The sequence below is a fragment of the Leucopleurus acutus genome (assembly GCF_964270905.1).
Source record: "Leucopleurus acutus genome assembly, chromosome: 20".
NCBI classification, from domain to species: Eukaryota; Metazoa; Chordata; class Mammalia; order Artiodactyla; family Delphinidae; genus Leucopleurus; species Leucopleurus acutus.
Window position 1 is genome coordinate 27075857 of NC_139162.1, and position 141962 is coordinate 27217818.

The following is a 141962-nucleotide window of genomic DNA, read 5'->3' on the forward strand; positions in this document are numbered from 1 at the left end:
CTCTAGAGCACATAGGCTTAGTTGTCCCGCGGCATGTGGGATCTTAGTTCCCCAACCAGGGATCGAACCCACGTCCCCTGCATTGGAAGGTGGATTCTTTTTTTTTTTTTTTTTTTTTGTGGTACGCGGGCCTCTCACTGTTGTGGCCTCTCTTGTTGCAGAGCACAGGCTCCAGATGCGCAGGCTCAGCGGCCATGGCTCACGGGCCCAGCCGCTCCGCGGCATGTGGGATCCTCCTGGACCGGGGCACGAACCCGTGTCCCCTGCTTCAGCAGGCAGACTCTCAACCACTGTGCCACCAGGGAAGCCCGTGGAAGGTGGATTCTTAACCATTGGACCACCAGGGAAGTCCAGGAAATTTCTTGATGATGGCATGTAATTCTGAGAGAGACCAAGGTTTAAATGTTCTCTTTTCTGGTTGCCTCCCTTGAGAATGGGTAACAACCACACCCTGAGCTTCATCTACAAGAGGTGGGGATCTGGAGAACCTTACAGTTTCAGGGAGTTGAGGGGCTGGGGTGCCGCTGGTGAAGGACGTTCTGAGACAGAGGGACAGATATCATGGAGAGCTGGGAGGGGAACTCCGGGGCACTATGAAGGTGTCTAGGTTTCCTGGGTCAAAAAACATTTTCTTTTTAAATATTTATTTATTTGGTTGCGCTGGGTCTTAGTTGCGGCAGGCGGGCTTCTTTAGTTGTGGCTTGCAGGCTCCTTAGTTGTGGCAGGCAGGCGGGCTCCTTAGTTGTGGCATGTAAACTCTTAGTTGCAGCATGCATGTGGGATCTAGTTCCCCTACCAGGGATCGAACCTGGGCCCCCTGCATTTGGGAGCGCAGAGTCTTAACCACCACGCCGCCAGGGAAGTCCCAGAAAACATTTTCTGAAGACATTATTTAAGAACTTCAATAGTTTGAATGAGGTTTGAATCATTTAGCTGTTTTCGGCTTCTTCATATCGAGTGAAGAAAGTGGACCACTGTGCATCAGAAATTTTAGTTCCCTTTTGCCCTAGGGCTTCCCCTTGGGTGGACTAATTTGAGCAGATCCCAGGAGCCCCAGAGGGGCTGTGTTAGCTTAAGAGAGTTTGTGGTCAAGTTTTGCCAACAAAAGCAGACAGTACTAGGGCCGCAGAAGCATGTGGCCAGCAGGAGTCTGAGGAGAGTTCCCGGTGATTAAGAAGCCCCCATGTTCTTGACTAATAGTGCCTTTACACGTACGAACAGAAAAACATGGGATTCTAACCCAGCCTGTCCCTTACAGGGACCAGCCTCGTACCAACAGAAAAGCCTAGGACTCTGACCTAGCTTGTTACAGAGAAACCCAGGACTCTAACCTGGCTTTGGCTTGTCTAGGGCTCTAACCCAGTTTCTGGAGTATACTCTGAGTCCTAAGAATCAAGATCTGTCCTCATTCCGCGTCAATGGACATTTATCCAGAGCACTGGGTTTTGGAGTCGGCCTCACCACTGGATCCCCAAACCAGCAAGCAGACCGGAGACAAAACGTGTAGGTAGGTGTGCCCTGTGAGGCCTGGCTGTCGCATCTGAGGATTCAGTGGTGGTTCTGATCCAGATCTGAATCATGGCACCAAAAACTGTTCAAGAGAACTAGAGCTGGACAGAGGTTAAAGTAGTAAAGAGACATTTTATTCAGAAAGACTATTGCAATAGGGGGAGAGTGATTCAGTTATATATATGTATATCTAACTGAATGTATCCTCAGTCACCCAGCTTTAAACCACCACCCCCATCTCACCTCTATCTTTTCATCTAGCCCCTAACCTCCCCGCTTTTTTTCCTGGAGTCTTTTGAATTAAAGCCCAGACACCTCATTTCACAGCACAGTTTCATTCTGAGACCCTGCTGTGGTGTGAGAGGTTATACAAACAGCTCTGGATCCGAAGCCAGGCCAGGGGTTCCTGCCCAGCACGAATTTACTTACTGGGCAACCTTGAGCAAGTTATCTCCCTTCTTTGGGTTAGCCTCCTCATCTGTTAAAGGCAGATTCTGGCTCAGGTAGAGACTGAGATCCCTCGCTCAGGAAAGGAAAGGCACTGTGGGCTGGAGCCAGGCCCAGAGACCCCACCCCCACCCCTGGCGCCCCCTGCGGGCCCCCTGGGCTTCTGGTACCAAGACAGGGAATAAACAAACAAGCCGAGGTAATTTCCCGCTTCCTTGGAAACAAAGCTGGGGTGGTCTGGAGAGGCGTGTGGAGAGAAGGGAGAGTGCCAGGTGGAAAAGGGCCAAACAGGCCGAGAGATGATGATTTCTCTGCCCTGCGGGGAACATCTGAGGACACCGAGGCCAGATGTGTTGATTTTGCACCCTCCCTGGTGTGATAAAATCCCCCTCGAGAGCGTGTCTTTATTCCGAGCCAGACTGCCGAGGGGTGGACCCCAGCCTGCTCTGGTCTTGCCTCCTGTCTCCGGAGCACATCTCCTCTTATGGAAGAGCCCCAGCTGCTCTTGCACTGTCAGCGCGGCGCCCGTGAACGCACCCTCTCCAGCTGCACTCTCAGTGTCTGGGTGCCCGCCAAGCCCTGCCGCCTGCTGCCCCTCCCCGCTTGGTGGATCTCCTGCTTCCTTCCTCTATCACCACCTTCCATCCTCTCTTGAAGAGCCGGTTATTGATCTTGGCCCATTTATCAAAGTCGCTGTACTCTAATTCCATCCGTGCCACGTCTTCCCCCAGGGGCCTGGCCGGCCAGTCTGTCCTCCTGGGTTTGTTAATGGTGATGCTACATGACATGGGGGCCCCTCCCAGGAAGAGCGAGTGCCTGAGATGCAGCCTCCATGTCCCTGATGAGGAAGATCAGGGGGTCTGTGCCCACAGAACCCGCCTTGTTGGAGGCTTGCCTCCATCCTGAGGTTGGAACCTGTAGGAATTTCGGTGGCTTTGCTTGTATCTCCCAGTCTGAGATGTGCGAAGGTTGGGGATGGGGATTCTTCTCTGCACCCTGTCTGCTACCACCATCCCCCCGCATCACTGCGAGTATCCAGAGGGCCGGAGGAGTCTGATTCACCCAACTGCCCAGGTCAGGGACTGGCACAGAGCAGGTGCCAGTAAGTGCTGGCTGCACAAATTTGCCAGGAAGGATGGCCGGCTTCTCCCTCTCCAGCCCGCGTGACCGCAAAAGCCAGAAGAACTGACTGGCCAGTCCTAGTTGAATCAGCAGCTCAATGCAGAGGGCTTGGGGAAGAAGGGCACAGAGTGTGATCTCCTGGGTCTCTCAGCATGGCAATGGGGAGTTGGCCTCAGGAAGCGCAGATGGGAGGCACAGTGGGGGCCAGAGCCACAGGCCCCCTCTCCCCACATCTTTCCCTTGGGGGCTCAGGGTGGAGTAGGGAGAACAGGCCTGGCAGGCTGCAAAGGGCAGCACTGAGGTTAGGGCCTTACCTGACTTCTCATGTGACCCCAGGCAAGTCATGGAACCTGCTTTTCTGGAAAAGCAGAATAATCATTCCAACCCAGTTTACTTTTCATGGGTTCTCGGGAGGAACAGCTGAGAGGGTCCTAGAAAGGACTCAGAAGTGTTATAGCAGGATCGCGTCTAAATGTCTGTGCTTACGCCCTGGTCTAGGTGCGGTGTGTGCGACCCTCTGGCCAGCAGGCCTGGCAGGCCAGGTGACCCCACCCTGTACTGAGGCACCCTGTACTGAGGCATCGCTAAGGCCTCTCCCAGCCACCTTAGACGTCGTAACAGAGACTCCCGAGAGCACCGCCAAACTGTGAAGCAGGCTGGGGAAGATGGGGGCAGAGGAAAGTCATCTTTGCACCTAGTTGAAAAGAAGTGGTCCAAAACAAAATCCAGAATAAAAATTGCAATTTTTATTTGCTGAACCTAATTTTAAACTAAAACATCAAAGTGTCTCTTTCTCCATCACTAGAAATCAGATGGCAACTGGTCCTTTGCTCCCCGAGAGGGCTCGAAGAAAAACAAAAACCCCTGTGCAGCCCCTGGGGATGCCCGCAGGCCACAGCAGGCAGCTGGAGGCAGCAGAAAGAGAACTCTGCCTGGTGAAGGCTCCTCTCTGCTTCTTTGGGAAGCTGATGGGAAGCCAGAGGTCACAGAGCGTTGGAGGCCTGGCTTAAAGCCACCAGTCAGGCCAAGATGAAACATCTGCTCAAGTCTCCCCAGGCACCTGGCTGGGGGTGAGTGGGAGGAAGGAATGGAGAAAACTGATGCTAAACCACAAATTAGCACCCTGGGCCTTGGCCCTGAAATGGCCTCTGCTGGCATAGGAGGGGCTGAGACTACAAACAAATAAATAAAAGTGACACCGTGTCAAGGAGGGAGGATGACAGGCCCGTGGAAGCACGCTAGGTCAGGCTTGAGCAGAGATGAGCCAGGGCGTGATGGCTTACAAAACTCCTCATCTGGGGCCAATGGCATCAAAATGCAGACAGCCCACGGAGCTGTGGGGAAGGGGCCATTTGTTGGAGGGACTACAGTGGGGATTCAGGCTGAGTCTGGGTGGGCTCACCAGGTGACCCCCCATCTTTTGTTGTGTCTTGTTTTAGGCATAACCACCACAGACCTAGAACTAGGAAGCCCTGGCTGCCCTCTACTGGTGATTTCTGGGGATGATCGCAACGCAGCAGCACCCAACCTGCAACCCCAAAAGGGCCAAAAGAGAACCAGCTCCCGGGGAGGGCCAGAAGCGGCTGCACATTTGGCCGGGCCTCCCAGTGGTGGGACTGGCAGCGTCCCCATCAGTCTGAGTGGGTTCCTCCATCTCTGCCTGGCTGCAGAGGGCGGGGCCCAGGACAACGAGGGCCTCTGGTGCTCACTTCAGAGGCATCGAGAAGAATTTGTTCCCAGACTTGCAGCGGATCTGCTCGGCGTGCGCACGCAGCAACATCTCGGAGTCTTCAAACTCACCCACGATTTCCTTAAACCAGGAGAGGACCATCACGTTAAGGGGAATCAGGGACCCCGAGGGCACTGCAAACAAAGCCAGCCTACTGAAATCCTTCAGAGGTTAGGCCTGCTCGGGGGAGGCTGAGGGCCACGCAGGCGCCAGGCTCTCCAGGTTACCTTGTCTAATCAGCTCTGCAGTCTTGTGAGGTCAGTCCTATCATCCCAACTTTGCAGATAAGGAAATGGATGCTCAGAGCCCTGGACCACAGAATCCAATAAAACCAGGCTTGGGACCTGGGTCTACTGGAGCCTGAGACCGGAGCTCCTTGCTGCCTCCAGAATGATTAGACCAAGAGCAGATGTGGCTACTTGATGATGGCCCACGGGCTGTGTCCCGTCTGCACATGTGTTGTCTGGCTCGCAAAATGTTTCCTTAAAAAATACATATTGGTTGACAACATTTGAAAATAGAGGGATTACCCACAAAAATTAAGATTTCTGGCTTCTCTTGAAAAACAGAAGTGCTTGCAACTTGAGGTCCACATTCCTGCATGGCAGCTGCCTGCACCAGGGGTGAGTACCGGCTTCTCTGAGGGCACTGACGGGAAAGTGAAAGATATCCCCTACTTATCACAATACGAGAAAGGCTGTGAGGGTGGACGTTCTTTAGACCTGGTGCGTTTCACTCATTTCCAGCACCTGCCAGGCCCCTGGGAGCACCCGAGCCTTTGACCTCTGGGTGAGGGCCTAGGACTTCAGGGGAGGCCCGCAGCATCCTCTCAGATTAGTGTTCCAGGGCAGGGCTTCTCAAATTTTAATGTGCACACAAATCCCTAGCGATCGTGTTAAATTCTGATTTCTTAGATCTGGATTGGGGCTTGAGTGAGTGTTGCTAATAAGTTCCCAGGTGGTCTGGGACTGCACTGTGAGGCGCAGGGTAAGGTGTTGGGGTCTCTGGCTATGCCAGTTATTTCCTATGCCAGGATTCAGGTTTGCATGCCTAATCCTCAGCGCCTGTCAGCTCCCCTCCATCCCCCAGCTTCTGGGGTTCAGCACCTTCCATGCTCCTGCCCTGGGAATTCACCTGTAGTTCCCGCAGGCACTGCCCTTCCAGCTGGAGACGTGCATCACCCACGCACCAGGCCAGACTGATGTGGAATGAGGGGTCCTGCAGAGGAACGGCGGGGAGACAGGCGGTCACCTGGAGGTCGTGGCAGGCTCAGACATCAAAGCAGCTCTGTGACAGAGTTGTCACGGTATCCCTGCTGCATCCCTGACCTGATTCATGGGAGGCTAGATCCTCAGCGTTGATCCCAAGCACCCTCCACAGACAGATAAAATAGCCCTGGATTGGTCCCTGCTATGGACTGAATTGTGTCCCCCAAATTCATATATTGAAGCCTTAACCTCCACTGTGATGGTATTTGGAGAAGGGGCCTTTGGGAGGTAATTAGGTTTAGATGAGGTCCTAAAGGTGGGGCCCTCATGATGGGATTAGTGCCCATATAAGAGATGGCAGAGAGCTGCTTCCTCTCTCTTTCCATCATGTGAGGACACAGTGAGAAGACGGCCATCTACAAGCCAGGAAGAGAGGCCTCAACAGAAACTGACCGTGATGGCACCTTGGTTTTGGACGTCTAGCCTCCTGAACTGTGAGAAAGTAAATTTCTTTTTTTAAATCATTTATTTAGTTAGTTTTGGTTGCATTGGGTCTTTGTTGCTGTGCGCGGGCTTTCTCTAGTTGCAGCAAGTGGGGGCTACCCTTCGTTGCAGTGCGCGGGCTTCTCATCGCGGTGGCTTCTCTTGTTGCGGAGCCCAGGCTCTAAGCACGCGGGCTTCAATGGCTGTGGCGCTCGGGCTCTGTTGCTCTGCGGCATGTGGGATCTTCCCGGACCAGGGCTTGAACCCGTGTCCCCTGCATTGGCAGGTGGGTTCTTAACCACTGTGCCACCAGGGAAGCCCGAGAAAGTAAATTTCTATTGTGTAAGTCATCCAGTCTATGGTATCTGATTATGGCCGCCTGAGCTAAGACAGTCCTGTTCTCAGAGGCTCTCCTTTACATATCATAGAGAGTCATTACCTCTGGGATGTGGAAGAGAACACACGTCCCAGATTTAATGTTTTCTGATCAAAAATATTTCAAGAGATGACATACTTTTTAAGATGAACAAAAACCAAAATGTCTAAAATTATACAACTATAAATTATCTCCACTCAAATTCATACTTATATCTCTCAGCATGATTTTAAAAGAATATATCAAGCAAAACCACTGGCCCTTTAAAGCCTTGATATTCGACTTGGAGTTCAAGTTCCCCTAGAGGGCATGGGCAAGGCACAGGAAGGTATGCGAAGCTGCAACTCTACCTGGAGTGTCAACATGACTAAAAAGTATTGGGGAAAACTACTTCCTAAAAAATATAAAAATAAACATGGATACATTATAGAGTAGAAGACATAAATCTCATGCATATTGAAGAGATAACAGAAGATTTGTAAGAAATGTTGGACCTCCGCTGGGCTGCATCCGACTACACCTCAGACCCTCAACTCTCCAGGGCTGTGTGTCCTCTGAGGGCTGGCCGAATGGACACTTCCCACGGGCAAGTTCTAGAGGGCTCTTCGGTTTGCCTCTAACAAGGGTTTCTTTAAGACTGATTTTATTCCTATTAGAGATGGGTCAGTGGAGAGAAAAAGACAATGCTGATTACCTGGTAGAAAGTGGTGAGGTCAAACTCCTCCATGACCCTGTCCACCTCTGAAACCAGGTCCAGGAATTGGGTGTGTCCCGAGGTGACCTCGAGTCCAACAAAGGTCCTGGGGGGAGACAGAGGTGGAGACCACAGGGCATGAGACGCAGCCTGAGAACAGAAACCATCCTCGAGGGGGCAGAGGATGCGACAGAGAAAAGCCGGGAGGGAGGGAGGTCTGGGCCGTGAGTTCAGTTCGTTTCCCTGCTCTCCGAACTGGCTCTCCATCCTTCCCTGGCTCTAATCGCACATCCCCCCTCCTTCCCCAGGGTCTAAGAACCCTAGCAGGGCCGTCTTCACCTGCTGCTGCCAAGGCTACGGACCCCCAGGCTGTGGCGCCCAGGCTTGCCGGCATAGCTCCCATGTCGGACTCTTTCTCCAGGGCTTCCCTCTCTGGCACTTCCCTCTCCCTCCCGTAAGCACCCTCTAATCTCTAAAACCCCTCCCTTGAACCCACACCCTCAGCCAGCCCCCATCCCCTGCCCGGTAAAACGCGCGTTCTGACGATTTGTCTCCCTCGGCAGTCTCTCACGCCTCCCCGCCCATCCTCAGTCCACTCGGCCAGGAACCGCTCCCGTCAAAGCTGCCAACCACCTGTGTTCCTGAACTCAGATACTTGACTCCTCCCTCCCTGAAGCCCTTTTTTCTCTTGGCTTCCAAGAGACCACCCACCACACCGTCCTGGTGTGACCCCACCTCTGGCCTCCTGTCCAGTCTCCTCTGCCGCTCTCTCCTTTCCAGCCTCTAAATGGTCAGGGGCTGCAGAGCCGGCGACGCCTGCCCTCTCCCGCAGGCTGATCTCACCCAGCCCTGCTTTCAGTATCACACAGCCCGATGGCTCCCACATTTCTATCTCCGGCTGGCACCTCTCCTGTATACCCACTTGTGTGTGCGACTCTTCCACCCGGGGGTCTCACAGGCGGCAAAATCCACCAGGTACAAAGCAGAACTTCTCATCTTCCTCCCATAGGTGTTTCCCGTCACAGACAATGGGGCCATTTATCTATATTTACCTAGCTGTTCAAACCCCAAACCCAGGAATCTACTTTGATTCTTCCCCTTACTGTGCACAGACCCAACCCACTGGTAACTCCAGTTGATTCTACCTCCAGTATATCGGGACTGTGTCTGCTTCTTGGCTCTTCCACTGCCATCGCCCTAAGCCAGGCCACCACTGGCGCCTCACCTGTCTCCTGTCTGCTCTCCCTGCATCCAACCTTGCTCTTTTAGATCTTTTCTCCACTCAGGAGCCACAGACACAGACAAGATAGGGCCGGACTGACGTTTACAAACGTAAATCGGATCACGTCTCTGCTTAGATCCCTCCGATGGCTTCTGTGACACTGAAAATCCAAACTCTTGACCTTGACCTTGAAGGCCCTGCGGGAGTTAACCCTGCCTGACTCATCTCCTCACACTCTCCCACGTGCTCCCCAAGTTCTGCTTCACTGGCCTCCTCCAACATGCCAGGCTCTTTCCTCCTCAGTCACCTCCTTGGCTGTGTCCTCTGCTCGGAGGCTCCTGGGGTAGCTCTTCCCAAGGCTGATTCCTTCTTGTCCTCATGTCGCCAGCAAATGCCACCTTGCTAGCGCCCTCCTCGGCCACTTGCTCCAGACTATCGTTTCACACGATAGTTATTAACGATCTCATTTCCTTGTTTATTGTCTGTCTCCCCTGCAGAATGTGAGATCCCACAGAGCAGAGACTATGCCGACCTTTTCACTGCTGATCTGTAGTGTACAGCAAGTGCCTGGCACCGGGAGGTGTTTAACAAATTTGTGCAGCATAGAATGAATGAATGAATGAGCGAATGAGTACTCTTCTTAGAGGTGCTGAGAGCAGAAGGCAGCTCAGATCCAGTGAGTGGATCTGACAGGGAGGCTTGCTTTGAAGCCTTGATAACAAGTTTCTTCTTATGTTCATCTCATCCTTGAATGCTTTTATAAAACTTGTTTCGTTCATCTGAGCTTCACAACTGCCCAATGATGGATGCTTGGAAATGGGACAGGATGTGATGGATGATGTGACAGCTTGGAAATGGCAGGTCACAGAGGTTGAAGGTATGAGCTCAACATTAAATTGCAGGCAGAGCTGGTCAGGCACCCAGGTTTTCTTTGAGTCTCAGACTTTTCCCACTAAACCAAGATGTTGTTCTCTCCCTCTGCTCCTCCTCCCATGCTCCCTGAGTTATTTTTCTTAATGAAAGGTTCAGATTTGGGAACAGTTGCCCTTGTAGTCATAGGGCCGGTTAAAACACAAACAAACAAATAATTGAGAGAGACAAGGCCTCCTCAAGTCTCTACTACAAAGAATCCTCTTCTGGAAACAACTGGGGGCAGAGTGGGGAGACCCACCTGGTCTTCTCTTGATTGGTGTAAATCTTTACCCGGTCGGCAGTAAAGCAGAATCTGAAATTTAGAAGAAGGACCACATTTCAGGAAGAATAATAAGGAAAAAAATCAGAGAAAATAGTGTATATTAAAAAACATCACTTTGAAAATTCAGTTAACTCATTTCACATTTAGTATTGTCACCCTATTATACAGGTGGTAAACTGAACCCTAAAATATTAGAGCTGGGCAAGACCTTAAATAATCACCCAGTCCAGGTAACACATAGCTTCACTCAGATGCCAGCAAAAATTTTACTTTATTAAGAGCAGCTGATTGCAATAAGCGATTTGCGACTACCCCAGCTTTACTGATGGGAACTGAGAAAGTCATTAGGCCGGTGATAATAGATCACTTAAGAGCCAGTTTTTTTCTTTGCAGGTTAACAAAAACCAATTCTGATCCAGTCTAAGCAAAAAGAACATTTCCGTGTGCCTGGGCTGAGCGTGGGGATCCTCATACAACTCTGCGAGGCAGGTGCTATAATGACACCCATTTTACAGACACAGAAACTGAAGCTTGGTGAGGCTGAATTTGGTGAGTCAGAATTTGAACTTCAATCTGCCTGATTCCAGAGCCCTTGCTCTCACCTGATGCTTTAGTGAGGGGTCTCTGTTGGTGTGAGATTGCCGCAGAAATACCGTCACCCACCTCTCAGATCAGTTACACGGGGACCATCAAATTCTGCCAGGTAAATGCTCTGACCCTGGCTGGTTCCGCCTGTGTTCTCTGGGACACTAGGTGATCTCAGGGAACAAACTGGCTTCCTGCCCTTCCTGGACCAACTTGGCAAATCCCATTACAGGAAACACTCATTTTACAGGCTCCAGGCCAAGCTCTCACCCTCATCTGAGGGAACACAACAACCCAGCTTGCCGGTTAGAATCTCACAACTTGTCCAAGGGCACGAAGTCTGTTAACTTTTGGCTTTCCTGTCAGCCTTCAGCCTCCTAGTGCATCCCTTCTAGGGAAAATGTAAGGGGTGATAGAAGCAGCAGGAGCTCGGTTAAGTGTAGAGTACCTGCCAGATGTCCTGGGGTGGACATGGGGCGTTTGCACCCAACCATAAAGGGTAATTTTATGCATTGACCTGACTGGACTAAGGGTTGCCCAGATAGCTGGTAAAACATTATTTCTGGGGTGTCTGTGAGGGTGTTTCCAGAAAGATTAGCATTTGAATTGGTGAACTGAGTGGAGCAAATTGCCCTCTCCAGTGTGGGTGGGCATCATCCTACTTTTCAGAATAGAACAGAGAGGCAGAGGAAGGGCAAATGCACGCTGTCTCTGCTGGAACTGAGACATCCAGCTTCCCCTGCCCTTGGATGTTGGGGTCCTTGGTTCTTAGGCTTTCAGGCTCATATCAGTCATTACGCCACCGGTCCCCCCACCCCTCCCCGGTGCTCAGGCCTTTGGACTCATGCTGAATGACACCACTGGCTTTCCTGGTTCCCCAGCTTGCTGTTGGCAGATTTGGGACCTGACCTTCATAACTGCGTGAACCAGTTCCTACAGTGCATTTCCTCCTATCTCTATTTCTCTCTCTATCCTATTGGTTCTGTTTTTCTGGGGAACCCTAATACAGGTTTTGGCACTGAGAATGGTTCTACAGGAACAGAATTTTAAGAATGAGTTTTCTGAATTGGTTCTGGGGTTTCTGGAATTCGCTCTCTAATCTGATTCGATTCAAAGATGCTAATGACTGTTATCTCCAGTAGTAAAGAGAGCACTGATAGGCCGCACGGACTGTTTCTGGAGATGTGAAAATGTCTTCCTTGATACCCCTCATCAGCCATTTATTAGAAGCAAGGAGCTGAGTGACCCTATATGCTACTTGCGAACATTTTTGGAAAACTAAGGAATATAATGATGTTGGTTGGCTGCTCCTAATGTTGCTGGACAAAGTGGTGAAATGAAAAGATGAGCTCAGGGTATTGAATTCCCAACTCAAGCATAAAGGACCTAAGAGCTTCTCGGTGTGCCCTAAAGAAGACCTAGATTCCCTGTAGCTGCAGGGCTGAAATTGCTGAAAATCAAATCTGGAACCTTATCCTGCCATTTGCTGAATTATAACACAAGTTGAACTCCTTGAACAAGCAGGATTTTACAGTTACAGTGAGGGCACTGATTGGGAAAGTATGGGGACTTGTGGGAAACTCTGATGAAGCTTGGCGTATTGAGCCCTTAAATTCTTTTTTTTTTATTTATTTATTTTATTTTTGGCTGCATTGGGTCTTCGTTGCTGCGTGCAGGCTTTCTCTAGTTGCGGCGAGTGGGGGCTACTCTTCCTTGTGGTGCGTGGGCTTCTCATTGCGGTGGCCTCTCCTGTTGCAGAGCGTGGGCTCTAGGTGCGCAGGCTTCAGTAGTTGTGGCTCGTGGGCTCAGTAGTTGTGGCTCGCGGGCTCTAGAGCACAGGCTCAGTAGTTGTGGCACACAGGCTTAGTTGCTCCATGGCATGTGGGATATTCCCGGGCCAGGGCTCAAACCCGTGTCCCCTGCATTTGCAGGCGGATTCTTAACCACTGCGCCACCAGGGATGCCCGAGCCCTTAAATTCTGATGAGTCTTCTCGGACGCAGTGGAAGTGTCCTCCCCCACCTAGTGTTATGGACCTTCCCACCTTTGAGGGGATTAACCCTGCATTGCCTGAGGAAATGGTAATGGCCTCCCCTGAGGCAGATGCCAAGAAAATGCTGAGTCCCCTCAGGACCCACCTCCAACACCCCTCTTTGCTTCTAGACCTATAACTAGACTCAAGTCCCAGCAGACCCCCTAAAGGTGAGGTACCATGTGTGGCCCACGAGGAGATGTGCTACTCTCCAGAACTATTTGAGTTTCCTAACATATACAAGCAGAAATCCAGGGAACGTGTGTGGGAATGGATATTAAAGGTGTGGGGTGGGACTTCCCTGGTGGTCCAGTGGTTAAGAATCCGCCTTCCAGTGCAGGGGATGTGGGTTCAATCCCTGGTCAGGAAATTAGGATCCCACATGCCGCAGGGCTACTGAACCTGCACGCCACAACTAGAGAGCCTGTGTGCCGCAACTACAGAGCCCACATGCTCTGGAACCTGCGTGCCACAACTAGAGAGAAGCCCGTGCACCACAATGAAAGATCCTGCATGCCACGACTAAGACCCGACACGGCCAAAAATAAAAATAAGTGAATATTAAAAAAAAAAAAAAAAAGGTGTGGGGCAATGACAGAAGGATCAAGAGTGGGATCAGGCTGAATTTACGGATATGGGCTTGCTAAGCAGAGACTCGGCATGTAATGCTGCAGCTCCGGGAGCTGGAAAGGGGTCTGTTTGGTTAGGTGGCTGAAACACGGACCAAAAGGTGGCCCACAGTGAGTGAACTGGAAATACCTGGCCCGCAAGGTGGGCGTAGTTACCGTAAAGGACAGCAGAGTCGAAGCAGCAATCAGAAGTCTGACTTATGCAGACACAGGGCATTGGCTGTTTCTAGAAGTGACATAGATAGGAAGCCTACTAAATTCTTCCTTCATCTGTATAAGCAGGAAAGTTCTAGGCCAGGTGAGCCAAAGTCTAACTTGAATCATAAAGGCAGAGTCATGGCCCCTCAATTCCCAGAATGGAGCCAGTTCACAGACCCAGAGCCGCTTGAATGAAGGGGAAGTCGGGTCCCCTTGAGGAAGGACCCGGGTACATTACTACAAATTTATACTGTTAATCTTTCTCCCAGCCTTCCCCAAAGGGACCTATGCCATTTTACCAGGGTAACTGCGCACTGGGGAAAAGGAAATAACCAGCCTTTGGGGAACTACTGGACATTGGCTCTGAAATGACATGAGCTCCTGGAGACCCAAAATGTCACTGTGGCTCATCACTCGGAGTAGGGGTTAATGGAGGTCAGGTGATCAGTGGAGTTGTAGCTCAGGTCCATCTCACAGTGGGCCCAGCGGGTCCCCAAACCCATCCTGTGGTTATTTCTGCAGTTCCAGAATGTATAATTGGAATAGACATACTCAGCAACAGGCAGAATCCCCACACTGATTCTCTCACCTGTGGAGTGAGGGCTATTACGGTGGGAAAGGCCAAGTGCAAGCTATTAGGGCTGCCTCTACCTAGGAAAATGGTAAATGAAAAGCAATACCGCATCCCTGGAGGGACTGCAGAGATCAGCGCCACCATCAAGGACTTGAGAGACGCGGGGGGGGGCGACTCCCACATCTCCATTCAACCCCCGTTCTGTCTGGGCAGAAGACAGATGGATCGTGGAAGATGACAGTGGATGATCATAAACTGATGATCGGAGGTGGTGGCTCTTCCAGATGTGGTTTCATTACTTGAGCAAATTAACACGTCCCCTGGTTCCTGGTTTGCAGCTATTGATTTGGCAAATACATTTCCCTCCATCCCTGTCCATAAGGACCAGAAGCAGTTTACTTTCAGGCCAGCAGTGTACCTTCACTGTCCTACCTCAGGGCTATAGCACCCTCCAGCCCTACGTCCTAATTTACTATAGAGGGTTTGCTCACCTTTCCCTTCCACTAGATATCACACTGCTCCAGTACATTGATGACATTATGTTGACTGGACCTAATGAGCAGGAAGTGACAACTACTCTAGACTTATTGCTAAGACATTTGTGTGTCAGAGGGTGGGAAATAAATCCAACTAAAATTCAGGGCCTTCTACCTCAGTGAAATGTCTAGAGGTCCAATGGTGTGGGGCATATTGAGATATCCCCTTTGAGATGAAGGATAAAGTAGTTTTGAAATAAGGTATGTACCTTTTTTTTTAAACATAATGCTATCGCACACTTTATAGACATAACTTTTATGTGCATTGGGAAACCAAAAACTTCGTGTCATTCACTCTATTTTATTCTGGAACAGAACCCACAGTATCTGTATCTGCTCTGAATCAGCAGCCACATATGGTGCTGTTTCTCTTGTAGCCAGGATTCACGGGGCCAGGAATCAAGGGGTAGAAATGGGAGTGGTACCACTCACCATTGCCCTAGTGATGCATTAGCAAAACGTTTGCTTCCTGTTCCCACAAGTTCATGCTCTGCTAGCCCAGAGGTCTTAGTTCCGAGGGAGGAATGCTTCCACCAGGAGATGTAGTGCTTCCACTGAACTGGAAGTTGAGACTTGCCACTCTGGGCTCCTGTACCTTTGAATCAACAGACAAAAGAGTTACAGTGTTGGCTGAGGTCATTGATCCTGACTACCGAGGGGAAACTGGACTACTACTCCACAATGGAGATATGGAAGAGGATATCTGGAATACAGGAGATCTGTTAGGGCATCTTTTAGTATTACCATGCCTACTGATTTCAGGCCAAGGAAAACTACCACAACCTAATCCAGGCAGGATTAGTAATGGCCCAGACCCTTCGGGAATGAAGATTTGGGTCACTACCCCAGGTAAAGAACCACAACCATCTGAGGTGCTTGCTGAAGGCAAAGGGAACAGAGAGCTAGGTAGTGGAAGGTAGTTGTAAATATCAGCTACGACCGTGTGACCAGTTACAAAAATGAGGGCTATAATCGTCATGAGTATTTCCTCCTTACTTTGTTATGAATACGTCTGCGAGTATATATACAGAGGACACCTCAGGGACATTGCAGATTTGGATCCAGAGCCCCACAGTAAAGTGAGTCACACAATTTTCTGGCTTCCCAGTGCATATAAAAGTTACGTTTATACTACACTGCAGTCTATTAAACAAAGCCATTATGTCTAAAGAAACAATGTACATACCTTATTTTTAAAATACTTTATCACTAAAAAATGCTAACCATCATTTGAGCCTTCAGTGAGTCATCATCTCTTTGCCGGTGGAGGATCCGGCCTCGATGTAGGTGGCTGCTGACTGGTCAAGGTGGTGGTTGCTGAAGACTGGGTGGCGATGGCAATTCCTTAAAATGAGACGACAATAAGGCAAACGATGAAGTTTGCCACATCGATCAATTCTTCCTTTTATGAATAATTTCTCTGTAGCATGCAATGCAATGCTGTTTGATAGCATTTTACCCACAGAACTTCTTTCAAAATTGGAGTCAATCCTCTCAAACCTTGCCACTGCTTTATCAACTAAGTTTATGGAATATTCTAAATCTTTTGTTGTCATTTCAACAATCTTCACAACATCTTTACCAGGAGTAGACTGCATCTCAAGAAGTCACTCTTTTGCTCATCCATAAGAAGCAACTCATCTGTTAAAGTTCTATCACGAGATGGCAGCAATTCAGTCACATCTTGAGTCTTCACTTCTAATTCTAGCTCTCTTGCTGTTTCCATCACATCTGCAATTACTTCCTCCAGTGAAGTCCTGAGACCTTCAAAGTCATCCATGAGGGTTGGAATCAACTTCTTCCAAATTCCTGTGTATGTTGATATTTTGACCTCTTCCCATGAATCACAATTGTTCTTAATGGCATCTAGAATGGTGAATCCTTTCCAGAAGGTTTTCAAATGACTGCCCAGATCCATCAGAGGAATCACTATCTATGGCAGCTACAACCTGATGAAATGTATTTCTTAAATAATAAGACTTGTAAGTAATAAGACTTGAAAGTTGAAATTACTCCTTGATCCATGGGCTGCAGAACTGATGTTGTGTCAGCAGCATGAAAACAACATTGATCTCATTGTACATCTCCATCAGAGCTCTTGGGTTACCAGGTACATTGTCAATAAGCAGTAATATTTTAAAAAGAATCTTTTTTTTTCTAAGCAGTATGTCTCAACAGTGGGCTTAGAATAGTCAGTAAACCATGCTGTCAACAGATGTGCTGTCATCCAGGCTTTGTTGTTCCATTTATAGAGCACAAACAGAGTAGACCTAACATAATTCTTAAGGGCCCTAGGATTTTTGAAATAGCTAGTGAGCATTGGCTTCAATTTAAAGTCACCAGCTGTATTAGCCCCTAACGAGAGAGTCAGCCTGTCCTTTGAAGCTGTGAAGCCAGACACTGACTCCTCTCTGGCTATGAAAGTCCTAGATGGCATCTTCTTCCAATAGAAGGCTGTTTCATATATTGAAAATCAATTGTTTAGTGTAGCCACCTTCATGAATTATCTCAGCTAGATCTTCTGGATAAGTTGCTGCAGCTTCTACATCAGCACTTGCTGCTTCACCTCACGCTTTTATGTTATAGAAATGGCTTCTTTCCTTAAACCTCATGAACCAACCTCTGCTAGCTCCCAACTTTTCTTCTGTAGCTTCCTCACTTCTCTCAGCCTTCAGAGAATTGAAGAGGGTTAGGGCCTTGCTCTGAATTAGGCTTTGCCCTAAGGGAATGTTGTGGCTGGTTTGATCATCTATCCAGACCACTAAAACTTGCCCCAAACCAGCGAAAGGCTTTCTTATCATTCTTGTGTTTACTGGAGTAGCACTTTCAATTTTGTTCGAGAACTTTTCCTTTGCATTCACAAGCTGGCTAACTGGGACAAAAGACCTAGCAGCTTTCAGCCTACCTCTGCTTTTGACATGCCTTTCCTCACTAGGCTTAATCATTTTTGGCTTTTGATTTAAAGTGAGAGATGTGTGACTCTTTCACCTGAATACTTAGTGGCCGCTGTAGGGTTATTGATTTCAACATTGTTGTATCTCAGGGAATAGGGAGGCCCAAGGGGAGGGAGAGAGATGTGGGGGAATGGTAGGTTGGTGGAGCAGTCAGAACACATATATTTATCAATTAAGTTTGCCCTCTTATATGGGTGTGGCTCCCGGTGCCCCAAAACAATTACAATAGTAACATCAAAGATCACTGATCACAGATCACTACAACAAATATAACAATAATGAAAAAGCTTGAAATATTGCAAGAATTACCAAAGTGTGACAGACACAAAGTGAGCAACTGTTGTTGGAAAAATGGCACTGACAGATTTGCTCAATGCAGAGTTGCCACAAACCTTCAGTTTGTAAAAAATGCAGTATATGTGAAGCACGATAAAACAAGGTTTGCCTGTACATATGTTGAGCAGATATCTTTGTTTTCTTCTCTTATTCCCTTACCATGTACCATAATATGTAGTGACTTTATACTAGTATTCAAGTATTGTTAATTTTACATCATAGTATTCAAGTTATGGGCTTTTAGAAGAGTAAAAAGTATCGCTCAAGATTACCTCCTCTTCTGGGGAAGGGATTAATGCATTTTCAGATGTACACTGGACGTTGTATCATGTTAGGCAGAATTATGACCTTATTGTGGTCTTAATTTAGAGATTAGGTATGGTTTAAGAAGATGCATATGTGTCAAGTTGATAAGGGGTGGACTTGAGATGGTTAATTTTATGTGTTCTCTTGACTGGGCTAAGGGATGCCCAGATAGCTGGTGAAACATTATGTTTGGGTTTGTCTGTGAGAGTGTTTCTGGAAAGATTAGCATTTGAATTGGTGAACTGAGTAAAGCAAACGGCCCTCCTCCGCAATGTGGGTGGGTGGGCATCATCCAATCTGTTGAGGGCCTGAATAGAACAAAAAGGCAGAGGAAGGACAAACTCCCCCTCTCTGCTTGAGCTGAGACGTCCATCTTCTCCTGCCCTCTGACACTGGCGTGCTGGTACTCAGGCTTTCAGGCTCACACCAGGACTTAACACCATCAGCCCCCTGATTTTTAGGACTTTGGAATCAAACTGAATTACACCACCGGCTTTCCTGGTTCTCTCCTTGCAGATGGCAGACAGTGGACTTCTTGGCCTCCATAACCACATAAGCGAATACCTATAACAAATCTCCTCTTATGTGTATCTGTATACATCTTATTGATTCTGTTTCTCTGGAGAACCCTGACTAATACATCAACCAACACCCTTTCTCCTGGTGATCTTATATAGGAGGACTGCTCTCCCATTTTGCGCTGGTAGAGTGGTCAACCTGCCCCCACCCAGGGGTGTGTACTTGACAGGCCTGGACAATCAGAGCTTAGCATTCCCTCAGTCACAGCCATAGAATCAAAGGTGCACTACCCACTCTTGGTCATCTTAGGCTCAACCAGTCAAACCTGAAGAGGCCACCCGGCCCAGCTTCCTTCAGGATACAGGCTAGGAAACACTGCACCAGCAGGGCAGCACCAGGGAGGGCCAACCCAGTGGTCCAGGGGCTGTTCCCTAAATGAGCAAGAGAACAAGCTATATCCCCCCACCCCAGCCACCCTGGGGAGCAATACCTCTTGTAATAGCCCTTGCGCAAAGTTTCCAGAGGTCCCAGCAAGGGACCTGCCTAGGTGGGGAACCACCGCATGCAGGGAGGCCCAAGCCATGGTTTCCCAGGAGGGGCTTAGTTCACTCACAGTCTTCCCAGCCCAGACACGACGTGCTCATAAGTCATTTTTACCATAAGTGATGTGGCCCAAGAACACATCTGGCATTTTACCTTTATCCAGGGACACAGCTAGAAGCAGGATAACTGAAGCATTCTCATGTAGAAGGGGAAAGGACTTGCTGCCATCTGACGTCTCCCGGTCCCATGTATGAAGCCAGTGCTACCTCTAAACATTTTAGTTACACCAGCCTATAAATTCCCCCTGTTTAAGCCACTTTTGGTTGGATTTCTGGCACCGGCGATCAAGAGGGTCCTGACTAACATACATGACTCAATAAAAAGAGGGATGGGGGCTGGATTAGGGAGAGAGATGAGTTTTAGTCCTGAGTCTCTGGCTAACTGACTGAATGGGAGCAAATCCCTTCCTCCTCTGGCCCTGAGTAGGGGCTACACAAAATGGGCAGTTCTCCAGTGGGGCAGAGTAGTTCTATGGAATTCCTGGGCCTCGGGCCTCCTGAACTACGAGGGTGGGGCTTTGGCTAAGAGACTTCTGTTTTTATCTCTCTTACCCAGCTACACATCAGGGATCTGTGTAACACCTCATCAGAAGAAAGGACTCTGTAGATAAGACCAGGAGTAGAAAACCACCACCTGGATGGCTTCTTAGGCTCCTACTGGAACCAACATTCAGAGGATCCAGAGGAGGATTTCTGGGCGCTCTCTCTCCTGCTCAGTCATTCAACTAACACCCATTTGATGCCTATAGCGAGCAAAGCACCTGGACCAAAGCTGTGGGGTAATTCAGAGCAGCCGCGTTCCTGGCCTGCAGGAACTTGGGCTCCAAGCGGGAGATGGGACATGGGGATGACCGAATATGGATATGAGGATGAGTGGAGCGAGCACTGGGGTGTAGACGAGCACAGGACAGCAGGGCCCCTGGGATTGAAGAATTCTGGAGGAGGTACCAATTGGGACAGCCTCAGTGAAGGAGCAGTGCTTTGATCTGGCCAAGTCTCGAAGGAGGGGCATTTCTAGTAGAAAGAAGAGGTATGAAATAGTCAAGGGAAAAGAAGCCTAGGCTGGCAGATAAAACCAGAGTGGGGGTGAGCTCTGATCGTTCGCCAAGTGCCACGTTGAGGGTATGCGTGATCTCATTCACTCTCACAAGTCCCCCTCTGAGGGAGCCACCACCACTCCCCTGACCCGCACACAGGTAAGGCTTCCAGAGCTTACGTGGCACGCCCAAGGGCACATGGGATGAAGCGCGCAGCAGGCGGCTCTGGGAGATGTTCGGTGTGCTAACCTTTAGGTTTGCCTGCTTGAAGGGGTAGTGCATCCCACAGGTCCATCCCCACAAGAGCTCAGGACAGGAAGAGGAGCCTTGAAGGGGAGGGAGATGAGGGGCAGAGGGAAGCACTGGGCACTCACCTCTGGAAGGAGGCCACGCGGTCTTTCAGAGCCTGCACGAAGGGGAGGATCCAGTGATGGCGCAGAACCACGCTCTGGGACAGGCTGAGGTGGAAGGCCTCCATCCTTACCAGCCGGGGGACGTATGTCTGTGCGTGGGGCAGCAGCACGTCAAGCAGGTCCAGGAACTCCTCCCTGGCTTCATCTGGAGGGGAGGAGTGGAGAGGGTGGGCCATTCTCTTAGCCAGGGCGGCATGGCTGGATGAAGCCCAGAAGGCGGAGAAAGGCTTTTGAGAGTAGCCTATGTCTATGTATTTCGAATAATACTTTAATATGCATTTATGGCTACAGAAGTAACACATACATGCTCTTTGAAAAGAATTCAAGTGAGAAAAGAAATATGTGACAGAGAAAGTAGGGGCCCCTGATATCCTATCACGTACAGCAGTGGTCTCCAAACTACTGTGATTGCACAGGCCCTTAGTCAAACAAGCTTGCCCACATACCCACAATAAATGTGTATCTATTTATAAATTACAAACATGTGCTACACTGCAAAATTGTGTGTGTTATAAAATGTACACTTGGAACAACAGAAATTTTAAAAGATGAGATAAAGAGAAACACATTAAAAGGTTTTAATACTTTTCTCTCTAATGGATCATCTTGATCCCGTCCCCAGGCACATACAGCCCACTTTCAAGATACTACCCTAGAGATAAAGGCTGTCAAATGTGATGCCTATTTCCCCAGCCTTTTCTCAGTGCATGTACTAACGTATATATCTTATTTGTTAAAAAAGATGAGGGCATACCAGTTCTTCCATTGGCTTTCTCCATACAACACTACATTTTGGACAGCCTTCCTCTCATTACATAAATCAAGCCCATAATTACAGCTCCACAGTAACCCATAATCAGAAACAGTTCATTTTTTTAATCAGACATTTAGAATCTCCTGATTGTTCATAAAGACAAAAAATGCAACAAGGACCACCACTGTATTTTCACAGATTATTCATTTTTTTTAACCAAACATGTGACTAGAGCTGTATGGTTAATAGTCTGCTCACAACTAATAACTTACTGGATTTGCTCAAGTGCCCTGTAGAGTATGCAGTAGAGAGAATCATTCTCATTCTGTGGATGGGGAAATGGAGGTTCCAAGAGTTTACCTGATCTAACACAATGTAATAAGAGCCACCACATTCTCCGTGTATCATGCTAAGAACTTGACATAGATTATCTGATTTAATCTTCACAAAAGTCCTAGAGGATAGGTATTACTACTATCCCCATTTTAGAGATGAGGAAACTGAGGCTCTGAGAAGTCAGCAACTTACTAAAGGGCACACAGAGCAGTGGGTACTGGAGTGAGGTCAGACTCTGAACCCTGGGCATTTTCTGCCTGCCACTCACTCATTAGGGCTAGGGTGGGGTGGGACTGGAGGCCAGCACACCGACAGCCCTCTTTGAAATAAAGTACCAGCTACAGCTGCAGTCTGGGATGGCCTTGACACTCTGCCCTAGACCCTCCCTTGGTCACATCCTCATGAGCAGGGAGAACAGTATACACAAGGTTAGTAAAAAATATTTCAGGCAACGAATTCAAAACTGAACTGTACAGCACAGGGAACTCTGCTCATTATTATGTAACAACCTAAATGGGAAAAGAATTTGAAAAAGAATAGATAAATGTATATGTACAACTGAATCACTTTGCTGTACACCTGAAACTATCACAACATTGATAATCAACTACATCCCACTGTAAAAACAAAGGCCAGAAAACCTGAAACCAAGTTAACAGAAAAATTCCCTAGTTTTTGAAACTTGTTCTCTCTTTGTTGAGTTAATCTCTTTCCCACCACCAGTGTCAGAGGTTTCTGGCTTCTTCCTCCTTGTTGGGGCCAGCTTCCTCCCATAAGGGGCACCTGTCAGTGTCAGCCACGTGCCTGTCACGCATTACTCACATGGTACATAGATGTGGGTGGCCCAGTTGCCCCGCTCGTGGGGAAAGGTGCGCACCCGGCCCCCATGTTTTGTGCTATCATCTGCAGGCCTCTCCTCGGTGCCTGGGAACATGTCCAGCACACTGTCGGGTACTGGCAACTTCTGGCTGGGAAGGGGGCTCTGGCCCCTGCAAGAGAAAAGAAGAAATCAAGCACATTTAACCTCTTAGCATTCTCTACCTCTGTACACACAATGAAAGTTGTAACACCTTGTACCAGGTGAGTCTGCGTGTCTATTTCTCACCAGGTGCTGTAAGCAGCTTCTAGATAACCACAAAGCTCTTTCCCCAACACTGTCTCATTGGGGTCTCCCAACGGCTCGCGGAGGCAGACTTTAGCAGGGAACGTGGTCCCCATGGTTAACAACGGGGCAAGTGGCAATATGTGGTTCAGAGGTCACATGCCCTAACTGGACAGGCCTCAGCTGGAATGACACTTCCTAGCTCCGTGGACTTGGGCAAGTCACTGTGGGCCTCAGTTTCCTCATCTGTACGGTGCACTGCAACCTGATAGGGCTATTGTGAGATGAACCGGGAGACTGCTTGAAAAGCACTCAGGATGCACCAGGCTTGGCAATTAAGAACTGAAGCTCCACAAAGTAGGAAGCTTGGATGGTTTTGCTCACTGCTGAGTCCCCAGTCCCGAGCCTGGCGCAGAGAGGGTGCTCAATGAATATATACCGGATAAAGGAAAACACTCTCCAAATGAGGAAGCAGACCTAGGGTGGTACAGCGGTGCGCGCCGGGAGACGAGTGGGCCAGCGGCGGAGGCTGGACCCGAGCCCACGTTTCCTGCCTCCTAATCTTGGCCCAGCCGGGTGGGGGCACTCCGGGGCTTTGTCCAAGGCTGTCATCCGGATCCTCCTTTCCCCCGGTGCCCCTTTTCCTTCCCTTGCGAGCAGCCCGGCACCCTCCCCAACCACCCCAAAGCTCGGGTCCGGTCCGGGTGCCAACCCGCACCCTTCCCAGAAAGTCTTCCTCGCTCCTCACCGACTGCAGCCTCTAGTCCCCGGCCGGACCCGGGCCCCGGCCTCAGCCTCATCCTCAGAGCCGCTGCTGCTGTAGCCCACCAGGGGCGCCGCACTCATGGGGGACCCCCTTCGCTAGGGCACAGCCGGCCCACCAGCAGTCGAACCACACCCGGAATTTCTCTGCGCCGGAAGTGCTCTCCAGGGGGCGGGGCCCGGATTAGCACCGCCTCAGGGCGGGGTCTGGGGCGGGGCCCGGCAGGACTCGAGCCAAGAGGCTACCCACCTAGACTACGCTTGCTGGCTCGCCGCGCTTTGACCACTACCTGAACCCTCCCGGAACCGCCATCCTCAGTGTGCCCATTAAACAGATCGCTCTCGGCTCTGACCTCTCTGTCCGCTGCTCGGTCTGCAGCAGCTCGGGACCTCCCAGCAGCAGATGGTCCCTGGGTCAGAGGTCAGCGCATTAGACCCATCGGAGTCTAGTGCCCTCACCCTTGCCCTCGCCGTCCGGGCGGGGTCAGAGGTCCCGGGGCCTCTTCCTCAAGCTGGCCCAAAGTACGAGCTCCGGGGTCCCCTCCCCTAAGAGCGAGCTGAACAGTCAGAGGCGGGTCAGTTCCAGAAGTTCAGAGTCTAGGAGGCCCCTCCTCTCAGGTTCAGGGGTCGGACCGGGGACTGGGTCCTGGGAGCTCCCACCCTTATGGCCGAGTAGGGTGGTCGGAAACAGAGCGCCCTCCCTGGGTCAGCTGAGGCGTGCCGGCCGAGCAACTGGAGAGCCGGCCCGGCGCGCGCGGCTGTCCGACCCGGCCCGGCCGCGGGGTCCCCGGCAGGGGGCGGCCTCGCTCCACGCCGCCCGCTCCTCCCGCTGCCGCCGCCACCCAGGCTGCCGCTCCTCCCCCCGGCCCCGCCTCCCTGGCCCCCGCGCCGCCCGCCTGTCCGCCGGTTTCTGCAAGGCCATCGGTCCGTCCGCCCGCCCTCCCAGCGCTCCTCCGCCCCGGCCCCGCTATCCCGGCCGCGCACGTCGCTTCCTCGGTTCCGGCCGCCGCTAGCCCGTTCCCGCCCCCGAGCCGGACGCCGCCGCTACGCGAGGCCGGGGATTGGCAGAGCGCGTAGGCCGCGCTGCCGCGGATGGAGTCGGAATAAAGGGGCGGCTGAGAGAGCAGCTGGTGGCCACTCGCCCTGAGCCTGACCCCGCGGGCGGCCTGGAGCAGGTGAGCGGCTGGGCGCCCGGGGCCGCGGCTGGGCGCCCCTCCCGCGCCCGCCGCACCCCTTCCCCAGCCGGCCCGGCCGCCCCTCCACTCCCTCCAGCCCGACCCTGCGGCCTCCTGAGCTCCTGGGCGGCCCAGGCCGACCTCGACGCGCAGCTGTCTCCTGGGCCAAGCCTGCAGCCCTGGGGCCTTTTTCGGGCCCAGTCGCCCGCGGGGCCGGCCCTCGGGCCGCAGCGGCCTGTCCATTCCCGGCGAGGGCTGACAGGAGGCAGCCCAGCTGGGCCGGCGGGCATTGCCGGCAGGGAGGTGATCGGCTTTCATTCGGTTTCCCAGGGAAGAGGAAGGGCTGGGGTGGGGCTCAGGTGGGGGCCTCCGCTTGCTGCCCTCACCCTAGTCTCTCATCCTCTTTGCTGAGTGATCAGAGAGGCCTCTGGCCGCACCTTCCTGGAGGGGGGCCAGGGTGGGCAGCTGAGCTGGGGGCCTAGGACCGTGGACCCTGTGTGGCAGCCATTCATGCCGGAAAAAACAAAAACAAAAACAGTTGGGTTGGCGCAGCCTGACCTAGACCTCGCTCAGAGTAGTTCTGCTTCCCTCTTTCCTGGGGAGGCTTCAGTACCTGCTCACTCATGCAACCTGCTGCCTCCACCCAGAGCAGCGGCTTCTTTACTTCTTCTCTTCCCAGAAAGATGCTGAGGTTGACAGCTTTTAGCCTGACTCCTATGTTTCTTTGGCAGTTAGAGGCCAGGCTGGCCTGTAAAGGCATCCCCTTCCTTCTCTTTTCATCGGGAGAAAACTTAGAAACTTTTCAATGTTAGAGGCAGAAGAGCTGGGAACCTGAAAGTGGGTTGTGTCTGATTCTAAAAGTTCTTCCCTCTCGCTGTCATTACCTTATGCTGCCACAAAGTGGTGAGTTAGAGATTTGCCTGAGCTGGGTGGTCTTTACCTTCCACTGATTATCCAAAATGTTACAGACTTGGAGCAAGGGAACAGGGTTCTCTCCGGAAAGGTGATAGGGACGAACGCTCTGTGGTTAGCATGCCACTTCCCACCTTGCAGGGGCAAACTCGAAATTGCTTACATTTTCCTACAGGCTTTGACACTGTCAGATGAAGAGGATTTAGGACTTGTTTTGGTGCTCTGGGAGATGACTAGACTAGGGAACTTCTGCTATGTAGACATCTAGGCTGCGTGGGTCTGTGGACCCGCCATCTAACCCCCATCATGCACTGGCTCAGGTCCCTGCAAAGCCATCCCACTTATGTGAAGAGAGAACAGACACATGGTCGGGGGGAGGGCCTGGGGGGTAGTTGAGAGGGGTATGGGCCAGCCCCTGATGGGAGAAGGTTTCTGAGATGGTCCTCAGTTTCATGCAGTTGTTTTAGATATTGACTGACTGAGGCCGTTTGCTGTGGGGCCCTCAGGTCTGGGAGGCCTGGCCTCTTAGACCCACAGTCTGTTCTTATGAGCAGTTGTGTCCTGGGTTGAGATTCAGCAACAGGAGAGAAGCTGGCAGGCCTACAGGGAGGCCTCAACCAGAGCCTTTCTGCTTTTATCTATCTTAGGTCCTGGGCTTCCAAGTAAGAAGTGTTTTGCAAAATATAAAGTTATGTTACTAAGATTCTTGTTTTGGATGCCAGGGCCCTATCTGGTCACCTCCTTCTTTCTTTGGAGCAAGAGCAGAACTTGTGACTTCTCTGTATTGTGGACAGATCACCCCGGACTGTCACCCGTGAGACAGCTAATTAAAGAGGGATGACAGTGAGCTGGGAGGTTGGGATGCCTGGCCCAGGGATGGGGAACTGAATGGGGGTTGGGCATGGAGACAGCCACCATCCCCTTTGCCGGAGGAGCTGAGCCGCCAGCAGACTTCTTTGGTAGCATGTGAAGGGAGCAGATCTCCCAGCCCTGAGCCCCTCTTGCTTCCCTGATGTGGTTTATGTCAATGTGGCGAGTGCAGGCAGATCAGGGAGAGGCCCCGGGAGCAGCTGCATGTCCCTGCCTCAAGCTCACGATTTCTTTCTTCTCTACAGAACCAATCATCAGGGAAGGCAGAGCTTCCCCGCCATTGCTGGCACCCTGCTTCGAAGACCCCCGTCCTGTAGGCAGAGCCTTGTAGTCTGTCTTGGTTAATGACTTGGGCCGCCTGACTAGCCCCTCTCTGTGCCTTGTCTGAGGTCCTCATCCATACCTGATCCTGGGCAGCTTCTCTCTCTGGTGTGGGTCATCTTAAGCGGGGAAACTGAAGCCATTACTCTCCAAACCCTGTTTCATCTTCCCAAGCATGTCGGAAAGCTGGCAGCAGCCACCGCAGACGCAGCCGCAGCAGCCGCAGCCGCCGCAGCCTCAACACCACGCAGAACCACCGCCGGCCCTGGCCGAGCACACACTGACCCCAGGCACAGCTGAGAACCCCCTGGGCTGTGCCGTCTATGGCATCCTTCTGCAGCCTGACCCGGGCCTGCAGCCCCCGCAGCATGCGCCCCTGCAGCCAGCAGGCGAGCCGGGCCCCAAGTGCGGCGTGTGCGGTCACGACCTGGCGCACCTGTCCAGCCCGCATGAGCACCAGTGCCTGGCAGGCCACGACCGCTCGTTCCAGTGCACGCAGTGTCTCAAGATCTTCCACCAGGCTACCGACCTGCTGGAGCACCAGTGCGTGCAGGCCGAACAGAAGCCTTTTGTCTGTGGCGTCTGCAAGATGGGCTTCTCGCTGCTCACGTCGCTGGCGCAGCACCACAGCGCGCACAGCGGCACTGGGGGCCTCGTGAAATGTTCCATCTGCGAGAAGACCTACAAGCCCGCCGAGGCGGCTGAGCCCGCGGCCACGGCCGCCCCTTCGCTGCCCCCGGCACCCCCTCCGCCCGCCGTAGCCCCTGCAGAACAGGCCGACAAGCCCTACAGCTGCCCCATCTGCCAGAAGCCCTTCAAGCACCTGTCGGAGCTCTCGCGGCACGAGCGCATCCACACAGGCGAGAAGCCCTACAAGTGCACGCTGTGCGACAAGAGCTTCAGCCAGTCGTCCCACCTGGTGCACCACAAGCGCACGCACAGCTCGGAGCGGCCGTACAAGTGCGCGGTTTGCGAGAAGACCTTCAAGCACCGCTCGCACCTGGTGCGCCACATGTACGCACACTCGGGCGAGCACCACCTGTTCCGCTGCAACGTGTGCGAGCTGCACTTCAAGGAGTCATCCGAGCTGCTGCAGCACCCGTGCACGCCCAGCGGGGAGCGGCCCTTCCGCTGCGGTGAGTGCCAGAAGGCCTTCAAGCGGCCATCGGACCTGCGGCAGCACGAGCGCACGCACAGCGCCGAGCGGCCCTTCAAGTGCGACCTGTGCCCCATGGGCTTCAAGCAGCAGTATGCGCTGATGCGGCACCGGCGCACGCACAAGACCGAGGAGCCCTTCAAGTGCGGCCTGTGCGAGAAGGGCTTCGGGCAGCCCAGCCACCTGCTTTACCACCAGCACGTGCACACCCTCGAGACCCTCTTCAAGTGCCCCGTGTGCCAGAAGGGCTTCGACCAGTCGGCCGAGCTGCTGCGGCACAAGTGCCTGCCGGGTGCGGCCGAGCGGCCCTTCAAGTGCCCGGTGTGCAACAAGGCCTACAAGCGGGCGTCGGCTCTGCAGAAGCACCAGCTGGCCCACTGCTCGGCCGCCGAGAAGCCTCTGCGCTGCACCCTGTGTGAGCGCCGCTTCTTCTCGTCCTCCGAGTTCGTGCAGCACCGCTGCGACCCGGCCCGCGAGAAGCCGCTCAAGTGCCCGGACTGTGAGAAGCGCTTCAAGTACGCCTCCGACCTGCAGCGGCACCGGAGGGTGCACACGGGCGAGAAACCCTACAAGTGCCCCAACTGCGACAAGGCCTTCAAGCAGCGTGAGCACCTCAACAAGCACCAGGGCGTGCACGCCCGGGAGCAGCAGTTCAAGTGCGTGTGGTGTGGCGAGCGCTTCCTGGACGTGGCCCTGCTGCAGGAGCACAGCGCGCAGCACAGCGCCGCCGCCGCTGCGGCCGAGGGCGCCTACCAGGTAGCCGCCTGCCTGCCCTGAGTCCCCGCCGCGGCCCCCACCAGGCCCGGCCCGGCCTCCTCGCACCCATCCCTGCACCCGGCTTGGTGTTCTGAGGGAGGCCCTGGGCAGGTGGAGGGTGTGGGTGCCTGGCACTCCCAGTACAGGCCTGGGGGGGGAGCGGGGGCGGCAGATTGCTGTGGCTGGTCCTGACCCCACAGACCTCTTTCCCATTACAGGATTCGCTTTCTTGAGAGACCTCAGCCTCCCTTGTCTCTGGGGGCCTGGAACCAGGCTGGAAGTCAAATGGCCTCTCTCCACCCCAACGAGGGGGTGGTGCCAGCCCAACCTTCCCAGACCTTTCAGCCTAATTAGAAATCGGATAGGTTAGGAAAGAGGAGGGTCACGGTAGGGCCTGGGAGAAGGGCTGGACTCCAGAGGTAAGCTGGGTGTAGGGCATCCCCCTTCAGGTTGCTGTTTGAGGGAGAAGGCCAGCTCCGTGGTGTAGTCCTGGAACCAGGAGGGCAAACTGTGAGCCACCGGCCGCTCCATCAGCTTCAGCCAGGGGCGATGCATCCTCCAGGTTTCTGGCAGGCGAGACATACAGGGGTGCTACACACCTGTGGGCTCAGTCTGCTTGGAGAACAATTGGCCCAGCCAGAAGGGAGGAGGCAGAGAAGTTCTCCTGTGACTCACTCAGCCAGGGACAGTGCTGTCCACAGGGAAAGGAGGAAAGGCAGCCTTTGCACCCAGGGCTAATCCCACTGTTTTGGAAGTGCCCCTCCCACCTTTGCGGCATGGTTCCAAGCGCTGGTGGGGAATGTGCTCTCAGCCCTACAGAACTACTGATGTGAAAGAGGGGATTGTTAGATCACCTGGTGCCTGGGAGGAAGCAGGGCCGAGCCTGTGATCTTCCCAGTGGATGGGAACAAGTGTCACCCCTTTGAATTGTGTGAACCAAAGCCTCAAGGGCGTGGCCCTAATCAGGCCGCCCCAGCCCTGCTTCAAGGCCAAGACCATGCCTGGGTACCCAGGGTAGGGGAGGTGAAAGGACCATGGGAACGCCTCTGACCTCACAGTGCCCTCCCAGCCCATGCGCACCCTCCCCCATCAGTCTGGTTGCTGGCCTGTACTTCAGGGGTCTTGCTCTACCAAGATGCTCTGGACAACATCCAGCTACTTCCAAGGCCATAGTGTTCTCCTTCGGGTCCTCCTAGGGTCCCCCTAGGTCTCTGGCTGCCCACTGGGCTCATGGAGCTGAGGGTATCCAGGATAAGGAGTGGGCAGCGGAAGAGGGTTGTTAAGGAAACCGGTAGGTAGATGGAGTCGATTGGTATTGCTTGATGGCTGGGACTGTCCTCGGGAAGGCCAGAAGACCTTTACTATCAAAATGATTCTTTTGAACCCAGCTCTGCCCCACCCTCTCCCAGCCCCCTTCCCTGGGTCTTAAAAGGAGACTTTAATCAGTGCCCACCCCAAGATCCCAGAGGAGCAGGGAGACCTGTCTTGTCCCACTCTCACCTTCAGAAGTCTGAAAAGCCCTCATCCCCCTCCTCTGCCTAGGTTCCCTTCCTGTGCCTGCAGAGAGGGGCTGGTCCTTCCCCTCGGTGCTGGCTTTAGTCACAATGCCTCAAAAGACGTGGAACCCAGGCTGACAACAGTCCCAACTGCTAATGTTTTTCTTTCATTTTGCTTTCTAAAAGCAGTTGTTATACTGTTCATAACATTGTATAGTTTAATTTCATGTCATTTTGGATCTTATATAAAATGTGAGAATTTGGATTTTTAAAAAGAATGACTCCATTTTAGATAGCCCTTTTGATGTTAATATATAGTGAGTCCAATGTATGCTTTAGAAGTAAAGACATTGACCTTCACAGACCAAAGCACAGTTTGTTCTGGTCATTCTTCAGAGGGGAATGTTGGGACGTGGAGAGGGAGTGAGGTGTGCAGTCCAGGGTGGCAGGCTTGGGATTGGGACATAAGGCTGGGTTCGAATGTTTTGAACATTCTGTTTGTGTGACTTTGGGCAAGTCACTTAACCTCTTTGGGACTCAGTTGCCTCATCTATAAAATGGGGAGGTTAACCCTTGCCTTGCTTGGTTCTTGTGAGAATTAAGTGGAATCGCATACGGCGGCCCTGGTGGGGAGGCTGTGACGATGCTGACGGTACCAACTGCACGACACTTGGGATCCTTGGGCTGTGACCTCTTGACATCCTTGGGGTTTAACTGCAGCCCCTGTAAAGGGAGCTGATCTGTGAGGGACCAGCAGCTCATGGATGGTCAGAAGCTGGGCACTGGGCCTGGTAAGCAGGAGAGCTTGCTTAGCCCCTGTGGAAAATCAGGGTCTGCCTGGAGCAGCCTACAGGCGCCGCCCCCGAGGATCACACGCTCTCACCCCACTCCTGCTCACCCTGTTGCACGGTGATCCATCTGCATGTCCAGCCCAGCCGCCTGCATCTCAGCCTTCCTGCACCCCTCTTCTGTCCCCTATCCTGTCCCGCAGTGGGCCAACTGCAACTCAGGCTCCTGTTTCTCAAAGGCACGGGTGGAGGTGGGGAGAGGAAGGTAGAAGCAACTCCCCCCAGGTCTGAGAGCCAGTGGAGGGTGGTGAGGAGGGACCCCTGCCCTGAAGGTAGGGGTGGAGGTGAGGGTAGAAAGAGGACAAGGAGCTACCCACACCGCAGAGAGCTCAAAAATGGCTGCAGAAGTCTTAGTGGAGAGGCCAGGGGGGACCCAGGATGTGATCAGGACCCCATGGTCCTCTTACTCCCTCCACGTGTGGCCATAGGAGGACTCTGCCCTTGAGAAGCCGTGTGCAAGCGTCTACCTCTCAGCGAGGACGCCCAGGGCCCCTTGTCCCTGTGCCCGGCTTGAATCCTGGCTTCCTTTCTAGTTCAGTGACCTTAGGCAAAACCCACCCACCTCGCAGAGACTCCTGGAAAGCACTGGCACGTGTTGGGTGCTTTATAGCTTCAGGTTGCTCTTCCTGAACAGATGGTGTTCTGCGTGTGCCAGGGGCCAGAGGAGCCCTGGATGGGCCCACATGGAGGGTGCAATGACTTTTTCTTCCTTTGTCCCCACCTTGCCTCCCCTCACAAAGCAGTGGGGCTCCCACCTGGGCCAAAACCAGGGCCATGAATGGAGCCCTGGCCTGGGGGCCTGCGTGTTCAGGCTCAGGTCTTAGACCTTTGATAACAAGTGATCACAGGCAGGCTCTGTTCCTCTTGGGGTCTTGATTCCATCTGAAGCAGAGGTCTTGACCTCTGATCTCTAAGGGTCCTTAGAGACCTGTCGCTCTGATTCTGGGAAGGTAACCGGATCAACCCGTGGCCCCTATTCCCCTTCCTGCCTCTCTCGGCCTCCAGTCTGCTCCCCACTTGTCTCATTCTGGTCTCTCTTGATTGTAAGTGACAGAAACAGCGCAAACTGGCTTAAGCAGCCACACATTGTACCTGGCCACACACACAGGTACGTCTCCCACCTACCTGCCCAGGAGCCCCACCGCTTCCTGTGTCCCATAGCTGCTGTGAGGCTCCATCTCTTAGAGCATGGAATTTTCATGGGGGAACTTCAGGTGCTGTGGCTAGGGCTACAAACTAGCACTATCACCTTTAATCTCCGGGTAATCATTCCCTTTGCCCCAACCACTGACAGGATGGGAAGAACGTGGTACCTTGGGGTGAGGGGTGACATGTGGATGAGGGCCAGAGGAGCGAGAGTGAGAGGCTGACTTAAATTCACACTCTGGAGTTAATAATTTCCCCTTCCTGGGGAAAGAGGCACTGCTGGGTGGGGTGGGGGGTCCCTTTTCCTGGGTCCTCGAAGTCATTGCCAGAGCAAGCTGGGCCACTAAAGACAGCTTCCCTAGGGAGCCCATCATTTGACGGCTCTGTCAGACTCCCACTGTGCGGCTGGCTCTGTGCTCGGCCTCCCAGGGGGGCAGTGGGAGAGGACCCTGCTCTCCAGGGGTGGAGCCTGTGCTCGTGAACCACTGTGGCAGCGCTGTGCTGTCGTAGTTAAGAGCACAACAGTCAGGCCTGGGGGAGTCCCGCCTCTGCCACTCATCAGCACCAAAGCTTTGGGAAGGTTTTTGGACCTCTTTGGGCCTCATTTTCCTCATCTGTGAAATGGAGCCATTAATGCTCTCTTCTGGGCTTAGGGTGAGGGTCCCGTGAAATGACCTGAGTGGAGTGTTTGCCACATAGTAGCCACTCAGGAAAGCAGAGGACTGGGAGGTCAGGGGCAGAAGGGAGCCAGCCTAGCTCTCCTACCTGAGCGTCAGGGCTCTCCCACGCGCACCCTGCTACACAAGACCTTTCCCATCCACCAGCTGGTCTGAGCCTCATACCATCTCCATGAGATGGGCAGGGCAGACCTGAGGAAGTGTTTTGTGCTGATCCTTGAGAAGTCCAGGGGCTTCCCAAAGCCGTACGCTTAGTGATGAGAGAGGCCTGGCATTGTGGGGTCTGGCTAGGTGGGGGGATAGGCGGCGGGGTGGGACCGCCTGGGCTCTGAGCCCACAGACCTCCAGCTTCAGCCACTGAAGCCCGGGGCTCTGGCTCCAGCCCACTCTTTGCAGGCCAGGAAGCCGGGAACAATGGCCGGGACTGGGGCTGGCACGAGGGCTGGCCATGGAAGCAGGAAAGCTCTTCACCAGCAGGCAGAGGGGGCAGCCAGCCCTCGGGCCTGCTCTCAGCTCCTTGAGGGACTGCAGCCTCCGTTTTCTGTCCTGCCATCTGTGCAGAGGCAGCTCCATAGAGAGCCTCCACCAGACCTCCCAGTCCCCAGCCTCATCCCTCCTCCAGAGCAGGCCCCAGACAGGACCATGGACTGCTCAGGCCTTGGAAATTTGCCCAAAGCCTCTGCGCCTGGGCCGGGCTCGCCTGTGATAAGCTCCGCATCCCATCCTCAAGACGGTGCTTTCTTTGTTCCTTGAAGGTCATGCCTCCAGGAAAAGCCTTGGCCCGCTATTGATTTTTGCAGATTCTGGCAGGAATGCCCAGTCCTCCTTTGGGGCCCTGAAAAGGAGGTCGAGGGGAGGGGCAGAGGTGGGCTGCGGCCCGTGGGGTCTCCCTCTGCACTATGCGTGTGTGTCCATCCCCACTCTGGGTCTGCATTCCTGCCTTTGTTCATCCATAAGCATCACTGAGCACCTGCTGTTTGCCAGACACTGAGCTGGCGCGGCAGAGCATGAAGGTAGAACTTCAGATGAGAGAGTTTTGAGGTTTTCATGTATCAAAAGGTAGGGTCAGAAATGTCAAAGCTGCTGGTATTTAGTACAAAACGTTACCTGTGAGAGTCCTCCCCGACCCTCACCCCGTTCTCCCTGAGCTAGCACCCTTACTCCACCCCTGATCCTCCCCATTGCCAGCCCCAGGGCGAAGGTATGTGTTTTGCGTGTTACTTTGTAATAAACACAACTATTACTTTGTAGTAGTATCATTTAGTCCATGCCCGTGTGTTGGTTCTGGGAGGCCCCAGGCCCCATTCCTGAGTCCCAGATCCTGTTAGAGAGATAAGAGGGGCTGGCGAGTGCAGTATTTCCTAAGAGCCTACGGTGGGCCAGAGGCTATGAGTTAGTCCCCCTGAAACAGCTACGGTTCCCGTCCTCATAGTCTTGGGGAAGAAATGGGGAGAAGGGAGGATTTGAGAGAGGTCTGCCTGGAAGAAAGGGTGAGGTTTGGGTAGGAAGAGATGGGGAAAGCATTTCAGGTGGGAGGAAGGCATTGACTAAAGGTTAGGAGGCAGACAGGAGCCTGGGTGTTTGAAACAGCAAGGAGACTGGTGATGCCGTTGTGGGTAGGGGTAGCGCATGGAGGCCCAGGGCCTGGGTACTGGATTGGGATCAGGCCAGGAAGTCCTGGAGGTGAGGCCATGGGGGCTGGGCTGTCCCCAAGGCAATGGCCACAGGGAGGATTTCTACTGTGATCTCTCTATGAGGAGCAAAGAGCCCCCTGAGGCTGAGGGAACTTCCAGGCCGGGAGACAGTGGCCCAGGCTGGGTGGCTTCTCTCCATCTCTTGGGATTTTCAACCTGCAGATTCTGCCACTGCCAGTAACTCCAAGAGAACTTTCTGGTGGAACATCTTCTCCTCTCTCTAAGCTCAGGTCGAATGTCCCCACTGGTTTCCCCCCGACTCTTGGCGTGCATCTCTCTCGTAGCAGAAAGGCAGTAGAGTATGGTGGCCACAGGCTCAGGGGGTCAGGCAGGCTGGCTTCAATTCCCAGCTCTGCCAATCACCAGCTGTGTGACCGTGGGCCAGTCATTTAGCCTTTCTGAGTTCATTTCATCATCTGTAAAATGGGTCTAAAACTGCCCACCTCCTGGGTACTGCAAAGTGCTTAATATTGATACATCGCCTTTGCACGTAAAAAATAGCAAGTGCATGCTAAATCAGACTTGTTAATGCGCGTCTGCTCTGTATTTCCTTTATTCTTGGGCACATATTTTTATAGCTACGAAATTAGGATTCAGTGTACAACTGGTGAGGAAGGACCTAATCAAATTCCTAGGCTTGAGGAACATGATCCAGGTGTGCTCACATTCTCACCTTCTGCTTTCAGGTTTGAATCAGCTGGGTTTACCTCTCTCCTACTGGACTAGAAGTACCTCTAAGGCAGGCAAGCCGTCTGGTCTGTGTCCCAGCACCCAGCATGGGGTCTGGTGAGGCCTTGAATGTCTGCTGGGCCAAATTCCCAGAGGGACTTGTCCAGTTATTCAGTGTCAAGGAAGCAGGGCCACGAGAAGACACACGGGCGCTTGATTCCCTCTGGTATCTCAGCACGCTCTCTGGAGCTCCCTGACTGCCCCCAGTCTCACACAGGCCAGGACTCCAGCATCTCTGCTATGAGCCTTGGGCAAATCTATTTCTCTCTGAGCTGTCATGTTGGAGGGGACACTCAGGGCTGAAGAATGTGGCTCTCACACCTCAGGGGCCTTCGCCAATGGCTTCCCAAGGTTCAATCCAGGTGGACTGCCCCTGGGCTTGGAGGAAAGTGCTTCTTCCTGCATGAAATGGCAGGAAGCTGGATACCTCCTTGACAGGCCCCCAAGGAGGAAAGAGCTCTGATCTGCTTACCACTTCCCATCCCCTCCTCCCCACGCTCCTGTCTCCTGCCCTGTGGTCAGCAGAGCCCCATACTTCAGGACAGAGAGACAGACTCCTTCCCTCACCTCGGTATAAGGGTGATGATCTCCAACACCACCCCCAAAAGAAATTAAAATCAGCTTCGAATTTGTAAGGCAGGCTCTGTCTGCATATCAGACAACAAAACAACTCATTTCCTTGTTTATTACCCAAGGTTGAACAAAAGACCCCCATTCTGGGAAATAACTTATTCTACGAATATTGAGCACAAACTATATGTGAGTACTGTGGCAAGTGCTGGGACTGAATTTGAGTCCTGGGTTCTGGTTTTGGCTGGAGCCTTTCCCTGATCTGGGCCTCAGTTTTCCCATCTGTGAAGTAGAGTAGCTTTGGTTCTGCTCACTCTCCTGGGTGCTTATGGAGTATGAGGCCTGGAGGAGGTGATGTGTTCTAACCAGTATAACACAGGGTCCAGAGGTGAGGGGCTGGTATTATTGTTTTAAACTCCTTCCACCTGAGACCAGGCTTGCATCCACTAGGTGCTCAGTAAATATTAGTGGAAGGGGATGAGGAGGATGTAAGTCAGGGTTTCCTAACCTTTGTGGGCACTGACTCGCCTGAGAATCAGATGAAAACAAGGAGACTTTCCATGGAAAATGCACATGTGGGTGGACCCACGGTTTTGCACATGATTTCAGAGGGTTCGTGGATCCCTGAGGCCTCAGATCCTAGCACCAGAAGTCCTGTTCAAACAGTTCTTGAGCTTGGTGGCTATTTACCCTGATCTGGGTCTGTCCTTGCAGACTGGCCACAGGTGGGATGGTATTTGGAAGGTCCTGGAGCTAAATGCTGATGCTGGCGGCTCTAACACCCAGCCACGCCGAGACACTCTTCTTTAGCCCAAAACTTTGAGCAGGGTTATTCTGGACCTGGCGCAGGAGCCCCACGGCTGTCCCCAGCACATCAGGCCTCCTTTCTGTAGGTTGGTAGGCAGATGAGGGCTAGTCCTGAAGCTATGTGAATAGAGCAGATAACTTTTTGCTTACATGGTATGTTCATTGGCGGTGCTTTGGGGAGAGGAAACTTTCTTCTCTGAGTGGGCTTGGGCACCTCATCTTACTTCCACACTCAGTTGCTTCACAGGGAATAGAGACCATAGGCCAACCCTCCAGGGCCTGATTCCACTTCTTCAGGGGAACCCTGGGCCCAGGGAGGCCCCCAGCACACACTGGGATGGCAAGGGCTTCTGAGAGAGGTGTCTAAAATCCCTTTCGAGCCCCCTCTTTTCTCTTTAGGGCTCAAGTTCAGAGTCTGAGGTGGAAGGGGCTTTATTGTAGGGTTATGAGCAGGGGAACGGGGTCACAAAGGAAAACTAATTCTCAGGCAGGCCTGCCTCTGTACCTCATCCCTGGCGGGGCCCTGGGGCCTAGACCCTAATTCTCTACCTGGGGTCACCAGACATCTTTCCCAACTCCCCCCCACCGCCACCAGTCCTCCAGGAGTTGGCAGGAGGCAGGTAAGGGCAAGACATCCTGAGGTCCTGAGGTCCTGACCCTCCCCCAGCCCCTGCACCACACATACACACACACACACACACACACACACACACACACACACACACACACACACGGGTGTGGTGCCTCCTTATGGAGCATAAGGTTTATTTCCAGTCAGGCTAAACTCTTAGGGAGATCGGTGCTGCCACCATACACCCTCTGTCCTGCTGGGGACCCTGAGGTGGCATGGTTCGGCAGCCTGGGGATCGGCCTCCTTTTCACAGATCAACGCCAGGGGGTCATCAGGTAGTTGACACGACTGTGGAAAGAAACAGGTGAGGTGGGGGCCTCTAGGATGTCCTGGGGAAAAATCAGGCTGTCCTTCTCTAGGCCTTCCCCACCAAACCCACCTTCCTGCCCTCGAGGCTCTGAAAACACAGCTTCTGTCCTGTCTCTCTATGGCTCAAGAGCCCTCAATGGCTCCCTATTACCTTTAATATATTTTTGGCTGGTCTGTTTGACTTTCGAGCCCCACTTCCAGTTTGCCTCATCTTTATCTCCCGTGAGCTTTACTCACTTTTCAATCATTTAGTGAGCCTACTCTGGCAGGCATTATATAGTAGTTAAAAAAAAAAAAGCTTTCCCTTGTGTGTGCACAGGGTGGGTGAGAGAAGGCAAACTTTCATCAATAATTATAATACAATAGCCTGTGTGCTCTAAGATGGAGAGGGATGCACATACGGAGACCAACTGGAGGGGGGTTGGAGCTGGAGGGGAAAGGCAGAAGGTCAGAGAAGACTTCAAGGACAATGGGACACCTGGGCTGGGCTTTAAAGTGTAAGGAGGAGTTTTCCAGGCAGAGGCAGAAAGATCACGTAGGTGCTGAAACAGCACAAGCAAAGATATGGAGTGTTTGGTTGCTTGGTTTGGGTTGCACGCAGGAGTCTGGTACTGCTGAAGTGTAGGGAATGGGGCTGGAGAGGTGGGAGATGGCCAAATTATGAAGGTGCTTGAATATCTTGCATTCTTCTCCTGGGAACACTTGTCCCAGCCCTTACCACTTCACCTGTTTCCTGGAAGGCAAATTCTTGGCTCCTTACATTATATTTCTTATATGTCTGTTTACTCTTCCAGTCCCTGCTCTTCTCCTAGGTAACCCCGCCCCCCAATCCCCCTAACCCCCGTCTTTGCCTTTTGGCCTCCTCTGGGCCAAATCGGGAGGGAAAGGCACTCTACTCCCTCCATCTCCCAGTGGGCTGCACTTTTGCCTGGCGAAGATCTCTCCAGCGGAAGACCTTCGCGCCCCCCTGACATCATCCGGGAGGGTACCAATCCTCTGGCGCCTCCCTCACGAGGGCCCGCGCGCTGCCCGACTGGGGGGCGTGGCCAAATGTGGGGTGGGGTCGGGGTCATTTCCCACCCGCCCCCCCCCCCCCCACTGCAGTTGGAGCCCTACCTGTAGATCGAGCCGAAGCGTCGGATAGCATTCCTGCAAAAGAGAGAGGAGGGTGAGGCCGAGGTGAGGAAGGGTGACCCTTTCTGGGAACAAACACATCGGCAGGCGCCATCCCACCAAGATTACACTGCACCTTCGCCCCACCTTAACTCCTCCACTCTGAAAGGTGGAGTTGCTAGGGACTGGATGACAGGATGTTCCGTTTGGTAGGAATTAAACATTTAGTCATTTTGAAATCGCAATTTTCTTGTGGTGTTTTGGAGCCAATCAATTCTTCCTAGGTCTCACATTTTCAAGGGCCACTAGGTATGCGGTGGTGAAAGCAGCCAAGACCCCATTCTCCTTCCGCCAGGTATGGGGCCCCCGGGGTCTGTGGGGTCACTTACAGGGAGTCGAAAGGCAGGGGCTTCTGTCCATAGCGATCCAGGCTGGGATTCTGGTTAAGACAGAACTGGGGCGGGCCAGAGGAATGCGGGGGGGTCCACTGAGTAGAGGGGACACGGACTCCCCCGCCGAGGCCCCGCACAGCACTCTCTGCTGGGGATCTTGGCCCTGGGCACTGGGAGACCTTACTCTCGGTCTCCTCTCCCCCTCCCCGACCCCGTGTTAGCCGCTTCTCTCCCACCCCTGCCCCGCCAGGGACGGAGCAGTGCGCCTACCTACCCGCCAGTTCTGGGTCACCTCCGGCTTCAAGTACCGCACCGCATTGCCGCTGAAACTCTCGACTGCGGAGAGAGCGCCCACATCTGGCACCCCGGCCAGCCCAGAGCAAGCCCCGCCCCTACTCTTACCTGAGCCCCGCCCCTAGATCAAGCCACGCCCACGCCTGCTCCTAGAACCAGTCCCCCCTCCGGACTAAGCTCCGTCAGTCCCAGAACCAACCCTGCCCTCCACCTCCACCACACTGGCTCCCACTGGCTCGGACCTGGCCCCGCCCCCTCCCCAGGACTAGCCCTGTCTCTATGAACCTCAATCTGTCTGGGTCCAGCCCGCTCTTGAGTGCCCCAGCTGCTCCTATCTCCTAGACCTGTCTTTGTCAGAGCCCACCCCCGAAGACCCCCGCCCGCGGTCAGCGCTCGGGGTCAGGGCTCTAGGGACCCAGCGGCCCAGTTGTCTCTCCCACACTAAGGCATCCTGCCCGCCGGTGGACTGACCCTTCTTGCTCGGGCAGGGCAGCTTGCATTCGCCGGCAGAGGACACGAAGCGGGACCAGTCCTCGATGGCGCGCGTGAAGGTGGGCCAGTCGACCCTGTTGATGCCCGGTGCGATGGGCGCCAGCTTTCCCTCGCGGCACCTATTTCGGAGCCTCTGGCTGCTCGCCGTGATGTCCTGCCAGGACGAAGGGAGTCAGGGCGCGGGGGGAGGCACTTGAACCATCTGACCCAGGGGGTTCCTGAAGCCCCTGAAGGAGATGCGAAGGGGGTAGGGTCCCAAGCTGGTAGCTGAGGAAGTGCGTGGGAGTAGAGCCCAGCATTCGAGGTGCTTGGGGCTGGGTGCACGCGGGACCTTCAGGTCCCCAGAGCAAACCCAGGGCCAGGGGCAAAGGACACTCACCAAGCACTGCAGGGATTTGTTGGGGACACTGAGGAGTGTGAAGTAGGCATTGTCAAAGTCATCTAAAGGAGAAAGAGAAAGGGAGGAGTCCACCAGTGGTCACAGGCCCACACAGGAGAGGTTTGGTCCACACTGCTTTAAAAGGTTTTTGAAATACTTGACAACTTAAAAAAAATCTAAGATCAAGTGGATTTTTACTTAACACACCCCATTCAACAAAACAAACTCCAAATAGATAAAAAATTTCAATGTAAAATAATGAAACCATAGACGTACTAGAAGAAAACATGGATAAATTTCTTTATAACCTTAGGGTGGGGGAGGCCTTACCAACTCTAATTCAAAATCAGGTAGCCTAAAGAAAATGTTGATAACTTGGACTACATAGAAATAAACTTCTGCATGGCAACATAAGGAAACATAAGGAAAGTCAAAAGACAAATGGGAAAAGAATATTTCCATTTATTTTGTAGATAAGGTGCAATTTCCCTAATATTGAAAGAATTCCTATAAATCAAGAGAAAATAGAATAAAATAAAACAAAATAGAAGAAAAAGAGAAAAAAAGAAAAATAGGTAAACAGTCTGCACAGGTAGTTCACACACAAACACAAGAAATACAAATGGTCCCTAAACTATGAAAAGACACTCAGCTTCATTCATAATAAGATGCATGCATATTCAAACTACATTGATACCAATTTTTCATATCAGATTGGAAAGAATCCAAAAGTTAGTGCAGTTATCAGAAACAGGGCCATTGCCATATGTTGCCAGCGGAGGGGGGGGGGTGTATAAATTGATTCGAGTCTACGGAAAGAAATTGGCATTATCTATTGGAATTATAAATACACATACCTTTTGACCTTATAGTCCCACTTCTGGGAATTTATCCTACTTCACAGTTGCACAACTGGGAAATGATGTGGGTAGAAAGTTTACCCATTTCAGCATAGTTTGCAATAGAAAATGATTGGAAATAACTCAAGAGTCTGTCATTAATGGACTGGTTAAATAAACTATGATACATCCTCACTATGCCTTGATTAAAAATCAGTAGAGGAAGTTCTTGATTCAAACCCTTCCAAGGTGCAGAAGAGTATATGCCTTTATATGGCTTTAAAGCCTAAAATTGAGACGATTGGAGGCAAAGAAGAATATAGATTCGGGTCATCACCTAACCAAGTCATCAAACGTAGCATCATGAATAGTGGGATAATGACATTATGTGCCTCCTTCTGAGCCATCATGGCAAATATGGCCTCCAACACCTGTGAAACCTTCTACAATCAAGCTTCTACATCTATCTTCTATTTCCCAGAAAATAGACTATCAAGGTAGACAACACCATAAAGAAACAGTCACTCAAATTCACAGTGTAGGACTCCTCTACAATAAAACTGTTTTGGACTCTTTAAAAAGTTAATATTATGAGGGAAAAAGGGAAAGTGGGTAGACTGTTTTAGACTAAGATCCAAGAGACATGACAACAAATTACAAGGTGCAATCCTAGATTGAATCCTGGTTCCAAAAGTTTTTTGACAGCTATAAAGGACATCTTGGGGAAAACTGGGGATGTTTTAATATGGACTGAATATTAGATATTAGGGAATTATTTTTAACTTTCCTAGATGTGATAATGGTATTGAGGTTGTTTCTATCATTGGGAACTGCTTGCTAAAGTGTGTGTGTGTGTGTGTGTGTGTGTGTGTGTGTGTGTGTGAGAGAGAGAGAGAGAGAGAGAGAGAGAGAGAATGAAAACAAATGTGTCAAAACATTAATTGAAGCAGGTGGAAGGTAATGAATGTTCATAGTATTAGTCTTTCAACCTTCCTCTATGTTTGAATATGTTCCTAATAAAAAAAGTTGGGGAGGAAGAGAATAGGTTGTATTTACAGTAGTAAACAATGGAAGGATTCAGCAGCAGCTCAGAGTGGTTACCTGTAAGTGGGGATGGCGGGGGAGGAGTGAGAATTTTTAAAATGTACATTGTTACAGCATTTTGAATTTTGAAACTGTGACTCCATTGCTTTTATTAAAAACATACTTGCAATAATCAAGAGCTCTCCCTAAAAATCGAGACTCTTGGCCTCTCCTGGAAGCCAGGAAATTGGTAGAACTGTGCTGACCTTTCCCACACAGTATCAGCAGGACCCCATAGCTGCTCCCCTTTGGAGGGGGGTGTTGGGACTCCACCTCACCTTTCACCCCTTCCCCCCACTGCGTCCCCACCCACTTCCTGTATTTGTGTTTCCCATCCTGGCCCTGCAGGGGTCTCTGTGGGGCCTCTGGAGATCTCCCTATAGTCTCTGACACCCTCACTCCACCTGCCACCGGGGTCTGAACCTGGGTATCACCCTGGACTCCTCACTCTTGCCCCTCTACCCACACTGGTACAAATCGTGTTACTTTATCTCCTAAATACCTTCCAAATCCCTCCCCTGTGGCCAGACACTATCACTACTTCCTGAAGACTGTAGTCCCTCCCAGTGTCCTAATCACTCACCCTCCCCCCCATCATCCGCTTCTAGTCTCTCTGGGTCACCCACTCCCCACGGCCCCAATGCTCGGACCTCCTTCCTTCTTAAAGTCTTCAGAGGTTCTTATCTACCTCCCCAGGAAGCCCAGACCCCTGAGATTAGCCCTCCCTGAGCTGTGTCCTCCTCCTCAGCCACAGCTCCTGCTGCCCCCGCACTCCTTATCCTCCCACCTAAGCACGCCCCTCAAGTTCACCAACACCTCACGCAGCTTTTCCCCTCCAGGCCTCTGCAGGTGCTATTCCCGCTAGCTGGAGCGCCTTTGTTCCAGGCACAGTGTCAGGCACAAAGCAAGCAATTAATAAATGTGCTGGAATGAGTGAGTGTGGGTGTCTGTGTGGCACCGCTATCTCCATCCCCAAGCTTCTCAATCGATGAAGGGTTCTTCCTTAGCCCCGTGTGGCCTTTTACCCCAAAGGCTCCCATGTCCACCTCTCTTTCATGACAAGTGTCTTTCTCTTCCTTTTTCAAAGGGAGAGATGATTGGGCAGAAGTTGTTATTATTGCTATTATTATTCCTCCTCCTCCTGCAACTGTTGGCCTCTGCACAGTTCCCTCTCCATTAATAATACTAACATTATTGTTGAGCACATATTACGTGCCAGGCACTGCTCCAAGTGCTTTTCAAGCCTTATCTCATTTTAATCTCAAAATAGCCCTGACAGGCCGGCACTGTCAGCATCCCCATTTTACTGATAAGGAAACAGAGGCTCAGACCTGGAGGATACCCAGACAGGGAGGAGCAGAGCTGGGGCAACTCCCTTTACCCCTTTCACCTGCCACTCATGGTTTCTCCCTCCGAGATCTCTCTCCTCCAAACCACCCACGCCATCCCCGAAGGCCCAAAGGGGCTGGTGGTGGCCAGGTGGCCTGACCTTTGCTGCAGTAGGTGGTGGACTGGCAGTGCTCGTCGGAAAGGCAGGCCCTGACGGAGTCCATGTCCATGCGGCGCAGGCTGGGCAGGGCTGGGTGGTAGAGCTGCTGCTTCACGCCGGCCAGCTTGTTGCGCCGCCGTGCCATGGGCAGCAGGGTGGCCGGGGATGCGTACACATGGGTGGAACCGTCCTCCCAGGGCACCAGGTTGATGATGCAGGCCATGGCTTGGGGGGCAGAGACACCCCAACCAGACACCCTTCTGTGTGGGAACACAACCTTGGCCAGTGCCAATTTGTCTACTCGTCCAACAGGTACTGACCACCTACTGTGTGCCAGGAGCTATGGTGGGTTCAGGGCCGCTCAAATACACACACACACACACACACACGGGATGTGCTGAGGACCTCGGCAGAGGTCAGTACAGGGGATGTGTGTCTGAGGAGGCTGGAGGATTCAGCGAATGGTCTAAAAAGAGATGTCATTTGTGTCTGTTCTTCAATAATGAGCAGGAAGCGGCAGCAGCAGCAAGTGGATTCACAGTTGAGCTCAGTCTGCCTCTGGGTAATTAATTATGGGCTTCTGGCCTTAGCTAAGGTATCTGGCATTTACTCAACATTCTACAGGGAGACATAGAAAGGTTTTAAATAAGGGGAGAGACCTGATAGACAGGAACTAGAAAAAATATGGCTGGTTCCCCAGTGCTTCGTTTTAAAAAGTGGATATTCCCAGAGCCTTTGAGTCATTTAAACTTTAGTGAGAATTTGTTGAGTCCCGTTGCTTTCTTCCTGACCCCAGTTGGAGGTGAGAGATGGAGGTGGTAGGGAGGTGGGCAGGTGGAGAGAGGACCTTGGGCCATGGAGGAGCACAGAGAGGGCATGGCAACCAGATGGGGAAGCCGGCTCGAAGGCTGGGCCTTCGTGGGGAAGGGACAGGGAAGTGGGAAGTGGGGGTAGAGGGGAGGGAGGGCTCCCTGCTCCTGGTCCGCCACAGTGGTACCTCACCTGCAGGCTATGGGCCCCAGGTGCACAGGCTTACAGGGATTTTCCGCTCTTCCGACTGCTCGATGGGGAAAAGAGGCAGGGAGATGGGCCGAGGCCCAGTGCCTTATGAGGCAGTAGGAGAATAAAGGGACATTCTGCGGAGACAACGCCCATTGCAGCCTGATTGTGAGGGCACCAGCTCCTCGGCAACCATGACAACCGGAGGCTCCGAGGAGAAGAGCCTGCTGCCAGGGGTCCTTGCACTGGCCCCCTCTTTCAGCCTTCCTGAAGGATGCTGTCTCCCAGGCCTCACACCAGCTGGGCATGTTGGGAAAATCAGACAAGGAGCTGGGTCTCCCTGGGGGTGGCCATGCCAGGGCTGGCCAGGGCCGGCCAGGGCAGGCTGTGTGACCCTATACTACTTACTGTCTGTCTCTGGGCCTCAAAGCTCCCATCTGTGTTAGGCAAGGGCCCCCGGCCCTGCCGGGAGGAGTGCCTGTGAGCTGGCAGGGCTCACGGACACTTGCTCCCCTCCTCACAAGCCTCACGGAAGAGGGCACTGCCCTGCCTGCCAGTCCTTGAGTCTCCAGAGGTGGCGATTAGTGGCTTCCAGGATCCAGGGTCAGCATAAGGGGATCAGGGAGAGTGGTGGCCTCAGCAGGACAGGGATTAGCAGGTGATACTCTCCCTGCAGGCCTGCAGCCTCCCTCCCACCTTCCCAAAAAAGTGAGGTCATGAGGTCCTAAGCCCAGCACCCTGAAGCCCTGGGGCCTGACCACCATCAAGGTCAGAACCACCGGGGGACTTCCCTGGCGGTCCAGTAGTTAGGACTAAGCGCTTTCACTGCCGTGGTCCGGGGTTCAATCCCTGGTCAGGGGACTAAGATCCCACAAGGCTCGCAGGGAGGCCAAAACAAAAAAAAAAGAACCACTGGAGGTGGACCCTGTCCCCCCATCCCTGTGAGGAAACCCTGGGGAGACTCTTAACTTATTTGCATATCTTGGCACATGCTTTTGCATACACCTGCCCAAGTGCTGAGCCTGCTGGGCCCGGGCACCCCTACTGTGAGATTCAAGTAGGATTTGGCTCCCTATTTGCTTCTCCTACAGTGCCCCATCCAGCCCCAGAGCAGCGTCCCCAAGTCCCACCCCTTAAAGAAAACTTTACCTGAACTTCATTCACCACCCCATCGCAATTTTTTTTAACTCTTTTAAAGTTAAAAATACAACAAAATCCAGAAAGTGCATAAATATATAATGTAACTCATAATTTTATAAAGTGAGACCCTGTGTAACTACCAGTCAGGTCAAGACATGGGTACTACTTTGCAAAACAGTGTAACAGTTTCTTAAAAAGTGAAACATAAATTTACCATATGACCCAGCAATTCTACCCCTGGGAATCTTCCCAAGAGACATGAAGATATATGTCCACACAAAGACTTGCATGCAGATGTTCATAGCAGCATTATTTATAATAGCCAAAATGGGGAAACAACTTAAGTGTCCATTGACTAGCGGATGGGTAAACAAACTCTAATATATCTATGCCATGGAAACCGACAGTATGCCATGGAATACTCTTGGGAATTAAAAAGAAATGAATTATGGATACGTGCTACAATGTAGATGATCATCAAAACATTATGCTAAATGAAAGAAACCAGACACAGAAACACTCCACATATTATATGCTCCATTTATATAGGATGTCTAGAAAAAGCACATGTTTAGAGACAGAAAGCAGATTAGTGGTTGCCTGAGGCTGGTGGGGGGAATGGGGAGTGATTCTAACCAGCATGAGGGATCTTACTAGGCTGATGGAAATGTTCTGAAACTAGATATTGCATAGCTCAGTAAATTTACTAGAAATCATTGAGTTGTACCCTTAAAACTGGTGAATTTTACAGCATACAAATTACATGACAATAACGTTGTTTTAAAAAATTGATGTCAGCTAAAGAAAGCAAGTTAGGACCCCGCCAGCCCCTAGAAGCTTCCGCATACGCCTTCTCAGTCCCACCTCCTGCAAGAGGTAACCACTCTCCTAGCCGTGTAGTATAACCACTGCTTTTCTTTATAATTTTACTACCTATGTTTGCAGCCATAGATAAGACAGACTAATTGTGCCCTATTTGAGCTTTGTACGCATGGGCCATTGGGGTCCTTTCAGTCTGGCTTCTTTCCCTCCGTATATATGCACACGAGAGTCATCCAACAGGGGTGGAGCTGAGGTTCGTTCATTTGCCTCACCCTAGAGCTCATTACTCTTCAGCCAGGCCCACGTGACTCTGACCACTGGCCGGTCTCCATGCCCCCAGGTTGCCGAGCCTTGGGGCACAGGTCAGCCTCCGCTCACACCGTGGTCCCATGTGGCCAATCCTCCCCCAACACACTCAGCCGTCTTGGGTGCAGCAAACCCGGCTTCCTGGCTCTTCCCCTACCCCACCAGCAGCTCTTTCAGTCTCCTTTCCTAGCTCCTCCTCCTTTTCCCAACTTCGAAATGTGCCAGTGTGCTCCAGGCATCATCTCTGGTCCTTCTCTTCTTTACTTTTGATTCAATGAGTCCTGTGGCTTTAAGCATCATCTATAAGCTGAGCTGATGCCTCCGAAGTTTCCATCTCCAGTCGTCCACCTCTCCCAGACTCCAGACAGCCCCCACCCCGCAAAACACACCTCTCACCACCTGGTGCACATTTCCACTCAGATGTCTCTCAGACAACGAAGTAGAGCTCGACGAAGTAGAGCCCCCCAGACTCTTCCACGCCACAGCCCCAGGCTCCCTCTTTTCAGTAAACGGCACCACCTGCCAGCTGCCTAAGCTGAACACCCTCAACACCTCCCTTTTCCCTCCCCTCCCCTTTTCTCTCTCCTGCCACTTGCTCGGTCCAAGTCTCGTCATCTCTGCACTGGCCTCCGTCGAGCTAGAGGCAAGGGTGAGCATCACTGATGACGCTGGCCGTCACTTGCACACCCAGGCAGAGCAGTAGAGCTCACTGTCCTCTCTGGCTGCAGGTGCCATGGGGAGGAGCGCTGATCCCCAGCAGCCTGGCGTATCGACAGAGCACGGCAGAAAGAACCTTCTCCCACACCAGTTGCATTGGGGGTGGTTGCATATCAGAGGTTCTGCAGAGGAAGGAGAGGACAGGGATCGTCCAGTCACACACTGGTTTGTTCCATCGCTACCTCCTGACTAGTGCCTTGCTTCCACACCTGCCCACTACAAAACAGCTGCACAGGTGGTGTCCGGCCCCTGTTCTAAACCATCATGGGCTTCCACGGGCCATCAGCTAAAACCCAATCTTCCGACCGTGGCTTACAGGCCCTACCTGATCTGTCCTGGACCTCATCTCCCACCACTCCCCCCTACACCCACTAAGCCCCTGGGCCCCTCTCTGTCTCTCAGGTGCATCCAAGCTCATTCCAGCCTCAGGACCTTTATTTACCATTGCCTGGAACACCATTCACTCAGATCTTATGTCTCAGCTCAAGTATGTCCCTCTTCATAGAGGCACCTGTGCCCACTCCCACTTCCCACCACCTCACACATGTCTCTGCCCTGTGTGTTTCTTTCATGGCACTCAGCATATCTGCAATACTTTTAAGTCCATCGTTAATCTTTTTTACTTCTGAATCTTCCATTGGAATGTAAGCCCCGTGAGGGCAGGTCCTATTTCTGTCCTTCTCAATGTGCCAAGGCTGGCAGGCTGCCTGACACATAGGCAAGGTCGAGAAATGTTGTAGCTGAGCAAGTCAATCCCCTGCCCCTTTGCTAAACAGCCCACTGCCCTGCCCCCCACCCAGGTCCTGCCACCTCACTGAGCCCCTTTGTGCTGGGCCTCTGTCCCTCTCCCGCTCTCCCCTGAGATCGCCATCCCCCTCTAGGGTTCGACCTCAGTTCAGGAGGCCGGCTTGGATGCAGTCAGTCATCTATCCGTCCTCGGGCCCTCCCTAAAGGCCCAGCCCTGGGACCACAGCCATTCTGGTGGAGCCCAAGGCAGGGGGTGCTGAGGCCCTGCCCAAGCTGCAGAAGATTCTGAGACAGAGCCACTCTGCTTGAGCCCCTGCATTGGGGCTGGAGAGCTGGAATGTGCCTCCTGCCACTGCTGACTGAGTTGACAGGCCCCTGCTACCTTGAGGAGTCTCCCAGAATCACCTGGGGACTCCAAGCTCTTATCCTCCCACCAGCCGCTCTGTGGGTTGGTCAGGGTATGCAGGGAACCAGGTCCCCTGGCAGCTCATGGTGCCCCAAACCAGGGCCATGTAGGGCTCCTTCCCTGGCGCCGATTCCTGGTGGCCCCTGGGGTTTTCTGCCGGCTCCCTCCGCATCAATCTCTTCTCTTCCACTGCCACCTCCCCACCCTCTTTAGAACCTCCTAATCCTTTGCATACGGGCCGGCCCAGCTGCTGCCAATTAATCCCCTCTGTGTCTGAGAGGCCAGCTGAGAGAGGCAGGAAGAGGCAATTCCTGGCTGGTGGACGGCATCTGAGCAGGTAACTCAGGGTGAGGTCGCGGCTCTGTGGGACCCCTGATGAGACTCCCTCCGTGCTCTCCTCCCATCAAGCCATTTAGACATGGAGAACCCGGCAAGGCTGGAAACCTGAGGCTTCTGTCTTCCCCCGTGAGGCTCAAACCTTAGTGACTCTCCAAGGCAGCTTGTGAAATACGGATTCCAGATCCTGCAGAGGGTTTAGAGGGGCCTAGGGATCTGTATCTTCCGCAGCTCCCCGAAAGACTCTGAAAGGCTGGTGGTCCAAGCACTGTTGTTGTTCTGGGTACCACTCCCAGGCCCCCCTTCCCGCCTGCGCCTCCCTCATCAACGTGGAATCAGCAGCAACAGGGCTAAAAGATGGGAGGGGCCTGCACGTGTTTCTATGCAGGAGGAAATGGCTGGGTCTGGGGGAAGAAGGGAAACTGGGAGTGGGGAAGGCTTCCCTAGTCATTTCCAGAAGGTTCAGAAGCACAAGCCAGCACTGCTGCCTGCTGGGAAATGGCTTGCAGGACTGGCCTGCAGAAGCAGCCGATCCTGGGCAAACGTCAGTACCTCCAGGGTAGATGTGGGACACCTGGAGCCAGGCAGACCTGAGCGTAAACTCAGCTGGGCCACTTACTGGCTGTGTCACTTTGGGCAAGTCTGCAGACCTCTCTGTACCTCCATTTCCTTGGCTATAAAGTGGTGATGAAAACGCTTATTTACTGAGGCTGAGTGGAAGGAGGTGAGGATGAGGTGATCATGGCTTATGGGGCTGGCTGGGATCGGTGGAATCTGCCATCCTAAACATGCAATCTTGGGCTCTACCAACCTTGAAAATCAGTGTTTTTACCCCCATACCCAACAAGGAGATGGAAGACCAGAGGTGTCATGTCTGGCCCAAGTCACATTTTTGGTGGCTGAGCCAGGGAACTGACCCCCCACTCAGAGCTGTGTCCTTCAGCACAGCTTCGCTTAGGGGAAGCTGGGCTGCTGAGGCCAGAGCAGGGACAAAAGTCAGGGCTGTGAGTAGTAGGGGAGGCAGCATGGCCAGGGCTGTGGGGAGATGGACACTGGGGCAGGGGTCCTGGGCCCTGTGCCTGCCCTTTGCAGCCTGTGGCCAGGGTCCCTGGCAGACGAGGGACAGAGAATACTTTGGCTGTCCATGGCTGGGGGGAGGGAGGATACACCATGCCGGGCACGGCCTCGGAAGGGCCCTTCGAGGCTGGGAGTTTGCATATATTGACCTGTGTGGCGCCCGCTGGGCCAGGCCATCCTGCAGGGATGTAGTCATAAGGGCAGGGATGCCCATTCCCTGAAAGTAAATGATGCCAGAAACTGAGCCCGTGTAAGGTAGGGCTGAACTATCGCAGTAAACCATGAAAAAAGGGGCTTGTTATTTTCTCTTAAAAATTTCTAAATCATGAAAATAGGTTGATTTTTATCTTATATTAAACAAAAAATATTTTCCATTCATATGCTGCTCATAATGTATTTTTAAAAATTTATAATGGGGTTATGCTGAACATGATAGTCTATCATTAGCATTTTTGCTTAACATCCAATGATAGTCACAGCCAACATTTATTAAGCTCTCAGTGTGTGCCAGTCACTGTTCTCATCAGTTTATTTTATCCTCACATTAACCTCCACAAGATAGCTACTATTAACATCCCCATTTTACAGACAAGCAAACTGAGGCATGGAGCATTTAACTGATTTGCTCATGACTGGAGTCCAAAGCGTGTAGATCTTTCCATGTTAGTTCAAATTGATCTACTTAAAAAAAATGGCTCCATAATATTCCATTATTGGATGTATTATAATTTATTTAATCTGTGCCCCTCTTACAGAAGACCGATTAGGTTCTTCCCAGTAACCAGTCTCCTACTGATGGATATTTGGATGTTTTTCATCTTTTGCTCTAACACTGTTGTGACCGACCTCTTTACACACATATGTCTGAGGGCTTGAGTATTTCTATCAGGAAAATACCTGGAGCTATAACTGCAAAAATATTTTTAAAGATGAAGAAGGAAAAGGGAAATATATAACTCACAAAAGGAGCCCATGAATGGTGGGAGCAACTGCGAGCATTCTGGAGAGGCCTAAGTACTCGGTCCCCTACAGGTGTCAGGATGCTGGGCTGGGTCCAGAGGGTGCTGCCTCAGCCCCCAGGGACACCAGTGAAGAGAGAGGAGGAGGAGGGGGCAGAACCAGAGCCAGAGTTGGAGCCGGAGCCTGAAACAGCCCCTGAGGAGACTGAGCTAGAGGAAGAGTCCCTGGTAAGAACTGAATGGCGAGGAAGGGCACACTGGCCTCACTGCTTGGAGAATCCCCAGCTCAGGTCAGCTGCTCCCAGCGACCTTCCACAACAGAGAAAATTGGAGCCAGAAGGAAACGTGGCGGTCACCTGGTTCTGTAAACAGCCAGATAGTAAATATTTCAGGCTTTGTAGGTCATGCTATCTCTGTTAATTTCTCAACTCTGCCACCGTAGTGTGAAAACCGCCATAGACAATACGTAAATGAATGAGTGTAGCTGGTTGTGTTCCAATAAAACTTTATTTACAAAAACAAGCAATAGGCTGGATTTGGCCCACTGACCATTGTTTACTAACCTCTAGAGCTACTCAAAGTAGCCAATCCATTAACTGTTTGTTACCAGTCCAGGAGGCGATCAGAAGCTTGCCAGATGTAAATTTACTATATAAGTAAGCACACTGCTTAGTTCAGTTGTATTTGTTTTGCATTAAGACTTTCTGCATGAGGGAAGCAGTGTGTTGCTATACAATCTGCTGCAAACTGCTTAATCACTGTGGACCAGTAACAATTTGCAGACTGACACTGGTTCCTGGACCACATTTTGAGCAGCACTGCTCTAGAACTTTCAGTCAAGCACATCAAACTTCCCAGCTCTGTATCCCATTCATTCGGGAACCTGATGACAACCAATTCAGAAACTCAGACAGATTTGATTTTGCTTCTAATTGATGCCAGGCCTGTGTGCAGTGCCGGGAGCACAGTGATGAATAAAGCATTGCCCCTGAGGGTCAGCAGACAAGAACCCACCCAGGTTATTCTTCTAGGAGACAGAGGTGATGAGGGAAGGTGGGGAGCTTCAACAGCATCCTCAGCTTACCCTTCTGGGAGGACCAAATAAGTGTATCAGACTGGAAACTCTGGGAGCTCAGAGGAGAGAGTCATCTTAATTTTGGAGATTGGAAGCTGGTGGAGGAGTGCTTCCTAACCACAGTGGGCTGGGCCAAATCGTAACTGGAGGAGATGAAGAGGTGGGGCCTTCCTGGCAGAGGAAAGGCTATTACTGGGTAATGCAGGGTGTGTTTAGGAAACAGTGAGCTCTCCAGGTATAGGGTTGCTGTGCATATGTGTTTGCATGTGCACACATGTGTATGTACATACATGTGTGCCTCGTGTTCTTAGCGGTATGTTTGTGTATGCGTGTGTATTAGCAAACTGTGTGCCCACGAACACATGCATGCCGATTCACAGGTGTGTGTACACAATACATGTACGCACATATATGTGTATGGGCACACGCATTCGTGTGCCTGTAGTTCCATGTGCATGCGGGGCAGGCTAGTGTGTATAAGTTTGTGTTTCTGAGTCTGTGAATCTATTCATGTGTGTGTGCATGTATGCTCGTTTGCGTATCTGTGCTTGTATGTTTGTGTGGATGGACATATTGGTATGTGCCTGCATGTTTGTATATATACATATTTTGTGCACCTGTGCATGTATGCACATCTATGTGTGTATTTGTGTGTTAATACACATATGAAATAATGTGTTCATGAGTGCATGTTTGTGTGTCAGTGCAGGTACACGTGTGTATATGTCTGTTTATGTGACTGAGCATGCATATGTACATGTGTGTACACACAGATATCTGTCTGTGTATATATGCAAATGTACTGTGTGCATATGCATGTTTGTATGTCTGTCTGTACACTTGCAGACATTTGCACGTGTGTGCATCTGCATGGATGCACAAGTGGGCATGTGCCTATATGCACATGTGCATGTGTTGGGGCATGCATGCACATGCAAATGTATATGCACATGTGCTTTGTGTCTTGCATGTGCACATCTATGTGTGAGCAGATGGACTTATTTTTGTGTCATCTATGTGTGTATGCATGTGTGTATACACACGTGTCTGTGTGTCACTTTCTGTATACACATGTGCTTGTGTCTGTGAAGTATATGAGAGTGAGTGTATTAGTGTAGGTGTGCACACATGTGTGTCTGTATGCATGTGCATGCTTGTCTGTACCTGCACACATGCGCACACAGCAGCAGAGGTGCAGCTGCAGAGGCAGATGAGAGGCAGAGGGCAGAAGCTGAAGGCCGCCCAGCTACTAGGGAGACAAGGGAAGGTTTGGCGCAGAAGGAGAGGGAGCTGGCTGGGGGCTGGCTGGGGGCTGGGCTCTTCCCGCCTCCTCCTCCCCTCAGTCGCCCCAAGGCCTTGTAACTCTCTTCCTCTTTCTTTTCAGGCCACTAGAGTGGGGCAGCTTCCTGGGGGATGTGACAGGCCTGGGGGGCACCTTCGGGGGGGCGTGGTGAGGGCCCAGCCCTGGATGAGGGGCCCCTGGGGCTGGGAAGAAGGGAGTGTCCCAGGTGGAAGGTGAGGCCACCAGGATTTACAGAGACCACTGTGAGAATAGAGCTGTTTGCTCCTGTGGGGGGTCGGTTGTGAGGGGGATCAGGGGCTGCTCCTGCCTTAGGCCAGTCTCTCCGAGGGTTTACATGGTCCTGTTTGAACCCTCCAGCCACCTGAGGAGGCCTGCGTGGGGAAGGAAGTGGCTGAGGCTGATCTGGGCCCTCAGGGTGAGTGCTGGAAGCCCAGGCTGGCAGGGCGGCTGGAGGCGGGGAAAGGGCTGTGTTCTCCACTGCTCGGAACCTTGAAGCAGCCCACGAGGTCGGCAGACCCATTTCACAGATGAAGAAACTGAGGCTCAGAGAAGCTAAGGGTGGGCTCCTGGGGACCTTTTAGCTGAGCTGAGCTGGAACCCTGGGCTTCTGACTCCCTCAGGGTTCTCCCCTCTCCTCTGCCTCTGACTTGACCTCCCCAGCAGGGTAGAAACAGGTCTTTCTGAGGCTCCAGTTCTAAAGTACGAGGGACTCCTTTCCAGAAACCCAGGAGGCTGCCCCTTCTCCACCCACATCCCTCCAGGCTCAGGCCGCTGTGGTTCCAGAAGCGAACAGGTACTGCACCACCCTCCCCTCTCCTCAGGGCCAGCCCCCCACCCAAGCTAGGGAGCCATGGAGGGGGTGGGGATGGGCACTGCTCTCAGGTCTACAGTCACTCCCAAGCAAAGGCCCAGAACATCTTAGGAATTGGCTGAAGGGAGGCTCAGGCAGAGGTGGGGGTCTCCTGGGCCAAATGGACCATGTGACCAAGAGAAATGGAGCGGGGGGACCAGAGGTTTCTCAGCGCTTGGGTGAAACGCAGATGGAGTGTGGCCAGAGCTTCTGATTTTCCCAATGAAGACAGAAATCCAGACTTTTCCATGAAATCTCCTAGATAGCTCAGACATTTTAGACCCTTGATACTTATCCAAGTAAGCGTGTCTGCAGAGGGTGTGGAGGGCTGGCCTCAGACGGTGAGTCTGTGACCCTCATGTTTAGGCTGACTAGCCTCCATCACAAGGAAACACCTCACAGGAAACTCTCAACCCTTTCAGAGCACAAGACATGTGCCGAGTGCAGGAGGGGCCCCCTGGGGCCAGGCTAATGGGGCAGCAGGATGATATGGTGATGCCTTTACTGAGTATCTGATGGCGGTGGGCTTGGAATGGCACCAAGGGTTGGCATCCCCCATTTTCCAGAGAGGGACACGAGGTTCCAGGAGGGAGGTGATGTGTCTGAAGTGTCACAGTGGGGAGATAGAGGTTTGGGGTTCAAACCAAGTTCTTTAGGATGCTGTGCACTGCCATGCCGACCAGAGAGGGGCTGGGGACATTGAGGGCAGGCCGGTATCTCTGTCTCTCAGTGGTCCCAGCAGCCGGGTGCTGACCTGGCTCAGAAAGGGTGTGGAGAAGGTCGTTCCGCAGCCCGTCCACAGTGGCAGGCCTGCCCAGAGCACCGCTGCTGGCTTGGAGGGTCCAGCTCAGGTACTACTGGGGCCGGGAGCTGAGGCAAGCCGGGTGGGGAAGGGGTGGGAGGAAGGCTGATGGCCCTGGACTCTCTGCCCACGTCTGTCTGTCTGTCCCAGCAGGCAGGAGGACAGATCCTTGGGCACTGCAGCACTGGGGGCTCAGGTAAGGCCAGGAAGCAGGATGGCTTAGGGGTGGGCTCAGGGACTGTTGCGTTGGGCCCTGCTCCCTGGGGTGAGTCCACGGGGCCAGAGCTTCTCATCTGACTCGGCCCAGGTTCGAACCTGGGTTTGAGTTGGGCTAACCGGGGAGCTCCGGGCAGGCCTCTTGTTGCTGACCGGCTTCCTTTCTTCTGCAGATGGACACAGTGAGGCCCCCAGGGCCCAAGACACCGGGTGAGTCCCCATCCTTGAGCCCCATCCGTAGTGTGTGTGGTGGGCTCAGCATGCCCAGAGCCCAGGGTCCACCACCGCCTGTGTGTGACCTTGGACATGCCCCTCATCTCTTCTGAACCTCACTTTTCTCATCCACAAAACCGGAACGATGGGTTTGGTGCTGCTCAAGGTTTTTTGTGCTGATTACTGAGAGATCCCCGGGTGGGGGCCACCTTCTGAGGATGGGAGAAGGCATGGATGAGCTCCTCAGAGATGGGCCTTGAGTAGGTGGGTGCCGTGTGAAGCCCGGAAGCAGGGCCTGGGCTACCGTGGGGGACATTGGGGTGCCCAGGTTGGTCTCACGGTTGGCAAGAGCTTCAGACTTCTCAGAGCTGACCGAGGCGGGTGGCAGGCTGGATGGGAACTGTGGCAAACGGGGGAGCCCACGTCTCTCTCCAGAGAGGGGCCCCACTGAACTCCACTTCCCTCTGCCCTGCAGGAGTGCTGACCCGGTGTGGCCAGATCCTCCAGTTTTTCAAGAGAAGCTACAAATTTAGGTTTTTACATAATCCTTAATTTTTAGATGTTGCCAACGAATTGAAAAGTTTTCAAAAACACTGTGAGCTCCCGCAATAAACCTGAAGCCCCCAGTTTGCTGTCTCTGCTGGAAATTCAGAGTCACGCCTTCATCTCCATTCACCCCACCCATTCATTCCTTCCCTCATTCATTCATTAGACTGTCGGGTCCTTCAGTCACTGCTGAACGCCCTGGTGCCCAGCACAGTGCCTGCCAGACAAAGGGGACTCAGCACAGAAGGGATGAATGAATATATGAATGAATGAATGAATGAACATGTACAATCACACACTCCATTCATTCATCCATTGCTCCAGTTTGCTGTCTATTTCTTTAGTCCCCTGGAGGCTGCCCTGGTCATGGGTCCCCAGGGCCACTCCACTGACTTGTGAGACCAGTAAAACGATTTAGGATGAGGGCACCCAAAGGACTTGCCAGCTTTTTGGGGGGCTGTATATGGGGGATGGGTTCCCCTGGGAGCATAGAGCTTCCCTGAAGAGGACAGGGCTGCCTGGAGGTCAGATGGATCTGGGGACCCAACGTTTGTCCCAGGGCCAGCTACATAATTGGTGGGGCCCAGTGCAAAATGAAAATGTAGGACTCCTTTAAAAAAATTATTAAAAGTTTAAGACAGTGACGATAGAGCATTAAACCAAAAATGGGCCCTTTAAGTATGGGGCCCTGTGTGACCACACTGCTCACATACCCATGAAGCCAGAGCTCTCTGTCCCAGTCACAGGGAGCCCCCAGGCTGCATTCAGGTCCCCAGGCAGCCCCCGTTCTCATCTGTGCCCAGGAGGCCAAGGCTGGGCCTGTTGTTCCAGAACCTGGTCCAGCCCTGGGTCAGAATTTCAGGTTGGTGGAAGTCCCCCACCCCGGAGGCCCTTTAAGAGTATCCAGTCCAAGGTCCCCAGTGTGCAGAATGGGAGCTGAGGAAGGGCTTCTCGAGGCCTGGGACCCCAGCAGGTGGTCAGGACAGCATGGCTGGGCGCTCCTTGAGGCCGCTCGGCTGACCTCTGGCCCCTCTTCAGGCCCGGGCCCTGGCTGCTCAGGTGGCTTGAGCAGAATCTGGAGAAAATGCTGCCTCAGCCTCCGAAAACCTCCGAGGTAAGTCGAGGAAAAGGGGGAGCAGGCAGCTGACCACCCAGGAAGTGCCTCCCTACTCCGGCAGGCTGTCCTCACCCCTGGGACCCACCAAGTGGCTGCAAGAGGGGCAGGGCATTCAGGGGAAGGGTGGGCGGGGCTGGCCGGGGCAGGGAATGCGCCTGACCATCTTTCCTGACGTCACTTCCTGTTTACGACGCAGGGCTGGAGAGATGAGCCTGCAGATGCTGTCTTGGGTCCAGGTACAGGAAGGGGACCTGGGAAGGGGCTGCCTGGGATGGTCACAGACAGGGCTGGGGGTACAACTGGGGCCTGAAGGATGCTCGGGGCGGGGTTCAGTGCTTGCAGGGAGCAGGCTGTTGTGGGAGTCCTAAACCCTCCTCCTTGGTCCAGGCTGGGAAGCCAGTAGCCTGGGACAGCCTTGTGAGGTCCTGAACAAGTCCCTTCCCCTCCCTGCACCTCAGCTCTGTGTTTGTCTGATGATGAGGGGAGTTGGGGTGGTCCCAAGGGGCTCCCCACTCAGTCACGTTGGCACCTTGAATCTGGACTCTGTGCCCTAGGGGTTGCATGGAGCCCCACCACGTCATCCTTAGTCTCCTGCTCTCCCTGCTGCATAGAGCCCCCAGGACCCGCCTTGGAAATGGAGCCCGTGCCGCAGGCCCAGGAGAGCCCCTCCCTGCCTGCTCCTGCCCCCCTGAAGCCCGAGGAGGAGCTGACTCCAGAGCCCCAGCCCGGCATCCAGGCCTCCTCCCTGCCGCCCACCCAGGACCCTGCCAGGTGAGTCTCCCAAACGCCTCTCCTCCCACAAGCAGCAGACTCAGTGCGTGGCCCCAGCCCAGCATCCACCAAATGAGTCTTTTAAATTAGAAAAGTAACACATGCACCTGAGAGAAAATTCAAAGGGGTTTGCAGCGCGCCCTCCCCGGGCATTCGCATCAGCAGCTTCTCCTGCTTCCGCGCTGTTTCCTACACGTAGACAAGCTCCGAGCACGTTTCTCCTTTAAACTCACGTACCCGGCAGCAACAAACTCTAGCTACTGTTCCTCATCTCACTTTTTTCACCTAAAGACGTAACTCAGAGGTGGTTTTATGCATAGAGGTCTGCTCCATTCTGTCAACGGCTGCATAGTATGTTATACGGATGTACCAGCTTTTATTTAAGCATTCAGTGGACATTCAGGTTTGTTTCCACTTTTGCTGCAGTTAATAGCACTGTACAGGCATCATTGCGTTCACGTGCAAGTAAATCGGAGGAAGTGGAGTTGTTGGTCCAAGTGGTACATGCATTTAAAATCAGGATAGGGACTTCCCTGGTGGCGCAGTGGTTAAGAACCCGCCTGCCAATGCAGGGCACATGGGTTCAAGCCCTGGTCCAGGAAGATCCCACATGCCGCGGAGCAACTAAGCCCGCGTGCCACAACTACTGAGCCTGCGCTCTAGAGACCTCAAGCCACAACTACTGAAGCTCTTGGCGCCTAGAGCCCGTGCTCCACAACAAGAGAAGCCACCGCAATGAGAAGCCCGCGCACCGCAATGAAGGGTAGCCCCCGCTCGCCACAAGTAGAGAAAACCCGTGCGCAGCAACAAAGACCCAATGCAGCCAAAAATAAATAAATAAATTTATTAAAAAAAAAAATGAAAAAAATAAAATCAGGATAGGTACTGCTAGGTGCTCCCGCCCTGGCAGTGTGTGAGGGGCCTGAAATGCACCTTGGGGGTGGCAGGGAGGGTGGGGGGGACTGAGTTACCTGCTGGGGTCGGAACAGTAGCCAGAGGCTTTCCTGGGGAGGCCAGGGATGGGGCAGTGGTTTTCAGGGCCGGGGGCTTGGGTTCCAGTCCACCTTCGGGTGAGCTTGCTACCTGCCTTGGGAGGGATCTGACTCTCTCTCTCCCCCTTGCAGGTTGATGGCGTGGCTCCTGCACCGGCTGGAGATGGCCCTGCCGCAGCCAGTGGTCCGTGGGAAGGCTGGGGAGCAGGTCGGTGCTGGGCTGGGGGGGGCGGGGGCCTTGAGTGGTGGTTGGAGGCATCTTGGGAGCTCAGGCAAGGGTGGAATGGTCCCTGGGTGGGAGGGGAGGGCACAGAAGGAAGAAGGGAGCCTGCAGCTGGAGCTCAGCCCACCCAGCCCGCCTGTCTGCATGGCTCACACTCATTCCACACACACTGTCTGGTCACTGTGGCCACAGGGCTGACAAGTGCTGGCCCAGCCCCTCCTGCCAGGTGGTCACAGTCAGTGGGGGAGGTGCTTCCCCGGGGGGCGGGCAGAGAGGATGTGGGGTGCAGAGGAGGAGCCTCCCAGGAGCATCAAGGAAGACTTCCTAGTGGAAGTGGCCTGCAAGCTGAGAACTGAAGGGGGAGGGGGAGGAGGAAGAGGGTGGGTGAAAGTGAAGGGGGTGGTGTAGGAAGGGCCGTGCAGGCAGAGGATCCGTATGTGCAAAGGCCCAGAGACAAGAGAGGCCCGGAGTGTTCTGGGAAGAAGTGGGGCTCTCAGGAAGCCAGTGGGCCCTGTGTGCATTTCTGACGACCTAGAGCTCCCACATGGGTGGGTGGGAGGGGCAGGGCCTCCCCCACCTCTCCCTCTCCCAGAACCTCCCACCTGGCCCTTCTCTCTTAGGGACAATTGGCCATCTTCATAGAAGCACCTGGAACTCGGGGGCAGGAGGCCTGGATCGCAGTCCCCCTGCAGTAGGAGGTGGACAGGAAGCTTCAGGGTCCCTTCCCCGTGGGCTGAGCCTTCAGGCTCCACGTTCATGGCCTCTGTGGGTGGCAGAGGAAGCTCAGCTTTGGAGCTCCCCAACAGGAGGAAAGCGGGGTGTCCAGTGGCAGGAGCGATCAGTGGATGAAGATGTGCTCACTGAGGAGGGGATCCCTGAGGATGGGGCTGCGGGGGGATGGTGTGGTGCTGGCGGGGAGAGGCCTTCGTGCAGATGGAACTTTGAGACAACACTCCAGGGAAGGATGGGAGAGGTTTTTCATACATAGAGAACAAGAGAGAGGGCATTCCAGGCAGGGGCCCAGCCTGGGCAAAGGAGCTGAGGTGGGACGAGGCAAGTGGTGACCCTGGTGGCGGAGTGACTGGAGGAGCGGGTGACCTCTGAGGCAGGAGGGAAGAAGCAGGACGGGATCTTCTGCAGTGTCCCGGGAGCCGTGAGGAAACCCCGTTGCTCCTGCGTGTGCCGGGAGGGCTGATGGAAGCAGGGAGGCCGGTGAGGAGTCCACTGCAGTTATTTTCTCCTTTTCTCCCCATACAGGAGCCTGACTCCCCTGTGACATGTGATGTGCAGAGCAGTAAGTGACACGTTAGTGGGTCCTCCTGTGTGTCTCCATGGGGATGCTTGGTCTGAGCGTGCATGGGTCGTGGGGCAGGCAGAGCCTCTGGACCTGGAGCTGGGAGAGCCCCATGTTCTGTAGGCCCTACCTCAGGTCAGCCTGGCCAGGTCACCAGAGCCCGACCCAGAGCCAGATGGTGGCTGGAGGCGCCTCCTGGGAGCCGGGGGTGGGGGGATGCACACATGGGCAGGAACCTGGCTTGCCTTCCAGCTTCTATCCAGAAAAAATAATTCTGAGGTCAGGTTGGGTGGGCCCCCCTTTCCTGCTAGGAGCCCCTGGTGAGAACTCCCCACAGCCCCCTGGGCCAGTGGGTTTGGCTAAGCAGAGTCCCTGATTGTGGGGTGAAAGAGGGGAGATGGGCTTTCTCTGGGGGGACTGGACCCCTTGAGCTGGGAGGGCGTCCCCTCCCTTGTGGGGTATGTGTGCTGCCTTTTATCCCAGCTGTGCACCGGGACTGGGGCCCAGACTGAGGCCAGGAGGGGAGGGCTAGGACCCCAAATCTGCTCTTCCTTCATTTCATGGCCTCTGGAAAGGCATGTGGTATATGGGGCATTCATTCATTCATCCATTCACAAATGCTCATGGAGGGCTGCTATGTGCCAGGCCAGTGATGAGCGCTGAGGGTGAGCAGAGCAGAGTTAAGGCCTGGGAGCAGTGGCCCTGTTCCACCCTGGACACAGGCCCTTGGACCGTGGGCCTCGGGTGTCCCAGGGCTGCCAGCCCCAGGCCCGCTGGGCCACTGGTAGCCTTTACGAGCACTCTGACATGGGCGGCCACCACAGGCTGGCCGGCTGTGGAGCTCGGGTGTGGGTGTCATGGGGTTTGTATAATCGTGACAGCGTCGTGAAGGGGAGGCTCAGAGCAGGGCTCGCTCAGTCTCCAGCTCGTGGTCACCCTGGAGGGCCCAGCGTGGGCCGCCTATGGCTGTTGGGGAAGGCAGAGGAGCAGAGACGTGTCCAAGGTCACAAAGCAAGTTGTCATGGAGCAGTGACTAGAGTCCCCTGGGCGAAGCAGCTGCCCAGCCAGGCCAAGGTTAGAGGAGTGGAAAGCCTTCCCTGGAACAGAGCCATCCACGCGCCCCCTCCTACCAGGGGCCGCTGAGAGCGCTGAGGACGGAGCCCCCAGCCCTCTCACCCTCCTCCCTGCTCCTCTGGAAGGAGGCAGGTCTCAGCCAGCTGTAGCAGGGCCTCCCTGCGTGCCTGGAGCGTGCGGGTCATGGTGGGGCCTGGGGCAGCCACGGGGTGGGCTCAGCCCCGGGGTGTGTCAGTTTCCTGGGGGTGCCGTAACAAAGGACCACGCAGGGTGCCTTCAAATAGCAGAAGTGTCTTCTCTCGCGGTTCAGGAGGCCAGGAGCCCAGAGTCCAAGTGTTGGCAGGGTTGTTTCTTTCTGGGGCTCTGAGTGGGAGACCGTGCCAGGCCTCTCTCCTGGCTCTGGTGGCTGCTGGCCACCCGTGGTGCGCTGTGGCATCTAGCTGCCCTCTGATCTCTGCCTTTTCCTCTGCGTCTGCCAGATCTCCCTCTCCTGTCTTCTATAAGGACACCAGTCATTGGATTAGGGCCCAACCTAAATCCAGCATGACCTCATCTTGAGATCTTTAACTAGTGACATCTGCAGAGACCCTATTTCCAAATAAGGTCACACACATAACAGAGGATAGGACTTGGATATACGTTTTTTGGGGGGACACTATTCAACCCACCACAAGGGTGACCCTGAGGGGTGAGGGATGAGTATCCCGCCCCCACTCCGTCCCCCAGTCTCCCCATCCTTTCGCTCATTCATTCCCTCCGCCTGTCCACCCCGCCACCCACCCTTCTCTCTTCTCCTTTGTTTCAGGGGTGGCTGCAGCTGGAGGCCTCTGAAACAAAAGGGAGGGGAGCCTGGGAGAGCGCAGATGGACAAATGGACAGACGGATGGAAGGAAAGAAGGGTTCCCTGAAGAGAAGACCTGCAGGGCAGGGGGATGAGGTGGACATTGACCCCCCTACCCTCCTTGAACCCCCTGCTTCCCGCCCCCAATCCCAGGCAGGGTGAGGGGGATGCACTCCCAGAACTGCCTCTCGGAGACCAAGTTGGCCCCTCTCCACCAGAGCAAGGGGACGGCCAGCCAAGGGCAGCCTGTGGGATTTAGGCTAGACAGCAGGAGGACTTCCCACCAGAGGCTGCGGGAAAGCCCGCGGGCACAGATCAGCATGGTGCCTGGCACACCCAGCGCCCCCGGGACACAGCTTTTCCCCAGAGAGGATCTCCTTAGGCTTGGCTATGTTCTCCGCCTCCAAGAGTCGGGGACTACCAGTGGACAGCGGCACGTGCTTTACTTGGCATTAAAAAGCACACGGCAGCACCTCAAACCTGTGATCGCATGACGTTATTGCTTCAGATAAGGCTAAAGCGAGTACCTAGGTTTGAGAAGTGGGTGGATTCATACGGCCCGTGGTATTGGGGTGGCCGGAAGGAGTTAGCCAGGGGTCCTGAGCCAGTTGCCCTGGGTCCCAGCTGGCTCCACAGATGTCTTCATTTGGGGCAAGGCGTGCTTTTAAAAATTAGAATTAGTTGTCAACATTTAAAAATCAGGTGGCTTTGCATAGAAAAATCTGGCTTCTCTTGAAAACTGGGACGACCGAGCTGTAATGGTCCCGCGCTGTGCTTGTGAGGACGGTCTGAGTGACAGCTGCCACCTGAGGGCAGGTGACACCCTCCGCTTTACCCACGTGCACCATCTCCCTGGCTACATAAGCCTTGGAGTTTGAGACCCCTGAGGTCTCAAACTGGCAGCGAGGGGAGGGCAAGCTGGTAGACGTAATAAAATGAACATATGCCAGGAGGTGAGAGTGTGGGCACTGCAGCTAATCTGGAGCCCAGAGTCCTTGAGGCAGAAGGTAAAACTAGAAGAGTTGGGGCCTGATGTTAGGGGACGAGGCTGTGGGCAATGGGGAGCCATTGAAGGTGGTTGAGCAGGGCAGTGACTTGACCAAGATTACTCCCTGGCTGAGCAAGCATTGGAGGCAGAGAACGCAATGGACACAAGGGTTCTTGAACTTGAGGCCACATCTGGGGGGAGCGATGAAGGATGTCCCATGCCCAGACCTTTCAATTTGAAGAGTGTGGGAGCCTGATAATCTGCATTTTCAAGAAGCACTCACCTCCCCAGATGATTCTGATGATGGGGTAGTGGCAAGGACCGTGCTTTGAGAAATACCAGTTAGTGAGAAGTTAGTGCTTTGGGGGTCAGATGGGAGAAGATGTGGTTCTGGACCGGGGAGAGGCAGAGGGAGTGGGTATCATGACCTAAGCCTGCCAGGGAGGATGGGGGTTTCGAGTCAAGGCCTGGGCTTTGCCAGCAACCCAGGGACCGGGCGGGGGCCTTGGCCTAGAATCCATGCTCCTGGGTTTCCTGCCTGCTGCTCCTAGAAACAGCAGCTCCCTCCCCATAGGGGGCTATTGGTCTGCACTGCCGGGGTCAGAGCCCTATTCAGCTGCCCTGGGGGCCATGCTAGGCTGGCAGAGAGGATGCTGTGCGAGAGCTGGTGTGCCCGTGAGGGGCTCCAGGGGGAAGTTTAAGCCCTGGAGGTAACAGCAGTTTCCATGTGAGTTTGAGCACCTGTGGTGCATCGTAGCCCCATCTGTGACCTGGGTGGACCCTGGAAAAGCCGGGAGAGCTGTGAGTCAGATGCCTGCAGAGAGGGCTGGGAGCTCCACGGGAGGAAGGGCCCTGCCCAGGGATCGGTGTCCCCTGCCTGCCCTTCCTGGCTGGTACCCTCCGGCACCATCCTCTTCTTTGGCTGTAAAATGGGGATAGGCGTGGCACAAAGATGAAAGGAGGAAGTGTTTATAAAATGCCTACTCACTAATTAGTACCTAAAAAGAAAGGGTTAATGCAAGGGAAAGCAAGGATGCAAGTAAGGACAGCCTCCAGCGCCCATTATGGAGTGGCCACCAATGGCAGGGAGGCGCTCCTGGGGCGTGTTTGTCACTTGGGATAGCACCAGGGCAATGAGTCAGGGGACCTGGCACTGCTTCCAGCATCCTGTGTGGCCTTGGACAAGTCACTCATCCTCTCTGGTCGATAAAATGGAGGAGAGTAGTGTTCTTACCCGGCAGCGTTGCCGTGGGAGCTCGTGAGCTCACAGGCCAGGGGATATTCTGTCCCCTGGATGTCACCTGGATGTCACGCAGGAACTTGAACCCTCAGCGGCTGATCAGGATGAAGACACTGCAACATTACTGGGTGGCAACATAGAATGACACATACCTATGACATATATGTCCCACCAATGGATTCAGGGCCACAGTTGGAGGATCCTCCCTGGTCAAACCCCAGGGCTGCTTGTAGGGATGGGGGAGCCAGGACCGTAGTTCAGGAAGCATGTGGGAGGCTCCTCTGGAGGGCAGGCAGTAGCGTCCTCTGTGAGGCCGGATGACATCGGTACCTGCAAGCCAGGAGGCAGGAGTGGGGAGTGAGGTGACTCTTGGAAAGCAGACAGCCTCATGCCTGGCACGTGGGGAGAACCCCATAAAAGAAGGTATTAACCTGCATCTCAGCGTGCTCACCTGTAAAATGGGGAATAAGATATAAAAGAGGGAAAATAAAATGAGGGTAATAGTTATTCCCACTTCAAAAGGTTGATGTGAGGACTGATTGAGTTAGTCCATGTAAATCACTTAGCACAGGGCCTGGCATATAGTAAATGCTCAATAAATGTAGCTGGTGCTGTTATTATTACCATTACTATTATTAATATTATTAGTCTACACCATGAACAATAACTTCCAAAGTCAAAGGATGAGACTTGAGGCTAGCTTCCATTTAAAGTCGCCATTAGTAACTCATGCCTGGCCTGAAGGCCACCAAGACTGCTAGAGCTTTTTGGGAACCCCTGCTACCAGGCAATCTCCACCTTTCTCCTGTCTTGGGGTGGGCTTAAGGCTCCTGATGAGACTCCCCTGCACCCACTTCTGCCAAGGTCACAGCCCCACAGTGTTTTCATTGCCAGGGACCAGGGTACGTGGAGAAACGTTGAAAGTGAGACCACCTCCACGAGAAAGTCAAGTTCAGTTCCCTTGGACGTTGGAGCCTCTAGTCCAGGAGGAAGTCTTCCTAGACTCCCGGAAGGAGGTTCTGAGATGATGGGCATGTAGTACGCTGTCACCAGGGGGCGGCATCTAGAGAACAGGTGGTGGGCAAGCTTTGTCTGCATCCCTCGGGACATCCCAGGCCACTGCACGTGGATGTGGCAGGGTGGACTTCGAGCCTGGGTCTCTTGGCATTACCTGCAATACTGTGGTGGAAGCATAGTTTCTGCTTCTGCACAAACCTCCAAGAAGGAGGCTCCAGTGAGAAACAAGACTAACTGTAACTGAAGCTCTGTCTCAAGGGGAAAAAGAGAGGGAAAACTAATGGAGGGAGACAGGATGAGTGATCGTGGGGGGCTTCAGCCCATCACTTTAGCACTGACCTGGCTGTCAACGGTCCCACTGATAGCGGTGCCCTTTCTGCTGCTTGGCTGAGAGCTGGCGTGTAGCTGGTGATGACCAAGGTGATGCGAGAGGCCCAGGCCCACACTCCCCCTCACCCTGTGTCCCCTGTAGTCAGCATCCTCCCGGGAGAGCAAGAGGAGCCCAGTCTCATCCTAGAAGATGTTGACCCTCACTGGGAGGAGTATGAGTACCAGGAGGTCAGCAGCCCACGGGGCTCAGAGGCAGCTCCAGCTGATGAAGAGGAGAGCGAGGAGGTGGAGCAGATGCCCAGGTGGGAGCCAGAGAAAGCCCTAAAAAACAACAGTGCTTGGAAAGATAACAGGCACACGGTACAGAATCCCAAAGGTATAAAAGGGCGTAGAGCGGGCCCCAAGTCTGCCTCTTCCTCCCTTTCCCTCCCACCAGACACGCATCCCTCTCCCCACGGGCACAGTGGCTGCCAGCATCTTCTGTACCTTTCCAGGGCCCATCTGAGCATATATGAGCATGGATTCCCTTCATTTTTTTGTACAAAAGAGAGCATATCACATGCACTGACCTATCTGCACCTTGCTACATTCATTCAACAGCGTACCTTAAGATCTTTCCACATTTAGTACGTGGAGATCATCCTCATTTTTTTTTTACAACAGCATAGTATTCCATCCTATGGATATGCCGGAATGTATTTAACCTTGATGGCCTTTAGGTTGATTCCAAAATTTTATTATTATAAACAATTCTGCGACAAGCACTCATGTCCTTGCATGTGCGTGTGTGTACCCCCTGCAGGACACATTTCCAGAAGGGAGTTGCAAGGTCCTCGGGGAAGGGAATGTGTAACCATGGTAGTGATGTCTGGGTCACCCTCCACAGAGCTGAACCATCTTAGTTCCCACCTGTGAGCTGGGTGATAGCTGCTCAAGCCAGGAGGCCTCAGGTCCTCAGGCCTATGACCTCCATTGCAAAGATGGGGAAACTGAGGTCCAGGGAGGATCAGAGGCTGACCTAGGGTCAGCACCAGGACAGCTGGGTGCTGGGACCGGCTCCTGATGCAGTGAGGGAGCTCTGTTGCTAGAGAGAAGCCGGGGCTGCTCAGGCAGGGCTCCCCAGGTAAAGTCTTGGGTGGGAAGTTAAGGTCTGGTCTCTGGGGGGCGGGTCACAGTCCATCATACTGAAAATAGGGGTCAGGAGGTGGATTCGGGGTACAGATACAGGCGACCTGACCTCCTGCCTTTGACCTCAACGCAGGGAGCTGCCTCAGATTCAAGAGGAGAAAGAAGACGAGGAGGAGGACGGAGAGGAGGAGGAAGCTGAGTAAGGACCCGTGCCCCTGGCTGACGGATGGCCCGGGGAGGGGCTGCCAGGGCTTCTGGGGTCAGGGTGCTTTCTGCCGCTCACGGAAGCTCCTCCCTTTCTTCCGTGCCCACTTCCGCTGGACACTGACCAGAGAGGCTGAGGCGGTGCTGGGGGACCCCACTGTGCTCATAATGACCTTGAGATTCATAGTACCTAATACTCAGCGACCACCTCCACGCTGCCCACACTCACACGTACAGAGGTAGAATGCACCTCCACGGGGTGGGGATTTTTTTTTTTTTTGCGGTACGTGGGCCTCTCACTGTTGTGGCCTCTCCCGTTGCGGAGCACAGGCTCTGGACGCACAGGCTCAGCGGCCATGGCTCACAGGCCCAGCCGCTCCGTGGCATGTGGGATCCTCCCGGACCGGGACACGAACCCGCATCCCTTGCATCGGCAGGCGGACTCTCAACCACTGCGCCACCTGGGAAGCCCCGGGGTGGGGATTTTTGTCTGTTGCCTTCACTGCCATGTCTCCAGAGCCCAGAACAGTGCCTAGCACAGTAGGCACCAAATCAGTGTTGGTTGAATGCATGGAAGGATGCGCGGACCCATGCAGTGGGCGCCCAGCTCTCCCGTGTGATTAACAAAGCCGAGGCGCAGAGCTGTCTCCGTCCCTCACACCCTCCCCGACAGTCGGTCCCCAATGGCTGCCTTTGATGCCCCTTAAGGCTGCCCTGGATTCTGCTCTATCTTCCATAATGGTTGATTCTGTATCCACATCCATAAAAATTTCAACATCAAAACACACAAAAGAATTCAGTTACAGTAAGAGCTTAAAAATGGAGCTCAGAAACCGCTAAAAGTTACAATCAAGCTTGCCAAGAGACTAGATCTTAATTATTCCCACCACTAAAAAGAAATGATAATTAGGTGATGTGATAGAATGGTCATTATCGCTACAATGGCAACCGTATCATAATATACAAATGTATCAGTCCGCATGTTGTACACCTTATAAAATGTTATATGTCAAATATATTTGAATAATAAGAAAAGAAACCACTAAGAGGGAGGTGATTCTGAGCAACGTGGGCTGGACAGAAGGCAGATGGAGAGGTGGATGCACGTGGAGGTGACGAGCAGATGGCTGGATGCCTGAGTGGAGTTAGGGGATGAGAGGCTGGACCAGAGATGTAAAGATGGGCGTCTGATCTCATAGACGGAATGAAAGTGGGGTTGGAGGAGATGCTCGGGGAGTGAGTGTAGGTGGAGGAGAGGCCAAAATGTCAGATCAGAGGTCAGGGAGATGGGGAGGAACCAGAAAGGACCAAGGAGGGGGAGGCGCCCATGGGGGGTGAGGGAAATGAGAAGGGTGTGAGGCCTGGAGGCCCAGTTGGAAAGTGTCTCAAGGAGGAGGGAGTGAACTGCTGCCTCGCGAGCAGCCCGCATGTCCCAGGAAGAGTGACAGTGTAGCTCGTGGAAGGGGTGGGAGATGATCCTTCGGAGGTGGTGGGGCCAGATCGTGAAGGCCTTGAACTTGATTTCCCGGGAGCAGTGGGGAGCCGTGGAAGGTTTGTGAGCAGGGAAGTGACAGGCTGGCAGCTGCACTGTGCAGAGACCGAGGCAGGAGGAGCAGCGTGGTGGCCGTTGTACCACAGATCAGGCCAGATGATTTAACCTGTCCCCTTGCTCCATCCCCCTTGTATTATTCTCTGCCCTCTGTGGTACCCCCGGCCCATACACTTCCTCCCTGCCCCTTTGGCCATGGCCTGAGGTGAGGTATCATCACAAGTGTTAGGAGCACAAGCTTTTCTTCTCTCAGCAGAGTGACCTGGGCAAGTGGCAGGTGGGCACAGAGCTTCCGCCTCCACATCTCTAAAACGGGGGGAGGGGTTGATAACAGCCCCTCCTGAGTGGTCAGAGGGCTGGCTGTGAGAATGGACGCGGTAGGACCTGGTGTGGGGTAAGTGCTCCATCAAAAGTCACCCATCTTCTCATCCCTACTGAGGGTCACTTTTAGTCCCAGTCAGGAAAGAGTTAAACCATGAGGCCACACAGGATTTGGGGGCTAGAAGCCTGCTTAGTGTCATCTACTTTGAGTCCACGCTTGCCCAGTTCACCTATAATCTTTCTATCCTCAGCAGGAGGCCACACAGCTACTTGATTGCCTCCAGTGACAGGGAGCTCACAACCTCTCAAAGGCCATCCATTCCATCCATATGCACCTCTGAGTTAGGAAATTATTTCTTCTGCCAAAACTATGGCTTCTGTAACCCAGTCCTAATTCTACCCTCCAGGCCTCTCCAGAGCCAGGATCCTCTCATTAACAGGTAACTGCCCCTCCCCTAAATGAAGACCTTAGATGCTGCCTGGCTACATTAGTGCAGTTCTATTTGCCCCCTGCTTTCACCTGCCTCTGTGTAGACTGCAGAGCTCTGAGCTGTTCTGTCACCAAACCTGTATGCCCAACACATGGGTCTGCAAATCCCTTTATATGTCACAGCTCCTGAGCTAAAATACCACTTGAAAGCCAGTGAGCCAACGTGCACACACACAGGCACACACACTAACTACACACGTGTTCTCTGCACAGTACACACAGACACACATCTGCACCGCACATACACACCTGCACACAAACACAGCCACACATGCTGGGTTATGTGCACACTTATGTGTAGGCAGGGCACTTACACGGCCTGATACATGCACAAGCAACACACACGGGCACACGTGTACACACTTGCACTTATCCACACTAGACACAAGTGCATACACACAGTTACCTACAAACACTGCAGGCACACACAGGCTCAGACAGATGTTCACCCAGAGCTTCAAACTCAGGGCACTTTGGGGCCTGGGGGCCCCAGGTAGGGACAAGGGCCCTGTGGTGACAGAGCCAGTGATCCCAGGGCCCAGGCCAGAGGGTGTCAGGCGTGGGACAGGTGGGCTGGGCTGTCACTGGCTGGGGAAGGATGCTTTTGCCAGCTTTGCAGAGGCACAGGGGTTACTGACGACAACGCGCAAGCCCTGGTAACGGGCAGATGGTCGCCTAGCGACCTGGTCTCTGTTGGCAACAGTTCAGCTTTTCATAGCAACGGAAGCCTTTTGGGCCCCACCTGGCCTCCCTGGGGCCATTTCCGCGGAGTTCCCCCGCACATCCCCTCAATCTGATTAGAAGCAGGAAGGATTGGTGGCTCATCTGCCACCCGAGCCACACTGGCTCCAGAGCTGGCCTCACGGGCTCGGGGCCGGGCTCGGGCTCCCCCAATCCTCCACTGGCATGCACCGACCTGGGGCTTGGAATGAATGTCATCACCCCCAGCTGAACTCCTGCACCACGGGCGTCCTTGTCAGCAAAGACAGAGAGACCCAAGTAGGTGGCTGCTTCTCCCTAAGGGCTCCCCTCCTTCCTTCTTTCGGGGCTGGGGAACCGGGTGACGAGTCTGCTGAAGGCAACAGTGAGGACCTTAACTTGGGGGCACAGCCTGTTTTGTGACTTGGGGGAGGACAGTGGGCTGGCCTTTGTGGCTACTCCCCACACCTTTAACTCGGAGAGCCAGGACCTCTGGGATGCCCACCTCAGCCAGTCTGTCTGGTCCTCTACTTGGAAATCTCTGGAACTTGGGAACTTTCCAGAAGTTGATGGCCCGCTGCATCTGGGCTGGTCAAGAGGGGGCCTCAGCAGGCACCAGGCAACCTGCCAACCAGGGGCAACATGATTTGGGGGTACATGGGTCCCCAAACAGCCCCTGGAGGGGCTGACAGGCCCACTGTAAGGCTTGTTATGTGTCTCCGTAGCTGGAGATGTTTGTGCAAAATGTTCTGCAATCTATGTGGGTGGTTCACAGACCTGCAGAAGGCCGCCTCCTCTGGGATTTATAATAATAATGACAAGAACAGTCATAATAACAGCTGTCACCTGATTAGCACTTGTTTTCCGTGCCAGACGTTGTGCTAAGGCTCCTACTGCTAATCCCATTTCACAGATGAGAGAACTGAGGCTCAGAGATAACAGCCCACGCATCCACGGGTGTCCTGCCAGCAAGCACAGAGCTGGGATTCTGTCCCAGGCCAGGCTGGGCTCCTAACCGGACACCTAGTACTACAGGCAAGGAAAGCTGCTTACCAGTGTTTAGAGGCGGAGAATCCAGGTGACACCGGACATGGGGGGGCCTTTTGACTTTTTCATGAGCTTCTCACTGGCCCCTCTGGCCTCATTCAAATAAGCCAGTCTGTGCAGTACAGGCAGGATGAGTCCTACCCATTTGACAGATAAGCAAACGGAGGCTTCCCGGGGACTTGCTTTCCAGGCCGGATTCTAGAATGAGCAAGATGCCAGGAAGCCTCTGACTGGGACTGTGGGGAGTTCATTTCCTGGGCCTTTGCGCTCTGAGAACCGAGGAGGCCCCTGCCTCTGTTCCAGGGAAGGAGAACCCAGTCTGGCCCTCGCAGCACAAGCCCATCCCACCCTTCCAGGAAGGGCTGACTTCTCTGTCAGGTGTGGAAGGCACGGTTCCCGTAATACTTTGAGAGGCCCCCAAGAACATTTTAATTTCTTTCAAAATCAGACCAAAAACTGAACTTCTGGATGGAAGAGAATATTTTAATATATAATATTAACATATTAATCTTCATATGAATGCAGTCACAAAATGGAATTTTAAAAATATATTTATGGAGGAAGGGGCCCGTGAAGGCTGAAGTGCCTGTGGAAGTCATAATATGCCCTTTTCTTTAAGAAAAGCTGTGTCTTCCTGGGCAGGGTAGAGAGTGTGACTGACACTTCAGGCCCCTCACAATGGAAATACATATGCAACGAAGAGAAATAAAGTGAGTTAGGTGCTTGAATCCTCCAAACGCTCGCCTCACTCCTCCACGTCACCTGGGGCTGTGCAGACACTCAGAGGCAGGCAGTGGAGTATTAAAGACTTGGTGCTAGAGTCAGAGACACCCATCTTTTATCCAGGTGCACCTGGTACAGGCTGTGTGACCTTGGACAGGCCATCTGACCTCTCTGAGCCTCCGATTTCTAAGCTCAAATAGGATCCGTCATAGCGGGGCTCTCGGGTTTATTTGGGTGAGGATTTGGTGAGACGCTGTGCGTTCCATGTGCTTGGCCCGGCGCCTGGCACACAGCCCTTGGGAGCTGCTGTGACAATATGATTGCTGGCTGATTCCTGCTCCCAGGCTGCTGGCTCCAAACCGACTGGGCTGTAATTCCATCCCCATCTCCTCACCCACCTCAGGAGGGCTGAGACTTGGCCCTCTGGGTAAAGCATGGGGAATTCAGGTTTTCTGGGCAGCGGATGCCAAAGGGCATCCTCCATGAGCCCCTTGGCAACAGTGGTCCATGGCATGGGGTGAGGCCGTTAGGAAGCAGAATCTAATTCTAACACAGAAATCGCATTAGCCCTTGGTCCCAAGTCATCATTTTAACCCAGAGATTGCACACAGGCACCTCAGGGCCCATTTTAGTCTGGAGACAGGCTCTTTTGGATATTGACATATTAATATAGATTTTAATATAGATAATACAGATGTTAATATAGATCTATTCATTTGGATTAATTATCAGCATCTAGAGATGGGGAGGTCCCCCCTTTAAAATGTGTAGTTCAGGCTCCTCTTGAAAATCAGCAGATCTGGCCACGGGACTCCCATTCCAAGCAGAGTGGGGTTGCTGACTCAGATGGGCACAGGTTCTTCTCTCCTTCCTATAGTCTCACCCCGGCCCCCGTCACTTATGTATGCCTCTGCCTGGGCCAGGGACCGCTGAAACCTTCAGCAGTTGCAGTGTGGCTCTGATCTCATGGCATGGAAAAAACCAGGGTCTGTGTCCAACGTTTGTGTGATGTGGGACAATTTGCTGTGTGATTTTGGCCAGGCCACTTGACCTCTCTGTGCCTCACTTTTCTCATACTCCCTGCTCTGCCTATATCCCCAAGGTTGCCTGGAGACTCTCAGAGGGGAAATGCTGGGCATAGATTTTGAACACTCTACAATGCCCTTTGGTCAGCCCCTAAAGGACAGCTCCTCAAAACCGTCCTCCGTGATTTTCTTTGCACTTGCTGTTCCCCTTTCCTGGACACTATTCCCTACCTATGCCCAGCTCGCAGGCCACCTCCTCTGGGAAGCCCTCCTTCCTAGGCAGAATTGTGCTGTGCCCTTCATAGCTACTTGCTCCAGAGTGTGACTCAGACTGGGAACTTGTTAGCAGGATGTGAGATCTGCCACCTGCCTGTGCTGGGAGCTTCAAGAGGGCGAGGACCTATCCTTAGGCGTCTTTGTGCCCCAGCTCCTGGCACAGAGCCTGGCACTCAGCACAGTTCAGGAAACATTTAACACCCCTAACCCCAGCCCTTCCCTCTGCCCCTTCGCAGTCACAGTGTCCTGCTGGATAGCTGTCTGGTGGCGCAGGGAGGCGAGGACCAGAGTGGAGTAGGTGGAGCTGAGCACCAGAGCGCCTCACACCAGGTATGAACAACACCAGGCTGGCGGCCGGGCTACCTCAGAGGCCTGGACTGGAGTTGGCGGAAGGGGCTGGGCCTTGTCCCCTTTGCTTACAGGGGCGGGGTTTGGCTCATGAGATGCCCACGGGACAGAAGTGAGCAGGGTGGTGCGTGCTGTGAGGCCCTGCTTGTAGCAGGGGTCAGATGGTGTCAGGAAGGGCCCCGGGTGGTACAGCCATGGGTGGGAAGCAGTGGGCTTAGACTCCAGTCCTCACGTGGCTGTGTGACCCTGGGCAAGTCACCTCCCCACTCTGGGCCTCATTGGCCACCTCTGTAAAATGGGGCTAAAAACCCTTCCCTGGAGTGCTGTATACAGTCCTACGCTGTGAAGTGCGGTGCTGGATGGAGAGTGCCATGGTGGCTGCTTCAGTTGCTTTGTCCCCACGCGCAGAGGGCTGCCCGAGAATTTCCCCTCATTATATGTGACAGGTCCAGGTGTTGGGGCCTGGGGCTCCTATGTGCACTGGACGCCCCAGAAGGTGAGTCGGAGGGTATGACCAAACGGGCTAGTCTTGGGGCCCATCCTGAGGGTAGATCCCCCCACAGCGGCTGGGCTGGACTAGGGCTAGGACAGGGCTTGATGGTCACAGCTTCGGTTTCCTCTTTATCTTTTGCAGGAGCTGCAGGAGGAGGCCGTGGCCGCCAGCTCAGGAGGTAGGCGTGTGGTGGGGTTGCATAAGAATGTCCAGGATGCTTTCAGGCTGGGGGCAGCCAGGGTACAGGGGCAAACCCTCCTCCTGTCCCTCTCAACTCGTCCCCCTGCCCCATCCCATCCTCAGGCAAAACCCATTCTGTGCATCTTAGAGCCACTTTGTCAGAGCCTGATGATGTATTTCAAAGGCGCCAGGGGAATTGCACTGAGGCCCCCCCCCTGGACCCCAAGAGGCCTGGGGAAACCATACTCCCAGCCAGCCCCTCCTGCCACCCCCCTCACTGGGAACACAGCTCTCTAGGTTACTGCCCAGCGAGCATTTGGCTCAAATGTAACGTACCTGAGTGAAAATTGGGGCCAGAGCTCGCTAAGGCTGCGTCCTAGACTCTGTGTCTTTTGAGCTTTTCCTTACTGCTAAGATCCCCAGCACAATTTGATTATTTATCACTCCCACCCCTAATCCTGAGAACTTCAGGGATGGTGGGGACAGAGCCTAGGGGAGTGAGGATGTCTGGACACTGAGCCCTGGCCTTGCAAACTTCCACAGGCCTCAAGACACGGGTGGTGCTCTACCTGCCCTTTGAGGCAGAAAGACCATTTTACAGATGAGAAAACTGAGGCTCCATGTGGGCAGCATTTGGCTCAGTGGTCAAGGACACAGACCTGCATTTCACTATTGGCTCCTCCCTCTTCCTCGCTCTGTGACCTGGAGCCAGTTCTGTGACCTCTCTTAACTGCGGCTCCCAAATCAAGAAAGAGGGGGCTATAAGAGCACCTACCTCACTGGGTTGTTGGGCAGAGTGGGGGTGACAATGCATCACTGGAACTGAAAGAAGAGACCATAATGGGGACCACGACAATGATGTTTGTGTCCCAGGCAGCCATTGGTGGAAATGGGACTGGACCCGCGTGTCTTAACCCCAGGTGTCCTGAGCCTGCCCCCCACCTGATCTTTGAAAAAATCCTCTGTTAACTTTAACCCAAATCTGCCGGAAACCTACTCAGTCTGCACCCCACATGGATGAACAAGACCAGGATCACCCAGTTGCAGACTCAGGTTCCGTGGGGCTGGTTCCACCCCCTTCCCCAGGTCATCTGGAAGCAGGTGGCCTGGGAACCACACTTTGAGAAATACTGAAACACAGCCCTTTGTCTGCCACCACTCGAAAGTGTGGCTCTTGAACCAGCAGCTTTGGTGTCCCTGGGAGCTGGTTAGAAATGCAGAATCCCAGGCCCCATCCCAGACCTGCTGAACCAGAATCTGCACTGTTAACGAGATCCCTGGTGATTTCTCTGCGCATTTGTGTTTGAGAGGCAATGGCCTTGAGCCCTTGTTCTCAATCATGACTGCACATTGGAATCATCTGGGAAGATTTAAAAATCTTGGGGCCGGTCCTCACCCCAGACCATTAAATCAGAATCTCTGGGGATGGGCCCACGCATCAGGCATTTCCAGACCTTCCCAGGCGATTCCAATAGGCAGCCCATTTGGGGAAACAGGGACCTAGGAAAAGTTATTGCTTCTGGTTGGAAGTGAAATTAATTGAGCTCCAGGATTTCTTTGGGATGGAAAATCCTACCAGGCTAAGAACGTTTGAGTCTGTGAGCCTAAGCCTGAGGGGTTCTGGGTTCTCTGATTCTAATTTCTTTGAGTCTAAAGTATGAAATGCTACGATGGTTGGTTAGCAGAGAAAGCTCCAGAACTGGGGCGCTCAGGGCTGTCTCTCGGAGCTGTTGGGTGGACGAGCCACATGACTCGTGGTGCTCTTGACACTGAACTCCAGGGACAAGAGTGAGTGATGCTTCAGACTTAGGGTGCAGCTGCTGCGAGTGCAGGTGGGCACCGGGCTGGTCCGTGGTGGCGCTGGTGGGGAAGAGCCCCACCTACCCTGCCTCTCCCAACTCTGTGCTCCTCATTGCAGTCCCCAGGGTCCCGCCTCTGCCTGAGATCCCCTGCCCCCAGCACCATGGCTAAACCAGGCCGGGACGTGAATCGCCTGGTCCAGGACCAGCCACCTGGCCAAGTGACCCCCGGGCTTACTCCCCCAAACCTGGTGGAGCACCTCCCCAATGTGCCCAGCCACCACCCCCCGATCACCCGCACCCCTGTCCTCATCTCCTGGAGGACAGCCTTGTCCAACTGCAGCTTCGCCAAGGAGACCGGGAGTTCCATCGGTCGCCTAGGTAGCGTGAAATTGACCACCCAGCGCGCTGGTGTCTGTGGTGTGCTTCTGCATGGCTTGGGCTGTTTCCTGCATGGGTGCCATGGTCTTGGCGTGGGACCACTATTTGGGCTCATGGAACACCACCCCTTCTTCCTCTGCTGACCAGTGCCTTCATCTTGCTTTGTGGTGACTTGAAGGGTATTAGTCCCCTTCTCTCTGTGCCTAAAATTCCACAATGAGCAATTCATTTCTTTGGGTTAAACACGGCTTTTTGCAGATGATCAGTTTTTATACAGATAGTCACTCATACCTGAGTTTAAACAAGTCACTCAGATCTCCAGGCCAAGAGGCTTGGGGCAGGGAGCTGGGTGGGGGAAGAGAATAATCAGAGGGGAATGAACCAGAAGAGGAATGTGGAGGTCCGTTGCAGACAGAATCTACCGACCTTGAGAGTTGGCTGGGAGCTAGACTTTCTGAGGACTGTTGTTATCTGCTCAGCAAATTCCCTTTCAGGAAAGGGGAGGCCCCCAAGTGCTGACAGGCAGACCCAGAGGAGGCGTCCTCAGGGGCCAGTGCAGAGAGAGAGCCTGTCTGGATCCATTTAATTGTGACAAGATCCCCGCAGTGGCCTTTGGAAAGTGCTGGGGGACATACTGGTGCCTCTGGGCTAATCCCTGTCACTTTCTGCCTTGACTCAAACCAGACCTGCCATTTTCCCTTTAATTTGTTTCTTTGTTTTTGGATTACACTGGGCAAGGTTGCCTCTGAGATTCACAGGCAGGTCGAGCTGAACATTTCACAAGAGAGATCCACTCTCGTCCTCTCCCTCCTCCTGGCCTGGGGTGGGCACAGAGTTGGGGCAAGGTGGCACGTGATCAACCCCATGACGGGATGACACGCCAGGCTCAGTGTTCCGGGTAGGGCCTAAATCTCCTCACTCCAAAGGGTCTTCCACGCCCTCTACCCTTATATCGCGGCTCGAGTTTTGTGCACTTTGTACCAACTCTGCGTTTATTTACTTACCATCTTTCTTTCAGTGGATTCACTCTTTTCACTTTTAATTGAGTGTATTTAAACAGGAAGCTTTGCATTATAATTCAAATGGAAAACCAGCATGGCCTGCCATAAATATAGAGAAGGCATAAACAGAAATAACCACAGAGGTATGGAGAACAACGCAGAGTCGGTAGTTTCTAGTGAGGTGCGTGGCCTGCTGAAGGCTCATAGCTGAGTCTGCTCTCCCAGCTGCAAAGGGGGATTCAGACGTGTCAGACGTGTTAAGGCCATAGCAGCACTAACCTGAGGCTTTCTCTCTGCCTTCTCAGGATCCAGACAGAACCGGACAGGGAGGAATGGTTCCGTTCTGTCATCCTTTGCCTTGGCTATGCCATCTAAAGTCATCGTGTGCCTTCTCTGGTCCCTGGGAGCCCCACACTTTGAGAAATAGTCCCAGTGACACATTGGGACAGGGGGTGGAACCGGCTGTCATTGACACATGCTGATTTTATTTTATTTACTGATGAATAGGCAAGGATGTTTACTGCAGCACTGTTTAAATAGTCATTAATACAGACTATTTATAAAATGACTATGTTAGCCATTAAAAGTAAAACAAGTAGAGAAATAGAAAATATTGTCAGTCAAAAAAATCTTTCAGATAATTAAAAGATATAAAAAACAGGAATTTATATAAGGCTTGGTATTGGCCACGGTAGTGGTCGAATTTACAACACAGATGAATAGAGAGATGTAAATCAAGGCCTTCTTCCCCAGACTTGGTTCTAAAACATTTACCATCTAGGATCAAGAGCAAGGTCCTTCGGTGACAGTTTGCGGGTCTTCTATATGGTTTCTACCTACGCCCAATCTAAACAGTAGGACACACGATGATCTTAGATGCTGCAGACAAGGCGGTGACAGCATGTAGTGAGAACATTATTCCCATTTCAGTGGTGCTGCTTGGCACCTCTCAGCCGAGGTTTCTTTTTTTTTAATTTTTTTATTTTTTTATTTTTTTTTTTGCGGTATGCGGGCCTCTCACTGCTGTGGCCTCTCCGTTGCGGAGCACAGGCTCCGGTTGCGCAGGCTCAGCGGCCATGGCTCACGGGCCCAGCCGCTCCGCGGCATGTGGGATCTTCCCGGACCAGGGCATGCACCCGCGTCCCCTGCATTGGCAGGCAGACTCTCAAACACTGCGCCACCAGGGAAGCCCCCAAGGTTTCATTTTGACAGAGGCCTCTACGTATGTTGGTCACCAACCTCAGGATGGGAGAAGAGTTTCAGCTCTGGAGCCAGGCTGCCTGGGTCCAAATCTGGGCTCTGCTGAAAGTTTCTTAATCTCTCTGTGCTTCGGTTTCCTTCTCCACAAAATGGGGACAATGGTAACAGGGACCTCATAGAGTGGCCGGGAACGATGAAGGAGTTTATATATATAAAGCGCTTAGAGTTTAGTGAAACTAATGCCTAGCAGGCATATAGGAAGTGCTTAACAGTAAATATTGTTATTCTCTAAACCAATTTAAGCATAAGATATTCTTTATATTCGGAATTATAGTATTCTTATTCTATAAATCAGTATAATATAAACGAATATAATTTCTACTTAGAGTTTCTACTCTGCCAAGCTGGCAGGAAATGAAACATCAGGCTTAGGAGTTCCCCGCCCTCCCCTGGGAGTGATTGAGTTCCTAGGGTCTTGTGCAGGGCGAGGCAGGGGGTAAGGGGACCACCTTCTCCTTCCCAGGTTCTGTGAGACAGCTTCATGGATGCTGAGACCAGGGTGTTTTTTTGCTGCCTGGGGGCCATGCTGGGGACACCCCAGGGCCCTGAGCATTTTTGAGAAGCTGCCCTTGTCCTGGCTGCCTCCACGCCCCTGGCCCACCTCCAGCTCACCTCTCTCAAGGTCTTCAGGGAAGCAGGGGGACGTCCCTGCTGCACCGTGTCTCTCTCCTGTGAGGGCCTGAAGAGGTAAAATTGTCACTCCATGCAAAAACGTGATACTATATATAGAAAATCCTAAGGACTCCATGCAAAAACCACTAGATCTAATAAATGAGTTCAGCAAAGTAGCAGGATACAGGACAAACATTCAAAAATCGGTTGCATTTCTTTACACTAACAATGATATATCAGAAAGGAATGTAAAAAAAGAATACCTTTTAAAACAGCACCAGAAAAAATAAAATAAAATACCTAGGAATAAACCTGACCAAGGAGGTGAAAGACTTATACACTGAAAACTATGAAACATTAATAAAGGAAATTAAAGAGGATTCAAAGAAATGGAAAGATATCCCATGCTCTTGGATTGGAAGAATTAATATTGTTAAAACGACAATACTACCCAAAGCAATCTACAGATTTAATATGATCCCCATCAAAATACCCAAGACATTTTTCACAGAACTAGAACAAATAATCAAAAAATTTATATGGAACCATAAAAGACCCAGAATTGCCAAAGCAATCCTGAGGAAAAAAAGCAAAGCAGGAGGCAAAACTCTCCCAGACTTCAGACAATACTACAAAGCTACCGTAATCAAAACAGCATCGTACTGGTACAAAAACATACATACGGATCAATGGAACAGAATAGAGAGCCCAGAAATAAACCCACACACCTACAGTCAATTAATCTTTGACAAAGGAGGCAAGAATATAAAATGTGGAAAAGACAGTCTCTTCAGAAAGTGGTGCTGGGAAAGTTGGACAGCTGCATGTAAATCAATGAAGTAGAACACACCCTCATAGCATACACAACAATAAACTCAAAATGGCTTAAAGACTCAAACATAACACATGACACCATAAAACTCCAAGAAGAGAACATAGGCAAAACATTCTCTGACATAAATAGTACCAATGTTTTCCTAGGTCAGTCTCCCAAGGCAATAGAAATAAAAGCAAAAACAAACAAATGGGACTTAATCAAGCTTTCAAGCTTTTGCACAGCAAAGGAAACCATTAAAAACAAAAACAAAAAAAAGACAACCTAGGGAATGGGAGAAAATATTTGCAAATGATGTGACAGACAAGGGCTTAATCTCCAAAATATACAAACAGCTCATACAACTCAACACAACAACAAAACAACCCAATTGAAAAATGGGCAGAAGACGTTAATAGACATTTCTCCAAAGAAGGCATAGAGACGGCCGATAGACACATGAAAAGATGCTCAACATCACTAATTATTAGAGAAATGCAAATCAAAACTGCATTGAAGTACCACCTCACACTGGTCAGAATGGCTATCATTAAAAAGTCTACAAATAACAAATGCTGGAGACGGTGTGGAGAAAAGGGAACCCTCCTATACTGTTGGTGGGAATGTAAATTGGTGCAGCCACTATGGAGAACAGTATGGAGGTTCCTCAGAAAACTAAAACTAGAGTTGCCACATGATCCAGCAATCCCACTCCTGGGCATATACCCAGACAAAACTATAATTCAGAAAGATGCATGCACCCCTATGTTCATAGCAGCACTATTCACAACAGCCAAGATGTGAAAACAACCTACATGTCCATTGACAGAAGAATGGATAAAGAAGATGTGATACATATATACAATGGAATACTACTCAGCCATAAAAAAGAACGAAATAAGGCCATTTGCAGCAACATGGATGCAACTAGAGATTATCACACCAAGTGAAGTAAGTCAGAAAGAGAAAGACAAATACCATATGATACCACTTACATGTGGAATCTAAATATGGCACAAATGAACCTATCTACAAGACAGAAACAGACTCAGACATAGAGAGCAGACTGGTGGTTGCCAAAGGGGAGGGGGGTGGGGAGGGAAGGACTGGGAGTTTGGGATTAGCAGAGGTAAACTATTATACATAGGATGGATAAACAACAAGGTCCTACTGTAGAGCACAGGGAACTATATCCAATATCCTGTGACAAACCATAATAGAAAAGAATATTAAAAAAAGGAATATTGATATGTGTATAACTGAGTCATTTTGCTGTACAGCAGAGATTGACACAACATGGTAAATCAAATATAAAAAGAGTGTGAGGCCCTTTAGCCCGTGTCTCATGCCCCCACAGACCTGGGAAAGCCTTGTCACTCCTACCTTGGGATGGGGAAACTGAGGCCCAGAGAGGGGAAGCAGCTGAGCCAGGCCACACCAGGCCAGGCCCTAGGACGTGGCACCCCCAGGCTCCCCATGCTCTATCTGAGTGATGCACCCCCATCACCCACCCCTTGATGCTCCTCCAGGCCCAGGGAAACCAGGCTGGGTTTTGGAGAGCTGGGCTCCAGGCTGCGTCCAGGAGCTCCTGTGGCTTCTATGGCATCGTGGCTTCTTCTGTGGCTCCTGGGTTAGTGGCTGGCATGGGCGTGGCTGTCAGAGGGCCCTGGGCTCTGCATCGTTGTGCCCCCTGCATGGATCTCTCCTGTGGGCCCTGTTGGGAGGCAAGGCTTCCAGAGGCCCCTCCACACACGCTTTCTGTGGCTTCCCTGTAGAACACAGCAAGGCCCTGGGACCTGGCTTCTCTCTGACGCTGTGCCTCCTTCCTCTCCCCAGTACCTGCCACGGAAGAGCACCCGGAATTGCAGGTGGAAGATGCTGATGCTGACAGCCAGCCCCTCAACGAGGAGGAGAATCCACCCTCTCCCACGGAAGAGCACCCGGAAGTGCAGGTGGAAGACGCTGATGCTGACAGCCAGCCCCTCAACGAGGAGGAGAATCCACCCTCTCCCACGGAAGAGCCCCCGGAAGTGCAGGTGGAAGACACTGATGCTGACAGCCAGCCCCTCAACGAGGAGGAGAATCCACCTTCTCCCGTGCCGCTGCCCCCGTCTCCTGCCAAATACGACACACTTGGGGTCCCAGGATCAGCCACAGGGAGCCTCAGGTCACCTTTTATGCTTCTCTTGGGCTTTTCGTAGCACAGTGCCACCTGTGCATTTGGCATTTGAGGACACTGGGGCCAGAGAGGGGAAGAAGCTGGCCCAAGTCACTCAGCAAGTTGCTGTCAGCGCTGGGACTATGGCCCCACCATTTTCCGTTCTCCTAATTTCTGGCTTCAGGCTCTATAGAAAGAGCTCTCTGAGGAAGCCCTGTCCAGAATACCCTCAATTGTACATTTGAAGGGGGTAATAACTGTGACAGGGCTAATTTTATTGTTAAATAATACAATGGACATACCAAAGAACACTAGATATAATAACCATCCCTAACCCCACCACTCTAGGTGGTACTTTTATTTCTCTGCCTTCTCTTCCATACCTTGTCTGTGGGCCCATGCTTTTGAGTGGTTTTAGTTGAAGGAGTGATTGGATCATATCTCATTTGAGACCACATCTTATTTATTGAGCCCTTTTCTGTATTGCTAGTCTGTCTCCTTAACACTCATTGTGATGCTGTGTTGACATCCTCCAGCTCCATGTGCCAGGATAGACATAACAATCCTCTGTGGTTGAATACTGTCCACAGTGGTGCTACAAATATCTCTTTGGTCTTCTGCCCTCTGTCCTTGGGCTCCTTTCTCGAGAGTGGGTTTCCTGGTCAGGGTTGCGTGTGTTTTTGTGCCTCTCGAGATAGGTTAGTTGCTGCATGGTTAGAGCTGGTTTTGGACGATCTGAGCCAGGTAACTGAGAGAGGGCCTGCATAGAGCTGTAGGTAGTCTGTGAAGTGCAGTGCAGTGCTGTGCGAATGGTCAATTAAGCTAAGGCGAGCTGCCAGTGCATCTCCTTTGCTGGCTAGATTGAGGGATGGTTCTTTTTTCTTGATTAATTCTTGCTTTTATCCATGAACCCTTGAGTAATTTCTCAGCTGAGGTCAGAAGACTGCCAAAACAGAGATGGTTGGACGTAGCAAACAGAAGGCTCCTGGATTTTGATGTGGAGAAAAGAGTCATAATCTCACCCAGCCTTGGAACACAGCTCACAGACACATCAGTCCTCACGCTTAATTCACTGAATCATGCACAGAGTACAGAGAGCAGAAGACAGGGCACCACCATAATTGTAGACATCTGGTCTACCTCCCTCTGTTCCCTTTAAAAGGGTAGGGAAACTGTACAGGCTGGGTTAGAGGTGGATATTCGGGAGGAGGGAGGGGACTAAGATCACTTGGGACAAGAATCAAAGCCTCCTGCCTTTTGCTTATGAGCTGGGTCTGTGAGGCTCCTCTTATTATCATTCATTCATTCATTTGCAAACATTTACTGAACATCTTTACGTGCCAGGCTCTGCTCTAGGTGCAGTGGTTGCATCAGGGAGAAGCCTGAGAGGGGCCTGCCCTCATGGGGCTGACATTCCAGTGGGGCCAAGATAGACAATGAACAAGTAATCACACAAGGTTTTTCCAGAGAGTGCTAAGGAGAATGTGACTGTGAGAAACTGGGACGCCTCAGCCTGAGCTTGGCGCCAAGAGGGAATTCTGATGCCTGACATGAGAGGCCAGTGCGGCTGCCTGTGGCCCGGGATGGAATGAGCACTGGGGGCAACTGATGGGAGCAGAAAAGCCACCAAAACAGAGGGGCACACGGGCAAGGCCCTTCTCACAGTGCAATGCTGTGGTTTGGAGTGAATCCCGAACATCCCCTGTCTACTAGGATTATGAAAATTCAACAAGCTACTGTATGTGAGGTGCTCAGCACAGGGCCAGGCACTGGGCGGTGCTGGAGGAGCATAGCTGCTGATTTAGTTCCACACTCTGGATTCTCTGCAGGCCCGGAGAGGGCACTGGGCTGGGAGCAGGAGGCCTGAGTTTAAGTCCCAGTTGTGAGATTTTTGCCCCAGTCTTCTTGTTCGCAGGCATCCTTTTAATTAGAGCGTAAAAGAGGTGAACCCGTGAGTTTTGCCATTCTAGGCGAGTTGGCGGAAGGTAATAGGGTGGTTTCAGAGCCTTGTGGAATAAAGCAAGTGCTGCACGTCCCTCTGACTGTATCCCTTTACAAGCCCTAATGATGGAGTCCTGAGTCACAGTGGTTGAGTACGGGAAGAGTACCAAGTGGATTCAAATCTAGACACCAGCAGCTGAGACACCAGTGATCCCAAATGCAGCACTCTGTGGCAGACTTGGACTGAATGATGGGGACCTGGACATAATTTAGCCTTCATTCTTCCGATAGGGAAGCGGGAACTCCAGGAGGGCATGGGCTTTCCCCAGGTCACACCATGAGCTGGAAAACAGACTTCATGGCCCGTGGGTGTCAGCTTTTCCAGCCAGGGGCACATCTGCAAAGGGAGAGAAGCTGAGCTTCCAGGAGAGTTAATAAGATGGAATGTGAGCCCTCACACCTTCTCAGTAGCTGGAAGGGTGGTGTGATGGAGAAGGGGACGGGGTGGACTGGGAAGGGCAGGGCCCTCAGACTGGGAGGTGGAAGGGAGAAGGATGTTTAAACTGAGACCCGACTGAGTGATAAGCACCTCACTGAATTGGGTAGATTTAGTCCCATTTTATAGAGGGGGAAAACTGAGGCAGCTCAGAGGGTTTGAGTAAATTGCCAAGGTCACACACTGGGAAGAAGCAGGGCTGGGGTGCAAATTCGGGTTTGCCTGATCCCAAGTCAGTGCTGTTACTTTTACGCTAGGCCATTGAATGGATGCAGAGACCGAGATCCAGAGGTTGGATGTGTCCCCTCTTCTCTCTTTTGTTTCCCTGCAGGCAAGCGAGGACCCTTTGAAAGCACCATCCTCTGTCCCCACCTCCCCCCCAGGATTCGCTCTGGGTGATCTGCAGGGCTCAAAGTTGGTTCACCCCCTCGCGGCCCCTGCCTCCCTGAAGGCCCCTCCCTTCCATGTCTGTGCTCTTGCAGGAAGAGGCTGTGCTCCCAAGATGATGAGGCTGAAGAGCTGTCACCGGCTGTATCGCCCGTGGTCGCTTGTTCGGACCCCACCAGCCCGCAGGGCACTGAGTAAGTGGGGGCCACCTCTGGGGTCTCAGGGAACCAGAAGTCTGGGTGGGGATGGGCAAGCAAAGGGAGGTGAGTTGGGGGGAGAATGGATGTTTTTAGAACCTTCCACCCCAAGGCAGACTGTGCCAGTGGCTTCCCGGCAGTAAGAGAGGGCTGGGTCTCCTGCCCAGGCTGCTTCTGACCAGCCCAGAAATTCTGAAAAATCTGGTCTGCAGAATGGGCTCAAACTCTGGGCCCAGCTGTGTCCAGAACCACAGAGAGTGGGCCCTGGGGAATCCACATCTTTATAAGCTCCCCAGGTGATTCTGATGCAACTGGTCTGTGGAACAATGTTTAGAAGGCACTACGAGGGCATCGGGACCTGTGTCTCTGACATCGAAGTGTCACAAGGGCTGGGCCAGTGGGAGGTGTTTTCCTGAAGGGTCTACGTAGGCTGGTGACAGTGAATACCCCAGCCCTGGGCTCTGGCCTGGGATCCTCACCTCCTCTCCAGCCATTGCTTCTGGAGTGACCTTAGGAGACAATATACTTTCCTTCCAGTCTTTTTTCCTGTCCATAATTTTATGGAGTTTATGCTTAACAGTATTGTGGAAAGTTCAGAAAAGCAAAAGAAGCAGGAAAAAACCCAAACCTCATGTATAGTCCAGTGATCCATTTTAGCATACAGTGGAGTCACATCTTATGCAGTAGGGTAGGCGTAGGGGTAGGGTTTACTATCAGAAAAATAAGCCAGAAATCAGGTATAATAATAAAAACTACCTTTGAAAACTCTTAAGGTGGTCAGCATGGAACCCCATGTATTACCTCAGTAGGTTAAGATGCTATAACAAATAGACCTCAGTGATTCAGTGGCTTAAGGAACAAGACGTCTCATATGTCACAGTTGTGTCACGGGTGGTGTGTTTCAGGTCGGTGGAAGGCTCTGCCCCCTGCAGTCATTTAGGGCCCCAGCCAACAGTGGCTCTGCCACCTTTGTGTGGCTTTCAAGACCCTGCTGGTCACCACTAGAAAGGGGGAGTGCCAGGACGCTCTTCCACAAGGAGGCCCGGAATTGCACTAGCATGTCCACCCGTGAGAGCTCGCACGGCCACACCTGGGCAATGTAGTCGCTGGCTGCGTGGTGACCCCTCCCTGCAGGAGGGAGTGGGTGTGGGTGAGCAGCTCGTGTCTCCTCCGCCCCCCAGCGCTATCTCTCATTATGACCCCCCCACTGATTTTCTCCAGCTAGCTCCCTCAACTGACACAAGAAGAGTAGCTGGCTTGAGTTTCAGTGCCTCAATGTATGAAAAAAAACAGTAGATCTGTAAACATTAGTGTTACCCTCAGCTCAGCAAGAAGATCACAGGCTACTCAGAGGAGAACATAGAACATAGGCTGGTTCACACGGCCGCCCGTCTCAACTCACCCAGGGCTCTTGACACACACTGAGCGGAAGACTCTCATTCATTCTCTCTGTCTGTGTCTGTCTCTCCCTTGCTGCAAGTTCATGCAGTTTAAATTCCTATAAATTAAAAGAATATGTAATGTATCTGCACTGTTTTTAATATCTATTTATTTAGGCTGCACTGTGCAGCTTCTAGGATCTTAGTTCCCTGACCAGGGATCGAACCTGGGCCCTCGGCAGTGAGAGCACGGAATCCTAACCACCAGACAGCCAGGGAATTCCCTGCACTGTTTTTTCCATCAGTTATCTCCTAAGCCTAAAAAAGTAGCCCCTGTCCCCTCTCTGATCTGTCCTGTATCTCATGTGAACCCCAAACTGAGACTAACAGCCCTGAACTGAGTTCCAGAGTTTCCCCCTAAATCACAAGTGGAATCCGAGTTTTTTGGAATTGCCCATCTGAATCAGAGCATTCGTGGTACATTTTCTGAAAGCTGGGCACCCGGGTGTTTTTCCTCCCAGGAGATATTAAGGTGGGTTTGATGTTTTGATGTCAGAAGAAGACTGGGCCAGGATTTACCCTCTAAGGCCAGGTGGGATATAGATTCAGCTCTTGCCCGGTGGCGCAGGGGTCCCCCCCCACGCAGCCCGCTCAGCTCTGGGTGGTGTTCCCTCAGTGACCAGGACCGCGCAGCCTCCACAGACAGCCAGACCAGTGCCCTCATCAACAACCGGCTCCAGGAGCTGGTGAAGCTTTTCAAGGAGCGGACGGAGAAGGTGAAGGAGAAGCTCATCGACCCTGATGTCACCTCTGATGAAGAGAGCCCCAAGCCCTGTGAGTCCAGAGCTGGGGCTGGGCCACCTGACCAGGGGTGGGGTGGGGCCCCTTAAGGCCCCTGTCAATTCTTGGGGAGGGTGGCCCCAAGGAAATGGTTGGGTTGCTTGAGAGAAGCCCAGATCTCCATTCTCTGGAATTTGAGGTCCTTTATGTACAGGTTTAGCTACGTGTCCAGGGGAGGAAAGAATGTCAAAGTTCTGACCAGTGATCCAGTTGTACTTGGTTCTCCCTCCCACAGGGCAAGTTCCCTTGTTGAACCCCTGCCCCTTTCCCGCTGGCGGGCAGGTGGTCCACCCTGGGATGTATCTCATGGTCTTGCACTTAGATGGTGTCCATAACCCACCCTGAAACTACACAGTCTTATTTTTCAGAGGCAATATTGCAATATTGCAATATTCTTATGAGGTTACCTGAAAGTTTCCTGCTTTCAAAGTGCCAGGAGGAAATAAGAACCATGCTGTCTCGCCAGGGAGGTTTTCTAGGTCTTTTCAAAGGAGGGTTGTGCCTTAGAACTCATGGTGCCAACAGTGGACCTAGCAGAGCCTGACTTCACTCCTACAGCTGGAAACATAGCCATATTAAACCTGTAAGAACCAATTTCTAGGTCACCAACAACATCACCATAGATGCACAGGAAAACTGTGATCCCATCTGGTGTCTTGTTTTAGAGATGAGACAGCTGAGATTTCTGCTCTGAAAAACTTAGAACAATGTTTTCCTGATTTCTGGCCCTGGGTGGTGGAAGTTCTGGGTACCAATGCCCCTAGCCGTCCAGAGGAACCAAGGGGTCCAACCACAGACACACAAGCACACACTCAACTGAAGCATCCAGCTTGCCCAGAAACACCTCATTTTAGGCAGTTCCTGAGCAGCAGTCCCAGACTGGTAGCTCTAAGAGTTCAGAGCAGGTGCCCAGGTTGCTATTAAGGAAGATCTTTGTGGTTTGCTGCAGGAGAGCACCCAGAGCTTGTAGCAGGTTAGGGGATGGTGCCAGGGTCCCCTCAGCTTCAGTTCCAGAGTCTGCAGTTGGGAGCCTTCTCTTTTTTGTGTCTTAATTAATTAATTAATTTTTGGCTATGTTGGGTCTTTGTTGCTGCGTGCGGGCTTTCTCTAGTTGTGGCGAGCAGGGGCTACCCTCCGTTGCAGTGTGCGGGCTTCTCATTACGGTGACTTCTCTTGTGGAGCACGGGCTCCAGGTGCATGGGTTTCAGTAGTTGTGGCACGCAGGCTTCAGTAGTTGTGGTTCGCGGGCTTCAGTAGTTGTGGCACACAGGCTTAGTTGCTCCGCAGTGTGTGGGATCTTCCCGGACCGGGGCTCGAACCCGTGTCCCCTGCACTGGCAGGTGGATTCTTTTTTTTTTTTTTTTTTTTTAACATCTTTATTGGGGTATAATTGCTTTACAATGGTGTGTTAGTTTCTGCTTTATAACAAAGTGAATCAGTCATACATAAACATATGTTCCCATATGTCTTCCCTGTTGCGTCTCCCTCCCTCCCACCCTCCCTATCCCACGCCTCCAGGCTGTCACGAAGCACCGAGTCAATATCCCTGTGCCATGCGGCTGCTTCCCACTAGCTATCTACCTTACTACGTTTGTTAGTGTGTATATGCCCATGACTCTCTCTCGCCCTGTCACAGCTCACCCTTCCCCCTCCCCATAACCTCAAGTCCGTTCTCTAGGAGGTCTGCGTCTTTATTCCTGCTTTACCCCTAGGTTCTTCATGACATTTTTTTTCTTAAATTCCATATATATGTGTTAGCATACGGTATTTGTCTTTTTCTTTCTGACTTACTTCACTCTGTATGACAGACTCTAGGTCTATCCACCTCATTACAAATAGCTCAATTTCATTTCTTTTTATGGCTGAGTAATATTCCATTGTATATATGTGCCACATCTTCTTTATCCATTCATCCGATGACGGGCACTTAGGTTGTTTCCATCTCCGGGCTATTGTAAATAGAGCTGCAATGAACATTGTGGTACATGACTCTTTTTGAATTTTGGTTTTCTCAGGGTATATGCCCAGTAGTGGGATTGCTGGGTCATATGGTAGTTCTATTTGTAGTTTTTTAAGGAACCTCCATACTGTTCTCCATAGTGGCTGAACCAATTCACATTCCCACCAGCAGTGCAAGAGTGTTCCCTTTTCTCCACACCCTCTCCAGCATTTATTGTTTCTAGATTTTTTGATGATGGCCATTCTGACTGGTGTGAGATGATATCTCATTGTAGTTTTGATTTGCATTTCTCTAATGATTAATGATGTTGAGCATTCTTTCATGTGTTTGTTGGCAGTCTGTATATCTTCTTTGGAGAAATGTCTATTTAGGTCTTCTGCCCATTTTTGGATTGGGTTGTTTGTTTTCTTGTTATTGAGCTGCATGAGCTGCTTGTAAATTTTGGAGATTAATCCTTTGTCGGTTGCTTCATTTGCAAATATTTTCTCCCATTCTGAGGGTTGTCTTTTGGTCCTGTTTATGGTTTCCTTTGCTGTGCAAAAGCTTTGAAGTTTCATTAGGTCCCATTTGTTTATTTTTGTTTTTATTTCCATTACTCTAGAAGGTGGGTCAGAAAGGATCTTGCTGTGATTTATGTCATAGAGTGTTCTGGCAGGTGGATTCTTAACCACTGTGCCACCAGGGAAGTCCTGCGAGCCTTCTCTTTGCATCCTCTACCCGAGCCTCAGGGCTGGGTCAGAGGGTCACAGTGTCATCCCATAGCCCCAGCCAAGAAAGCCCCAGAGCCGGCCCTGGATGTGAAGCCAGCTGAATCGGGGCAGGAGGAGGAGGAACACTATTGTGAAATGCTCTGCTGCAAGTTCAAACGCCGCCCCTGGAAGAAGTACCAGTTTCCCCAGAGCATCGACCCGATGACCAGTGAGTCCTGGGAAGGCGGTGGGCGTTGCCACATGTCACATGAGAGGGCAGGAGAATGGGAGGGGGTGGGGGCAGTGCAAGGGCGGGCCCCAAACAAACAAAGTCCCTGAACTAGGAACATAAGATCATACCCATCTTAACAGACAAGCAAACTAAGGTACAGAGAAGTTAACTGGCCTAAAGACACAACTAGTCAGTGGCAGACTCAGGACTCCTGACTCTTGGCCAAGTCTTTTTTCTACTCTGTTCTTCCTGGCTCCTTCCCAGAGCTGCTGCTCTGAGCAGAAAAGGGGAAAGTTCTTCCAGCATCTAAAGTGAAGTCCCTCTCACTTGCCTTTTAGCCCGTTTTGTATTCTTCAGGAATAACGACGTTTCATATGTGCACAGCACTTCACAGTTGAAAAGGAGCGCCCTGCCTTTTTCATCTGACTTCTCCTTACGACTTCTCTGAGGAGGACAGAACAGGTGCCAGAGAGGGACTTTCCTAAGGACACACAGGAAGTCATTTGGGGGGCAGGACTTCAACCCTGGTGTCCATTGGTCCTTTAAAATGCCCAGGTGGGGGAAATTCCCTGGTGGTCCAGTGGTTAGGACTCTGCGCTTCTCCTACAGGGGGCATGGGTTTGATCGCCGGTCGGGGAGCTAAGATCCCACAGGCTGCCCAGCGCGGTCAAAAAAATTAAAAACAAAAATAAATAAATAAATGATAAAATGCCCAGGTGACCTACAGTATCCATCCATCCATCCATGCACTTGTCCATCTGTGTATCCATCTGTCCATCTTCTATGCATTATTTACTGTTGTGTATTTACAAAGGCAGGAAATACATTTTTGGAAAAATTTCAACAAGAATGAGAGCAGAAGTGTTTTCTGGTTAGCTGTCTATTAGCTAGTAATGACCCATATCCCCTACTCAGAGTACTCAATTTGTTAGGGCCTAGCCGTGATTTATTTTTATATCAATGATAGTTTTACATGCCCCCCCCCCCCGAAATTACAGAAGGGCTGCATATAGGGCTTGTAGGAAAGTGCAGACAGACAAGTGGGAAGCAGAAAGTCCCACCCGCATCCCGTGGCGAGGAGCCCTTCTCTGGCTGACGTTCTAGCATTTTCCTGGCCCCTCCCACCCCTGCAGACCTGATGTACATCGTGTGGCTGTTCTTCGTGGTGCTGGCCTGGAACTGGAACTGTTGGCTGATTCCCGTGCGCTGGGCCTTCCCCTACCAGATGCCGGACAACATCCACCTCTGGCTGCTGGTGGATTACCTGTGTGACCTCATCTACCTCCTGGACATCACCGTGTTCCAGCTGCGTCTGCAGTTTGTCAAAGGCGGGGACATCATTGTGAGTCACAGACAGGTGTCGGGGGGTGGCTGGGAGCAGACCCTGCAGCCAGAGCATTCGTGGGGCTGACCCCTGACGCTGGGAGGGACCAGAAGCTAATAAACAAGGAAATCTCAGGACGTCCACCCATGCTTATTCAACAGCATCATTGCTTGTTTCACACATCTTTGATACGTTCAAATTACACACATCAAGTCTTGCTCATGGGTGAAATGGTTCCTGGACCACCTGATGCAATGAGAGATGAAGAAGTGGCCTAGAGAATGACCTTTAGAACAGGCAGACCTGGTTCAAATCTCGGCTCAACCAGGACAACTGTATCACCTCTTGGAGCCTCAGTTTCCTCATCTGTAAAATGGGGATAGTAATCGCTCCCACCTCGTACCATTGCTGTGAGGATCTATGGAGGTGATGTATGCAGAATGCTTAGCACAGGTATCTGCTGACAATCAACATTTCCTGCAGCACTACCCAGACCAGTTTGGGAGCCTGTGTTCTGGTGCACTTATTAGGGAGAACACCTAAGTCCTGATTGTGACTTGCAGAGTTCCCATCTCCCTGTGCATGTCACTTTTCAAAATCCCATGCTGGCAGAGCCTGCTCCACTGTGTGCAGACACGTTGAGTTTGACCCTCTAAAATAATTTAGAGGAAAGAGAACTCCCTGAGCAACCTCTTTCCTGATCTGATCAGAGCAGTGGCCAGCTCCTCAGTGAATATGGTTACAAATGGTCCAGGTAAGAGAGAATAAGCTCAATGTCCCTGCTTTCCATCCAAGAAGTTGGAATTGAGCTGAGTGCCCTTGGACAACCTCCCCCCTCACCCACCATGCCACCACCAGGAGCTCGACCCTCCCTATCTGTAGACTGTGAGGCTTTCATCGAAGCTCTGCTGGTCCATTCTGCTACACATCCATGGGGCTGTTACTTCAATAGGGAGGTGGAGGTTGTGCGGGGATGTCCATCGCTGCTCCCATGGGGTCAGGGATTAAGCTCTCAGGCCATTTCACAGTCAGTATTCCATTTTATTCCAGACAGACAAAAAGGAGATGCGCAACAATTATCTGAAATCTCAGCGCTTTAAGGTGTGTGCCAGGGATCTTGGGAGGTGGTGTCTCTGGGGTCCCTGGGTGCTTTGGGGCCAATGTGACGTGGTTCCTGCCAGGACCAGCACTGGCTGGAGCTCGTTGGTAGGATGCCTCCTGCCCTAATTTTAGCCCCTCCAGGGGCATTCTGACCTCACCTTTCCATTGAAGGTGGAGACCCCTGCCACTCACCCCAGCCCACAACCCTGGGAGTTATATACTATTTTATGCACTGTGGTGTCCTGCTGGAATTTCAGATGGATATGCTCTGCCTCTTGCCCTTGGACTTTCTCTACTTGAAATTTGGTGTGAATCCCCTCCTGCGCTTGCCCCGCTGTTTGAAGGTAAGACCATCCAAGGCCTTCAGCTCCTCCGTGCTCTGCACCTGCAGTGGCAGCTTAATGTCTGGCCTGAGCAGCACTGGGGAGCAGGAGGCATCTGGGAAGGGTGGCCCCGAGGGGAGATGGGAAATTCCTTACAATTGTTAGCGCTTCTTAGTTGTGCTGTGTGTTACATATTGTTCTGGAGGCTTTACAAGTGCCTACTTCTCAACAGCATGAGATGAGTGTTGTTAGTACCAGAATTTCACAAATGAGATGCCTGAGGCACAGAGAGGTTAAGTAACTTGCCCAAGGTCACACAGGTAGGAAGGAGTAGAGTCTGGATTTGAACCCAGGCAGCCTGTTTCCACTGTCTATGCTTTCAGTTACTATAGAGATTCAACAGAGAGACTTCTGCCTTATGATGGTCTTCATCTAAAAGATGGAGAAGCAGAGGCTTGGAAAGCTTGGGTGACTTGCCCAAGGTCACAGGAGCCAGGAAGTGCCCAGGATGGATTTGAACATGCAGCCCGACACCTGTTTCATCATTAGTTGTTGTCATTGCAGTGTCACTACAACCATTCCTCTTGTCACCGGGGCAGAGCCAATGTCTCAGAGAGGGTGACACAGTGTAGAGTAGAGACCTGGCAACATCCTTTAATGTGACCAGAGTGGACAGCTAGTCAGAGCACTCAGGATCCCCCAAATGGATTTTTCTGGCAGACCAAGTAAATTCATCTTTCTCCTTACATAATACCTGATGCTTCTTCCCCAAAATGGTAATGAGGGAATTTACAAAAGAGGCAAACGCAATAACCTTAATAACTTGGAGAAATAGGGCAGAGAAAAGCTGGAAGAATGCAAGTACCTCGATGAAAAGAAAGCATATCTGGAATGGAGCATGAAAGCTGCTTCTGAGCTTCCTGGCTGCCCAGAGGAAGAGGGAAACTGGAAGTGGCACCAGTGTTATTTGACACATGCCAGCCTTCCAGGGGCGGCAGAGGTTGCTTTAGAGCCATACATCAGAGTGAGGAGGGTTAGATCCACAGCCCAAGTTTTACCCCAAATACAGGGGCTGGATCCATATCTTGGTCCACGTGGTAGTAGTGAACGTAACTCAAGCACCTAACATCTAGCAGGACTCAGAGGATGCAACTCTTTGGGTCCAAGGTGAGGATCCAAGTCCGTGGTCCTTCTTCATCCAATGCAAACTCCAGGTGGAAATTAGAATGAACACCTGGATGATAGCTAGCGTGGCCCACAGGGAATCTTCATCAATGTTATTTTCAAAGGTCAAACAACATGTGTGCAGAGATCTAGAGGCAAGTGTAACATTGTGGAAAAAGCTTGCAGGGGTTTTTTTTTGTTTTTTTTGCGGTACGCGGGCCTCTCACCGCTGTGGCCTCTCCAGCTGCGGAGCACAGGCTCCTGACGCACAGGCCCAGCGGCCATGGCCCACGGGCCCAGCCGCTCCGCGGCATGTGGGATCCTCCCGGACCGGGGCACGAACCCGTGTCCCCTGCATCGGCAGGCGGACTCTCAACCACTGCGCCACCAGGGAAGCCCCGAGCTTGCAGTTTTGAGTGTGATCTGGCTTCGAACCCTGGCTCTGTCACTTACCAGCTGTGTGTTTTGGACAAGTTCCTGAACTCCCCTGAGTGCCGGTTTCCTCTCTGTAAAAGGAGAAGGATAATACATGTAAATAAGTGCTAAGGTAAAGTGCATAAAGTGCAGTCGTACAAGGGCTCAGTAATGGGCAGTTATCTTACACTTTTATTATTATAAATAAGCCTTTTGAGGAGATCAGAGAGCGGCTGTTTCTTTATATAATTGTTGTCTTTATAAGTAAACCTTGAAAACAGGGTCCTTAACCTGGGATGCATGTACCTTAAAAGTTTCATGATAGGATTTGGAAGGTCTAGGAGTCCCCTGAAGTTATACACAAACTGTGACAACATGATTATATGTAATTTCTAAGGAAGAGGGTCCAGGGTTTCCATCAGATTCAGAAATGGAGTTTCTGGCCCCCCATTCCTCAAAGGGCTAAGGACCTCTGATTTTGAATGTTCACTCTCCAACCCGCTCCCACCGGGGGTCTGTGGGGAATGGTCTGGGAGGTGAGGGCAGCGGGCCGCCCCTGATGCCTTGCTGTTTCTCCCAGTACATGGCCTTCTTCGAGTTTAACAACCGCCTGGAATCCATCCTCAGCAAAGCCTACATTTACAGGTGAGACCCCTACACACACACACACACACACACACACACAGAAGTGCACACGTGCACACACATGCACATACACACATGCCCCAGGACATTTGCAGCAAGAACGGAGCAAGGCATTCTCTACCCCCATCACTTCCCCTTTCGGCTCCCCTGGCCCCCAGGCCCCCTCGCCACTGCCACTCACCGGAAGCTGGGCCTCTTCCTGGCCCTTCTGCGAAGGGATGTTTGTTTTTTAGAGAACCAGGAATGTCCCGTTTCCCCCAATTGTGAGGAGGTCTCACGTAGGTTGACATGCACGGCTCCCCTGCATTTCCAGGGAACTGGGTCTCAATTTAGTCTCAGCTCAGGAAACTGACCCCCCCTAACCACTCAAACACGGGGGTAGTGGCTGTATGGACACAGTGGGCCATCTTGCAGATGTCCAAGCTTGGGACCCAGGACCAGCCAGGCCACACTCGGGGACAGGGCTCCTCTCCCCATCTCTCATGGAGCAGCGCTCCTCTGTATGTATCTGTCCCTTCTCTGCCCCCCCCGCCCCGCTGCATCCCCCACTCAGCTCTTCCACTTCCCTGGAATGGTCTGCACAGTAGCTCTGTGCCTATTCCAGCCCCCAGTCTTGACAACTTTCTGTTCAAGTATCACCAGTCCTAACCAGCACAGTCTCAACAGAGCAGCCAGTTGGCCCAGTCCAGCCACTGGTTCCCATCGGTCAAGTGTCTGTCGCACCAGACAGCTGGGCAGGGCTGTGCAGCTCCGACAGGGAGGGCTCTGAGGTGGGCTTTGGGAAGGGTGAAGTCTAGCTTGTTCCCTGCAGTTCTGACCCCTGGGGTGATATGTCATTGCCACCCTTTCTGCTACTGTGTTCGTGCCTTTCCTTCTTTTGCAGGGTTATCAGGACCACAGCCTACCTGCTCTACAGTCTACATGTGAACTCATGTCTGTATTACTGGGCTTCAGCCTATGAGGGCCTTGGCTCCACTCACTGGGTTTACGATGGCGTGGGAAACAGGTGAGCCGCAGTCTTCCTCCTGTGTCTTAATAATTCACGGTACCGAGACTCCCAGAAAGGAGTCCCACTGCCGCCATTTTGCCGAGGTCACCTCACTCCCAAAGAATCATTGTCATGATAAGGTTCAAGGGCCAAGTCTCCACATCCTCACTAATCAAACATTTTCTGAGCACCTGCCACGTGCCAGGCAAAAGGGGGCAGACATGAACAAGACCTGCTAGAAAGATCCTTTCGCATCCCAAAGTCTACTGAGTTGGCCAGTTCACAGCACGTGCGTGTCCACTCCTCCACCCTGTGGGCACGGCTGTGTGGGAACAAGGCCAGGGAATACTGCTCGACATGCTTCCTGGGCATTGCTAGCCGTGGAGGAGCTAGCAAACAAGGAGAAATCTACTTGCCAGTCCAGAGAGCTGCCACACATAGAGGTCCATGCTCAAATGTTAATGATGGTGACAATGATAGTAATACTAATAATAGCAAGCATTGGAGAAGGCTTATACAGACCAGCCCTGTTCTAAGCACTTCACGTAGTATCTCACTTAATCCTCCCAACAATCACACAAGACAGGAACCATCAGCATCCCCATTTTACAGATGAGGTAACAGACGTGAAGTGACTTCCCCAGATCACACAGAGAGCTGGGATTTGAATCCAGACAGCACGGCTACAGAATCTTACATGTGGTACCATCTGCCCAGTGCCCTGGGTGGGGGGAGGGAGGCGTGGGATGGTCAATTCTGAAAAGTTAAGTTTGAGCTTGGCCTGGGTAGGTGGAGGAAAGGGGCAGAGAATCCCGGGGGGAGGGAACAGCAGGAAGAAAGGCGTGGAGTAGCGAAATAGTGGAGTCAGGGAGTCAGGGGTCCTCTGTCGCTGGAGGGGGCAGGGTGTGTGGAAGGATCCAGAGAGGGAGGCGGGGCCGGGTTGCCAAACAGCCTCCTACCTGAGCCATACTGAAGCCACTGGCTGCCCCGGGCTGCCCCGGGCTGCCGGGTACAGTACTTGAAGTGCAAGGGCCACTGAGATAGGCTGCAGCTGTAGAGAACACACAGGTTTTGGATTAGTGTCTTATTACTAATTTTTAAAATATTGGTTACATGTGGATATGATATTAATTTTGATATTTTGGGTTAACTGAAATACATTATTGAAATTAATTTCACCTCTTTTTACTTTTCAAAGATGTGGTTGCTCAAAATTTTAAATTACATATGTGGATCACATCATATTTTTATTGGATAGAGCTGCCCTAGGCAAAACCAGCAGAAGTCTCTTTTTTACTGTTCATATACATATATATATATTCTGATTATAAAAGAAAGAGCGGGAACATACTCTCTTTCTTTGAGTCTAAGATGCAGTTAATTATGATACATTATTGAGTCAATATAGCTTTTTGGGAAAAAAGGAAATATTACATTAAACGTATACATGGATTATAAGATAATCCTTATTTTAGAAATGTGAAAGTGTGAAAAGAATTTTCACCAACAAGGAAATAGAATAACATAATATTGTGCATATTTTCCCATCAGTAAATTTTTAAAAACCATGGTACCAATGCCCCGCCACACAGAGATACCACCATTTATTTAGCCATTTCCTTGTCATTGGCTACTTAAGTTGTCTCCAGTTTTTTCATGATGACACGTGGTGATGCTGCAGGGAGTGTCTGTGTTTAGGAATCTTTGTCTTCTGGTCTGACAGTTTCCTCATAATAAATTCCTACAGAGGGATGGCAGGGCCAAGGGTATGAACATTTTATGACGTGTTTAAAAAAATTATTATTATTTTTTATTAAGAGACTATTTTTTTAGAGCAGTTTTAGGTTTACAGAAAAGTGGATTGGAAAGTACAGAGAGTTCCCGTACCCCACCTCATTTCTGAGGCTTGGTTGGTTATTGAAAGCTGCCCATTTACACTCTCAACACTTGCCTTTCAAAGCCTTTTAAGCAGGAGAATGACAGGACCCAGGGGAATCCCAGAAAGATGGTTTTCCCAATGATGGCTGATGGGAGGATGGATGGGGAGGACAGGCAGGAAGCAGACAGATGAACTGGTTAGGGGTTAGGGCCCTGTCCGTGAGAGCAAAAAAAAAAAAAAAAGAAAAGGTCAAGAGAGGGTTTGTGTGATAATGAGGTTGGAGGGCAGTGTGGGAAGGAGACAGAAGCACTTAGGGTCCAGGTCAGGGATGGGCCTGGAGATTCAGAGCACAGGCTTTAGAAACAGGAATCCGGAGCTCACTGCTGGTGCTGCCACCTGCTAGCAGTGGGCAGCTCACTTCGTTTCTCTGAGCCTCAGTTTCCTGATCTGCCCAATGGGTCTGATAATAGGAGCCGCACACTTTGAAGAGGTAACTGTGAGGACTGGGTGCATCTGAGTCACCGATCCCATGCCAGGCCACAGCCGGCACTCGGTCAGCTGTGGTGACAAAGAGGCGGAGGAAGAGTTCAGGCCCAGGGGGTCAGTGAGTCCCCTCAGGCAGGCCCTGCCTCACCCTGGGCTGTGCCCACTAGTGACACAAAACGCTCTCAGTCCGGCTGTCAACACTTTCACCTCCTCCACGTGCTTGTTTCCAGTTGGCACTAGAACAGGCCACTTGTGTCCAAGGTGGCTTCTCTCTAGAGTGATTGTTGGTCCAGAAAGTCCCTTCTCAGTACAGATGCCCCAACCTTGGCCCCAATGGCCACAGCTGTCACCCTCTGCGACGGGCCTGTGGCCTGAGGGGAGCTCACCTAGAGAGTCACGGAGTCCAGGGCAACCAGGCAGGTGGGGGGAATCCTGCCATCTGCTGTGGGGTGGAGTGTGTCGGGGATGGGGTCAGGGCCCAGCACGCCTACATCACCACTGGCCCCGCTCCCTCTTCCCCGCGGCTGAACCCACCCACAGCCCTGCTCCTGAGCCCATGACTAGACCATTCATTCACTCATTTATTCATTCATTCATCCCCTCACAAGGGGGCAGAGGGAGGACTCGAAGACATTCTATGCAAAGGGAAGAACAGAAGCTATTCATTAAATCTTGCTCTGTGGCCTTGGGTAAGGCCCTTACCCTTTCTGAGACTCAATTTTCTCATCTATAAAATGGGGGTAGGATTACACTCAGATTTCTCGTGAAGAATAAATAAAGTATGTAACATGTCCAGCCTGTGCCTGGACAGGAGTCAGTGACCTCACTTCCTAGCTATGGCCATTCTTATGGGGAAGGCGGCACACCAGGAAAGGGTTCCTAACCAGGGGTCCAGAGATTTAAGGGGGTCACAACCACCCCTTGAAATTGGAACTAAATTTTGGGAACATGCTGGCTTTTCTAAGGAGAAGCTTCCTAATAACTTTTGTTAGCTTTGCAAAGGGGTTTGTGCCCCAACAGGCTAAAAACCCACGTCCTGGAGCTGGGCCTGGCCCCCATCACGGGTAGGCCTGGGAGGAATGGCAGGCAGGGCAGGGGAGGACAGGGCCAACCATCCGGGACGTCCCTCTGCATGGCCCTGGGGAGTTCTCACTGCTCCGTAGTGGAGGGGCACACTTTTCTGGCAGCGTTACCCTTTTCGAAATGGAGTCCTGTAGGGAACCCCAGGATATGCAAAAGCACAAGTAGTGAAGGAGAATCCCTGTAGAAATCCAACATCATCCGTAATAATAACTTTCAAAATAGTGACCATTCCTTGAGTACCTGCTATAGGCCAGGGAGCGTAAGGACCTAAGTTCCTATATATTAATATTTGGGTTCTTCATCCTGCTCCGCTTTGGCCTGGTCTGGGGCAGCATGCAGGGGTCCCCACAGACCCAGTGGTGTGGAAGACTTGGGAGGCCCCTAAGATGTGCCATCCGTGCCAGTGGCTGACTTCTGCAGGGCAAAGCAGGAGCTGCGTGGATATCACTCATCTTCTATTGGTGGTCCAGTGGCACCCAGAGTCCAGGCAGTACCCAGGCGGCGCCCAGCTCAGTCCCCCTAAAGGCTGCTCAGCACGCCCTCTGGTGGCCAGGACTGGTATGATGGGGATTGACAGGGCAGGCCTGTCTCATGATTCTGAGATTTTTCTTGCACTAGGTGGTAATGAGGGGTCGGGAGGCTCAGAGCCCTGCCCCAGGCCTCGCAGCTATTCAGAGGTAGAGCCCCCACACACACACTGCCCCAACTCCCAGCAACCTCTGCTTCCCCACCCACCAGTGCTCATTGCACGTTGACTTGCCTGTCCCCACTAGACAGTGAACTTCTTGAGGACATAGGTGAGTCTATTGTTCCCCACTGCTGGCACCAGTGACAGGGAAGGCTCTGATAGCTGACATTTACTGAGAGCCCACCGTGTGCCAGGCGCTCTTTTGCACCTCATGTCACCCTCATGATCGCCCCGTGAAGGATGCTCTATTGCTATGTCCCTTTCAGGGGAAGGACGCTGAGGCTTGGCTAGATGAGTAACTTGTCCAGGTTATGCAGCTAGAAAGTGGCAGAGCTGGGTTTGAGCCCAGGCGGTCCAGCTCCAGAGCCCATGCTCTAAGCATGGTGCTGCATAAACAGGTGGTGAGCAGAGCCCAGGGGAGGACAAATGTGGGGTCATTCTTGGACCAGATGATTGGCCAGCTGGTTGATGTTCTCCATTTCCCAGTAGAGCAGGGACCCTGGAAACATGGGTGTATCAGGACACTGGAGCCAGGGCAGGCTCTGGGCAATTCCTGTGCCCTGGTGGGAGGACAGGAAGCACAGGAAAGCCTGCTGAGACTGCCCTGGCTTTAGGCCCTGCTGACCTCAACCTTGCTGACGGGAGGGCACGGTCTGAAGGTATGAACATAAGCACCTTGGTAACTAAATCCCTTTAAGTAGCTATAAAGATTTTAGTTCTGTATTGTTTAAGATATTGTAAAAGCTTAGGTTTATTTTTGTAGGACTTAGTGGCTAAAAATTAGAACATAACAATGGGGCTGCTCTGTTGGAGTAGTGTACACTTGTAATTATAAATAAACATGCAAAACTTTAAAAAAAAAAAAAGGAAGGGACTCTCACTGCTTTGTGATAATTAGACAAGCACAGGCATTTCCTATGCCTTTTACCACACAGTAGGGCCCCATCACCCATACCTCCCTTTCCGATGATTCATGAGCTGTGTCAAAGGCTTACTGATGGTGGGTGCTAGCTCAGAGAAGCAGATGACATCTGGTTTCCAGTCTGAGCTCTGGAACTTGCCAGCTGGTGACCATGGGTGTTCCCTTTCCCTCTGCGGCCCTCAATTTCACTATCTGGTTAGTGGACAGGCAAGGGGGAGGGTCAGAAAAGGTGATCCTCCAGATATCTTCCACTTTTGAGCTTGTTCCTAAACCTCATGATGGGATAGCAAAGGAAAGACTGCGGACATTGAAAACATATTGAGGGATCCCAGGCATCAGGAGCCGGAAAACCCTGGTTTATCCTCCTGCCAAGTCTTCTAAGTAATCTCCGGAAGCCTCAGTTTCCACATCTGTAAATGGGGATGGCAACATGTCTCTGCAGGGTCGGGGCAGAGCCACAACAAAACCACACAGTGCCTGTGAGCGTGCTCTACAAGCGGCAGAGGGCTCTGAAGTTGGGACAGGGTTTGCGCTTGTTCCTTTTTTTTTGTTTTGTTTTGTTTGTTTGTTTGCACTTATGAGCCGTAAAGCTTTTTCTCTTTTGTACAGTGTACACGTATCCACGCCAGGCTGCCCAGGATCCACAGGGCAGGGCCTGTGATGACTGAGGACTCCTTCCTCTTCTCTCCCTAGTTACATTCGCTGTTACTACTGGGCTGTGAAGACCCTCATCACCATCGGCGGCCTGCCCGACCCCAGGACACTCTTTGAAATCGTCTTCCAGGGTCTGAACTATTTCACAGGTGTCTTCGCTTTCTCCGTGATGATCGGACAGGTAGCTGGGTCACTAGTCTGTTCCAAACCACCTGCCTGCAGGGCCCTTTGCCCTCTTGCTGCTGCCAGAAGCATCACCATCTGTGCCCGTTCCTTTCAGACTAGGCCCAGGAACAGCCCTGGGCCGAGAGTTAGGAGCCTGGAGCTCTGGGACCCGCTGAGTGAAGGGGTGGTGATGGAGGTGTAGGTCCCATTTCCTCTCTGAGGTTGCTTCCCATGTGAAATGTCAGTCCTTTGGGACAGCGGGAGAGTTGGGCTGAATGGCTTTCTGCAGGGGCTGAGGATTTGGGCTGTTCCCTTGGAGAGAAGCCCCCGGTGGATTCTAATGTACTGGGGGTGCGGCTCATACTGTAGTCAGTGCCTGAGGCAACCACCAGGGGTCCTCAGAGTTACCTTTGAGGGGCTCTGCTCCAAGGAGCAGCACTCCTGGTTCATATTTCCTCGGGGCGGGGAGGGGCGGGGCGGGGCGGGAGGGTGGCGAGTGGTGTCAAAGTGACTTCTGGCACCAAGGGGCCACGTTGTACCAGAATCAGGCCAGCCCAGGGAGGGCTCCCCTCCTTGTGTGGCCCCAGAGACCTGAGGCCACGGGAGGGGGCCAGCAGCCTCGCTCCTCCACGTGCAGCATCGTCGGAAAACCTGTGTGTGGACATGGGATTCCCTTTCTCCTGATCTCCCCCCAGCCCCGCAGGCACGTACCCCTGGGCTGTGTTAAGTAAAGGTGCCCACAACACACGTCCCCAGAGCCCGGCCCCGCTCTGACCCAGCGGCTCCCCTGACCACCCTCCTTACCCCCAGATGAGAGACGTGGTGGGGGCCGCTACTGCGGGAGAGACCTACTACCGCAGCTGTATGGACAGCACAGTGAAGTACATGAACTTCTACAAGATCCCCAGGTCCGTGCAGAACCGGGTCAAGACCTGGTATGAGTACACCTGGCACTCCCAAGGCATGCTGGGTAAGACCACGCCCCCTCCCCACTCCCCTCCCCGCCCCAACCCAGCTGTCACCAGCTCCCCCAGCCCGACCAGGTGCCCTGCCCTGCCTTCCTGGGCCCTGGCCTCATCCCGTGTCCCTGAGGCCCCGAGCATGGGGGCCTCTCTTGGCCCCAACATTTAAGTGAGAGCGGCCTGGGGAGGCCTTGGGCGGTGCCCAAGTTAAGCCATCAGGAGACCCCTGAAGACATGAAGGGCTTGTCTTCCGAATGCCGCCCCCCACCTTGAAATTCATCTCCATTCGAAGATGGAAGTACAGTTGGAACCAGGAGGGAAGACTCTGTCTCTGTTTCTCTCTCCTCTCTTCCTCTTCATATATATCCATACATATAATACATATTTTGTAAATTTTAAAAAATTCTTTTTCAGATTATTTTCCATTAGAGTTTATTACAATATATTTTTAAAATTTTTTTGATGTTATACTTTGCTTCTGAAATTGGCTAAAACAATGCATTTTCATTCACTGCTGTTTCTGCTTTCTTGTCAATGATGAGGTGTGCTCCGTTATTCTTGCAAAGTGGGAGAATCTTACCTGTAAACTTTCCAAATATAGTGAAGTTTTCACAGATTCTAAATGGAATCCTTAGTGAAATTTGAATAGGTTAATTACATGTTAATTGACTTTATTTTTTTCCTGTTTCCTTTTTATTTTGGGGAGCTAGTAATTTTGTTTTCAGAGCCTAGACATCGTTTTGGAGGGCTCTGAAAAGCTTATGGACCACTGGCACTGTGCCTAGAGTCTCTCAAGGCCCTCAGAAAAATGAAAGGGCCCCCCACTGCTTCTGTGGGGTTCACTCTGGTCTCAAAGAAGCCACACTCGAGGCCCACGGTCTCCTGAGTTGGGGGTGTTGGCAAGTCTGTGGACAAAGCACATGACTACAGTTTCCAAGCCATGTTCATTTCCACTGCCTCATTCTGTTCTAGTGACAGCCTTGTGACTTTTCACGGGGGGCACATGTTGAGGACCAGAGAGGGCTCTGACCTTCCCAGGGTTGCACAGACCCAGCACTTGAGCCCTAAGCTAATTGTGGTGCAGTGGACAGAGCACGGGGCTGGGGCCCCGTGGTACATTTCTGTCTCCAGTTACTGACCTTCACTCTGTGCCAGGCTCTCAGCTGCGCACCATAGACCCTATGGTGGGCAGACATACTGCTCTCCCAGCATAGGTTCTGAAGTCACAGGGCCTGGGTGGGGTCCTGATTCCATTCCCCTGGGCTGCATGGACATGGGCAAATCACTGCCCTCTGGAGTCTCCCTGTCCTTGTCTGTAAAGTGGGTTATAGTGGGCACCTCTTGAGCTGCTGGGAGGATTTAGTGAAATCATCTTGGTAAAGCACTCTGTAAAACTGCCTGGCACATAGTAAGTGCTCCAAATACTTCATTTCTTGCTAATGTTGTTCTTATAACGTGAGTGGAGAAGACAGATCATTGGCAAACAATTGCAGTAAAGGGTGTGATATGTGCTATGGCACAGGGACTGATAACGTAATAGCTAGGTGGGAGGATGTCAAGGGAAGGCTTTCTGGAGGAGGTGACATGAGTGCTGGGTTCTGCAGAATGAGTAGGGTTAGCCAGGAAGGTGAATGGGGTTGTTCCCAGCAGAGGGAACGGCATTGGCAAAGGCCTGGAGGCAGAGAGGATACCCTCCCAATCTAGAGTGGTTCCAGGTGGTAGAGGAATGGTGTGCCTGTGGTCCCCACCAGTGTGGTGTGGACGGGCCCTGTGTGTGTGAAGGAGGGACCCGGCTGTGCCTCTGAACCTTGCAGGGTCTCATTTGCAGACGAGTCAGAGCTGATGGTGCAGCTTCCAGATAAGATGCGGCTGGACCTCGCCATCGATGTGAACTATAACATCGTCAGCAAAGTGGCACTCTTCCAGGTATGGCCTACACAGTGTCCCCACCCTCAAGACTCTGGAAGGTCCAGAGCCCACACCTTCCTCTAAACGGCTCCTTTCCCGTCCTCTCGGGGCCAGGGCTGTGACCGGCAGATGATCTTCGACATGCTGAAGAGACTTCGTTCTGTTGTCTACCTGCCCAACGACTACGTGTGCAAGAAGGTGAGTGGCCCAGGGCAGCCTCAAGGCGGTCTGGGAGTCACAGCCACTGCCTGTCGCAGCTGGGCTGGAGTGGGGGCCTATGAAGGCACAGCGGGGCGAGCGGAATTGCCAGGAGGGGAGGAGGGTGGTGAGCTGACCCCAGGGCTCCTGGCTTGTTTGGCACGAGGAGGCTCTGTCCAGCTCTAGGCACTGAACTCAGATGTGCCTCAGGCCTTGCTCCCTCTTCCTGGGGCCATGGGGGCCAGGACGAGGAGCCCCACTTTATAGAAGAGGAAAGTGAGGAGCATAGAGAGGGGCAGGGTCTTGACTGTGTGGATGGACCTGCTTCCAGGGTCTTGGTCTTCCTGTCAGGAAAATGGGGCTGGAGGAGGGGTAGGATATGTCAGAGGTTGCAAACTAATGGTTCTTGCATAGGAGCCAGCCCACAGATGTTTCATGGGGGTTTTTTTCCTTCTTTTTTTCTGGACTAATCTAAAAATAAAAATTTGAATTAGTCTCCAGCCTTTAAAAGTTGGAAGGTTTCGGGAATTCCCTGGAGGTCCAGTGGTTAGGACTTGGTGCTTTCACTGCCGTGACCTGGGTTCAGTCCTCGGTTAGGGAACTAGGATCCTGCAAAGTGCGCAGCATTGCCAGAAAAAACTGGAAGGTTTCACATAAAAATCCAGATTTCCGGCTGAAAACAGAAAATCGGCTAGCATTGAGCCCCACTTTCCCAAACAGCCAGAATCATGTGGAGTGGAGAAGGGGCTGGCCCCGAAGGGGATGTCGTCCTCTCCTGACGCCACAGGTCCCACCACTCTCCACTGCCCCACAGGCTCCCTCCTCTCCTTGACATCCTCCACCTGATCCTGGGACTCATTTGGGTTTGAATGCCGGGGCTAGACAGTGTCTAAGGCCCCTTCTGCTCCCATTTTTTGGGATTCGAGGTGAGACTGAGCTCACTTGGTGAGTGAGTGATCAGGGTGGAGGAGCTTAGTGTGTATACAGGGGTGAAAATATTGCCCAAGAACCCCCTGTGAAACTCAGGAACGCCCAGCCCCAGAAGGGCCCCATCTCCAAGCTGTATGCTGCATAACAGTGAAGTTTCTGGAAGCAAAGAGCTGGGGGAATGGGGACAAGGGTATGGCTGAGAATTTAAAGCTGCAGCCTCAGCGGCCAAGAGAAGTTTGGGAACAATAGAAGGATTTGTCTGACGTTGGAGCCAATTCCTAGCTGTGCAGCCTTGGGGAAGTGGCTTGCCCTCTCTGAGCCTGACTCTTTTCATGGGTAAGTAGGGATATTGATAGTATCTCCCTCATGGGGTGATTGTGAGAACTGAAGAAGATATGCATAGGGAGTTTGGCACCATGGCTGGCACAGAGTCGGTGCCATTGCTGTTGCTAATATCCTTGTGGGTGAGGTAGACTTTACCTCTGATGAGGAAAAATGAATCAGATTGTTGGGAAGTTTGCTGTGGAAGCTGAAGTGAACACTTGGTGAACGTGTGTAAATGGCGCCCTCTGCTGACAGGTTTCGCGCTGTGACAATCTCGCTGAGACAACCCGAGGCCACCCCAGGACCACCCCTGGGCGAGTCAGTGAGATGAGGGTGAGCTCTGCAGCCCCTCACACTTCAGCCCCATGTCAAATTGGACACTGAAACAGGGGAACGAGACTTTCTTCCTTTTTGTTAAGAAGGCCATGCATGTGTGAGATGCCCAGGGAATATTTGTCAAATGAATCAAAAGCATAAGCCACTTACCAGTCTTTGGTCACTCTCCCTTTACACACACCATGTGTGGCCAATAGGTATCAGGCCAGGGCACCGGTCTATGAAGGCATGAGGATTGGAAGGTGCTGGCAGACTGGGTATTTCTGATTCTAGTTCGAAGCAAAGCTATTCATTCATTCGTTCATTTGGTTTCATTTGTGATTAAGACCATTGTATCAGTCTGCTAGGGCTGCCACAACAAAGTACCACAAATGGAATGGCTTAAATGACGGAACTGTATTGTCTCACAATTCTGGAGGCTAGAAGTCCGAGATCCAAGTGTCGGTGGGGTAGGTTCCTTCTGAGGACGGTGAGCAAAAGATCTGCTCCGGGCTCCTCTCCTGGCTTGTAGATGACTGCCTTCTCCCTGTGCCTCTTCACACTGTCTTCCCTCTACGCCTGTCTCTGTGCCCAAAGGTCCTTTATAAGGACACCAATCCTATTGGATTAGGGGCTCACCCAACTGCGGTATGATCTCATCTTCTTTTAACTAATTACATCTGTAATGACCCTATTTCCAAATAAGGTTACATTCTGAGGAGCCGGGGGGGGGGGGGGGGGTTAGGATTTCAACATATGAATGGGGGTTCATAACAACCATGAACTCTGGGTTCATGGAACCAGACTGCCTGTTTTCAAATCCCGGCTCGGCTTTGCTTAACTTTGTGACCTTGGGCAGAGTTCCTACCGCAGAGGGCTGTTGAGGACTAAGCGGGCTCAGTCACATAAAGCACTTAGAGCAGCGCCTGGCACAGAGAGGCGTTAGGTAATGGTGGACATTCCTATTAAAGCCGTTATCGTTCCTATTTCAGTAAGCAAATGCCGCCCGAGCTCCTGATAGGACAGGGGGGAGGCGCAGGTATCAGCTGATTGTATGAACCGCTGTGAGCTTTTCCATGCCTCTGGGCCCTCCATGGGTGCGTATAACTGGAAATTTACCGAATACCACTACACCTGGGCCTCGTTATCTAGCATTTTCCATCACACCACTAACTCCCCACCGTAATCCTGCAATCTACAGGTGGGGAGACTGAGATCCTGGAGGGGAAGTGACTATCTCTACACCACATACCAAGTCGGTAGGAGGGCTTGATCCCAGCCCAGGTTCCGCTGCACTGTGCCACCAGTGCCTGGGCCCAGCCCTGCTGCTTCTGTGGTTGCTTTTGGTGATGACAGAGGGACTCGCCCTCTTCTCTGTTTCAGGGGGAGATAGGCCGGGAGATGTACATCATCCAGGCGGGGCAGGTGCAGGTCTTGGGTGGCCCGGATGGGAAGTCCGTGCTGGTGACGCTGAAAGCTGGATCTGTGTTTGGAGAAATAAGGTCAGAACAGGGTGAAACAGGGGGACCCCGGCAAAGGCTGGGGAAGGGAGGGATGGCCAGTGGGTGGGACCACGTCCTCAAGGGCCCTTCGCTGGGTCTGAGGAAACCGCTATGCATACAGCACTGGCACCTGCTGACATATGCAAGGTGGGCCCAGCTGTCACCCGTGTGAGGCCATCGTGATGCTCTAGGCAGGGGTGAAAGTGAAGATGCTAAGTGTGATCAGAACTGCAGCCTCCTGAGGGTCTCACCTCCCTCCCTTCTCTGCCCCAGCTTGCTGGCTGTTGGGGGCGGGAACCGGCGCACGGCTAACGTGATCGCCCACGGGTTTACCAACCTCTTCATTCTGGATAAGAAGGACCTGAACGACATTTTGGTACATTATCCTGAGTCTCAGAAGTTGCTCCGGAAGAAGGCCAGGTACATTTTTTTTTTAGTAAAAGAAATCCATATATACTTTAGTGTGCATTTCTTAAGGACTCAGACTTTCTTTTACATAACTGTAGTACCTTTCTGAAAATCACGAAATTCAGTATTGAAGCAATACTTATCCCTAATTCATAGTCAAGTTTTGTTAATCGTCCCAATAGTGTCTTTTACAGCTTTGCTTTTCTTCTTTTCCATTCCTGGATCCCCCACTGCATGATGTTGCCATTTGAGTCTCCTTTGATCTGGGATCAAAGTTCCTCACCTTTTCCTATCTTCAGGGATTTTGACTTCTCTGAAGAGGACAGGCCAGTTATTCTGTAGAATGTCCCTCCATTTAAGTTTCTATGTTTTCTCATCATTACCTTCAGGTTCTGCATTGGGGGCAGGAATTACTCAGAGGTGATGTTGTGTCCTTCTCGGTACAGTGTATTGAGAGGATGCTTTCTCCCTATTCTGATGATTTTTTTACTCTGATCACTTGGTTAAAGTTTCCACAGTCTCAAGTTACTATTTTTCCCTTTGCAATTAATAAGTAATGAGTGGCGAGTCATCTTGAGATGATGTAGATGTCCTGTTCCTTATCTCACTTTACCGCACTACTTTCAGCCGCCACTGAAGGTTCCTTGCAATGATCGCCATGGTGGTTGCAAAATGGTGATTTTCTAACTCTGTCATGCTTTCTACATTTATTAGCTAGCAATGTAGTGTAAGGAAGAACTTTCTTTTCTTTCCCATTTATTTGATTTTTCATTTATCTGTTTATAATGGTATGGATTTGCTGTATTCCATGAATATCCTGTTACAATCATTTTCACGCTCAAATTGTTCCACATTGGCCACTGGACACCTCTTTAGGCTGAATATAGTGAACTTTTGTTACATCCCTGTTATATTTTAGCACTTTTTTGCTTATAGGCACACTAAGATGCCATCGATTCATCTTATACTTTCCCTGCTGCATCCCTGGAAATGGCCATTTCTCCAAGGAGGCTTGATTCCTTTTAGAGGGGAATGGTTTTTAGAAACCAAGATATGAGTACTAAGTGCTCTCATTGCTACTGGGGTGTTACTAGGCCTCCACAGTGGACAGAACTGGGAAATACATCTACATATACACGTGTATGTATAAATGCAATATATATATATATATATATATATATATACACACACATACATATATGTATATGCACAGACATATATATCAACATCTATTTTTTTGTCTGTGTCTATCTATATCTCTGTATATCTCTGTCTCTACTTCTACCTATCTAACAATTTCGATCCAACATCACAGAGTTCATTCTAATCTCCTTTTCCATATTTGTAAATTCCTTCTCCAACACTGAGAGATTTGACTCCCTTTATCCTCATTACATTGATTCATTTGTTCAGTCCTACAATGTAGAGAAGGTAGCACCAGAATCCCTATTTCATACTACTGGAAAGAAGAAAGCCTTCTAAGCAGAGAGCAGTTCTTTCTGTCTTTAGCCTGAGGACCCATGAGGTAGGTGTTGTGTTCAGGGTTACCTGGATTGGTTCTCTGTCTTCCTCCCTTTACTGTGGTTGTTCCGTTCATTTGAAATACAGCTAGGCTCACGTGTTTCAGTTTGCATTCCATTTCAGGGTTCCCCCACACTGACCCTTGTTGATTTTTTGTGTTTTGAATATGTAGAACATGAACATGGAAGAAGGCTACAAAACAGTGCATTCAGGGTCCCAACTCCCTGCACCTGTTGCCACCCACCCCTTACAGGAATCTAATCGCCTTAGTTTCTGCTTTTTTCTTCTTGTGTTACCTTTTGCAAAAATAGGCAGATCTGTGAATATTTGCTTATTTCCCTTTCTGTCTTACACAAAGGATAGCACACTGCAGATTCTCTTTTGCACTTGACTTTTTTTCACTTGACGAGAAATCCCAGAAAACATTCACTGAGTCCACAGACAGCTTCCTCATTCCTTTTAACAACTGTATTTAGGCTATTTCCAATATTTTGCAATTATAAATAGTACTGCAATGAATAACCTTGTGCATCTGTATTTTGTATTGTTGGGGAATAGGTAATTTTTTTGGGGGGGGCCATGCCACACAGTTTGTGGGATCTTAGTTCCCCAACCAGGGATTGAACTTGGGCCCCCAGCAGTGAAAGCCTGGAATCCTAACCACTAGACCGCTAGGGAATTCCCTGGAAAAGGTAATTTTTAAGAAAAGCAGTTTTTTGCTTTCAAACACTTAAGATCAGGTTTTAAATTGAGTGACGGAAGCAGCACGATGTGGTAGAAAATGCACAATAGGCTTGGGCGGCTGATAGGGCCCAAGTCCTGTCCATGTGCAGTACTGGCTGTGTGACCTAGGAAAAGTTACTTTGCTTTTCTGGTCTCAGTTTCTCCATTGTAAAATAAGGGTAATCACTTTGTTGTGGAGACGATTAAATAAAATAGTGTATGTGAATGTCTCTAGCAGGGGGCCTGGCACACAGGAGAGCTCAGTACATGTTAATAATAATAATTGTTCCTCTTTATCCATTAAATTCTCTCTATAATTTTCCCATGGGATAAAGCCTTTTTAATCCACCTATCTGGTATTTCCTCCCTTGCCTTTTATCACATATTCATATTTTCCACTTCAGTCACCATAGATAATCTGTACAGAGAGTGGTCATAATAAAGGGAACAAACTCACCATGTCCATTCATACAGCACAATAATTTATTGAGCTGATAGTTCGAGGCCCTGGGGACACAGGAGGGAGCAAACAAAGCTTACATTCTAGTGGGGAAGCCAACAATGGAGAAAGGAATGACTATGTGATGTGTCAGCTGGGGATAAAGGCCATAAGGAAACATAAAGCCACATGAAGAGATAGAGGTGATGGAGGGAGCTACGTGAGATAAGTTGGTCAGGAAAAGTTATTCTCAGGGTGTGGCACTTCAACTGAGACCTGCCAGAGTGAAGGAGTGAGCTGGGGAACTGCCTGCAGGGAAAAGCATTCCAGGCAGAGGGAACAGCATGTGCAAAGGTCCCAAGGAGGCACAGACTCAGTGTTACATGGAGACCAACAAGAAAATGAATGTAGCTTGATATGGGATGGGAGCAGTGTAGGGGGTGAGATTGGGTAGGGCCTTGTAGGGGAAGCCTCACAATGGCTCTAGCTTTTGCTCTGAGGGAGATGGGCGCTATGCAGTGTTTTACACTGAGGAGTGACTTACTGTGACTTAAGTTTTTACAGAATCCCTTTGGCAGCTCCCAGGTGAGTGGATGCAGTGTTGACCTTAAAGCATAATATAGACAAGGCGTTGGGGTCTCCCAGGGAAGGAAGCTGCCCTGTAATTCATCTTACCTGGCTGTTCTTAGAGAAGCCATGGGGCCCTTCCAGTGGCTGGTCTACGTGATCTTTCCCCCAAGTCTATCCACGTCCCGCTACTGTCCCAAGGGACAAGGATGCACAGTCAATCCCCATTATTCCCAGATTCCATACTTGCAATTCGCCTACTCACTAAATTTATTTGTAATCCCCAAATCAATACTCAAAGGCTTACGCAGACACTCGCAGACGTGTGCCCAGAGGCGAAAATTTGAGTCACCTATAGCGCACGTTCCCAGCTAAAGTTGAAGAAGGTGACGGTCTGCCTTCTTGTTTCAGCTCATATTGTAAACAAGTGTCTTTGTGTGTCCATCATGTAGCATGTTTTTCACATTTTTGTGATTTTTGTTGGTGATTTTGCTGTTGAAATGGCCCCAGGTGTCGTGCTGAAGCGCTATCTCGTGTCGCCCCACGCAGGCCTGAGTTAAGAGAGCCGCGCGTTCATTGTAAACAAATCAATGATGTATATTAAATAAGATGTCTTTAAACAGAAACACACACAAGACAAGATCATGTAATGAACAGTTGATGAAAACGTGTGGAGAGGCTCACCGTAACCGAATCCTGTATTTCCCCCAGAAGCCATGGCTCAGTAGTCACTAATTCCGTGTCTGCAGACACTTTACAGAACTTAACTACCGCGGATAATGAGAACTGACTGCTCATGTCTGAGAATAGGTACCGGGTTCCCCTCCCCCTGCCTTCCTGCCCCCTGCAAGAGGAACATGGCTCAGAAAAGACCCACTCATAGCTGTCATCCCATTCCTCCGGCTGGGTTAGGTGTGGGTTTAGCAAGTCAGCCGGGATCCCGCAGAGGCCTTGCTCCTGGCCATGCCTGCGGTGTGCTGGGGTGAGGCAGCCAGAGGAAGGACGAGGGGCTGGCGGGCCGTGCTGCACACAGTGGGCCGTGGCACGGTTCATCCGAGGCTGCTTCTCTGGACAGGCAAGCTTGAGGAGAGGGGCAGGGGATCACAGATGAGCTTGGCCCATCCAAGGAGATATAGGTCTGAGAACCCCAGGGCCTGGGGAAGTCTGAGTTGCTGAGATTCTGTCCAAGCTCCCCACTTTACACATGGGGGACCTGAGGCCCCAAAGAAGTGAGACACTTCACCCTCTGACTTGGCCACTCCAAGAAATGGGGCAAAAAGCTCTCCTGCATGCCACTCTCTCTGGGGGTGAATTATACAGTAATTAGAGTGAAACTCATGTCATCTGAAAATGAGGATAAATTTCCTTGATCTGGAAATGTCCCAGAAGTCAGCTCAGTGTTTCAAAACAGAGATAATTAGCGACCAGCAAAGGGCCTGTAGATGGTTCTTTCGTGTCATTTGAGTACCACGCCGAGCCTTCCCACGGACTGCCGTGCTGTGAATTATGGACTCAAATAACACAGGTGACAGTGCTGGGCTTGGAAGAGGCCTCTGAAAATTATCATGTTTGTGGTCTCCTGGGAGAGCCCCAGCTCAAAAATGGAAGTCTTGGGCAATTAATATCAATATGCACAATTTAAATCCATTGCCTCTGATTAGATAAGCAGCCAGTAATGGCCTCATTTTTAAACAAACAAGATTGGCCGGAACGCTGATGAATGAATTTGCCAATTAGTCGTCTAGACCTGCTAGACTGCAGGCGAAACTCATTTGTTCTTGAGCCAAACCACTCATCATGTATTTGTAGTGTGAAGAATTCCTTAATAAAGGCTGGGGCTCTCTTTGATGGAAAATTCTGTCCTTAGTTAGAGAAGCAGGGTGGTATATTGCATTCGATCTGGGTTGTAATTCTGTCTCTGCCACTTCCTGTAACCTTGGGCGTGTCACTCCTCCCATTCTGAGCCTGTTTCCCCAACCCTTCTAGGTATGGTAATCCCAGCCCTTTCCAGGTCATGGAGTGTTGTCAGCAGTCCAAGAAGATAATGACCATGATACTGCTTTGTAATCCTTAAGACTTGGGGTGCTGGGGTCAAAGGCAGGGGTTTGAATTCCAGCTCTGCCACTTCCTAGCTGTGTGGCCTTGGAAAAGTTACTCAGCCCCTCTGGACGTCCACATCCTCATTTGAAATGAGGGAGAATTTCCTACCTGTAAGGATTACTGTGAGACTTAAAGTGCTATCGGTTATCTATTGCTGTGTAACAATGTTACCACAAATTGAGTGGCTTAAAACCACACATATTTATTATCTCAAAGTTTCTACATGTCAGAAGTCTGGGGACAGCTTAGATGCATCCACTACAAGGCAGTAATCAGGATGTGGGCCAGAGCTGGGTCTCATCTCAAGTCTCGACTGGGGAAGGATCTGCTTCCAAGGTCCCATAGTTGTTGACTGAATTCAGTTCCTTGTGGTTGTGGGACTGGGAGCTTCGGTTCCTAGCTAGTCATTGGCCAGTGGCTGCCCTCAGGTTCTTGCCATGTAGGCCTCTCCCAACATGGCCGCTTGCTTCATCACAGCCAGCAAGGGAGAGTCTCCTTGTAAGACAGAGACCACAGTCCTATGTGACACATTCACAAAAATGACATTTGATCTCCCTTGCTGTATTCCACTGGTTGAAAGCAAGTCACATGTCCCACTACCCTCAAGGTGAGGGGGTCACACAGAGGTGTGAACACCAGGAAGGGGGATCACAGGGGTCACCAAAGAATGCCTGCCTGTAAAGGTCTGAGCACAGAGCCTGACACATACAGACACTTGTGTCCACATTGGTGATGGTGATGATGGTGAAATGACAATGAAGCAAAAGAAGGAGGAGCAGAAAGCTCGGTCTCTTTTTCATCTGGACATCCTATTTCGGATTCTATATACTAAAGTATCCTGCATCATTTCCTGTGTGACCTCAGAAAAGCCACTCAACCCCTCTGAGCCTCATCTATAACGTACAGGCAATAAGACCCACAACATTATGGTTGTTCTGATTGTTCAGTGAGATGTGATGCCTCAAACAGCACTGTGCTGGGCTCAGAAAAGGAGCTCAGAAACTGTTAGTCAAAACAAACACCATCACACAACTCAACTAAAGGGCTCTGCCCGAACCAACGCGGCTTCATTCTCTCCCAGAGCTTGCTGGTCATGTTAGTGGACGCTGCTTTCTTTCAGGAGAATGCTGAGAAATGACAACAAACCCAAGGAGCAGAGCGTACTCATCCTTCCCCCACGGCCAGGCACCCCCAAGCTCTTCAGTGCCGCCCTGGCTGCAGCAGGAAAGACGGGTGCCAAGGGGGCCAAAGATGGCAAGCTTGCCCACCTCAGGGCGCGACTCAAGGAGCTGGCTGCGCTGGAGGCGGCTGCAAGACAGCAGCAGGTGCTGGAACAGGTAATGCCGTTGGAGACCTGGTCCATTTCAACCGCGTGCCAGGAAGAAGGCCTAGGGACCCACGCATTCCATTTTAGGGACTGTTTTTCCTTCTTCCTATCAGTCAGGATTCATTTGGTTTTAAGTGACAGAAATGCAAGTGACAGTGCAAGCTCAAATTAGCTTGAAAAAACAGGGGATTTATAGGAGCAAGTCATTGAAAAGTTCAGGCAAGGCTGGATCTAAAAGTTCAAATGATGCCGGTAGGATGAGTTCTGCCATTCTATCACCTTTGCTTCCCTTGGGGATGGTTCCATTCCCAGGCAGTCCCCCAAGAGCTTAAGAGGACATCCCCCAAGATCACATCCTCCTGGTTGAGGAACTCCCACAGAAAGAAAGTACCTCTTTCTCAGTAGCTTCAGCAAAAAGTCCCAGGGCTCATAGCCACTGGACAGAATTGGGTCACATGTCAGTTCCTGAGCCATTCAGTGTGGTGCTCTGGGGAGGACTGGCTCATATGCCCATCCCTGGACTGAGAGTGGGGATTGGGGTGGGCGCATTCCCCCAGATGGACATCCGGCTGCTGCTGCAGAGGTAGGAGCAGTGGGTGTGGGCAGGGAGTGTCCCTCCCCAGACCACAGTGATATTCTCATATTTAATGTTGTGTCTGTGACCATTTAAAAGATCTGAAAGGAAAATCCAAGGTGACAGGCATGGTGCCAACTGTCCTCACCCCCTAAATCTAAAGGGAATTTTTAACTTAGTTCTGGGACTTTTTTCTGTGACTAATGCCAAGAGTGCCAATTAGGATGATTGCACTAATTATGGTTGTTCATGACTGTCCTTTAGGGAGGCTGCTGGGAAAGGGGGGGTGGGGTTAGGCAGAAGCTCAGTGGCAGGGAGGGGACAGCAGTCTACATGACAGAAATCAGAGGAGGCTGGTGAACTCAGTCTCAATCCAGGCTGGTCCAGGAGACTGATCCAGAGGTCATTTGACAGCAGGAGTTGGGGAATGACACCAAAGTCACCCAGGGTTCCAGTACATTCTCCAGATGCATCCACCGATGGCCCCAAATTGAGGACAGGTGTGATTGTCTGGCTTACAAACTGTCAAGGGCAGGGTCGAGCTGGCAAGTTGGGGTCTTTAGTGCTGGCTGGTGTGTGGGGCTGAGTGAACATGACCTCCGAGAATGTTCTCAGTACAGTGAAAGGTTTTATCTGAAATGGGATTTGTTGCTTCTAAGTGTTAGCTCTTCACCCAGACAGCTTGGAGATGTGAATTAAATTTGCATGAGTGTTCTCATAAGAGGCAATTTTAGAACAACCAGGGCAGAAGGGCAGAGTACATGGAGCTCTTAAACAGAAGCCTATAGACACAGGTCCAAATCCTGACTCTGTCACTGCCAGCCCTGTGTCCTGGGGAATCTCCTCCAGGACCTTCTGGGGCCCACATTACTCCTGGCTGTCACATGGGGTAGCAGAGATGAAGCAGGTTACCTTGGATACTTTCATAAAAGCATGTTAAACACAGTGAAGTACTTGATCAAACTTGCCATGATCCTTCTGGCTCCATTCACAGCAGGATGCTTCAAGAAGATCCCATAATGGGCACCATCTGGGCATCCTGCCCTGGAAGCGTGTTGTCAGAGTTGACAGTGGATGGGCGGGGCGGGGGTGGGGGGAACAGGTGCACCGAAACATGCAGAAGCGCGTGGAGACAGAGGGAGCGGCAGGTCCCCAGAGCTGCCGTGGGATCTAGGAGTGTCCTGGCTCCCCCCACCCCACCCAATTCCCCTCCTTCAGCGCCCTCTGACTTCTCTATTCCTCATAAGCACGCTGACTGCTCTCACTTTAAACTCCCTACAGACCACTGGGCCTCCTGCTCTGGGGGCTGCTCCCTCCCCAGTTTCCTCCCATGCAGAGATGGCGTCAGAGAGAGCAGGAGGGGCCGTGGGTATCCACAAGGCTTGGGTTTTCACCCAATTCCCTAATTCTACCCACGGGAACCCCATTCATGGGAAACCCGCAGGCTGGAGGTTGGAGGTACCCACCAAGTCTCCAGACACAGGGGCTCAGCCCAGCCTAATGCCAGTGGTACCCAGCCCATTCTCCCGCCGGTGGGGAGCGGGGTGGGGGGGGGGGGCAGTGTCTCAACCTTCGAGACCTTCCGGGAAACGGGCCAGGCCACAGCTGCTCCTGCCCTCATCAGCCTTTACCTTAGTATTTGCTTAGAGCTTTTCTCATTCACCAGGGAGTACACATCCCGGCTAACCGGGCAGGGCAGGCTGGCTGAGCTCTGCAGAGGTTTTGGCGGCGCTCCCTCCTGGTCACAGCCTCTCTTCCCTCAATAGCTCAGTGACTGTTGACGGGGCTCTGCCCTTGAACTCGCAACTTCACTCAGGCTTCCGGCCCTGCAACTCCACAGAGACATAAAATATCCCAAAGAGCTTCACCACATCCTACCGGGGCTTTTAATCCTTCAACTTCCCCATAATATACTGTATCTACCACATAACCCTGATGCAGGTCCGCCCAACCTTCCAGCTATTAGATTTCGGAGTGCTGTCTTCCTCCTCAGGGGTCCCAGGGGTCCAAGAAGGAGGGGACTGGGAAGTGTCCAAGACCCCTCTGCCTCACGAGTCACTTTTTCTGGATTCCAGGCCAAGAGGTCGGAAGACGCAGCGGGAGAGACGGGATCAGCTACCCCAAAACAGCCCGCGGCCCCGGAGACCCCGGCCCCAGGCTCTCCGCCACCTGCATCCCAGGGGAGGTCCGAGGGAGAAGAGGGGGGTGCGGCCTGGCCCGAGGAGCACTCGGTGCGGGTCCACATGAGCCCAGTCCCGGATCCCGGGGAACAGATCCTGTTGGTGGAGATCCCCAAGAAGGAGGAGAAGGAGGAGGAGGGGGAGGGGGAGGAGGGGGAGGAGGAGGGGGAGGAGAAGGAGGAGGGGGAGGGGGAGGGGAAGGAGGAGGAGGAGGGGGAGGAGGGAGAGGAGGGGGAGAAGGAGGAGGAATAGGGAGGCGGTAGCTAGTGCGCCACAACCCAGCAGGTGCGCCCCCCCCCCCCCCGCCCAGTACCCCGCTCCCCTGCTCCCCGTGAGCCCTGAGTCCCTGCACCGCAAGAAGGCCAAGACGCTGGTCTGCAGCAGTGGCCTCAGTTGCTCTCAGTTAGCAGCTCGGCCAGCGATCCTGCCCTGATGTCAGCTTCTCTGTCTCCCAGGGCTGGTCTTGAAATTAACAAACTTCACAGTGTTTGTGCCCCGAAGTTCCCACCGTCACTAGAGAACCCTACCTGCCCCCCGCCTGTTATTATTTTTAAGAACAAAATACTCTTCTGTGGGGCTTCAACATATGGGAAGCCTTGTTGGAGAAGCAAACGTTGTTGAATGTTTGGGTTTTCCCCTCAGGAATTTGTCTCCCACATTTCAAGAATAGAAAACCTTTCCGGCGGAAGGGAGGGCAGCTACACTGTTTTATTGACTAAGTGGGAATTCCGGCACATGTGACCCAGGGTCCAATGCTGCTTTTGTTTGCTGGGCGGTCACATAAGGAACGCGCTGCTCCTTAGGACAGTTAGTACTTACCTTCCCCAGACTATATTCCCTTCTCAGTGATGCTGTTATCTTAGAACAGATACAACAGAAATGGCTTACTGGTAAGGGGTCTGAGCGCTTCTGGGCATCTGCTCTGCCAGTTACCCAAGCCTCCTCAGCGGGGATTAATCTATTACTTGCTTTTTACGCCCTTGCTCTAGAGAGGATGGTAGTAGCTTCCTTTAAGCCTAGAAGGTGGAGTCTCATGGCCGACATCACTGAAGTTTCTGAGGTTTCTTCAGATCAAGTCGTGTTGCTTTTATAATTAAAAAAGGAAAAAGAGTCATTCAGTCAAATGAATATTTATTGAGAGGATTATATTTGCATACTGAATGGCTCTTCAGTGATTAAAAACAAAAATTAGTATTAGGCCATTTGTTTCCAGCAGCAACAATGAATACAAAAGACCTGTTATTCCAGTCCTGCCCATTTCATATAAAATCACAGGAACCTTGTGAACTACTGAAGGGGCCTCTGAAGGCTGGCAAAGTTGTGTTTTTATCCATTCAACTAAAGCAGAATTTTCATTTCCCCTGTGAAAAGAAGTAAACAGTATGGGAATTCCCAGACTGGTCTAAGCATTTTCAAATCCCAGGGTAATAAGCAGATTCATCTAGTCCATGACATATGTGATGGGAGTAATCATGATATTGAATATAGTGATGAGCAATGTTATTATTTGACCTTTTAAAAAGCTTGTATTTATTTTTAAATATAATAACATATTTACATGTGTACAAAAGGATATCCAGTAAAAATTCTCCTTCCTACTCCAGATGCCCAACCTCCCTGGTCCCCTTCCTGGAAGCAACCACTATTATCAGTTTCTTGTTTATTGTTTCAGAGATATTTTTAAGCTTGCACAAGGAAATATGTAAATTCATTCTTGTTTCCTTCCTTTTTTTCCCCCCACAAATGGTAACACACTAGAGCTGCTGTTATTTTTCACTTGATTTATGTTGGAGATTGTTTCCTATCAGAACATAAAGGGTGCGCTTAATTTTTTCAGGACTGCAATCTAGTCCACTGTATGGATGTACCATAACATTGAACCACTGTCCCATCGATGGCCATTTGCATTGTTTCCAATCTTATGCTGTTAAAAATAATGCTGTAATTAAAAAATATTGTACAGACAGAATTTCACTGGTAAACACCTTTTAAATAAGAGAAGTATGGAGGTTTGGGTTAATTTTTTTCTTTACCATCCCCATTCCTCATTTTCATGTTTGTACTATATGTTCTATGACCCAAGCATAGAGAATGCTTCCATCTTTAGCAAGTAGTTCAGATATATCAATAAAGTAAACTTATTGCCCTTTAGTAGATGGCAAAATATTTCAAAGATACCTTCACTGAGAACAGGAAGGAATAATAAGGAATCTTATTAAGGAATCTTTTTATGTAAGGAATAAATAAGGAATCTTTTTAATGTAAATGTACTTAATAAGGAATCTTTTTTATGTAAATGTACTTATTCTTTTAGATATCAAGCCTTGAATGTATACTGCTTATTATATAAAATGAGAGATTCTTGAGGTTCCTAAGAATTGTCCTAGAAAGAAAATTGATTTTGAAATAAGCTTAGCAGTGTCTTAATTTCACTGAGAAATCTCATAAAACTTGACGCTTTCACAAACTTTGGACATTAGATAAATTGAATTTGAGGCTGACATTATTCTCCAAATGGAATGGGACTGGTTGATCGCCAAGATATGGGTGGTACAGGTCAGGAATATTATCATTCTGCAGTTGAAACAGGACTTTTATTTATGTGTGCTGAATCTCTACTAATTTAAAATGTCTCAACATTTCCTGCATTTTGGTAGAAAGTGAACAGCAAGTTATATTTTTAACTATATAGATATTTTAAATAAAATTAAAACCAAGAAGCTGTTTACAATTTCATTATCCAAATGTATTCAGCGATCTGGAATATTTTCATCCGTTTTCTTAGTAAACATGAATACTGTGTGTGTACTCTGGTTTTCATCCTATTATAATGCATTTTAATTAAAAGTATTTAGGCAGATGTTACTGGCGAGTGGATTAATTTCAGGAACTGACCAAGTATGACAGACACTTTTGTGAGAAAAATTAAGTTTATTTTCTGGTTCAGCCTCCCTGACTGATCTCCTGTTGACATGCTGGGGCTATAATCCATCCTGCATTTCTGTTGCTGGAGTGATAGCCCTTATCAAACCATCCCTAGGAGTCTAAGTCCCTCAAAAACAGCCCTTTTATGTCTGGTCTTACCAAGCCCACAGCTTACAGTTTCCTCAATCGCATTAGACTTGTTCTAATGCTGCCAGTTCAGAGTGCTGACATACACGAACTCTGGATTCAGACTGCCTAGCTTCCAATCCCAGCTTGACCATGTACCACGGATAACCATGACCTCTCTGAGCCTCAGTGACCTCATGGAGATAATACGTTGCACCGTACAGGGCCACTGAGATGATCAAATAATATCCTGGCACGGCCAACTCTGAATAGGCACGAGAAATAAAGCCTGTGTGCCATCCCGCTTAGTCTACCTGGGATAGAGTAGAAGCCCCCTCAGAAGTCTGTCTTCTCTGAATTCTGCCTCTGCCTGGGGTTATACACAAAGATGGGGTGTGATCACCTCTTCCACTGCCCTTTAACTAATAGTTTGTATAAAAGCCTGGACATATGTGAATTATAACAATATAAATCACTACTTTCCCCACCATTCATGAATGTCTTTAATCCAATTTCATACAAAAACAGACCCTGAAACACCCACCCAAGGCTGACTCTCCTGAAATGGTCACTCCATTCTGAGCCAGGCCCAGGGCCCTCATGGGTGTGTGACCCGTGCAGTCACACATGGCCCCATGCTAGTCACCATCTTTATTTATTTTAAGATAAATTTATTTGTTTATTTTTATTGATTTATTTTTGGCTGTGTTGGGTCTTCACTGCTGTGCACGGGCTTTCTCTAGTTGTGGCGAGTGGGGGCTACTCTTCGTTACAGTGCGCAGGCTTCTCGTTGCGGTGGCTTCTCTTGTTGTGGAACACAGGCTCTAGGCACCCGGGCTTCAGTAGTTGTGGCACGTGGGCTCAGTAGTTGTGGCTCACGGGCTCTAGAGCACAGAATCAGTAGTTGTGGCACATGGGCTTAGTTGCTCCGCGGCATGTAGGATCTTCCTGGACCAGGGCTTGAATCCATGTCCCCTGCATTGGCAGGCAGACTCTCAACCACTGCGCCACAAGGGAAGTTCCACCATCTTTAAATTTGTAATAATTTGTGAACAGGGGTCTCACATTTTTACTGGCACTGGGCCCCACAAATTATGTAGCCTGTCATGCTATCTGAAAAGGTCAATGGGAGAGGGAGCTGTGTCTCTTTTACACTCAGCTTCCATCTCCCTTCTTCCAGCCACAGGATCCTGCTTCCTTTCAGAAGATTACCTTTCAATCATATATTGTGACTCAAACACGATGACCCAAGCTAGGCCCATTGATTCTTTCCTGGGAATCTGAATCTTGAGAGCTATTGCCCCATCCTCCTTGCTGGAACAACCCTGATTTAGTTCTGGGCAGCCACATGCCCAGCCCCAGGGGATGAAGCCCTGCTGTAAGCCAATCACTGCTCTTCCCATCCCTTATGCCAGAGACTCTCCCAGCCTTCCTTGCCGCTAGGGGTAGCCATTTGACCCAGTCCCAACCAATGAGTATAAAGGGAAGGATGATAGGTGGCTCCTTAATAAAGGAACCCCACCCCCAACTCCATCCTTTGGTCCCTCTTTCTTCCTTGCAATACTGGTGGGGAGAATCTATTGTATTTGGAGATGGAACAGACCTCTTATGGCTGAAGAGTCCAAGAATCAGAAGAATCAGAGATGCAAACTGTGATGTGCTGGTGTTGCCAAATCAACCCCCAAATCAGTTTTCTCCAGAATTCTTGTTACTTGACATAATGACATACTTTTGTTATTTAAGTCCTGATCTCCGTTACCTGCAGCTGAAAGCATCCTGATAGAAGAGCAATGGAATGGAGGGGGAAAGAGAAAACAGGACCAGATGCCTCACAACTTCCGCACACTGACCACACCCATCATTCCTTCCTGTTGCTCAGATTCTTTCTTTCCCCCCAGTTTAATTCAGAAATAATTGACAACATGACCGTGTAAGTTTAAGGTGTACAGCCTGATGGTTTGATTTACATATATTGTAAAATCATTACCACAGTAGGTTCAGCTAACATCCGTCTTCTCATATAGATACAATAAAAAAAGAAGAAAGGAAAAAAATGTTTTTCTTGAGATGAAAACTCTTAGGATTTACTGTCTTAACAACTTTCCTGTGTATCATACAGCAGTGTTAGTCACAGTCATCACGTTGTATATTACGTCCCTAGTACTTATTTATTTTATAACTAGAAGTTTGTACTTCTTTGACCACCTACCTCCAATGCCCCCTCCACCCCTGTTCACACCGCCCCCCACCCCCACGCCACCCAGACCCAACCCACCCCGGAAACTACAAGTCTGACCTCTTTTTCAAAAAGGTTTGTTTGCTTGTTTGTTTTTTAAGATTTCACATGCGAGATCTTACAGTATTTGTCTTTGTCTGACTTATTTCACTTAGCATAATGCCTTCAGGGGTCATCCATGTTGTCTCAGAGTGGTAGGATTTCCTCGTTTTTTTGTTTTTTTAATGGCCGAATAATGTTCCATATTATTATATGGAATATATATATATCTCACATATGTATATCACATATATATATATATATCTCACAAGTTTTTATTCATTCATTCGTCGATGGATTCTTAAGTTGTTCATATTCAGGACGTTCCTATCCTCCCTGTCTGGTCTTCAGTTTTTCCCAAATGACAGGAGCTACCTTGTGTATTTTGAGTTAATTCACCTTTGGCTTCAGTCGGAGTTGGTTCCATCACTCACAATGTAAGAAACCTCACCAGCTGCCGACAAAAGTACTTCTGGGAGTTTCCTGGTTATTTAAAAGTCAAGACCTAGCCACTCATTCTGGGTGTGATTTTTTGGTCCAGTGCAGACAGTTGTGGTTTCTAAATTCAAACATCAGGAAGAGACTCTTGGAGAAGGGAATAGAGGAGATAGAGAGCTGCTGTAAACAAGATCAAGTTCAAATACTTCTCTGTGGATGGGAAACTGGGAGAGAGTGATTTATCCCGCAAGAAGAACTTGTCAGGCCACGCAAGATGACTGCTCTGTTTTAAATATTTATTTATTTCTGGCTGCGTTGAGACTTTGTTGCTGCACACAGACTCTCTCTAGTTGCGGCTACTCTTCGTTGTGGTGTGCGGGCTTCTCATTGCGGTGGCTTCTGTTGTTGCAGAGCACAGGCTCTAGGGCACACGGGCTTCGGTAGTTGCAGCACGCAGGCTCAGTAGTTGTGGCTCGCGGGCTCTAGAGCGCAGGCTCAGTAGTTGTGGCACACGGGCCTAGTTGCTCCGCGGCATGTGGGATCATCCCTGATTAGGGCTCGAACCCGTGTCCCCTGCATTGACAGGCGGATTCTTAACCACTGCACCACCAGGGAAGCCCTGCTCTCTTGCTCTCTGTACATCCCCTGACCGACCAGTGCCTGTCACCTACAACCCACTCACAGGACTGACCTTCCTGCCCACTTGCCCCAGGCCCCAGCCAATGATTGTTCTTATCAAAGGGGCCATGAGGGGCGTGCCCCTCTGCTGGTTTCTCTGGTAACTAATGAGCCCACCTGACATCAATTCCACTATAAAAGGTAGTCTCCCCTCCCCAGCTCCTCCGGGAGGGAAGATGGCCGCCATGTCCTGCCCTTCGGCTGCACACAGTGGGATGTTGCTCCAGGACCTTGCTTCAGACACGTAAGCTCTCCCATCCATTAAACTATGGATGTCTCTGTTGCTGACTCTGGGCCTTTTCTTTGGTTTTGAAGCTGGGCAAGCATAGGCCTGTGGGGTGCAGCCCAAAACAGAGCATCAAGGCTTATTCCCCACAGGCTTTTCCCAGCTCCCTCCCTGTCCTGAAGAAGGACACAACAGCTAAGACCCCTGGGACAGACCCCTCCTCATTAATGATCCTTTAGACTGATCTGCCTCTCATTGTTTTCTTTTACAATGAAGCGCTAAGAACTCAGGTGATTGTGCTTCATGGGTTCCAGAGAGCTTTTCCATTCAGGTGGTCTTGTCTACCATGCTGCTGTGCGCAGATCAGGAGGGGAATTATTTTTAGTTTTTACTTTTTTGCGGTACTCGGGCCTCTCACTGTTGTGGCCTCTTCCGTTGCAGAGCACAGGCTCCGGACGCGCAGGCTCAGCGGCCATGGCTCACGGGCCCAGCCGCTCCGCGGCATGTGGGATCCTCCCAGACCGGGGCATGAACCCACGTCCGCTGCATGGGTAGGCAGACTCTCAACCGCTGCGCTACCAGGGAAGCCCGGAATTATTTTTTTTGAAATTTTATTTGTTTATGTTTTGGCTGTGCAGCTTGTGGGACCTTAGTTCCCCGATAAGGAATTGAACCCATGCCCTCAGGCAGTGAAAGCGCAGAGTCCTAACCACTGGACCGCCAGGGAATTTCTAGGAGGAGAATTATTATAACCAACTTAGAGATGAGGAAATCCAAACCTTAGGCGAGGGATTTACCCTCAGGGAATCAGCACCTTGGCAGAGACAGAAAGAGCTAAGAGAAAGGACCCCTGAAGCCACCATCCAGCCTTTGCCACAGACCTGCAGTGTGACCTCTGCAGGGTAACTTTCGTTCATTCAGAAAACATTTTAAAAAGTTCTATGTGCCAAGCTCTGTTCTAGTCACTTTCCAGGCCTCAGGAGTTCCATCTCTAAGCTGGAAGAATAAAACAATCCTTCCAGGGTTGTAAGAAGAGTCAATGGATGCTTAATAAGCTTATTGTGACCCTATTATCTTAGTCTGCTAGGACTGCCATAACAAAATACCACCATCTGGTGGCTGAAACAGCAGAAGCTTATTTTCTCACAGTTCTGGAGTTTGGAGGTCCAAAATCAAGGTTCGGTTTCTGGTGAGGGCTGTCTTCCTGGCTTGCAGAAGGCTGCCTTCTCACTACATCCTCACAAGGCCTTTCTTCCATGTATGTGGAGAGAGAGCACATTCTCTGGTGTCTCTTCTTACAAGATCACTAATCCTATTGGATCATGGCCCCACCCTCATGACCTCATTTAACCTTAATTATTTCCTTAGAGAAATTCATCTCCCAATACAACCACTCTGGAGGTTGGGGCTTCAACATATGAATTTAGCGGGATGGGGTGGGGAGTGGGGAGGGGGAGGAATACATTCAGTCCATAACATATAAATTACAGATGTCAACATTTCCTAGATTCAGTACCTGAGCACAAGCTCCTCTACCATTCCTTCAGAAAGAAGGTTTGAGTGCCCTTTTTATTTCATTCTTTCAATGGGCATGAGGTATTGCTATTTCCAAGTGAGACAGGAGGGAAGAGGGAAAGGACACAACCTTTAAAAGAATGACATAGCCGTTGAGGATACGACAAAAACTGGTTAGAGCCTACTAGGCCCAAGATGGCGGAAGATTCAACTTCCAGTAGAACTTGAGCCTTATTATACACTCATTGTAATGCAGTAGCATATGCTAAATAATACACCCACAGGTGCCATGACAGTTCCAAGGTTAACCAGCAAAGGCCAAAATGTGGGCACTGGCCTGCTTCCTGGAAATCCCACCGTGTCTCCAAAATAGTTGGATAATCCTCCCACTTGTTGGCCTATGAAATTACCCAGCCCGTAAAAACTAACCATCCCGTATTTCGGGACTGCTCTCACCTTTTGAGAGGGACCATGTTCTGTCTCCCAGGGCCTCTCGCCTTCTGAGATGGCCCACACTCTATCTATGGAGTGTGTATCTCCCTAAATAAACCTGCTTTCCCACCTAGTACTCAGGGTAGAGCCCCCCTTGCCTGCTCACTTGTATCCCTCACAAGTGTCCTATAGTAATACATCTACATCTTGCGTATCCCTTTGTCTTTGCCGAATTCCTTCTGCGCTGAGACATAAAGAATGTGAACTTCAGTAAGTCCTGACATCAGGTGAGTGATTAAAAGACAATGGGGTCAAGTCCCAAGCTGAGGTGTGCGGTTTCACAAGGGGTCACAAAATACAGCGCCAGATCAAGCAAATAAAAATTCAGGGTGTCTGGGAATTCCCTGGTGGCCCAGTGGTTAGGACTCAGGGCTTTCACTGCCATGGCCAGGGTTCAATCCCTGGTTGGGGAGCTAAGATCCTGCAAGCTGAAGGGCGCAGCCAAAAACAACAACAACAAAAAGCAAAACAGGGTGTCCAGTCACATCTTAATTTCAGATAAATAATGAGTAGAGGAGGTTTTTGTTTTGTTTTGTTTTTTTAGCGTAAGTATGGGCCATGCAATATTTGGGATATACTTAAGCTAGAAAATTATTTATCCAAAGTTCATATTTAACTGTGTCCTGAATTTTATCTGGGGACTCCAGTTGGCAGAGACCTACACCTCCTGCACTGTAAACAAGAGCCGTGGCCTCCACTGCTGGCTGACCTTGGCCCTCAGGCACCTGGCACCTCCCAGCTTGCAAAGGCAGGCCTCGGCTTTTGTTTGGATGTCCCGCTCCCTCCCTTTTCCAGAGCAGGTAGAGGAGGAGGGAAAGGACCTGTCCCAGTTGGGTGACCATTTGTCAGTGCTTGCTTGGCTTTTAATATTGATTGTTATTAATTTGCTTCGGAATGCAGACATGAGGTGTTCTGGTTCAGAGCCAGATTTCTTATCAATTGCTTTAAATTAAATAATAAGTGCATCGCCTTCACTTACACCAGGCCTCACCTCTGGCCAGGAATCAGTTGTCCTATGCAAGTAGCTGGACACTCCACAGGTGAGGCACAAGGAAAAATAATGTTTCCTTAAAAAAAAAAGGAAGGAGGTTACTATCCCCCTCCCTTTCTGAAACTCTCCTTGGAAAACTTAAATGGGCTTGAAACCTAACTCCAGCCCTTTGGTATGTAAGTAGTCTTTCCAGGAGCTAGACAGCCGTCAGTGTCTCTGCTTTTACTGTCTAGGACAGTCTCCAAGTTCTGGAACTTCTCTTTTGAAGTAAATACCTGGGGAGATGACCCTGAAGTCTTCTGGCACCCTGGGGCTTAACCTAGGGACCTGGGCCCAGCTGGAGCCCTTTGGCCTCTGCCTGAGATAAGAGGAACCTTATCATCCTTTCAGAGGTAAGCAATTAACTTGACAAATGACTACACATCTAATTGTCGTGGCGTGTGAAGAGTCTCCGGAGGCCAGGGCTTCTTCCCGGAGAAATTCAGGGAAGTTTGATTTCCCCACAGTCTCTACAAAAACATGCGTACAGACTGCGGGTGGCCAACCACCCCCTTTCACATTTCCAGATTTCTGAAACCCAAAGTGTTTTGCTCCTTAAAGGAAGGGAGAAAAGAACTTGAAATATTCCCAGACAGGTCCAAATGAATAATTCATATAATACTGAAAACTTCCATGTTTAAAACATTTTAAAGTCAGATTGACCTGAATTCCATGGAGGATACTATATTGGATGACTTTGGGCAAATTTGTAATTAATAGCACCCACCAGGAAAGAAAGCTACCAGGAAGAAGTAAGAGCCATAAAAGTTTGTACCAAAAAATGATACTTTGCATTCTATCAGAATCTAAATTTACTTCAAAGGATAGACCTGAGGATGTAGGTAGATCCTTTTTAAAATTACTCCTTTGGATCACTACGTGATGTCTATGGAAAAGAAATTTTTGAAGACTAAAAAAGGAGATTAGAAACTTCGTATGATTCAGATTTGAATTATCCATTGCAATCTGAGATAATTCTTCCAGATATGAGTAGTACCCCTGAAAACAATAAACTGAAAAAAGAATAACGCTTGTTGAATCAGCATCTCCCAGACTTGTTTAGAAGGAAATCAGTGGGCACCCACCCATGTTTAATAGCGGAACCCTAACGATATCCGCATGAGATTGCTAGCATGAAAGAAAAGAATAGTTCTCTTAATTTGTCAGCCAATGATATGACGTTGAATGACACAACTAACAAACAGCACTCGAAGCTATGTATGCTTGGGGATTTGGAGTTGTTCAGCAACTCCTTGTTGATGTTTGCAGGATATCTAAGAGAAGAGGCGATTACTCTTTTAGAAAAAAATATAACAAAATAAGGAACTGGTCAGCTATAGAAAATTTATGTGTTTCTTTAATGTTTTGTTTCATCACAAACTTTCGTTTCTGCTGAAAGCTTGCTTAATTCTCTTTTAATCCTATGTATTAGTAAGCTGCATATTTGTGGGATCTTCAGTGAGCTTTCTTATTGTATTCAGTTGAGTGTTTTATTACTCATACTTAGCACAGAACTGCTGATCTCGGTGCCATTAGAATGCTAGTGCCCCATGCGTTGTCATTGGTTCTTTTTTTTAACTTATTTATTTATTTATGGCTGCGTTGGGTCTTCGTTGCTGTGCGCGGGCTTTCTCTAGTTGCAGCGAGCGGGGGCTACTCTTCCTTGCGTTGCACGGGCTTGTCACTGCAGTGGCTTCTCTTGCGGCGGAGCACGGGCCCTAGACGCGCGGCTTCAGTAGTTGTGGCGCACGGGCTTAGTTGCTCCGCGGCATGTAGGATCTTCCCAGACCAGGGCTCGAACCCATGTCCCCTGCATTGGCAGGCGGATTCTTAACCACTGTGCCGCCAGGGAAGTCCCTGTCATTGGTTCTTTATTGGGTGTTTGATCTTTAGTCTTGATGTTGCTTAGATTTGGTATTTGTGTGACTTGGATGTCCCTGCTTCATCTTAGCCTTCTCATCCTCGTGTGCTAGCCCTGGAATGCCACCCTCTGCTTCCTTTCCACTGGATGCTGGTGTCCAGCCATCTGGGCTCTAGGTTTACATCCCCTTTCTTCTTATTTTATACCTTTTAGACTTTTATGGCTATGGAAATGATGTATGCATGGACCCATACTCCAGGCCTTGTTTCCTTTGAGGTCTGCATTTTATATGTATCCCCTGCAGGCATTGAAAGAAGAGTTTTTTGCTTTCCTTCTTTTCTTTGAGCCCCAGCATGGCATTTGGTACTTTCCTTTATTCACATTGTGGAATACATTTTTTGAGGTAGTCCAATGGTTTATAATTTTGGGACAACTTGTCTTCATAATTCCCCTGATATGTTTCTACCCCCCAAATTATGTAATTTTTCAAGAATATTGCCTATCTAGAAGCTTGGAGTAGCCCATAATTCTGCTCATTTGTAATCTGAGAGTTCTGATTCTTCCCCTGAAATGGAATCTGACGACACGAAAGCACAAGCAAAACTGACTGAGCACACAGCCTTAGCTTTTAACTGATTCTATGCCTTTGACTTACTAAAGCAAAATATTTTTATTTAAGGACTTATTTTTTTCCCCTCTCAAGCAATTCTATTCTTGCAAGCCTTTATCTCCAGAAGGAATCCAGCAAAAAAAAATTAATGTTGTTTGTATTGATCTATACATTGATTTAAATGGCTAGGTAGCAGTTCAGCTGATAGTAGTGGAAAAACAGAAAGGGGAAAAAAAACCCTCCATCACATGAAGGGCTTAATTTGAACAAAAGAAATTATTTCGATTGAATTAAATAATTCAATTATCTACTTGAATGTAACTTGCCTTATTATTAAAAACAAAACCCAAATGAAATACTAGGTACATCTGGTATATGCACAAAGCTTGGAAACGAGAAGTGCTCAGGCAACCAGGATAAGAAGTGACATTTTTCAGCTGAGCCTTTGTTGTCGGAGATCAGCTCATGGAGTCGACATGTCCATTAATCAAAGGACACTTATATGCAGCAAGCTGAAAAGACAGGCTTGAATTGCTGAGTCTTCATTACAGGGAAAATAACTCTCATAAAATCCTCTAAGCAGAGCACCCTTATCAACAAAGAGGAGGTAATGACTGTGACATCTATGGATATACAATTTCCAAATGAAATTTCAGGATAAAAAAAATGGGGGGTGGAGAATAAGAAATATTTACATTTCAATGGGTGCCAGTTCAGAAGGTAATTGTTCACAATAACCTAATATATTTTAAAGCACCATGAAATTAATCGCAGTTGTTTTCCTTGTTTGGCTTTGACGCTTTGCACTGGGCAAATGGGCCTTCTCAACGGTTTTGGTTACATATTTAAGCATTATTAGAATTTCAATATTCTGTTTATGGCAAGTTTGTTTTTCAGCTCTGTATGTTTGAAACTCTCTTTGAATTTGTCAGATAAAATTGAGCTGATCCAAAGAAAACATCATCCTTTATGTAACTGTCAGGCATAAACGAGGTACATCTGGTAAGCTTACAGGTTAAGGCGTGCATTTAATGGCAGGTAAAATACGGAAATCAGGCACAGACCTGTCTCATAAGTCCATCATCCATAACTCGCTACATTCTTTTATGTTGTTAATGCCCTTCCTTCAAAGCTGTCTCCCAGACCTACCCACTGGATTCTGATTCCAGTCATAAAGAGACTGACGGGTTTTCCTTCTGTAGCTTCTGCCTTTTAACACTTCTAGATTATGAATTTCCCAAGAAAGCAGTAATCTGCAGGTGATGTGTATTGGCAGTTCCAGTTTCCCTTCTGTCTCTATGGGCACATACATTCTTGTCATTACGAACGGCCTTATTTTTGGTTTGCAAAATAGGGTCACCGCAGTGCAATGGTCCAGTTTCAATGTCGTACCATATGCATTTCTGGGGTCATGCAATAATAATTTCTTCCCGTGTAATGTATTCATCAATAGTTAGCAAGATTCTATCAGACCTCAATGAGGTAGGATGAATAAGAACAGGTTTATAAAGTAATGTGCTCTGCAGATATAGGTTATTATTATTTGCAAGTATAATTACGCACTACAATAGGATCTCCCATCTCTAAAGAGATGGTTTAAATGTAGGACTGATTTCTCTCCTCCCCATTCAAGGGCCCTTATATACTTGTGTCTATAAAATACCTACCCTTTAAAATGTTCTTAAGTGTCTATAAAATACCTATCCTTTGAAATGTTTGCTTTGCCCAGAGAGTTGTTTCAGTGTCATTCTCCTCAGTGTATGTTCAATTTTTAAAAAATGTTTTATGTGTTTGTTCAGCTGGTTGGTTGATTCTTGTTTTTGGCAACTAGAAATTAATTTAGAATTCCCAAATATCAGGTTAATAAAGTTTTTAGGTCAGTACGTTTTAATGGAACTTACACATGAGCGTTATTTAGACACTGGGGTTTTTCTGCTTCTCTCAGAATTGTCCCTAATATTTTCTATAAGGTTAACTGACAGTATTTGGATTTTTAACGTTTCTTATCACACTCCGATGAAGGTAAAAACAGAAATTTGGAAAAATGTGTACATTTTAAATCAAATACTTAGTGTGTGGTGTTACCGGGTTATTAGAGTTCTACGCCACAGGTGCTTCAAAAGGACCTTTCCTCCCAAGGTAAGGATTTAATTAGGATAACAAGCAGCACATTGATAAAAGAACAGGAGGACTCAGGAACTGTTTTGTTGTCGTCTTCGTGTTTCAGACCTCCTAACTGGCTGCTTCGTATGTGTTCCGAGGTTAGTTATTCCATCACCAGGTGAAAGGATTTAAAGTCACTGAAGTTAGGCCTCTTGGTTTAACTTCACATTTGGCCTCATTTCTTGCTGCCTCATGAAATAACTACGCTTGAGGTTTCCTTCTCCCGTCTATCCTCTACCCCTCCGCCTTTCTCCTCACTGCTGCTGTGCCTGTGTATCACTAGATGGTGCTAAGACCATCTAGTTGGTTATAGCTGCCAGAGACTCAGGAAAGTAGTTATTGGAGGAGTCAAGAGGGCTGAACCTGAGAACAGGAAGATCCCTTCAAAGGTAATCTGGGCAGCACTTCCGTTTTACAAAGGAGGAAACTGAAACTCAGTGAAAATAAGCAATTTGTCAGAGTCCCCTAGACTTTTCTTCTTCTTCTCCTCCCCCTTCCCCCCTCCTCCTGTTTGTTAATAGCTCCCACTGTAACCTCATCACCTGAGAAGGAGCCCAGGAAGGGATAAAGCTCAGGGAGGGAGTCGGCCAGATTTGCTGTGCAGAAAGAGCATTCTGACAGCTGCAAGGTATCATTTACCAGGTACCATTCATTCACTCATTCGTTCATCCAGGAAACAGCTGTCGAATGCTTACTTTTTGCTTTGCACAGTGCCAGGCGCTGGCGATAATTAAAAACAAACAAATCAGATAAGGATCCTGGGAACTCACGTTCTCTTAGGGAATATAGAAACGAAGGGGAAAAAATCACACCTTAAATCAAAGATGCTTTCATAGAAGTGATGATAGTACAGTCTGGTCACTTAGAGGAATTTGCAACCAGCTGCATGAGGAATTTAAAGGGAAGATTTCAGTGAGGGAACATTAGAGGCTGAAGGACACATAGGGTCATGGGGGCTGAGAAATGGAAGGAAGGACCTCGCAGGCAGAGAAGAGCAAGAGAGAAGGAGGAGAGGCTGCTGGAGAGCAGCTGCTGTGGCCGATGCCCAGAGGGCACAGGGCAAAGGGACAGCTGGCAATCCTGGAAGGAGGGGACCAGCCTCCGAAGGCCTCGCCTGAGGTGTTACACACTTTATCTGGTGGGACGGCCCAGGAAAGAGTAGAGCTCAGAGAATGTCCATGCTCAGAGAATGGCATGGACAGATTTGCTTTCCAGAAAGAGCACCCTGGCAGCTGCATGGAAGCCCAGAGGCAAGGAAGCCTCAGAGGTGGAGGCTGGTGTCACAGAGCAGCGCGAGGTCGGGGTGGCAGTAGGGCTGGCTGGGGAAGGTGTTGTGTGAGGGAGATTTCAGGAGTGGAAGCGACCGTCTTCTCTTTGAAAAACAGTGATTGGGCCTGTAATCCATATCCTTAGAGGGTTGTTACAATTCTGGTGCTTGAATTACTTATAAAGCATTGAAGAAATTATTTTAATTAAATGCATATATTACTTGGATAACATTTTGGAAATTATTTGAAAAATGCAATTCAGTGGCATTCCAAGTTGAAGTACAGAAAATCCTCCTGTAGAGCAACCCTCCCACCCGACTTAAAAGGATTATGAATACACCGCCCCATTGTCCTCCCTCAGCACTGACTGATTAGAATTAGGAAGAAATAGACCTCTCCTTGCCACCATCTCCATCCTCCTCCCCTTCTGGACCATGCCACTGATGCTTTCCTTTTATTTGTCCAAATTCTGTTTCCACCAGAGCACTTTTCTTCGGGCTGCCACCATTGGTGATGGCTGGGGGCATCGTCTTTCTCTCCTGACCCATGGTTACTAAGACCAGCCCGAAGTGGCCTGCTTGCTGGGGAGCTGTGCCTTTCTTTGTAGGTGGAATGGCAGAATTTGGGGGGCTGCTCTGGGTCGGCCCTGAGCTGTCACTTTTCCCTGGAGGGCCCTTTTAAGAATGTCCAAGTCCAGAGCCATCCTCTTTTCCTCTTGTCCTACTCAAGCAGTAATAATTTTATTATTACTATTAAGGTCTCTTGGCATCCAAAATTAAAAGTCCTGTGGACTGAATCCTATTTCAAACATGCCTGGGAGCGCTGTGAGTAGAGAGAGGTGCAGCAATGTCCTGGGTAGAATGAGGATCCTTTCAAAGTTTGAAGCATATGATCATTTCTTTGTTTTGTCTACATAGGTTTCCAAGTCTGGGGTTTTCTTTAAGAGGTAATGAAAGCTCCCATTTATTGAGGGCTTACCACGTGTCAGGTATCTTTTTATTTTGTCTCTAATGCTCTGGGATCCTCCCCTGCCAAGAAATCCCTGCTCGGCTCTCCTCTTTGGCTACCCACTGCGCCCCCAGGCCTCACTCTGTGCCAGCACGTGATGGGGCTCCGTGCAGGTCTAAAGAGAGTGTTGACTGTTGACTCTCCGCATTACAAATGAGGAAGCTGCAACTCGGGTTATGGGCTCCGCTTCATTATTCACGTATACATCGAACAAGTACTTAGTTTAGACAGAGCAGTTAAGGGAGGCTTCTCTGAGAAGGTGACGCCTGAGCTCAAGGGTGGGAAGGAGCCGTCATATATGGAACGGAAGAGCTCTCAGGCCCGGGCTGCTGTGAGGAAGCCCACTCTGCCGGGATTTGTACCCAGAAGCTCATCCTCACTTTTTGATTGTCTAAACACATTAGTGACCGGTCTTCCTACTCCCTGAGCTCGAAAATATTTTGCCTGTAGGAGAGGGTTTGTTTGATCACATGGCGCCCTCCTGCCCCTCCACACTGCCGTGAACATTGTCACGTGTGTCCTCTGAGAAGAGCCAGCTGCTTGGACCACACTTCTTGCCGCCTGCAATGTGATGTTCCACGGCTTCAGTGGAATGTAGAAATCTTTTCACCATATGGACTTTTTCTTTCTTTTTTTGATATTTATTTATTAGTTTGGCTGCGTCGGGTCTTAATTGTGGCACACGGGATCTTTGTTGCGGCATGCGGGATCTTTTGTTTTGGCATGTGCTCTTTGTTGCGGTGTGTGGGCTTCTCTAGTTGAGGTGCACAGACTTGTCTCTAGTTGTGGCGCGCAGGCTCCAGAGTGCGTGGGCTCAGTAGTTGCGGCACCGGGCTTAGTTGCCCTGCGGCATGTGGGATCTTAGTTCCCTGACCAGGGATCGAACATGCGTCCCCTGCATTGGAAGGTGGATTCTTAAGCACTGGACCACCTGGGAAGTCCCCACCATGTGGTTTTCTTTACTCTGCCCCAGTTGAGCTCATTGGAGCTCACAGAACAACTATTGATCCTACTATGAATGTGCTTTGCCTTAAACCTCTTGGAGTAAAATATGAATGAGTAGGACTGCTGGTTAAGCACGGAGGCTGGAGCATGTGCATTTATCTTCATTCTGTCCTGAACCCAAATGAAATGACTATAAAGGATTTGAAAAGTAAAAACACATAAGGATGAAGATAATAGAAGAGGAAACCACAGCAGACAAAAGATGTCAAGGAATCTGGACTTGGAGACACCTGGCACAGAGGGGTGGGTTGTTGAGGCACTGAACCCAAAACAGGGATCAAGTGAGACTCTGACTCTGAACAATGAGGCATGTGGCCTTGCTTCCTCTCTTAGGTCTCAGAATATCAGTAGCCAGGATTATTACCCAACCTAGGCCAGAGACAGGACTATTCACTTCCGGGAAAGTTGACCAGCTCAAGAGAAAGGCCCTAATGGAACTGACAATGGAGGCCCTCCAGTGAAAGGTCCGGATCCCCACTCCATCCCCCTGCAGGAAGTCCTCCAGTCACAAGCTCTTCCCATACAGCAATTTCCAATTGACTTGGTAGTGCTCCATCCTGAAATATAAACAGAAAGTCAAGAATACTTAACAGGAAGTCTGTATCTGAAACACAGATACCGCACTAAAACAAACAGGAGAAAAGAGAGAAAAAACAGACAATCCAGGCAGCAGAAAAGAGAGAGAGAAAAAAAACACCCTATGATTAATAGTCCCGGAGTGATGAGATGCAAATACAGTCTTGAAATGTTCTTTTAAAACTGAATATTCAAAAAACAGCAACCTCTGGGGAATTAAAAATATAACGTGAGGGGGAAATCAGTAGGTGGGTTGGAAGATAAACTTGAGGACACTTCTCATGAGCTAGAACAAAAAGAGAGAGATGAAAAATAGAAAAGAAAGGTAGAATCAAATCAGAAATTTAAAAAAAAACAGACCTAAAGGAATTCTAGAGAGAACTAAGAAAAATGGAGGGGAGGAAAGCAGCAAATAACACAGGAAGTTTCCCACAACTGAAGCATGTGAATTTCTCCAATGAAAGTATCCTGCTGAGTGTCTAACACAGTGGATGACATTCTTTAAGGAATCATATATCTTAGGTTTGTCCAGGTATTTTCACAGTGTGCTTGTTACTCAGAGATTACCACTACTAAGCGGCAGAGGAAAAGTAGTTTCTTCAAAAATTTCACATTACAAACAAGAGTGAACCACTGGAAATCCTTTGAGTCTTAGCATCGTGCTGTGAAGAACATTAAACACTCATCCTAAGCGCCTCTACTCAACGTCTGTTCTAGAAGCAGTAAGTTTATGTCTTTCATTCCTAAAAAACAGGGCGATAACTCTGTAGTTTAATAGACTGTACTGACTTTCAGATTCTTCAGAAAGTTCCACTGCACACCCACCGAGCGCTTGACTAAGTGCTTTAAGATAATTCCACCGGGAATGACAAAATGAGTGCCTTCACAGGCACACACAGCAGTTGATCTCAATTGATCTGGTGTGTGTAACTTCTATTGTCATTATCTACAAGGTAATTCATCTCAATTAAACTGGTCTGTAGGGAATAAATTGATGTGTGGAAACTGGGTTTCATTGCTGTGCTTATTTACAACTTACTCTTTCTTCTGAGATCACCAGTTACCAGAAACTGCTATGGTTAAGTGTCTTCAATTGGTTAATTGGTTTTTGCTTCCAACAGTGCGGCCCAATTTCTGACTTATGGCGCTCCAGGTATAAACCTTTAAAGCTTCTTGCTAACCTCTCTGCTAATCCCTCGTACCATCTGATCACTCAGCACTATTGCTGACTGCTTATTAAAAAGCCCTTAAAAAGTGGGTTACTTGTCATGACATCTAAAGAGAATATTGTTAGGATTCTAGGGTTAATGTTTCACTGAGGGGAGAAAAAGTTGAAATTAAATCATAGTAGAAATGTTCTTGCAAAGCTTAATTTTATGTGATTATTTTCTACGTTGAAAACAAAACAGAGTTTAAGGTCACTGCCTCCACTGCCTCAATTCTTGAGATTTTTTTTTTCCTTCTAACAAATACCTTGAAAAGTATATAAACCTCTGCAGTTTTTCTTTAAGGCCGGCTAAAGTTATCACAAGCAGAAAGTCCTAAGTTGTGGTAAATGTTTCTGTTAAACACACGATGTGGCCATTCCTTGGGCTTCTGTTTAGAGACGCGTTAGTGGTCAGTAAGTACACAGGACTGAAAATGAGATTCATGAGGCATCTTAACGCTGGTCCTGAATTTCAGCTCTCTGTGTGGTCCTCCTTCTGTAGTTAAATCACTCCTGTTCACTTCCAGCTTCATGCTAAAGAAAACAATGACTAAATAACAATCATTCCAGGACACTTCTTACTTCCCAAGGGCATCATAATAACAAATGAACACCCATGTGGATAAAATGAGCTTATGGCTTTAGGTCTCAAAACGCATAGCAGTTTCAGGGCATTCGATATAAAACAATGGATTGATAATAAAACTTTGGCTTCTGATTTATTTTATAATTAACAACAAAGATGCCCTAATAATAATTTTTCAGAGTATTTAAAAATTGTTTAGCAAAGGACTCTTCTAGCATCAGGACTTAAACGAAAAGTATTTACTCTTGAACAATAAGAAGACGAAAAAGAAGTCTTAATCTTCTCTTATTCACCCATACCCTCTGCAAATCCCCTTACAGGACTCACCTCCCCTGGTTATAATAGAAAATTGGGCAGCCCTGTGTGTGTTTGACATGCACGGACTCTATTTGCAAACACAGGAAAACAAACTCCTTTTTATTGGTCATTTCTTGGTTTTGCTCATAAAATAGTTACCCTGAGTCATAGTCGAGCTCACAAAATTTATATAAGTAGAAGGTTTACTCAAAACCGAGTACCTGAGTGTTTTTTGGGGGAAGGAAATTGGACCTGCCGGCATGGAACGCACGTGGACCGGCCGTGCAGCTTTGAACCAGCCATGGAAGTGACATTTCTAATCTGCTTTTCTTGTTAACACCCAGATGGAGAGGGAGAGAGAGGAGGGAGGACAGGCTGTGACCAGATTCGTTAAAGAGTCAGGGCCAGGATAGACTGAATTTGCACTTGTGTGGAGTGAACAGTGGCATCCTGTCTAGGCCTGGTGGTGAGGTGCCCCAGCCGAACTTGGCACTCCAGCATTTGCAGAGAGGCTGCTTCTCTTAGCATCACTCTCAACCCGTTGCTTTTTTCAGCAGTAGATATTTCTATTTAGAAAGCTGAATGCCTGGAAGAGCCCACCACCAGATTGGAGGCAGCTGGGAGGCCACAGGTAGGGAAAGAGGCATCCTACAGCTCTGTCTGCTTCTCTCTGCCGGATTTCAGGGTCACAGTGCTCTCAGGGTAGCTGAGGACCCGGGATGGGGGGTCCTCCACTGCCCAGCTGCACCTGGGGACAGGGGTGGAGGTCTCCTTCCACCCAGCCACCAGACCTTAGGGGTCAAGGTCCTCCCCTCTCTGTTTGGGTGGGGGGTGGGCATAGGTTTATGAGTGGCTACGGGGGGTGCCTGCGTGGTCTCTCCAGCCCCTCCCCGATTCCCTCTTCCCATCTCATCTCCCTGAGGGGCAGGAAAGTCCAAAACATCTCTTCTCCTCTCTTTCTCATCTTTGTTTAGCAGAAATTCTGTGTTTTGCAGGGCCTCACCTTCACTTCACAAATATTTACTGAACACTTTCTATGAGCCAGGCTCGGTCCAGCTGCCTGAGATATACTAGGAAACAAAATAGAGAAAGGTCTTCACCTGTGGTAGGACTTAACTCTGTCTCGCAGAGGAAAGCAGATAATGAACACCAGGCACAACAAATAAGTGCATTATTTAGCAGGTCAGGGGTGTTAAGTGCTATGAAGGAAGAAAAGAAAAACCAGAGCAGGTAAGGGACGGCAGGAGAGCTCGGGGGTGGAGGTGGAAGGTGAGGGTTGAGTTTTTATCTTCAATAAGGTCAGGGTAAGCCTCTTTAAGGCAAAGACATCTGAGCATGTGTGAAGGCGGGGAGGGAGGAAGCCAGGTGGATTATTTCCATGAGGAAAGAGTATCAGGCAGAGGAAACAACTCGTGCAAAGGCCCTGAGTGTGCCTGACTTATTTCAGGGGCAGATCGGAGGACTGGGGAACAGTGAGGGCTTGGAGCAGAGAGGTCTCAGGCGTCCCTGGAAGAGCTGGCTTTTCCTTGGAGGGATATGGCGGCCACCAAAGGCTCTGAGCAGGAGGTAACACGATTCAGCTTTAATTTTCACAGGGTCAATCGGTCTGGTGTTGAGTTGAGGAGTGACAACAGTGGGTTAAGGGCCGGAGGTGGGAGACCTATTGCAGGAGCCCAGACAGAGATGGTGGGCGCAGTAGAGGTGGGGAGAAGTGGTCAGATTCTGGATGACGTTTGAAGGAGGAACTGCCAGGAGTCGTAACTGAGAGGCTGTGGGGTGTGAAAGAGAGTAAGAGTCTAAGACGCCTGCAGTTTCCACTTGAGTCTCGGGAAAGATGTGGTTGTTATTAGCTGGGATGGGAAGGCTGGGGAATGAAGCAGGATTTCAGAGGGATGAAAATTAAGGTTCAATTTTGGACATCTTGAGTTCCCACTTGAATGTCGAGAGCCTAATTTACTTTGTTTTGCCCTCCTGCTCTAGAATTCTAATTCTTTTCAAGACGGAATGGACCAAAGAGGAGACACGTTGGGTAGAAAACTCAACAGGTGATATTTTTAAAACCCTGCTTGCGACCCGGGACATCCCCCTGGAAGCTGAAGATCCTGTCCTCAAAGGCTTTTAATTACTGGACAAAAGACTGAATGCCCACCTTGTTCCACACCGAAGCCACTGCTGGTCCCCCTAGGAACTGGTGAACCAAGCAGAAAATTCCAGGATATAGGCTACTGCATTCTCCAGTTTGGAAGATTCTGCTCCCACAGCCTGACAGGGTGAGCTGGGCCGGGGCCGTCATGTTCGTGGTTCTGGCCCTGGTGAGGCTGAGCTCCAATATCTGGGCCCTGCAGAGGGGACGGTGGGAGAGAGACCGCAGCACAGGCCAGAAGGAGGCCCCTGGCTGTCATGGCTGGCACTGGCCTGGCCCCTGCACCTCTGGCGGAGCTGTTCTTGCCAAACTCCAAGCATCCTCCCCAGAATGCATCCTGGTCTCTGCGATAATGGACCATGGCTTACAGGTAAGGAGCTGAGGGACCAGACCTTGCCCAGGGGCTCATATTGCTTTTATTTTTTATTTTTAAAAATATTTATGTATTTACTTGGTTGGTTGTGCTGGGTCTTTAGTTGTGGCAGGTGGGTTCCTTAGTTGTGGCATGAGTGTGGGATCTAGTTCCCTGACCAGGGATTAAACCCAGACCCCCTGCATTGGGAGCATGGAGTCTTAACCATTGCACCACCAGGGAAGTCCCTCATATTGCTTTTAGATAAAGGAAAGAAACTCCTCCAGGATGGAATATATGGATTTTTTTCTTCAAGTCCTGCAAACATGTCTGAAGGTGGCCAGATTTAGGTATTTCTAGTATCTTCTATGCTCTCAAAAGTTCTGCCAACAGACCAGATCTAACCCAGAGAGTACTAGGTTTTTCCTGTCTGAGTTCAGTAGCCCAGCTCCATCACTTCCTGGCTGTGGGACCTTGAGCAAGTCACTTAAGTGCTCTGG

At 50.7% G+C, this 141962-nt stretch overlaps 4 protein-coding genes across 4 annotated transcripts; 2 read left to right on the top strand and 2 right to left on the bottom strand.

Annotated features, from left to right (window-relative positions):
• Positions 1–3819: 3819 nt before the first annotated feature.
• USB1 (U6 snRNA biogenesis phosphodiesterase 1) lies at positions 3820–23770 on the bottom strand. The gene is made up of 7 exons (XM_082862920.1): positions 23646–23770; positions 22618–22784; positions 20667–20850; positions 9962–10015; positions 7569–7674; positions 5942–6025; positions 3820–4888 (listed from the first exon to the last, which is right to left on the bottom strand). Exons 1-7 carry the CDS (start codon positions 23741–23743, stop codon positions 4784–4786), a joined length of 798 nt encoding a protein of 265 aa, XP_082719046.1. The 5' UTR covers positions 23744–23770; the 3' UTR covers positions 3820–4783.
• Positions 23771–24745: 975 nt separating this feature from the next.
• Positions 24746–28870, top strand: ZNF319 (zinc finger protein 319; the record flags this gene model as incomplete). The annotated part of the gene is made up of 2 exons (XM_082861876.1): positions 24746–24834; positions 26862–28870. The coding sequence occupies exon 2, from the start codon at positions 27113–27115 to the stop codon at positions 28868–28870; it is 1758 nt and encodes a 585-aa protein (XP_082718002.1). The 5' UTR covers positions 24746–24834; positions 26862–27112.
• Positions 28765–109014, top strand: CNGB1 (cyclic nucleotide gated channel subunit beta 1; the record flags this gene model as incomplete). Its single annotated transcript, XM_082861985.1, has 31 exons — positions 28765–28849; positions 51420–51574; positions 54082–54139; positions 54445–54517; positions 55305–55425; positions 55527–55572; positions 55766–55802; positions 57390–57465; positions 57665–57704; positions 58080–58239; positions 59364–59439; positions 60712–60748; positions 66381–66540; positions 67500–67565; positions 69848–69880; positions 73937–74030; positions 74683–74719; positions 82425–82755; positions 85666–85764; positions 87823–87980; positions 90709–90864; positions 92001–92209; positions 93242–93292; positions 93550–93636; positions 95774–95838; positions 96722–96844; positions 102578–102719; positions 103514–103673; positions 105494–105591; positions 105688–105771; positions 108724–109014. The coding sequence occupies exons 2-31, from the start codon at positions 51428–51430 to the stop codon at positions 109012–109014; spliced, it is 3315 nt and encodes a 1104-aa protein (XP_082718111.1). The 5' UTR covers positions 28765–28849; positions 51420–51427.
• SPMIP8 (sperm microtubule inner protein 8) lies at positions 37560–44060 on the bottom strand (the record flags this gene model as incomplete). Its single annotated transcript, XM_082862696.1, has 7 exons — positions 37560–37735; positions 38873–38905; positions 39259–39323; positions 39536–39597; positions 40027–40201; positions 40427–40488; positions 43838–44060. The coding sequence occupies 7 exons, from the start codon at positions 44058–44060 to the stop codon at positions 37702–37704; spliced, it is 654 nt and encodes a 217-aa protein (XP_082718822.1). The 3' UTR covers positions 37560–37701.
• Positions 109015–141962: the final 32948 nt, after the last annotated feature.

Coding starts and splice junctions, on each gene's coding strand:
- USB1 (XM_082862920.1), bottom strand. CDS start 23,743: ATGAGTGCGGCGCCCCTGGTGGGCTACAGCAGCAGCGGCTCTGAGGAT. Junction 7,675..9,961: donor ACCAATCAAGAGAAGACCAG/GTGGGTCTCCCC, acceptor GTCTCCCCCCAG/GACCTTTGTTGGACTCGAGG. Junction 4,889..5,941: donor AGTGCCTGCGGGAACTACAG/GTGAATTCCCAG, acceptor TCCTGGTTTAAG/GAAATCGTGGGTGAGTTTGA.